This window comes from Hippopotamus amphibius, chromosome X, assembly GCF_030028045.1.
Source record: "Hippopotamus amphibius kiboko isolate mHipAmp2 chromosome X, mHipAmp2.hap2, whole genome shotgun sequence".
Classification (NCBI taxonomy): domain Eukaryota; kingdom Metazoa; phylum Chordata; class Mammalia; order Artiodactyla; family Hippopotamidae; genus Hippopotamus; species Hippopotamus amphibius.
Genome location: NC_080203.1, coordinates 113,610,720 through 113,754,898, shown reverse-complemented (window position 1 = coordinate 113,754,898; position 144,179 = coordinate 113,610,720). Strand labels below are relative to the sequence as shown.

Here is a 144,179-nt window from a genome sequence, read left to right as displayed (position 1 = left end):
ACACATAGACAGCTATTCTCTTTCATGTGGACACATGTAATCTTGAACCTGAAGAAGTAATTCAAAGATGTAGGTTAACATGTCTCAAGAGGAAATTGGGGGTGTACATAAATCCCTTCAGTGCAACTTTTCACCAGAAGCTATTTGTTCAAAAATTCAATTATTTAACAACTATGAATTGATACCTATTAAATGTTCAGCATGGCCCTAAAGAACTTCACAGTCTAATGGAGGAGGTAAGGGTAGACAGACACACAAAAACTTTTTTAAATATAATAATTACTGTACTAGGGAATGTACTCAGTATGTAATGATAGCTTAGAGGATACCTGCCTCAGGAAATCCAGAAAGGCTGTGGAGTGAAGATGATACTTGTGCTGAGAAGTACTCCAGGTAGAATAAGCTCATATGGATATTCCAGAAATAAAGGAGAGCATATGCAAAAGAGTGAAGATGGTATCTTACGTGTGTATGCATATGTATGTGTGTGTAGCATAAGGTGTATGGAGATAAGGCAGGAAAAATATGCAGGAGGTGAGTATTAAAACTTCATGAGGACTAAGAGTTTTGATTTTAATTTGGTAGGCAAACAGGGATCATTGAAGGGTTTTAACATGGAAGCAACATGACCGAATTTGTGTTTTCAAAAGATTATTCTGTTGGTTTAGTGGTCCCAAGAGAGATACTATATAACAAATCACCCCAAAAACAGTAACTTGACAAAACCAGTAGTGGTTTATTCTCTCTCACAGGTTCTGGGCTTCAGGAATTGAAGAGACGCTTGACTCGGTGGTTCTGACTCAGGGTCCTCATGTGGCTGTGGTCAGGATGTTGGTTGGTGCTGAATTCATCTGAAGGCTTGACTGGAGCTATGAGATACACTTTTAAGGTCACTCACATGACTGGCAAGTTTTTCTGGCTGTTGACTAGGGTGCCTCAGCTTCTCTCTAGGTAGGCCTCAATGGGGCTGTGTGAATGTCCTCCCAGCGTGATGGCTACAGACTAAGGGACCAAGGAGAAAACTGCAGTGCTTTTCAAAGGTCACACACTATCCACCATATTCTATTGGTCAGAAAAATCCACAAGAGCATGCGTAAAAGAGATGGTGATCATCAGAGGCTCTCTTGGACACTAGTCACTAGAGAAAAGGTCCAACTATCAAGGCAACTAAACCAGATCTAAGATAACTATGAGAATCAAAACAAATAATGACTTTCTCAGTTGTAATCACAACAGAGAAGATGAAGAGCAGGGACCTATTTGAGATATTTAGAAAGTAGAGTTCATAAACATGATTGGATGTGGAAGGTACGAGTACAGAAAAAGCCCCAGATGACTGCCAGATTTTACATTTGGGTGATTAAGAAATGGGTGGGGGGACTTCCCTGGTGGTGCAGTGGTTAAGAATCCACCTGCCAATGCAGGAGAGGTGGGTTTGATCCCTGCTCTGGGAAGATACCACATGCCGAGGAGCAACTAAGCCCGTGAGCCACAACTATTGAGCCCGTGTGCTGCAACTACTGAAGCCCATGCACCTAGAACCCATGCTCTGCAATAACAGAAGCCACTGCAATGAGGAGCCCACACACCACAATGAAGAGTAGCCTTCACTCACCACAACTAGAGAAAGCCAATGTGCAGCAATGAAGACCCACTGCAGCCAACAAATAAATAATATTTAAAAAAGAAAAAGAAAGAGGTGGGGTCAGAAACCACGGTAAAGGAGAAAGAGCAAGCTTTAGTAAGATAGAACGGGGGTACTTTATGTTCCAAATCGATTATATATTATATATATCTAAGTTGATTATATATGTAATAGATATTATATTTTTTCTAAGATGGTTATATCCATGTGGACATAATCATCATCATCACAGATGGCAGGTACTCTTCTAAGTTCTTTACATATTCACGTATTAACTCATTTAATCCTCACAGCAAATGTTTGTAGTAGGAAATGTCATTGTTCCCATATTACAAATGAAGCAAAGAGATATCAAGTAATTAGTCCAAAATTCCACACCAAGTATGTTAATTCACATTAGAGCTAGGGATCAAATCTGCCTTTAGTTCTGCCTCAGTCTTTTAATTTTATGACCCTTCATCCCTATCTAACCATCTCTTCTGTCTGAAAAATCTGATTAAGTAGTTTGAGCCTTACTATGCTGTATTTATTGGAGATTCAGCAATGTGAGTTAGAAAACTTAATTCCAATAAATAAGTTTCTATAGAATTTCAGTTACTGGAGAGGAAAGGCACTGGATTTGGTATGTTACAAGGTAGTATATCAACTTTTACTATAATATATCTGGTTCACCTATACTTAAGGTGATGTTATTAACATGGATTAAGAAAGAATAATTGGGAATTTGTGAATGGAAATTTTTTTAGTATTTCTATTGTCACATCTTATCACATAATTATATTGTATAAGGTATTTTGTCTTTTGGGAAGGCCATTCAATTTCGTAAGCAAATGAAGTGTTTGAATTCCTAAAGCACAGAAATGTCAGGCATGCCACATATCAGAGCACTAAAAACATTATCAATAATTCAAGCAAAAGATAAGATTCACTCATACTAATAAACACCCATTTCATAATGATTTGAAAATTCATGATAGATTTGTGCAACAATCATCCTTTCTTTTTGTGAGATTTTATTATGATATCTATAATTTAACCTTTATCTTGACTATATCTATGTTCAGTCCTCCCCCAAACAGCTATAAAGCAGGAATAATGATGACGACTTTAAAGAGGAAGGATTTACCGCTCAACAGAAATAAGCAACTTGTCCAAAGTTACATATTCAGATTGGCGGAACAGACATTTGCAAGCAAGTCTAATAGAATCTGAAATTTTGTGATGCTTCTCTGAATTAACACGAGACTCCTACTTTTGTTTTACAGTCATGGAACAACAAGGAAGCAAGAACTGCCAAAACAATTTTGGCTTCATTGAAGAAATAGACATTGATCAAGTTATGTAAAAGGTAACATAATTTAAGTTTCTTAGGCTCAAGTGTTTCAGACTGGATTATGACGAATGTATAAATTCGCTGAACACCCTGTGTGTAACAAAGTGCCAAGGAAAAACTCAAAAGGTATCCAATAATCAGTAATGATCCGTGGCTGAGGGTTTAAGCTCACAGAAACTCTAACCATCTACATTATATCTCTACTTGTTCCAACCTATAAAAGATGGTGCTCAGTTCTCCTCAATCAGATTCATTCTTTACTTCACTTTGTTTATTGTTTGCTGTATTTGATTTTTGGAGGTATGTGGATATTCTTAATTATAACTCCTCCTCTAGCACTCATTCTTTTAACTGCAACCTGACTTCAATTAACTCCATATCAGCGCAGCAAAAAGGACGTGAGCATGTGTTTTCTGTTGAGAAAACTATGCAAATAGTCTCCAAACTTGAAGTAAAAGATGGAAGATGTAGCATTCATCATTCATCTTTTGTCAGTCCAAGCCTTTCCTAATCATGGCTAATGGTTGTTGCTAGACAGAAAATAAAAATGTCATATACTTAATATTTAATATTCTGCTCATGGGAGAACTTGTTACATGAGAATTTATTTACACACAAAAAATAAAGAGGTGAAAAAAAGAAGATAAAAAGTGATGGGATAATGGGGAATCCAGGGCAGCCGTAAACAGTTGTACAAGATGTGCCTCCACCAAAAGTATTTGGCCATCGATGCAAGTGAGGCTGAAATCCAGTTAGACTTTAGCTTTAGAGCCTATGCTTCCACCTGAGAAGATGGGCATTTTTCTAAATTTCACAAAGATGCTGAAACCGTGGAGAAACATTAGTTAAATCCATTTCACCTGTAACCTGCTGTTACTAATCAGGTCATTTTAATTGTTGCTACAAAAAACTTCCGTGTCCTCCAAGCGGCCTGTAGCCTAATAAGATGTTTGCCTAAGTTGTTTTCTAAGAACTTGGAGTCAGCTGGTTTAGTTTCAGCCAAGCTGGTTAAGACCAGCTATGACCAACAACGCTTCAACTGGGCATGCGCCAGTGTCTGTTGCGTGACCTTTGACATGTACAAAGTCGTGTAGCTTAGCTACGCCTGCGCAGAACGAGGATTATCGCACCTTTTTCCAATCCCTACTCCCTACGCCGCAGCCCATCCTGCTGCTTTGTTCATTATCCCATAAGTACCCAAAGCCCTTCGGTCTCAGGAAGTGAAACTGTGGCTTGTCTTTTCTCCTGGCTGCCTTGCGAATAAACCGTCTCTGCTGCAAACCTCAAGTCAGCATTTTGGCTTCCTGTGCTTTGGGCAAGAAAAAGGTAAGTCCTGGGGGAAATTTCTCAGTGGGAATTTTTAGGACTTCATGCCTGGGAGGCAGCATCTCACCCTGAGAGAACTGCTCCAAGGAGGCAAAGTGGGGAGCCAGATTATATAGAAGTTTTGCAACAAGGGGCAGGTAGTCTGACCGTCAAAAGATTTTTGTTAAAGAAAACCAGATATGTCAAGTTACGGAATTTAGTGCTTTTCTACGTATGGGAAGATGCAAGAGATTGTTTTTGTTCAGAGCAGTGAATGCACTAAACCATTTTTAATGCTCCCATCAATTATTTAGTTTGGTGTTTTCATCCTTTCTTTTGCCTCTCTCTTTTCCTTTTAAAAAAATCTCCGTGACTTTTTACTTCCTGTGAGTTTCTGAGAGTAATGAAGTAATCAGCAAACAAAGACCCATGGGCCAAACTTCAGCTCATGTTCTTTGTATGGCCTGCAAGCTAAAAAAGGTTTCTGTATTTTTAAATGGTTGGGAAAATTAAATGTCTTATGATATCTGGCAATGAAATGAAGTTCATATTTCAGTGCCCAAAGACAAAGTTTTATTATAATAGAGCCATGCCCACTCATTTCTGTATTGTTTATGGATCCGTTGGTGCTGCTACCAGAGTTGAGTCCGTGTGCTGAAAACTGTATGGTCTGCTAAGCCGAAAATATTTTGGTTTCTGGACCTTTACGTGAAAAGTTTGCTGACCCATGAGCTAGCAGGTTCACATTAATTCACGTGTCATGTTGTTTTATTGTGTCTGTATTTTCACTGAGACCTTAACCAGAAGTACAAAAATCTGAACTCATCACGTGAGTAGTCAGAACTCTTCAAGATATGTTTCCAAACAGTCATTCAGTTCTCAATTCAGCCCTAAGCACGATCTCCACAGACCCTACACTCCCATCACTCTTAACATGCTAAGCTTCCTGATCATGTATTGTCACACCTCAGAGGATTTGCTGGTGCTCTGGGTTCAGACCATGGCTCAAGTCCCTTCTCTGGAACTTGAAAGTTTATGGCTTTAGACAATTGCTTACTCATTTAGACTCATGTTGTTGTTTTTTAATTTTTAAAAGAGAGTTGTGAATTTCCAAAGAGGGTTGTTGTGATAAATTACAGAATATGAGTAGCCTAGAAAATTATCTGATACATACTTTCTTTTACTTTCCTTCAACTTGTTTTTTCTTGAGAAATACAATTCAAATTTTGAGACAATTCAGGTGTTGCCTCCTCTGGGCAACCACCTTGGATGCTCTCAGGCAGAGCGAGGCACTTTTCCAACAATGCTTGTTGCTGCCCTGTGGTCCCATTGTCCTCCCAAAAGGGGACTTGGAACATAACAATAAAAATACTTAGAAGGTTTTTATAAAGGCTAATGATCTCAGTTATGAAAATGTCTTGTCAAAGTGTAAGCTCTCAATAAGTGGTCGCTGTTGATATATTAGACCTTATTTGTAGCCCAGCTGCTCCCCTGGTACTTAGCATGTGGTAAGAAGTTAGAAAAACATGTGACAGATGAATGAATGGACTAGAGCAGAGTTCTCAAATTTTGATTTACATCAGAATTATCCAGAGAACTTGTGAAAACCCAGGTTGCCAACCTTAGAGTTTTTGATTCAGTAGGTCTGAGATGTGGGTCAATAATTTGCATTCCTGACAGGCTCCAATGATGGTGACAGTGCTGGTCTGGAGACTGCAACTTGAGAACCACGAGATTAGATAATAAACTGAAGTAGTTCTCAGTACAAACTATTCTGTCACTTATCTGACTTTCCAGCATTTTCTGTTTTTTCACATTTTTCTTCTTAGCTCCAAAATACAGTTATTTAGCCATGTTTTTACTGAAATGATAGGTAGAAGATAGTCAAGCTTGTTTGGTTAAATTTGAAAATATTCTATGAAGTATGGGTTCAAATCTTATTTGTAAATAGTACTTTGCCGCTCAAAGAAAAATAAGAGGTAAAATGAAACCCATGAGACCATATCATTAGTTTATATTTCAATAAATGAAATATTTTAATAAAATAAAAGATTGAACACTTAACATATATAAAACTATAAAATTAAAAATCATTTCTAAAGGTGATTTTTAAAAGATTATAAACTGAGGTAGAATTTTATTGGCAGTAGTGCACTGTCTCAATTGAAACTTAGACCTACAATTCAATGTTTAAATTCATTGTGCTTATTTCTTTTCTTTCATTTTTTAATTGAAGTACAGTTGATTCACAATGTGTTAATTTCCTCTGTACAGCATAGTGATTCAGCCATACATATACATATATTCTTTTTTTAAACATTCTTTTCCATTATGGTTTATCACAGGATCTTGAATATAGTTCCCTGTGCTATACAGTAGGACCTTGTTTATCCATTCTATATATAATAGTTTGCATCTGCTAACGCCAGCTTCCCACTCCATCCCTCCCTATCCCCCTCGGCAACCACAAGTCTGTTCTCTATGTCTGTGAGTCTGTTTCTGTTTTGTAAATTGGTTCATTTGCGTCGTATTTTAGATTCCACATATAAGTGATATCATGTGGTATTTGTCTTTCTTTCTGACTTACTTCACTTAGTATGATAATCTCTAGTTGCATCCATGTTGCTGCAAATGGCATTATTTCACTCTTTTTATGGCTGAGTCGTATTCCATTGTACATATGTCCCTCATCTTCTTTATCCATCTATCGATGGACATTTAGGTTGTTTATTTTATGTATAGTAGTTTGTATCTACTAATCCCCTGCCCCTTTCCCCTTTGGTAACCATAAGTTTGTTTTCTATGTCTGTGAGTCTATTTCTGTTTTCTAATAAGTTCATCTGTATCATTTTTAGATTCCACGTATAAGTGATATCATATGTTATTTGTCTTTCTCTTACTTCACTTACTATGATAATCTCTGCTTCTACCTGTGTTGCTGCAAATGGCATTATTTTGTTCTTTTTTATGGCTGAGTGTGTTTGTTTATATTACTCTCTGAAAAGATTTTTTTTACTATGGAAAATGATTATCAACTGTATTCTAAAATGTTTTATTTCATATGTTTTTATTGGCGAATGACTTTTTTTTACAGTGATATATACCAATAAAATTTTTATAGATGGAGAAACATTTAGGGCCTTAAATTGACTATAAAGTATACATTACATACTGGAGATTGACACTTCATTATCATAGGCTAATTCACATCTCAAGTGGCTGTGACTTTACCAGATGATATAGGGGAGAAAACAATTTTCCCTCTACCCGTCTAGGTTCTTGGCCAGGATCTTCCTGAAATGAAAAGATGGATTAACTGAAAAACAAACAGAAGTTTAATAACATGTATACCTCCTATATATATATACACACATATATATGTGATTCATATATAGCTTATATATATGAGAGAGAGAGATATATATGATATATATAGCAAATACTCAGGAAAACTGAGTACCCTGTATTGGCCCAAGCCATCACCTTAAATACTACCTCCAACTAAAGACAAAAGATGTCAGGGTGAAGGAGGATTCAGTTATGGGAGGTAATCAAGGAGAAGCACATTAAACAAGGTTATAGTTGTTATGCAGATTTAAGTCTCTGCCTTTGAGTGTCTAGAGATTGAGTCATCCTCTCTTCCTTAAAAATAGAGATTTGCCTCGTAAATGTAAACGTCTCTTACAAAAAGGTAACTTCTACTTGGTTTTCAGAGCTTCTCCTATGTCTGGTGTTTGTTAAATAACTAGCTCAAAATAATCGTATTGCCAGAGACATATTTTGGGGTGAGAAATTAAATTCCCCTTCAATGAACATGTTAGTTATGGCAGAAAGTGAAATAACTTTTTTCCATTTTATTTTTCCTTCTAAACTCTGCATGTTAGAGATCAAAGTGGATGCAAGTTCATGTCATGGACTGATTCCACAGGAGTCCAAGAAGGTACCTAAAGCCACTTCTCTTTTACTGAAGGAGAAACTGAATAAATCCAGCACATCACAGATAATTCATGCACAGTGATGTGAACAATTCACTGCAAGTGATTAACACCTTCAACACTTCAGAGTGGTCAGATAAGAAAATTATTAAATTTTGTGAATGTTGAGTCCCTCATGCTATTCTGGACTAGGCTGTATTTATTTTTTGCAGAAGAATATTTAGAATCAAAGGACAAAAATGAAAATGATGATCTCCTTTTAAATTCTAAACTATGCATATTTGTGAATTTCTAACCTCATCTGACCTTTACAAGGCCGTTCCTGTTATCAGTGAGAACCAGCCATAGCAACAGTTAGTTACGCAATCTTCCTGAGCAGCCTTAGGGGAGATATTCTGAGGAAAAAAAGTTGTATGTCATTCCTCTTTCAGGAATTTTTGTTCTGCACCCAAATCACTAGCAGTGTGCAAATACTAGTAGGATGAATGGCAGAGAAACAGTTGGGTACTCACATGTCTCTAGTTTATCAGAAAGTAACGACCCAGTATTTCTCTCGGAGCGATACTTTCACAGATTGGCTGAGTGCATGGACTCTGCAATCAAAAAGATCTGCACTTTGATGTATACCTGAAACTAATACAACATTATAAATCAACTATTCTCCAATAAAAATTTTTTAAAAGATTTAGTGAGAAAAAAAAGACCTGCTCTTAATTCTCAACTCTACCACTTCCTAGTCATATGATTTTATGCAAGTTTCTTAAACTTTCTGGAACTTTGTACTCTAATCTGCTTAGTGGGCACTATAACATAGACTTAGGTATTTTTTTGTGGGGGGGGTTGTCTAGAGCTAGTGTGTAACTTGTACAAGATGGTATTAAATTTGGTAATATTCACTAATTTATACCCAGGTAATAATAATAATGTCATAATTAATTTTTGTCATTTGCTTAAATATTAATTATGAAATTATTAACATCATTTGGGTATAAATTAGTGACTAACATAGGGCTTATTTAAATGGGAAAAAAACTATTTAATGATATACATGTATTCTGAATTCCATACAGGTATAGTGTTAAGAAATAAGGGTGGGCATTATTTAGAAAATCTGGTCTGGAAACAGATGGAGTCAGCCATGTGACAAGGGAGAGGAATAATGTTCAAGGCAGAAGAAACAGTGTGAAGAAAAGCCCTGACAGGGTGAAATAACATGAGACAGTTCATTATTAGCAATATTATTAGAATAAATTGAATAGGTTTCACCATACATGCCTCTATTCCATTATTTAGACATGCGCTTTTGGGGGAAAATGTACACAAAATAATTTTGATTTGATTTTAGAAAACATTGTAAGTCTAAAGTTTTTATACATACTGGCCATTGGTTTAACACTGCTAAAGAAACAGTTATTCTGATATTTGTTAAAATGTTAAGTATAACTATTTAGGACTATTGTGACAGATGTGAAGACTGTGGCGGTAGGTGAGTGATGGGATTCAACTTTGAGTACAGTAAAAGCAGCTGTAGATACATAATGACGGAAGAAGAGAATTTTGCTCTACCCCTCTAGAGTCTTTCGGCTGGTCTAAGAAATTGACTTGAGACAGATGAATAGGTGAATCATATTTGTATATAAGGGAACCCCACATACGTGAGAAGGTCAAAGAATACACATACACGACATGTTCAGAGACAGAAAGGTAAAATAAGGTATATATGGCATCCTGAGCTAAGGAATGGGTTAGGGGCCTGGGGCTTCCAAGGACAGGAGGGTCATTCACAGGATGATAAGATTAGATGTTTGGTAATTAGATGTTTGCCCTGTTATACATGGGGCCACTTACATAAAATTTTCTGGGAAAAATTCCCAGTTTAAATTCTTCTAGTTTAAGGGAGTAGCAGAAGTTTCTCTTGAACTTACAGGATCTTGATAGCCTTTAACTCAAAATAATCCTCATGCAAAAGTGACACACTTTGGGGAGGCCTATTCTGAACTCCTGTAGTTCCCTGCTCTGAAACTTCCCTGGAAGTTTCACAGTCCAGAAGTTGGATTGATAGATGGCTCCATCTCACTGAACCAGTCTCCTAGTCCTGAGGGTGGTGATGCAGGTTGGCTCCCTTAGTTAGGCTTCTGTTGCAAACAATCAGGTATTTAATAAAAGGCATTTCTATGGAAACAAAAGAAAAACAATGGTTAATGATTAGAATAGACTATAATTTCAGTTGCTGAGTTCTGAGGGGTGCCAGTAGAGAAGATGTCAGGCTGGAAGCATCCTCAGGTGGAGTGAGGCAGGCAAGTGACAATCTGACAGATTTTCCTGGGATGCAGTTTGAATGTCTGTGATCTTTCTGAGTGATCCACACAGCAACAGGCACAAAGATCGTACGTGAGTCATTGTGCTGATTTCTCTGAAACTTACATCAAGCAGTCCAACTTAAGGCTTCTGAAGAAGGGCAGATTTAGTCTCAATGGCCGAGTCAAAAGGATGGGAGAAAAACTAGAAATGTTAGTTTGGAGAGTCATAGCCAGATGTTGGAGGAAAATGGAAGAATTCAGGATCTAGTCCAGTTTATAGGTAAATAATAAAACCTCAAAGACAATTAAGCACTAGAATCTAATATCCACAAAGATATTGCTGAAACATATTTTTTCTCTTTAAAAAGACCCCTATTTCTACCAAAGATAGTCAAGTTAATTGTTCACAAAAATAAGTCTGGTTTCAATAAACTTGGCCTGATTATTTACATAAGTGTAACAAGAATAGTTTTTTTTCCTTTTCACAAGGAATCTCAGACTGAATTTTTAAAGGCCTCTTGAGGCGAAGAAAGACAAGCCACATACTGGCCATCGGATTTTACCTGTATTACCTATAGATTTGAGTGAATTCCTCTCTTCTTGAGGTAACCAAAATATCTTGAGGTTCCTGCACCTGCCAGGGAGTAACCTTCCTTACCTATCTGGTAAGGCAGCTGGGAACTCTGTCAGCAAGGTCCCAGGCTGTTTTTCCAAGGGTTTAAGGGTTTTAGGGCTCCATAAAATCAACCTTAGTTCCTTCAAGCTGTCTGGTCATATCTGAGCCTACATGTGTCTCGGTCAAATATGCAATATAATCAATGTTTCCAATTGTGTCCTGTCATAAGGAGAACAGATTCTTATTGAACTTATGGAAATAACAATATTGCCAATAAAATAAGGATAGTCACTGAGAGTTTCTGAATTCTGGAGGGATCAAGTAGAGAGAAAAAGATAAATGTTTTAATTCTGCTTACAAAGGTATAATTTACCAAATTGCACTAAGTCTTTTTTGTTGTATCTGGAAAACAAAAGATTAAAAGTAATATTTTAGACAAAAAGTCATAAAAATTAGAATCACATTAATCAGTCCATGCAGTCCTATGAAATTCTTGTTTCACTTGTGTGCAGTTTTTCTATTCTGTTAACATTGCCTGATGATCGGGAGTGACAGGGACAGTGATAATTCCAAGAAGTTTGCAAGATTTTTGTTAAGGCTTGTATGATTTTCCAAGTGAAGTGTGTGCTTTGATCACTGGAAATTGCAAAAGGTATATGCCAAGTGGGAAACACATTTTCTTAAAATTTCTCGGCCACTATGAGGGCATCAGCCTTGCAGCAAGGGAAGCCTTCAACCCATCCAGAAAACATACATAAATAACAGGAACATTTTGCTAACCCATACTAAGTGGCAGCAGAAGTCCAGCTGCAGGTGTTCAAAAGGTCAAGTAGGGAGTAGGTCTGAGGCCTCCAGGAAGAAATAATTTTTCCAGGGTATGGACCTGACAGGCCAGACACTGCTGGTAGATTGTTTGTACAACTTTATAGAAATCTCTCCACCAGTGTCTGTTTACAATTTGAGTCATTGTAAGTGTACTTGGTGGGTGAAGAAATGCGAAAACCAAAAATGACATGCCAGGGAGCCAGGAAGAACCAGGCATCAGTCTTGGTTTTCCCCGTAGCCCTGACTATGGGTTTAATTGACAGCTATTGTTTATCCATTTTAATTTCTCTGATTTAGGAGCAGACTGCTGCTGTGTTACAAGGTCAGCAGAATGATAGAAGTCAGTTGCTGCTGTCTTTGCATTAAAGTCAGCTAGGGCATTTCCCCAATTCTCAAGTCCAATCTTTTTAGTATGAGCCCCAGTTTTGATGACATATAACATTTTATGCCAGCACATATCAGAATGCCAGGAATTTCACGCAATTTCTGGAGCGCTTATAACACATAAATATACAGACACAACATAAAGAAGGCTTAATGTTGCTACTTCTTTGATAATACTTCTCATAGAATTTTACATGTCAAATAAGCCTAATTAGATTAAAATCTCCAATTTTATAAAGAAAACAAATCTTTGAGATTTCAGGGGCCTTCTGAAATACCTCATATCTCATAGTTCTGAGTCAAAAATACTTCATTTAGAATCTGATTTTGTGAAGCTTGCCAAAAATATCCAAAATCTTTTAAAACACTGTTTCACAATGACCTGTAATCCTATTTGACAATGCTTAGTTATCCATTTAACCAAAATAACAACTAAAGACTTCATAGGCAAATACAGAAGGTTATAAAGAGCAAATGTAAAAGAGCAAAACTTAGCAGATAATTGGAAAATAAAACTTTGTTCTTTTAACAGAAAGGACCAAATTCTGATTCTGTACCAGTTTACTTTTGATACTAAAACTCATTTACTTACATTCATCCCAATCTTATTCAGCCCTGCCCACACCTAAAATTCTTTCCAAAGATTCCATTTTTATAAAACTTTTACTGAAAACACACTTCCTAATTTTCTTGCATATGGAGAAGTTGCCCTTTTTTTTTTTTCAGTACCTTCAATCACATATATTAGAATTAAAAAAAAAAAAAAACTAGAAACATTTAATTTCTCGTGAAAACTAAAAAATCAGCAAATATGAACTGTCCTTGACATTATCATTCTGTAAGTTGGGAAACAAATATTTTTGTAATTTCTAGAAACATGTGTTTTCACACAGAAAATTTCTCAGTGTGGCACCAAATATGTTTACTAATAGTCCCAAATGTCTTTAGTTTGTCTATAAAGCCTATGTTCAGTAATGTTTCAGTATCTTCTATTATTTGGAAATGATCTAGATACTCAACTGAATTTAACTTATTTAACTTAATTTAACAAAACTCTAAGGGTGTGAGTTGACAAACAAATTTAGGAAACTATTTTTTTGAAAAAAATATGTATTTGGCTGTGCTGGGTCTTAGTTGCAGTCTGTGGACTTCTTATTTATGGCATGCAGACTCTTAGTTGTGGCATTCATGCGGGATCTAGTTCCCCAACCAGGGATCGACCTGGGCCCCCTGCATTGGGACCCAGAGTATTACCCACTGGACCACAGGGGAAGTCCCTGGAAAACTATTTTAAGTAGATAGTCATAAAAAAATCACCGCTAAAAATTTACCTAAAAACGCATTAATATTTTCTAAATGGCGTAACAACCATGTTAGGATTGCCTTTAAAAAAAAAGTTATTACAAATCAGACCACATCAGTCATAACCCTAACATATTTTTCTGGGAGGCAGATCTTGTAAAAGAGGTAACATGAACTTATGAATTTTAGAAAACCTAGGCAGAAAAAGTATTGTACTTATTAAGTCTAAAGACATGTCAGTATTACACCAACAAAATTAGATGGCTTCTGTATATCAGGGAGCTTTTCTAACTAGGATGGAAATCAAAAGATTGTTGTGTTCGGCTCAAGTGATTTTGTTGGTTTCCTTTAACATGTCCCATTAATCTTGCTTCGAAGGGTGGCCTTACATGCCTTCTGTCTTACACTACCAGGGAGGGGAAATATTCCCCAGTGAGATACAGTGACCAGGCCCATAATGCAATCAGGTAAAAAACATGCAACTGTTCTATAAAAAGCCTCTTCGGATGTACCGCTTCTATACATGTCCTACCGTAATTCCATCAACACTTACTTTTGTTAATTGTAGCCTCCATGAGGACTTCAGGAACACGTTTTGGTTTTACAATATTGGGAAGGAGACCTGTTCCCAGGGAGATATATCTATTCCCATAAAACATTCAGGCAAAGCTGACAGCCACTCCAGTTTTCATAATCTTATTGACACTTGCATTGCTTTATTCTTTCATTCTAATTGTAGCCTGAGTCAGAACTTCACTACTGGGTTTTGGTACCACAGTTCATGAAATGCCCATATCAAGGGGTCCTGGAAACTCCTCGCCCCTGACCATTTTGCTCACTCTTGTGCAAAAGGCACTGGGTCCCCCGGAGAGGGGTCAGGCCAAGTGACCCAGCGCTTTTGTGAATTTTTAAACTGATGGGCTAGTTTTTTGCCCCCAAGTGATTGCTCATTAGACTTTCCATTGCAGTCTTAGCCTTTTGGATTGAAATATTTTCAGAAAGGTAGGTCCACATATATTTTATCTTTCTACTCTAAATTTGGAAAACAGAAAAAGACTCTTATCAAGCTTCCTTCAAGTAGCACCTGCAGTATGCAGTGACCAGGGAGACTGAGATAGGAAGGACTATCATCTTATGTTCGCTGTTCATTAGATGCTCAAGTTTTTCTCACCTCCAGCAGTGCTGTAGAGGAAGCAGTTTTATTCACCGATAAATGACCCATGTTCGGCACCAATACTATTGGCTAGAAGAAAACTTTCCTCTCTCTGTCTAGGTTTTTCTGCCTGGTCTAAAAATTAAGTTGACTTGAGAGAGATTAAGAGGAGAAAATCAAATTTAATTTTGAATGTATGGGAATCCCACATAGATGAGCATGTTAGACTACACATACGTGTGAGTTTCAGAATCAGAAAGGTAAAATGAGGTATATATGACATCTGAGCTAAGGATTGGGATCAGGGCCTGGGGCGACAGGAGGTCATTCACAGGACCATAAGAAGAACATAATTTTGGTATTTAGATGTTTGCCCTGCCATATAGATGGTGCCAATTAGATAAAATTACCTTTGGTGGGAAAAAATCCCCAATTTACATTTTTCTAGGTAGGTAAGGAAGGGGCAATCGTTTTGTTAATCCCACAGGGTTTCTTTTGCCTAAAGCGCACATAATTCTCATGCAAAAGTAGCACATTTGGGAGCGGCCTGTTCTGAAATACTATAATATCCAAGGAGTAGAGTGTGGGCGGGGGTCAGTGGATGAAAAATTAGGAGGAAGAGATACCAAGGGGAGAGGAATTTTTGCTAAACCAACTTAATAGGATTCTTAGTGAAGGCAGGCCAGGCCTGGGTGATCAGATAACACGGGTGAGGAGATTCTCACTGAACTGACTTAGCAGGATTCTTATTATAACTGACTAAGCTGGTTGAAGACAGGGCCCAAAGATAAGGCCCAGTCAAAACAGGGTACAGAGGAGCACGTCTAAAGTTTGCTCCAGGAGAACATCTTTGTCAATACAATGACCCTGTCAGTCATTCTTACCTTAGTCTTATCAGATGTGCCCTATGTGACTAGCCCTCCATTTAAAACTCTTTGATTTGTAAATCAAATAAAAAGAGCCCACAGTACTGCCAATCACAATCTTTTATTGCTATAAATGCACTGACATCTTACTTCCTTTTGATGCTAATATAGGGGGAAAAGATGATGAATCATGGAAATGATGCTATTTTCCTGCTTTACGAAGCAATCCCTAAATAAAGGCTTAGAGAAAGAAACCTTTTTCCAGCTGTCTCATTGCCTTTTAAAGCCTGTATCATAAGCATCTACAAAATGAGGCGAAGAGAGAGAAAACCATGGAATACTAAACCGTTGCGGCTCCTTGGAGCTAAATTTTGGGTTTTCATCAGATTGATAATATGTGGGACCCAGAGATATGAAAGACTGTAGATGGACTCAGCAAGAATAATGGGAGGAAATTAGGACCATAATTACCCAGAATGAAGCTTATTGCTAATACCAGGGAAATTTCGTTTATTATGGATATTTCTAACGAGATCTTGTTTTCTAAGGTCATGTGAACTCAATGGGGAGGAATATGCAGTTATTACATATACTGATCTTGTTCAAATAAACTTCCAAAAAGTACAAGGCCATCAGACTGCAAGTTCCTACAGGGCAGACATCATGCCTTATTCTGTGAGTTCTATGGACTTAGGGGCATTGTTGTATTTCATTAAATCATATTCACCCAATATTATCACAAACAAACACAAATTGCAGGGTTTGAGATGTTGATACAGACATGAAGTACAAAAATCTTTGTCTTCAAGGAGTTCACAGGCTAGTTGGAGAGCAGATAATAGTATATGCACAATACAGTACAATGAAGTGTTATGTTTAAGGGTAAAGTGAATTATTGGAAAATAAGCAGGGAATGTATGGAGATCAAGAAAGACTAAGTCACCTGAACTGACAGGAGTTAGTTAAAAAATAGGGAACATTTGCAGGAGTTGCTACTAAGGGGTGGAGATTCATTTTTAAAAGGAGATGATAATGTGCACAGTTATAGGGACTCAAAGTGGCTTAACGTGGATGAACCGTACACTTCATGTGGGATGGAGGGAAGAAAAGTGAACACTGATTCTGGCAAGATGAGCAAGTAGGCCATGGATAACATACAGTTTGAATTTTATTCTGAGAACCTTTAAAAGATTTTAAGCAGGGTGATACTGAAAGGAAGACCAGTTAAGAGATAGCTTCAGTAATCCATGTGAATAATTATGGTGAGAGCCTAAACTAGGGCATTAGCAGGAAAGGGAAAGGCATCAAAAAATATTTTGGAATAAGATTCATGAGGATGGAGATCATCTGATATGGGGATTGAAGGAGAGGACTATATGTATGATGGAGGCCAGGTTTTTGGCTTTGCCAACTTAGATCTTCCCAATATGTTGCCAGTGCTTAGTACATAGATTCCAAGAAAATGTTTGTTTAAAATAAACTATAAGACACAGTTGATTTGCTGAGATATTTCTCCTAGTACGTCTTCTCAGTTCAACTGCAGCCACTGTAGTCGGTTTTCTATACACATGTTAAGATGCTTACCTCTTTGCTTCCCTGAGGGCTTTCTCTGGGGTAGCTGACTCCTGTTCAGAGCACATTCAGGCCAGCTAAGAAATTCTAGGGATGAAGCACCCCCATGGAAATCCCTCGATTGTTGATGATCAGAAGTGGTAAATACATGTGCCGCTTCCTCATTCCTTAGCAGGATAACTTTGAGCTCTATTCTACACAGTATCTGAGACTTTCCACAATGAGATTGAGATCCAGTTGCCCATAGCAGTAATCCCTTCCTAACTCACCTTTGACTTTCTTCCTTTTCTGTGTCAGTTTCCTACTTCCTTATGCTTCCTGGGCTCATTTGTCAAATAATCCATCTGCATCATAATGTCTTGCGAGAGTGCTGCTGCTGGGGAATCGAATCTAATACAGGAGGGAGGTGATTAAGTAGATTTTTCTGAGAGAAAATTGGAATCCTCCTTTAGTAAGAAAAAAATATACAATAAAATAAATTCCAAATCCACTTGAGAGTTGCCAAATGAGATAAAATAATCTTTCTCAAATAATAAACAGAGAACATAAGTTACATTTTTTTTTTAACCACACACTGAAGAAAGACTGTTGAAAACAATTTCACTCTCCCAATCCATTACCCTGAACTATCTCAATCCTGTCTCTCCTTTGATCTACGTGATCTGGCAGCCTCACTTTGGGTGGAGTGCTTAAACCCAAAGCCGGGGCACAAAACAGAGATCCAGAGTCTGTGTCGTTTGCTTGGTTGCTCAGGAATTTTCTGCTGTACTCCAGTTTTCATCTTTCTGAAGAGCAAGTGAATTTCACTTTCAACCAGTTGGTATCGAGATATTATATTTGACTTAAATAAATTCTTAGGTATTTTTGACAGAAAACATTCTCACGGCTCTCTTCAAGGTCAAAGAAATCATGCCCACAAGAGATTAATCGCAATAATTACACACATATTTCTCTAATGTTGTGCTCAGTTTAATGTTGTGCTCGGTTCCTCATTAGAAGCCATAAGGAGTGATAGATGAAGAAGATGCAAATCTAATATACAGTATGGTGATCATAGTTAATGCTGTATTTTACACTTGAAATTTGCTAAGAGAGTAGATCTTAAGTGTTCTCACCACACACACACAAATGGTAACAATGTAAGTTGGTGGATGTATTAATTAGCTTGATTGTGGTAATTATTTCACATGGCGTATGTAGATTAGATTATCAATTGTACACCTTAAAAAATTCACATTGTACAACCTAAATATATACCATTTTAATTTGCCAATCACACCACAATAAAACTGGAAACATTTTTAATTTAAAAAAGTAAAATAAAAAATTAAAGGACCCAGCCCCAATGAAGACTTTATCACTGATAGAATCTGAGGCATAGTTTCCTAATTTTTCACACACAGCTCAAAATTGGTGAAAAGATAAATGATTAAAATGCATAGAAGCTCTTTATCAACTATGTATCACTATATAAATTAAAAAATAGTACTGTCTGGAGGTTCTTCACTTGCAGGCATTGGTTTTTGGATGAATCTTGCTTGAAGTTATAGGGGAGCAAAACTTGCCACCCTAAAATCTCTTTGGCATGTGGATTATTTCAAGCCGAAAATAATCAAGGCTGAAAAGTCTGAGGAAAAAACTTTGACCTTCCTCCTAACTGCCTAAAATAATTTAGGTAGAGGGCTCTGTTCCTCAAATAGAGCTATCACCAGAGATATCTGCAAAGAATATGGGCTAAGTTGGGACTTGAACCCAGGCACTGGGACTTGAACCTGGCCTAAACTCAGATTGGGACTTGAACCCGAGTTCTTTTAACTGAGGTCACACACCTGGTCTCAGGACTTAATGAAGCTCAGGTTCTTGATGTCTCATCGAAGAAAGAATTCAGTGAGAGACAAAGTGATAGGAACACACTCCACGGAGTGTGGGCCATCTCAGGAGGCGCGAGGCCCCGAAATATGGTGTGGTTAGTTTTTAGGGGCTGGGTAATTTCATAGGCTAATGAGTATGGCTCATTAACATTTGCTTTCCCATCTCCATGTGAACTGCCTTCCTCACTTTTGAAGTCCAAAACCACTACCCCCAACATCCTCTTTTGTCTTTAGCTGACAATGGTATTTAAAGTGAGGGTTTTGGCCATGTTGCTGGGTCAGCTTTCCTGGGTCTCTCCTGTGTGTAGATGTTATTAAACTTTTGTTTGATTTTCTCCTGGTAATCTGTTGCATGTCAGTTGAATTCTTACACTAGCCAGAAGAACCTAGAAGGGTAGAGGAAAATTTCTTCCTCTCTGACACAGTAAATTCTAGTAAGAGTTTTAAGTATGGTAGAAACATGATTTAATCATACTTTTTAGGAAGAGAAATCATATAGAAGGGGCCTATAAAATGAGATCTTCAAACAAAGATAAGAGATGGCATAAAATTATGTTTTGTAGTACTTCGTGTCTTAGGTCAAAATGACCTTTACTAAGATTCTAGCAATGGGCATGCAAGAGAAGAGAAATACACAAATGGTCTTTGAGAAAAAGGAATGAAATGGTTTCAGGATTATTTAGAGAAGATGAAGGAAAAGGAAACTTGAAAGCAGTTCTGTTATTGGACAGTGGCTGAATAATGCTGCCTTTGACAGAAATAGGGAGTTGGGATCGCAAAGATGTCGGAGAATAAATTACTAATTTACATTTACAAGTCTCTGGATTGTTTGAATTAAATGATGACATTCCAATATGATTTCCTAAATGAATTTGTACTTAAAGAAAAGGAAATTACGTGTAAGGTTTTAGATTTATAAATGGGACATTCATTAGAGGAGTGTAAGCATCAATGTCTTTTTCAGTAGAAATGTAAGAGAATAGTTTACAAAAATATAAGTCATTATATACCTGGACAACAACCACAGGCAAGAAGTAGAAGAAAGAAGAGGCCACAAAAAAGATCTTCTTATAGAAAAACACTCTTTATATATAGATATATATATTTTTTAATGGCTGCATTGGATTTTCATTGCTGCACGTGGGCTTTCTGTAGTTGCGGAGAGTAGGGGCACTATTGCAGTGCACAGGCTTCTTACTGAGGTGGTTTCTCTTGTGGAGCATGGGCTCTAGGCTCTCGGGCTTCAGTAGTTGCAGCATGTGGGCTCAGTAGTTGTGCACGGGCTTAGTTGCTTCGTGGTATGTGGGATCTTCCCGGACTGGGGCTCGAACCTGTGTCCCCTGCATTGGCAGGTGGATTCTTAACCACTGTGCCACCAGGGAAGCCCCAGACTCTGATATGGGAGAAGGAGGAAGTGAAAGTAAAAGGGGAGAGCTTCAAGAAGGACATAGAGCTCACAAGTGCTAAATTCTGCAAAAATACCAGAAAATAACATTGAGCTAATCTTTACAAAATGAGAAATTGATGGAAGATCAACGATTAACCTTGAAATTGAGTTATTCCTTTTGTTTTCACTAAATGTTCCCATAAATTGATTCTACTACACAGGAGCCAAATTATGATTCCGAACTCAACAGTAATGTTATTTGGAATGCAACCAAGAATTTAATAGTCTGACCCCATTTTAGGTTTTGTTTTCAATATACTTCCCTTTCTGTTACTAGATTATTTTCTGTATTTTGAAATATTTTATATATTTCTGCAATATTATTCAATAACAAAAAACACTGAAAAATTTATAATAAACATGAATAAGTATTGTTAATTCCAGAATAGGACCTACTACTATTTTTTGTTTAATTCTGCCTAGTAGGCCTCCAATGTACAGATATTTCAACTTAATGTTTCACTAAACCTTAGTCTTCCAACTGTATGATCAATTCAGTATGAAGCTCTTGCCAATACTTTCCATATAGAACACATGTCAAGTGTTTGGCATCAAATATTTAAGGCTATTTAGTCTTTATGATTATCACACATCACATTCCATTCTGCCATCAGAATATTAGAGAATTGAAACAGTTGGAAAATAAAGTAGTACTTGCAACTGAATTTTACTGACTCCTAGTGATCATAGTTTATCCATGTAGTACCCTTTATCTCAGTGGTTCTCAAACTTCAGTGTCCAGTGGAATCCCAGGAGGGTTTGCTGGATCCCACGGCAGAGAATCTGGTCCAGGAAATCTGGTGTAGGGCTGGAAAGTGCACTGTAACAAGTTTCCAGGTGATGCTAATGAATCACTTCAAGAACCATTGCTCCTAGTCTGGGACAAGCAAGATTCATCTGCTAAACAAATAATGTACCAAATGAAGGTTTTAGATGCTAGCATTCAAAGTAAAAAAAAATGCAAGGTCCCAAGTAGAGTGAGACAACTGTGTATTAAGTATTATAGTGGGATATTTCTTGATGTTAAAATAATACTTTTCAAACATTTTTTGAAGTATAGTTGCTTTACAATGTTGTGTTAATTTTCTGCTGTACAGCAGAGTGACTCAGTTATACACACACACACACATATTCCTTTTCATATTTTCCATTATGGTTTATCACAGGGTATTGAATATAGTTCCCTGTGCTCTACAGTAGGACCTTACTGTTTATCAATTCTGTATAGAATAATTTGTCTCTGCTAATCCCAAACTCCCAATCCATCCCTCCCCCACGACTCCTCCCCCTTGGCAACCAGTCTGTTCTCTCTGTCTGTGACTCTGTTTCGTAGATATGTTTATTTGTGTTGTATTTTAGATTCAACATATAAGTGATATCATATGGCATTTGTCTTTCTCTTTCTGACTGACTTTGTGTAGTATGATAACCTCTAGGTCCATCCATGTTGCTACAAATGGCATTATTTTTTTCTTTTTAATTTCTGAGTAATAGTCCAGTGTGTGTATATACCACATCTTCTTCATCCATTCATCTGTCAGTGGACATTTAGATTGCTTCCATGTCTAGGCTATTGTAAATAGTGCTGCTATGAACATTAGGGTGCACATATCTTTTTGAATCATATTTAGTTTCTTCTGGGTGTATGCCCAGGAGTGGGATTGCTGGATCATATGGCAACTCTAGTTTTAGTTTGTTGAGGAACCTCCATACTATTTTCCACAGTGGTTGCACCAATTTCCATTCCCACCCACAGTGTAAGAGGGTTCCCTTTCCTCCACACCCTCTCCAGTATTTATTATTTGTAGGCTTTTTAATGATGGCCATTCCAACCAGTGTGAGGTGGTACCTCATTGTAGTTTTGTATGTCTCTAGTAATTAGTGATGTTGAGCATCTTTTCACGTGCTTATTGGCCACCTGCATGTCTTTTTGGAGGATTGCCTGTTTAGGTCTTCTGCCCATTTTTCATTTGGGTTCTTTTGTTGTTGTTATTGAATTATATGAGCTGTTGGTATATTTTGGAAATTAAGCCCTTGTTTGTTGCATCATTTGCAAATATTTTCTCCCATTCTGTAGGTTGTCTTTTTGCTTTTTTGTGTGTAGTTTCCTTTGCTGTGCGGAAGCTTATACGTTTGATTAGGTCCCATTTGTTTATTTTGTTTTTATTTTTATTGCCTTGGGTAACTGACCTAAGAAAACATTGGTACGATTTATGTTAGACAATGTATTGCCTGTGTTCTCTTCTAGGAGTTTTAAATATGACAAGACACCATAAGTCTTTAAGCCATTTTGAGTTTATTTTTGTGTATGGTGTGAGGGTATGTTCTAACTTCATTGTTTTACATGCAGCTGTCCAACTTTTACAGTACCACTTGCTGAAAGGACTGTCTTTCCCCCATTGTATATTCTTGCCTCCTTTGTTGAAGATCAATCAACCACGTGTGGGGGTTTATTTTTGGGCTCTCTATTCTGTTCCATTGCTCCGTACGTCTGTTTTTGTGCCAATACCATGCTGTTTTTTGTTTGTTTTTTATAAATTTATTTTATTTATTGGCTGCATTGGGTCTTCATTGCTGCACACAGGCTTTCTCTAGTTGCGGTGTGTGAGGGCTACTCTTCGTTGTGGTGGGCGGGCTCCTCATTGCAGTGGTTTCTCTTGTTTGAGAGCCCGGGCTCTAGGTGCATGGGCTCAATAGTTGTGGCTCATGGGCTCTAGAGCACAGGCTCAATAGTTGTAGCACACGGGCTTAGTTGCTTCGTGGCATGTGTGATCTTCCCAGAACAGGGCTCGCACCTGGATGCCCTGCATTGGCGGGCAGGTTCTTAACCACTGCGCAACCAGTGAAGTCCCATGCTGTTTTGATTACTGTAGTTTCATAGACTTGTCTGAAATCTGGGAGGGTTATGTCTCCTGCTTTTTTCATTTTCTTCAGGATTGCTTTGGGAATTCTGGGTCTTTTAAGGTTCCACATAAATTTTAGGATTATTTGCTGTAGTTCTGTGAAAAATGTCATGGGTAATTTGATAGGGATCATATTAAATCTGCAAATTGTTTGGGTTGTATGGCTATTTTTAACAATATTAATTCTTCCAATCCAAGAGCATGGGATATTGTTCTATTTCTTTGAATCATCTTCAGTTTCATTTATTAATGTTTTATAGATCGCAGCATATAAGTCTTTCACTTCCTTGGTCAGGTTTATTCCTAAGTTTTTTTTTTTTTTTTTGGTCTAAATTTTGAATGGTATTGTTTTTTACATTCTGTTTTTGATATTTCATCATTAGTGTAAAGAAATGCAACCAATTTCTGCATATTAATTTTGTATCCTGCTACCTTTCTGAATTCGTTTATCAATTCTAGTAATTTTTCTTTGGAGTCTTTAGGGTTTTCTATATATTTATATATAATGACAATTTTACTTCTTCCCTATGAATTTGGATAGTTTTATTTCTTTTTCTTGTCTGATTGCTGTAGTTAGAATTTCCAATACTGTGTTGAATAGAAGAGGTGAGAGTGGGCATTCTTGTCTCGTTCCAGATTTTAGTAGGAAGGCTTTCAGCTTTTCATGATTGAGTATTATATTGGCTGTGGGTTTGTCATAAAGAGCTTTTATTATGTTGAGATAGGTTCCCTCTATACCCACATGGGTAAGAGTTTTTGTCATAAACAGATGTTAAATTTTATCAAATGATTTTTCTGCATCAGAGATGATCATCTGGTTTTTCTCTGCTTTTTTGTTTATGTGGTGTATCACATTGATTTGCCTATGTTGAACCATCCTTGGGAACTTGAGATAAATCCTACTTGGTCATGGTGTATGATCTTTCTTATCTATTGTTGGATTTAGTTTGATAATATTTTTTTGAGAAATTTTGTATCTATATTCATCAAAGATACTGGCCTGTAATTTTTTTTGGTGGTGTCTTCATCTGGTTTTGTTTTTTTTTTTAGGAACTTTTATTGAGATATAATTGACATACAATAAACTGCATATATTTAAAGTGTAAATTTGATTTTTTTTTTTCTTATGAGTAATGTATATGTGGTAATCCCAATCTCCCAATTCATCCCCCACCCCCCCATCTCCTGCTTTCCCGCCTTGGTGTACATATGTTTATTCTCTACATCTGTGTCTCTATTTTCTGCCTAGAAAACCAGTTGATCTGTATTATTTTTCTAGATTCTGCATATATGTGTTACTATACGATATTTGTTTTTCTGTTTCTGACTTACTTCACTCTGGATGACAGTCTCTAGGTCCATCCATGTCTCCACAAATGTGCCAATTTCGTTCCTTTTTATGGCTGAGTCATATTCCATTGTATATACGTACCACTTCTTATCTATTCATCTGTTGATGGACATTTAGGTTGCTTCCATGTCCTGGCTATTGTAAATAGTGCTGCGGTGAATATTGTGGTTCATGCATCTTTTTGAATTATGGTGTTCACTGGGTATATGTCCAGTAGTGGGATTGATGGGACACACGGTAATTCTATTTTTAGTTTTTTAAGGAACCTCTATACTGTTCTCCATAGTGGCTGTATTAGTTTACATTCCCACCAACGGTGCAAGAGGGTTCCCTTTTCTCCACACCCTCTCCAGCATTTATTGTTTGTAGATTTTCTGATGATGCCTATTCTAACCAGTGTGAGATGATACCTTATTGTAGTTTTGATTTGCATTTCTCTAATAAGTAGTGATGTTGAGCAGCTTCTCATGTGCCTCTTGGCCATCTGTATGTCTTCTTTGGAGAAATGCCTATTTAGGTCTTCTGCCCATTTTTTGATTGGGTTGTTTTTTTGATATTGAACTGCATGAACTGTTTGTAAATTCTGGAGATTAATCCTTTGTTGCTTCATTTGCAAATATTTTCTCCCATTCGGAGGGTTGTCATTTTGTCTTGTTTATAGTTTCCTTTGCTGTGCAAAAGCTTTTAAGTTTCATTAGGTCCCACTTGTTTATTTTTGTTTTTATTTACATTACTCTAGGAAGTGGGTCCAAAAAGATCTTGCTGTGATTTATGTCATAGAGTGTTCTTCCTATGTTTTCCTCTAGGAGTTTTATAGTGTCTGGCTTTACATTTAGGTCTTTAATCCATTTTGAGTTTCCTTTTGTGTATGGTGTTAGGAAATGTTCTAATTTCATTCTTTTACATGTAGCTGTCCAGTTTTCCCAGCACCACTTATTGAAGAGGCTGCTTTTTCTCCATTGTATATCCTTGGCTCCTTTGTCATAGATTAGTTGACCATAGTTTATCTCTGGGCTTTCTATCCTGTTCCATTGATCTGTAGTTCTGTTTTTGTGCCAGTACCATATTGTCTTGATTATTGTAGCTTTGCACTATAGTCTGAAGTCAGGGAGTGTGATTCCTCCAGCTCTTTTTTTTTCCCCTCAAGGTTGCTTTGGCTATTTGGGGTCTTTTCTGTCTCCATACAAATTTTAGGATTTTTTGTTCTAATTCTGTAAAAAATTCCATTGGTAATTTGACAGGGATTGCATTGAATCTGTAGATTGCTATGGGTAGTATAGTCATTTTCACAATGTTGATTCTTCCAATCCAAGAACATGGTCTATCTCTCCATCTGTTTGTGTCGTCTTTGATTTCTTTCATCAGTGTCTTGTAGTTTTCTGAGTACAGGTCTTCTACCTCCTTAGTTAGGTTTATTCCTAGCTATTCCATTTGTTGTAGTGTTGATCATTTCCTTAATTTCTTTCTGATCTTTCGTTGTTAGTATATAGGAATGCAAGAGATGTCTCTGTGTTAATTTTGTATCCCACAACTTTACCAAATTCATTGATTAGCTCAAATAGTTTTCTGGTGGCCCCTTTAGGATGTTCTATGTACAGTATCATGTCTTCTGCAAACAGTGACAGTTTTACTTCTTTTTTTTCCAGTTTGTATTGCTTTTATTTCTTTTTCTTTTCTGATTGCTGTGGCAAGGACTTCCAAAACTATCTTGAATAGTAGTGGTGAGAGTGGACATCCTTGTCTTGTTCCTGATCTTAGAGGGAATGCTTCCAGTTTTTCACCATTGAGAATGAGGTTTGCTGTGGGTTTGTCATATATGGCCTTTATTATGTTGAGGTAGGTTCCCTCTGTGCCCACCTTCTGGAGAGTTTTTATCATAAATGGGTGTTGAATTTTGTCAAAAGCTTTTTCTGCATCTACTGAGATGATCATATGGTTTTTATTCTTCAGTTTGTTAATATGGTGCATCACATTGATTGGCATATATTGAAGAATCTTGGCATCCCTGGGATCAATTCCACTTGATCATGGTGTATGATCTTTTTAATGTGTTGTTGGATTCTGTTTGCTAGTATTATGTTAAGGATTTTTGCATCTAAATTCATCAGTGATATTGGTCTGTAGTTTTCTTTTTTTGTAGTATCTTTGTCTGGTTTTGGTATCAGGGTGATGGTGATCTCATAGAATGAGTTTGGGAGTGTTTCTTCAGCTGTTGGCTTTTCTCTAAATGTTTGAAAGAATTCACCTGTGAAGCCATCTGGTCCTGGACTTTTGTTTGTTGAAAGTTTTTTTTTTAAAATAAATTATTTATTTATTTATTTATTTATTTATGTATTTATTTATTTATTGGCTGGGTTGGGTCTTTGTTGCTGAGTGCGGGCTTCCTCTAGTTGCAGCGAGCGGGGGCTACTCTTCATTGTGGTGTGTGGGCTTCTCATTGCCGTTGCTTCTCATGTTGCGGAGCATGGGCTCTAGGCATGTGGGCTTCAGTAGTTGCAGCACATGGGCTCAATAGTTGTGGCTCATGGGCTCTAAAGCACAGGCTCAATAGTTGTGATGCACAGGCTTAGTTGCTCTGCGGCATGTGGGGTCTTCCTGGAGCAGGGGTCGAACCCGTGTCCCCTGCATTGGCAGGCAGATTCTTAACCACTGTGCCACCTAGGAAGCCCTGTTTGAAGATTTTTAATCACAGTTTCAATTTCATTACTTGTGATTGGTCGTTCATATTTCCTATTTCTTCCTGATTCAGTCTTGGAAGCTTATACCATTCTAACAATTTGTCCATTTCTTCCAGGTTGTCCATTTTATTGGCATATAGTTGCTTGTAGTAGTCTCTTATGATGCTTTTTATTTATGCAGTGTCCATTGTAACCTCTCCTGTTTCATTTCTAATTTTATTGATTTGAGTCCTATCCCTCTTTTTCTTAATGAGTCTGGCTAAAGGTTTATCAATTTTGTTTATCTTCTCAGAGAACCAGCTTTTAGTTTTATTGACCTTTGCTATTGTTTTCTTTGTTTCTATTTCATTTATTTCTGCTCTGATCTTTATGATGTCTCTCCTTCTACTAACTTTGGATTTTGTTTGCTCTTCTTTCTTTAGGTGTAAGGTTAGATTGTTTATTTGGGATTTTTCCTATTTCTTGAGGTAGGATTGTATTGCTATAAACTTCCCTCTTAGAACTGCTTTTGCTGCATCCCACAGGTTTTGGATTGTTGTGTTTTCATTGTCATTCATCTCTAGGTATTTTTTGATTTCCTCTTTGATTTCTTCAGTGATCTGTTGGTTATTTAGTAGCGTATTGTTTAGCCTCCATGTGTTTGTGTTTTTTACAGTTTTTTTTCCTGTAATTGATTTCTAATCTCATAGCATTGTGGTCAGAAAAGTTGCTTGATACAATTTCAATTTTCTTAAATTAACCAAGGCTTGATTTGTGACCCAAGATGTGATCTATCCTGGAGAATGTTCTGTGTGCACTTGAGAAAAAAGTGTAAACCGCTGGTTTTGGCTGGAAAGTCCTATAAATATAAACTAAGTCTGTCTGGTCTATTGTGTCATTTAAAGCTTGTGTTTCCTTATTAATTTTCTGTCTGGATGATGTGTTCATTGGTATAAGTGGGGTGTTAAAAAACCCCCACTATTATTGTGTTAATGTTGATTTCCTCTTTTATAGTTGTTAGCATTTGCCTTATGTATTGAGGTACTCCTATATTGGGTGCATATATATTTATAATTGTTATCTCCTCTTCTTGGATTGATCCCTTGATCATTATGTAGTGTCCTGTCTTGTCTCCTGAAACATTCTTTATTTTAAAGTCTATTTTATCTGATACGAGTATTGCTACTCCAGCTTTCTTTTGATTTCCATTTACATGGAATATCATTTTCCATCCCCTCACTTTGTCTGTATGTGTCTCTAGGTCTGAAATGGGTCTCTTGTAGACAGCATATATATGGGTCTTATTTTTGTATCCATTCAGTCAGTCTGTGTCTTTTGGTTTTCATCTGGTTTTGGCATCCATATGATTGATGGTGGCTTCATAGAATGTCTTTGGGAGTGTTCCCTCCTCTTCAATTTTTAGGAAAAGTTTCAGAAGGATCAGTATAAGTTCTTCTTTGTATGTTTGGTAGAATTTGCCTGTGAAGTCTTCTGGTTCTGGACTTTTGTTTGTAGGGAGTTTGTTTGTTTTTTATTATAGATTCTATTTCACCTCTAGTGATCAGTCTGTTCAAATTATCTACTTCTTCTTGATGCAGTCTTGGTGGGCTGTATGTTTCTTAGAAACTTGTCCATTTCTTCTAGGTTGTTGAATTTCTTGGCATATAATTGTTCATAGTATTCCCTTATGACTTTTTTGTAATTCTGCAGTATCGGTTGTTATGTTTCCTTTTTCCTTTTTTATTTTGTTTATTTGTATTCTCTCTCTTTTCTTCTTGTTGAGCCTGGCCAGAGGTCTGTCAGTCTTGTTTACCCTTTCAAAGAACCAAATCTTGGTTTTGTTGATTTTTGTAATTGTTTTTTGTTAATCTCTATTTTATTCATTTCCTCTCATATTCTTCTCCATTATGCTTTATCACAGGATATTGAACATAGTTTCCTGTGCTACACAGTAGGACCTTGTTATTTATCCATCCTGTATATAGTAGTTTCCATGTGCTAATCCCAAACTCCCAATCCATCCTCACTTCCCGCCCCCCCCCCCCACCAGGGTTAACTGTGGTTTCGACATTGAGTTATATGAACTATTGATATATTTTGGATATTAACCCCTTGTTGGTCATCTTAATTGTGCATATTTTCTCCCAGGTAGTAGGCTGTCTTTTCATTTTGTCACTGGTTTACTTTGCTGTACAAAAGATTTTAAGTTTAATTAGGTCCTATTTTTTTTTCTTTCATTTCTTTTGCCTTTGGAGACAAATCCAAAAAAAATATTGCTATGATTTATGTCAAAGAGTGTTTTGCCTATGTTCTCTTCTAGAAGTTTATGGTTTCAGGTCTAACATATAGGTTAGTATTCCACTTTATTTTTGTGTATGGTGTGAGGAAATGTTCATACTCATTGTTTTACATGTAGCTGTCCAGTTTTCCTGGAACCACTTATTGAAAAGACTGTGTTTCTCCATTGTATATTCTTGACTCCTTTGTTGTAGATTAATTGACCATAGGTGCATGGGTTTCTTTATGAGCTCTCTATTCTGTTCCATTGATATATATGTCTATTTGTGCCAGTATCATACTTTTTCATTCCTGTAGCTTTGTAGTATAGTCTGAAGACTGAAAGGGTGATATCTCTAGTCTTGTTCTTTTTTTTCTCAAGCTTGCTTTGGCAATTTAGGGTCTTTTATGGTTCCATATGATTTTTAGGATTATTTGTTCTAGTTCTGTGAAAAAGGTCATGGGTAATTTCATAGGGATTATATTAAATCTGTATATTGCTTTGGAGAGTATGACCATGTTAATTATATTAATTATTTGAATGCAAGAGCACGAGGTACTTTCCATTTCTTTCTGTCATCTTCAGTTCTTTCATCAATGTTTTATAAGTTTATTTCTAGGTGTTTTACTCTGGTGAGATTGTAAATGGGGTTGTTTTATCTTTCTGAAAGTTCATTATTACTGTGTAGAATAGCAACAGATTTCTGTATATTAACTGTGTATACTGCAACTTTACTGAATTTGTTTATCAGTTCTAATAGTTTTTTTGGTGGAAACTTTAGGATTTCCTTTATAGAGTATCATCATCTGCAAGTAGTTATAGTTTGACTTCTTCCCTTCCAATTTGGATGCCTTTTATTTTTCTCATTTATTTGCTGTGGCTAGGACTTCCGATACTGTGTTGAATAGAAGTGGCGAGACTGGGTATCCTTGTCCTATTCCTGAATTCAGAGGAAAGGCTTTTAGCCCTTAACTGTTGAGTATGATGTTAACTATGGATCTGTCATAAATGACCTTTATTATATTGAAGTATGTTTATTCTGTACTCACTTTGATAAGAGTTTTTATCATGAATAGATGTTGGATTTTTGTCAAATGCTTTTTCCATGTCTGTTGTGATGGTCTTGTGAGTTTTATCTTTTCCTTTGTTAATGTGGTATATTACAGTGTTGCAAATATTGAACAATGCTTGCATCCCTGGGATAAATCCCAGTTGAACATGGTGTAGAATTGTTCTTATATATTTTTGGAGTTGGTTTGTAATATGTTGTTGAGGAATTTTGCATCTGTATTCATCAAAGATACTGGCCTGTGATTTTCTTTTTTTTTCTTTTTTCTTTTTCTTTTTTTTTTTGCAGTGTCTTTGGTATCAGGGTAATGGTGGCCACACAGAATGAATTTGGGAATGTTCTGTCCTCTTAAATGTTTTTGGAATAGTTGGAGAAGGATAGGTAGGTATTAGTTCTTTTATCTGTTTGGTAGAATCCCTCTGTGAAGCCATCCTGGACTTCTCTTTGCTGGGAGTTTTTTAGTTACACATTCAATTTCACACTTGTGATCAGTCTGTTCAAATTTTCTGTCTGTTTTTGATTCAGTCTGGCAGGTTGTATGTTTCTAGAAACTTGTCCATTTTTTCTAGGTTGTCCAATTTGTTGGCATATAACTGTTGATAGTATTCTCTTGAGATCTTTTGTATCTGGTTTTTATTTCTCCTCTTTTTTCTTCATTTCTTATTTTTTTCTAATTGGGTCATCTCTCTCTTCTTCTTGGTTAGTGGGACTAAAAGTTTATCAGTTGTCTTTTAAAAAATAGCTCTTGGTTTCACAATTTTTCTGTTGTAATTCTGGTGTCTATTTATTTCCTCTCTGATCTTTATTATTTCCTTCCTTCTGCTGACATTGGACTTTGTTCTTTTTTTAATTCTTTTGGATAGTAGGTTAGATTGTCTCAGATTTTTGCTTGTTTCTTGACAAAGGCCTGTATCTCTATAAACTTCCCTTATAGCACTGCTTTTGCTGCATCCCACAGATTTTGGAGTGTTCTTCCATCTTCCTTTGTCTTGAGGTATTTTCTAATTTCCTCATTGTCTCATTGGTTTTTTTAGTAGCATGTTGTTTATGCTCCATGTGTTTGTGATTTTTCCCATTTTTCTATTTGTAGTTGATTTCTAGTTTCATATTATTGTGGTCAGAAAAAATGCATGATATGATTGCTATATTACATTTGTTGAAATTTGTTTTGTGGCCTAGCAGGTGATCTATCCTGGAGAATGTTCCATGTGCACTTGAAAAGAATATGTATTCTATTATTTTTTTGGATGAAATGTGCTCTAGATATCTATTAAGTTCAACTGGGTCTGTCATATCATTTAAGACCACTGTTTCCTTATTGACTTTCTGTCTGGATGAGCTGTTCACTGACATAAGTGGGATGTTAAAGTCCCTCACTGTTATTGTATTGTTAATTTCTCCCTTTATGTCTATTAATATTTGCTTTATATATTTAGTTGCTCCTGTATTGGATGCATATGTTAACATGTAATATCTTCTTCTTGTATTGATCCCTTAATCATCATATAAGGCCCTTCTTTGTCTTTGTGATGGATTTCATTTGAAAGTCCATTTTGTCTGATAAGAGTATTGCTAACCCCACTTTCTTGTCATTTCCTTTGCATGAAATACCTTTTTCCATTCCTTCACTTTGAGTCTGTACCTTTAGTGCTGAAGTTAGTCTCTTGTAGGCAGCATATTGAAGTCTTTTTTTTTTTTAATCTAATTGACCACTTATGTCTTCTGATCACAACATTTATCCATTGACATTTAAAGTAATCATTGACAGGTGTGTACTTAGTGCCATCTTATTATGGGAAATAGGAACATATGCTTCCTGGATATCTGTTTCCTTCCTCAGATTTGTGAAGTTTCCAGCCATAATTTCCTCAGATATATTTGTGATCCCCTTCTCTCTCTAGTCTCCTTCTGGGACCCCTATAATGCAAATGTTGGTATGCCTAATGTTACCTCAGAGATCTCTTAAAAATTAATTTCAGTTTTTAAAACTTGCTTTTCATTCTGCTTTATTGATTGTGTGGTTTCCATTATTCTATCTTTCCAGTATTTTATATCATTATTCCACATAATCATGTATGCATTCTGCTATATCACTTAGCTATTCCTTCTAGTGTATTTTTTTTTCTAGTGTATTTTTTATTTTGGCTATTGAATACTTCATTTCTGATTGGGTCTTTTTTATATTTTTAATTCTTTGTTAAAATGTTCAGTGTTCATCTGTTCTTTTCCCTAATTCAATTAACGTTTATTACCAATGATTTGAATTCTTTATCTGGTAAACTGTTTATTTCTAATTCATTATTTTTTTCAGGCATTTTCTCTTGCTGTTTCAGTTGAGAGTAGTGCCTCTGCTTTTTCATTTTCCTTAACTTTCTCTGCCTCTATGAATTTAGGTAAAACAGTTAACTGTTGTGGTCTTGAAGGGGTATTATTAAGAGGGAGTATCCCCATATAGACTTCATGTGTTCACTGCCTTTGGTGGAAGAGCTGGATTTGACATGGATGCAAGCCTCATCTTTCCTCAGGGTGTGCTGACCACCATCACCTTGGTAGCGGGTGGAGCTGGAAATCGAGGGGCTAGAGCCACTGCTGGGTGTGAGCCAAGACTTCCTCTCTATTTTGTGGCCATCACCATTATTGGGGGGGATCTGATGCCAAGGTGCTGGAACAGAAGCCCTGAGGGTTGGGCTGAGCTGCCTCTGCTCCCTGTGAGTGGCTGTATTTCCTTCTCCCCTTGGATCCTTGCCCCAGAGAAAGGAAGTGCTGCAGCAAGGAGCTGGGGGGCTGGGGGGTGTGCACAGATAGAGATCCACTGCACTGACTGTGCAAGCATCCACATCTCTGCTCCAACAGAGCGTTGGGTGCAAATCCTCTTTGTCACTCATAGTTGATCACTGCCCTCAGCCTTTGCTGCTTCTCCCCTGTTGTAGGACCACTCTCCAGGGCTCGCAGGATCTCACGTGGACTGTGAGCATGTATTGAGGAGTGAGTGGTAGAGTGGCTACCATCAGGTATCATTGTGGTTTCTGAGGTTCTACCTAAGTGCAAATAGTGGCTGCCACTGCCCTGTCAAGGCTCTGCCCTAGGATCAAGTCACCTCTGTGTCCTATGGTTAAGTCTTTTCCCTGGTTTGGGAGGTCCACATCCAGTGCTGTGTTGTGTGGCAAGGCAGTTGCAGGAAACCTGACAGCCACCAAAGGGGACCTTTCTCTGACCTGCCTGTGGAGCAAGTCCTCTTTTTCATAGCAGATCACTGTTTCCAGCCTCCCCTGATCCCACCCTGTTGTGGAACCACTCTGCAGTGCAGGTGGGGCCCATATGATCTCTCTGCTTGTGTGGGGAAGGTCAGTGAGCTATGGTAGAGTAGTCAGAGATATGGGCAGCTTCTGAGGTGCTGCTTCAGTAAGTGCCAACAGTGGGCACTGCCACCAAACTCAGGATCTGCCCTGCGACCAGGTTGCCTCTGTGTCATACGGTTCTTTTCCCTGGTTATGGCTGCCACAAATCCAGTGCTGTGGCATGGAGTTGGGCAGAGCCAGAGCATTCACTCAGCTTGGGCTGGGGTGTGTGCTGAGGTGGTTGTGAGAAACTTGGCAGCCGATAGAGCAGACCTCTCTCCATCCTGCCTCAAGAGCTAGCCAGAGCATGGATGCTGCTCATAAGCAGAGTCCAGGCTTCCCACAGCACTTTTATTTGTCCCAGTGGCCCTGCAACCAGCCAAGCAGGCTTTTCTTCTCCACGTAGGACCCCAGGACTCGGGCACCCAATCTGTGGCTTGAACTGCTCTCCCCAGGGTAGGTGTCTGCCCATGTCATCCCTCATTTCCTCTCAGTTCCCTCGCAGGGGCACAGGTCCTGATATGATTGCCTTTCTTCCCTTCCTGATTATGTGTTTATCTTTCTTGCAGCCTTGGTTGTATAAGAATCCTGCCAGTTCCCAGTTAGTTTTCAGTGAGAATTGTTGCACATGCAGGTGAATTTTTGATGTGTTCATTGGTGGGCTGGGGGACGGTGAGCTCCACGTTTTCTTACTTCACCAACTTGATCACTCTTCCTGCTCTAAACTCTACAATTTCCTTATTTCTGTGTCTCTAGCTTAGTTTTTTCAAGTTCCTTAGGTGTAAAGTTAGATTGTTCATTTGAGATCTACTTTTTATAGGCAAGAAAAGAAGACCCAATGAGGTTAAATGAATTCCTCACAATAAGTTAAGAAAAGAACCAGGAATTAAGATTTCCGATTCCTCCATTTTTTATGATTGTCATAAGCTTTAACAGTATTTTCTTCAGTTCTCAAAAACATAGTCCAGATACAAATAGAAGAATATGTTTTTCTTACTAAGAACTAGCTTAGAATGTGGAGGCATCTGACCATGGCATTGATAGATTCATTGATTCTGTCTCAAGTCCCATTATTTGGGAACTAGAATCTGAGTATGATTAATTTTATGGGTTTTAAAGAAAAATAGATCTCATGTGTTTTGGAAAATTCATAGAATAAATGATCTTTACAAGAATTTTTAAGGGTCAGATTTAACCAGTAAAGCTACAATAAAATATTACCAACTTTGTATTTTTACTCTAATTCTGACAATTTAAGCTGACAACTATTATCAACAATTTTATTATTAACAAAGGAAAAAAATGTTAAATGTGTAATCAAGCGACAGTTTGGAAGAAAATGTTTAAGCTAATAAATGCCATGCACTGGCAAGTAGACTTCTTATAACTGCAAAAGTACCATTACACTTGTATTAGTTTCCTAGCGTTGCTGTAACAAAGTACCACAAAGTGTGTGGCTTAAAACAACAGAAATGTAGTCTCTTGCAGTTGTGGAGTCTAGAAGTCTGAAATCTATCATCAGAACTGCACTCACTTCAAAGGTTCTAGGGAAGAATCCTTTCTTGCCTCTTCCAATTTATGGTGGCTTCTGGCATTTATCCCTTGGATTATGGAACTGTAACTCCAGTCTTTGTTTTTGACTTCACATGGCTGCCTTCTGTGTGTCTCTGTCCTCTGGGTCTGTATGAATGTGTCTCCATGTCCAAGTTTCCCTATCCTTCCTCTTATGAAAACAGCAGTCATTGGATTTAGGGCCCACACTAAATCCAGGATGATATTTCATCTTGAGATCCTTGATTACATCAGCTAAGATCCTATTTTTTAATTTTTTCACCTTCTAAGTTTCTAGGTGGATATGAATTTCGGGGGAACACTTAAACTCACAATTGTTTTTATTATTATGAATGATGTTGAATATATTTACCTGTATCTACATTATTGCCCAGGGATTACGTCTTTGAATTCATACCTAAAGTAAAAAATGTTACAGAGGAAATATAAAATTATAGAATGGAAAATATTTGGAATTACCTTCACTCTTCAGCGCAAACTAGAGCAAATATTAAATTCCCCACTGAGTTTTCTGGGTTCAAATAAAAATGCCTTAATGATTAAATATAACAGTATAGTTTAGAGATCAAATTAGGAGGCATAAAGCAAACCAAGGCCAAAATAATTTCAGGTCTAAAACCCATTTTTGGTTAAAATACTCTTTTTACTTATTTTAGGATGAAATGATCAGATCATTAAAAACAGAAGATTAATTTTAAATAGATCCAATACCAAGGATCTGAATGACTGAGTAATCACAGTGCTACTTTTAGTAACATGTATTGTTTATCAGGTTGAGGATTTTTTTTTTTTTTGGTGTACTAGTTTTTTGCTTTTTTAAAAAATTGAAGTATAGTTGATTTACAATGTTGTGCCAGTCTCTGCTGTACAGCAAAGTGACTCAGTTATACACCTATGTATATTTTTTATATTCTTTTCCTTTATGGTTTATCACAGGATATTGAATATAGTTCCCTGTGCTCTACAGTAGGTCCTTGTTGTTTATCCACTCAAAATATTTACCCATTACTAAATGTAATAGTTTGCATCTACCAACCCCCAACTCCTAGTCCATCCCTCCCCGCTCCCCCTGGGCAACAACCAGTCTGTTCTCTGTGTCCCTGATTCTGTTTTGTAGATAGGTTCATTTGTGCCATATTTTAGATTCCACATTTAAGTGATATCACATGGTATTTGTCTTTCTCTTTCTGACTTACTTCACTAAGTATGATAATCTCTAGTTGTGTCCATGTTGCTGCAACTGGCATGAATTCAATTATTTCATGGCTGAGTAGTATTCCATTGTATATATGTATCACATCTTCTTTATCCATGCATCTGTCAGGGAACATTTAGGTTGTTTCCATGTTTTGGCTATTGTGAATAGGGCTGCTGTGAACAGAGAGATGCATGTACACTTTTGAATTATAGTTTTGTCTGGGTATGTTCCAAGGAGTGGGATTGCTGGATCATATGGTAATTCTATTTTTAGTTTTATCAGGTTGAGAATTGAAGGCAACTCTTAAACTGGGCTTATTTGACTTGAACTAAGTGTTGAAGTAGAACTGACAAATTGTTGGCTTGTTCACATCATCATTAAAGATTTTAATTAGTAAATAATTTTAATAAAACTATACTTCAGAAAAATAATCTAGAAAATGATCTAGAAAGTAGCTTCTAAAACTGGATTTTTCCTGTTGTGTTTATTGCTTGTGTTACTCATGTGATGCCATCAGTATAGAGACTCATTTGTTTTTACAGGATAATTCCATTATGAATCTCTTTTTTTACAGTCTATTCTTTCTCTCACTGCTCTAGTACATTGGAAAGTAACAGTCTATTTACAGTGTTAGAGGATCAAAGAGAAGAGTGTTTGTTAGTTTTTAAATAAGTATTTATTTAAAAAAAAAACCTTAAATTATTGGACCTAGCAACTGTGGCAGTATCTGAAACATTTAACTCAAGAATTTCTTACGAAAGGTTTTGTTGACTTAAAAAAATGCACAACATGAGAGCTGCAAGTTAAGTTTTATTTGGGGCAAAATGAGGACTGCAGCCTGGGAGACAGCATCCCAGATAGCTCTGAGAAACTGTTCCAAAGAGGCGTGGGGGGGGAAGATCAGTATATATGTGGTTTTGGTGAAAGGGAGATACATGCAATCAGGCACATATTGTTTACAGAAGGTTACTGCTAGTCAGGAGGAGCAGTCTTCACCATGAAGGATTTTAGTGTTTTTCTAGATATGAGGAGGTACAAGAATTGGGCTCATAAAGTTGCCTCCTGAAAATATCTATCTAAAGACCTTTTCTGCCGGTTTTTCCCAGAGCACAGAGTGCCTCATTTCAGCTCTCCACCCTGAACTCCTTTCAGGGGGGGATGTTGAAAGTCAGCAGCTGCAGCAGCACGTGATTTAATCCTTGTAGAGGGAGATGGCAAGTGCCAGTTGTAGTTGACAGGGCCCTCTCATGGTCATAAATTCAGCCATGCTTTGGGAGGCATTTCATGACCATTCCGTCCCACGGTGCTAGGAAGGCTCATTCCTAGGTCTGGCGAAGTTTTAGCTGATAGGCCACTCAGTGTGCTATTACTAGGCTAGATCTTTTTAACAAACGTCAAAGGTCTCTGGACCACCTATATTTCTAGTCTGTTATGGTCCAGGAAAAAGATTCCCTCTTGCTGTATTTTCCCATACTTAGAGTTACACTATTCCAATCACTGTTCACATACAGAACTATATATTTGATCAACTGTTTCCAGTCTCATTATTTCTGTCAGCGGCTCAGTCACACATTTGGTAATACAAGAACCATTAATCTTGTAAAACAGGCAGAATACAAATCATATAGCTAATAGAGTTATAAGTAAATATTTAAGCCAAGAACTTCCATTAGGTGTAGCCCAGTATATCCTCAGGTCGTCTGACTGAGTCTATTTTGTACCAATCTTTATCTTTCAGGGAAATTATATTTTGACACTGTCCATAAGGCCCCCGCCCAATTTTCTAGTATTACTAGGCTGGTTATCCTTAGTATAATTTAATTGTTTCCAAGATAAAGGGGGGGCATTAAAACTTAAATGACCACAGCCTGTTGTTAACAACATAAAACCATCCCATAACTGTGGGATGTTATATTCCTTGGCTGAAATATTGTTTGTTGCTGTGATTGAGCTTGAGTAACTTTAGAGCAAATTTTATTTTCTTTATGGCCAGGGTCAGAGCAGGTATTAGCAACTGGCTAGGTGAGGGGATCCCCCTGAACAGGACTATAATTTTTTTTCCTCTAGAAAAAATTTCCTAAGGGCCATCCGATTAGAGCCTTGGAGGGGAGAAAGCCACCAAGGTAACCCAAAAGTATTAGTCATAGGTAATTGGCTGCAAACCCAACAATTGGACTGATTTTTAAAATTAGCATAGGATTGTGTTTATGATAGGAAAACATTTGATTTATATACAAAGCTCCAAGAAGTCAAGAAAACATTATAAATGCTCATACGAGTCAGGTCCAGGATCTTGGGCTACCTGTCTGCTTCTGATGTCGGCTTCTTCTCGTCCTGGTGTGAGTGTAGTTTTTCCTCTGATAAGTGTCCTTCCACCTAGGTTGGAGATTGTCCTTTAAATGATGTCCTTTATCGTTTGGTTGCAGGTTGTGGGGCATCTGATTTTTATCCAAAGATAGATTACTGAGGTTGGCTTTAGAAACAAACTTAGAGAGTCCTTTTAAAATTTTAGTTAGACTTTACATAAATATAGTGTAACAGCAAAGAACTATCCAGGGAGGGAATCTTAGTAAATATAGACCTCCATCAGCAAAACTGGCACTTCATATTCTTTGAAACATATTCTCTCTAAAATTACCCTCATTTTTATCAACTATTACCAAATGAAGACTAATTTGTTTGCAAAATAAGTCTGGTTTCAAAAAAACCTTGGCCTGATAATTTATGTAACTATAACTGATCATATAGGCTTTTTGCTTTTTTGAAACTTTTATAAGGCGTCTCAGACTGAACTTTTAAAACACCTCTGAGGGCTAGAAAAGTCACGCCAATATCTTATCATAGATTTTGCCTAACAGATCTAGGTGAATTCCTCCCTTTTTGAGGTCCCCCAAATACCTTAGTTTTCTATACCTGTTAGTGAGGTACTCTTTCTAATTTATCTGAGAAAGCTGCTGGGAACCGAAGAGTTTCCAATGTCTGGAGGAAACAGAGAGAAAAGATAAATGTTTCAATCCTGCTTACAAGGTGTAATTTGCCAAGTTACTATAAGTCATCATTAGTTTGAGGGGAAGGTTTTCCTTACACCTGGAAAACACAGATTTAAACCAGTAATTGTTCAGATAGAAACCATAAAATTGATAAGCATATTCACCAGTTTACTTAGTCCTATGTAACTTATCCTTTTTGTTAACAGCTTATGAAGCCATCAGGTTTCTCATTAGGATTCTTAAATCTCTTACACAGTTCAGCATTACGGTCTGAAAGTCAGAAACTTGTATTATCTAAAAGTCCTTTTCAGAAATCTTTTTGAAGCAGAAGCATTTTTGTAAGGTATCAGAAAAAAGCCATCACTGTCCGTGATGACATAAGGCTTAAGAAGGCACATTTAAAATCTGATTGCAATATAATCAACAAGGAAACTGGTTACTGATATGACATACAACACTTTAAGATAATAACTAGAATTATGACTGATAACATTTTACCAGGATATATCAGAATTTTAGGAGCTCCATATAATTTCTAGAATATCTATATTAATAACATTTACCATACACTAAAACCTAAGATTTATTACTCATTTGACAGTACTTCCCAAGTAACTTAACGTACTGAATGAACCTAGTTTATATCTCTCTTTGGGATGTTTCAGGGGCACTTTGAAGCACCCCAAATTTAGCTAGAGGTCAAAGGACTTCATTAGAATTTGATATAGGAAGTTTTGTCAAAAATATCAAAAAGGGTTTAGAACAGTCAGTCAGATAGGATCACATGTCACTGTGAAACAATAGTTAAATACTTAGCCAAAATAACAATAAAAGATTTCAAAGGCAAATACAGATCACTTAAAATGTAAGGAAACTTGAAATCTGTTATCAAAAGGCAGTTCAACATTTTAAGAAAACGTGTCCTCTTAGAGAGAAAAGCCTACTTCAAGTTTTGTACCAGGTTACTTTTAAAATGTATTTACTCAACTAAATTTATACTAAACTTAGTCAGTCCTGACCATGCACAAAACTCTTTTCTCAGGGTTCACTTTCTATATCTATTACTTTATTTTCCCATCCAAAAACAGTCACCTGTAAGTCAGACCCACTTTCTCTTCCCTAAAATGTAATTCCATTCCTCAGGCCTTCTTGAAAACACACATCCTACTTTCCTTAAGCAACCATGAACTGTCCTTTATGATAGCATTCTGTAGATTGGTGAACATAAATACTAGTGATAATTTCTAAAACATTTGCTTACTTTAGAGAACATGGCACCAAACGTATTTATTAATAGTCCAAATCATCTTTAAGAGGAAGCCAGTATTCAGTAATTTTTTTTTGGGGGGGGGGTACACCACGTTCAATCATCTGTTTTTATACATATATCCCTGTATTCTCTCCCTTCCTTGACTCCCCCCCCCCCCGAGTCCCCCCCACCCTCCCCGCCCCAGTCCTCTAAGGCATCTTCCATCCTCGAGTTGGACTCAGTGTTCAGTAATTAATGTTTCAGTATTTTATTTGGGAATGACCTGGCTATTTAATAAGCTTTCATCACTTAATTTAGCACAGTTTTAGACTATCAAGTTACCAGAATCTGGAGAGACTTTTGTTTTTAATTAATTAATTACATTTATTTATTGGCTGCATTGGGTCTTCTTTGCTGCACACAGGCTTTCTCTAGTTGCAGCGAGCAGGGGCTACTCTTCATTGTGGTGCACAGACTCCTCATTGTAGTGGCTTCTCTTGTTGCGGAGCATGGGCTCTACGTGCTTGGGCTTCAATAGTTTCGGTGCAAGGGCTTAGTTGCTCCGCGGCATGTGGAATCTTCCTGGAGCAGGGATTGAACCCGTGTCCCCTGCATTGGCAGGCGGATTCTTAACCACTTCGCCACCTAGGAAGTCCTGGAGAGACTATTTTAGATAGACATTCCTAAAGCAGAATTATTTTTAATAGAGTTTATCTAAAAGCTCTTATTTACATTTTCTTTCCTTAAAAGTTTCTTCACATAAAGTTACTTTCCTTGGTGATAGATTTGTAACAGATATAACAAGATTTATTTAGCTTCTATTACACCTAGACATAATAAAAGTGTTATACTTAATGTGGATGACTCTAAAAACATGTCTATTAATTAGATCAACAAACAAACATTAATACCAGATATTAATTTAATACTGAATATTTCCCTGTTCACGTGAACTTGAAATTTATTTAGCTTAATTTCTCTTGTATTTAGAATTGTTTTAATTTGTAAGTGCTTACTTTGCTTTAAGCCAATTAAATAGAGCTTATTTACAGATTAACCACAGTGATATTATCCAAAGACAAAGGCACATACTGAGACACACATCTATCCAGACAGACACAAGAGATGTAGCTACACTTTCTACACTTAGTCACGCATCAGATATCTTAATATAAAACTCACTAGTTTGTAAATAACAGTTGAAATAACAAATTTAAAAAGGCTTCTTCCAGTTTGTTTTTTTTTTCAATCTCAGGAATTAGAGATAGTTTAGATAATTGTTCCTGAGCTCAAGGTGCAGGGAGAGAAAATCAGGTTCTCCTAGTAGGACTTATTCCTTTAGGGTCAGAATTCTGAAGAGAATTTTGTTTTCCCTTCAAGGTAGCTTTCTCTACTGGTTGGGAATTAAATGGGCGTCAGTTAACCTTCGACTGGCATTGTGTACTTAATTGATGCAATTGAAGGTTTATAATTTTCATAGATACCCCCTTTTTTATGGTTCTGAAAAGTTGGTTGGCCAATATAACAAGGGTGTTTTATGTAATGTGGACCAATCTAGACTGTCTTTTGACTAGAGTAGCCAAATCCTCATCTAAGCCTTCTAAAAAGGTGGAGTTAATAAGCAAAGGATCATTTTGGTGGTTAGAGAATGATTTAATTGTCAAGCCAACAATTGCTTAAATTGTTTGGTTTTTTCCCCTCAAACCTTTCCTAATAGTCCAGAATTTATTCATTTGATCTTTGCTTGTACTGTAGAATCTCTGTCCAGTCTACAATTTTCTTGGAAAAAAGCTCTGGGATAAGTTCGAGTAATTTCTGAGCTAATTTCTTGCATTCAGTGTAAGCCTGTGGTTCAAAATCCATTAAGGGATGTTTTCATCCTGCTTTATTTATCCATTCCCTTCCTATGCTTTCAGAACCTAACAGTTGTATTAATTGATATAGATATGAAAAACTCAGGCTCGTAGGTCCGGATGGTCAACTGAAATTCCTTAGCAAATCCCAATGGATCATGACTTGCACTGGGAAATGCCTTAGCCAAGGCTCTAAGTTCTGCTCGGGTCCACGGTGTGTGTGTAAGCACTGAGGAGGATTCACCTCCCCCATAATAGGTTGCTCCTTAAAGGGAGCTAATCACTTCTGATTTTTAAATTTTAATCCTCCTGGGGAGAGAAAGAGAGATGGACAATTCAGGTAGAAGAGAATACGAGGGAGAGTCAGAGACAGAGTGTTACCAGCCTTTTTAGTTTAGAAGCTTGTAGATACCAATTAAAGTAAGCATTCCACTCAGTCTGTTTGATATTAAGGCCGGGCTTTTTTAAAACTGTGCACAAAATAACAATTTTGGAATATCGAAATAACCCCAATTTGGTCATTTTAGGTTGCCTTTAGCATAAGTTTCCGAATTAAGTAGGTACTTGCACATATAAGTTTTATACGTACATAAAGCTGGCTGAGGTGTTAAAGGCTGGCTTTCTGACGTCCCTTGTTTCTGTGAGAGGCTCTATTTCCCATTTTAAGGTTGAATTTGCCTGCAATAAAAAACACTAGTGAAATGTGTGGTGGGCCAGTGTGCTGCTTGAGAGCTTAACTCCTCTAGGCGTCACCGCAGAGTCGTTTCAGCCCTCTTAACATGTCTCAGTTTCTTCCCTTGGTGGTCTAAGACCACTGAGGGTGCTAGGATTGCTGAATGGCAATTCTTATTGTGACCCCTGGATAAGCAAGTGTTTTAATGAATGAGTGGGTTTCCCTATGGGACCACTGCATGGTATGAGGACTTGGCCTCCACCACTGCTGTAAATTGCCCAGTCACCTGAGAAAGCCATAATTGGCCAGAGGAGTCTTGTCCTGTTTCTTTGGAACAAAACTCTCATGTAACATCTTCACTTTTATCCCAACAAATTCTATTAGGGCAGCCAAACTGAGGAAAAGTGTCAGATCAGCCTCTTAACTACAACTGAGCAAACCATGGTATCTTTCAACCAGCCTGCCCCGGCTCCCCCCCCCCCGCCCCACATCTTTCAGCTGGGAGGAGGCAGGTACCTGCTACACTGCCAAATAAAACTCAGGATCATCAACCAATATGGGAGATCCGAGAACCAGGAGAGACTTACCCAAATTTGTCTGGACTCTCCAAGGAGGTGGATGGGCACAAGGGGCCTCTGCTGGTACCAAGGCTCCAGTTCCTCGTAGAGTTCAGCTGAAGGAGAGAAATCTACTCTGGGTCCCTTTGTGGTTGCCAAAACTGTCGACAAAAAAAAAAAAAAAGCACAATGTGAGAGTTGTGAGTTAAGTTTTATTTGGGGGCAAAATGAGGACTGCAGCCCGGGAGACAGCATCCCAGATAGCTCTGAGAAACGGTTCCAAAGAGGCAGGGGGAAGATCAGTATATATGTGGTTTTGGTGAAAAGGAAATACATGCAATCAAGCACATATTGTTTACAGAAGGTTACTGCTAGTCAGGAGAAGCAGTCTTCACCATGAAGGATTTTAGTGTTTTTCTAGATATGAGGAGATACAAGAATTGGGCTCATAAAGTTGCCTCCTGAAAATATCTGACTATCTAAAGATGTGTTCTGCCAGTTTTTCCCAGAGCACAGAGTGCCTCATTTCAGCTCTCCACCCTGAACTCCTTTCAGGGGGGCGTTGGCAGTCAGCAGCAGCAGCACGTGATTTAATCCTTGTAGAGGGAGATGGCAAGTGCCAATTGCAGTTGACAGTTTCCTTGTACTATTGTACAGTGGTGTTTACTACTAGTCTATCATTTCGAATCAAGGTGCTGGTAAAAATATTATCTGAAGTAATCTGCTACTTTCATGAAATAATATCTAACTTATTCTTACACATCTTTTAATTGTTTAAATTAGGCTTTCCAATCTTCCTTGACCTGGTATGTAACAAAATAACTTTAATATTGATAGATATGAATTTCTCTTCAATTCTGAACACAATGATGAGCACTGGGAAATGTAGGCATTTACATTGTTGTCTCCAGTTAGATGTTACTAAAAAGGTAGCAGTAATCATAAATAAACATTTATTTCCTAAATTAATTCCATTAAGAAGATTCAGTCTAAAATTCTGACCACTCTTCAGTGTTTAATAGTGGGGTAGTGAAGATGATCCAATACCAACCACTATCTATATTCACCAAATACTCAATAAAATTATTAATTTGTTGTTTTTGGATTAACTATCCATGGGTAGTTTTTAATATTTAAAGAAGTCAAATATTAGAAAAGAACATTAAATGCTTTTTAAAAATGAAGTCTATCAATTACTAAGTGATTTCACTGTAGTAAAGCATACTCATATATCCCTAGGGATAGAATTGTGAAGGTTTTGTACTAGGGAAATGAGATGGAATAATTGGCAAGTTCCATGCTTCACTGAATTGATAAAGGAGAGGAAAAACTAATCTTTAAATTTTTTGTTCTAAATTTCAAAGTGTGAATACTACTGTAGTATTATCTCTATCAGAATTAGAAAACTGGAATGGGTATTCATGATATTGGAAAAAATATGTAATAGAAAAAAGCTTAGTTTCCATGACATTTTAAAATACAGAGGGCCACTGGGATTAACAAGAGGGCTGTGGGAAGCCTGGACTTGGCTCATGAGGAGCACATCTGTTGGCTTACCCCAGAGGCTAGGCAGAGAGGGCAAACTGAGGACTGCTCCAGGGGCTGCCAGGTTTCCTTCAGTGGCCTCAACAAGCACCCCAGCCGGAGGTGAGTGAATGTTCTAGCCCTGCTTAGCATCACAGCACTGGATCTAGGGCTGCCGGGACCAGGGAAAGAGTTCAACTGTGGGAGGTACGATTGCCTTGGTCCCAGGACAGAGTCTGAGTGGGGTGGCAAAGGAGAGAGAACTTATCTGACAAGCAAAAACTAAGAGAGTTTATCAGTGTTAAACTTACCCTAAAGGAAATGTTGAAGGGTCTTCTCTAAGTGGAAAAGTAATGCACATACATAGTAAGGACTGAGGATCAACCAATTAAATATGCCAGTATGTTATATTATGGGTGATCTTTTGTCTTTTAATCTACAAACAGTGAAGGGATGAGCATAAAAATTGTAAAAGATGACATCAAAAACACAAAATGGGGGGGAGTATAAAATGTAGATCTTTTAGAATGAGTGTGAACTTAAATGACTACCAGTTTAAAACAAGTAGATGTAGTTTATAAGTCAACATATATGAATCCCATGGTAACCACAGGTCAAAACGCTACAATGAACACATAATAACTAACAAGAAAGGAACACAAGCATGCTCATAAAGAAAATCATCAGACCACAATGGAAGAAACAAAAAAAATGAATGACAAAAACTTGGTATTAAGAGATAGAAACTACTATGTATAAAACAGATAAGCAACAAGGGTATATTGCAGAGCACAGGGAATTATAGCCATTATCTTGTAATGACTTTTAATAGAGTATAATCTGTAAAAATACTGAATCATTCTGTGGTATACCTGAAACCTAATATAGTATTGTAAATGTATACATCAGTAAGAGAATTTAGAGCAGAAATAGAAATAGACAAAAAATGGAAACATATCAACAGAAGTAAGAGTTGGTTTCTTGAAAGATAAACAAAATTGATAAGCCCTTAGCTAGATTAAGAAAAACAGAAGACTCAGATAAATCAGAAATAAAAGATGAGCTATTACAACTGATACCACAGAAATACACAGGATTATGAGACTATTAACCGTTACATATCAACATTTGGATATCCTAGAAGAAATGGGTAAATTCCTAGAAACAAAAAATTTACCAAGACTGTCCACTGACAGACGAATGGGTAAAGAAAATGTGGTATAAAGAAGATACGGTATGTGTGTGTTATACACACACTGGAATATTACTCAGCTATACAAAAGAATGAAATGATGCCATTTGAAGCAACATGGATAGACCTAGAGATTATCATACTAAGTGAAGTAATCAGAAAGAAAAGAAATACCATATGATATCACTTATATGTGGAATCTAAAATACAATACAAATGAGCATATCTATGAAGCAGAAACAGACTCAGAGAACACACTTGTGGTTGCCAAGGGGGAGGTAGAGGTGGGGGAGGGAAGGATTCCGAGTTTGAGATTAACAGATGCAAGCTATCATATACAGGATGGATAAACAAGGTCCTACTGTATAGCACAGGGAACTATATTCAACATCCTGTGACAAACCATAATGGAAAAGAATGTATATATTTGTATAACTGAGTCACTTTGCTATATAGCAAAAATTAATACAACATAAATCAGCTATAGTTCAATAAAATTTAAAAAACAAAAATTATTTTATGCGATATGCTAGCCTCACAAAAGAGATTCAAAATTGTGACCAGCTTTAGGTGTTAATGTTAGTATAATTTCTCCTGGCCATTGTACTGTATTCTTACTGGGGATGAATGATATACAAAGAACTCTTTCTTCCATGTCAGTATTGATCAAAATTTGTTATCATTTATAGTTATTTTTCCCCACTTAATTGATTTTTATTGGAAACTTTCTGAAATTGGCCAATAGCATGGTTATATTTTATCATGTAATATAAGTGTAGTCATAAAAATAAGGTAATAGTTGGAAAAAAGTTAAATATGATGATTGTTAAATAGTATGTGTATGTTTCCATGTACATACTTTAAAAACATCAGCAACAAGATCTATATGAGGAAAACTACAAAACTTTGATTAAAGAAACCAAAACAACTAAATAAATGTAGAGATATTAAATAAATGTAGAGATATTCCATGTTCATCAGTAGGAAGATTCGATATTGTCAAGATGTCAGTTCAGCCCAACTTGATCTATTCAACACAATCTCCATCAAAATCCCAGCAAGTTATTTTGTGGACAGCAACAAATTGGTTCTCAAGTTTATATGGAGAAGCAGAAGACTCAAAATGGCCAACACAATATTAAAGGAAAAGAACAAAGTCAGAGGACTGACACTATGAAAGAACAGATCAATGGACTAGAACAGAGAATGCAGAAAGAGACCCACGTACATATAGTCAGCTAATCTTTGACAAAAGAGCAAAGACAATACAATGGAGAAAAGATAGTCTTTTTCAATAAATGATGCCAAGCAGCTAGGCAGCCACATGCAAAAAAAGAAATGGGAGATAGTACTTAGACCCATCACAAAAAAATAAAATGGATCATAGAACTAAATGTGAAATGCAAAACTATAAAACTCCTATAAGGTAACATAGGAGAAAATCTCGGGGACCCTGGGCATGGTGATGACTTTTTAGAAACAACACCAAAGGCACAATCCATGAAAGAAACAATTGATAAACTGGACCTCATTAAAATTAAAAACTCCTTCTCTGTGGAAGAAACTGTCAAGAGAATGAGAAGACAAGCCACAGAGTGGGAGAACACAGAGTGAGAGAAAATACTTGCAAAAAGCATGTCTGATAAAGGACTTTTATACAAAATACACTGATGGCAAATAAACATATAAAAAGATGCTCCACATTGTATATTATTAGGGAAATGAAAATTAAAACAGCTCTGAGATAACGCTACACACCTAAAACCCAAAACACTGACACCACCAAATGCTGGCAAGGCTGTGGATCAACAGGAACTATCATTCATTGCTGGTGGGAATGCAAAAAACTGCAGCCACTTTGGAAGACAGTCTGGTGATTTCTTACCAAACTAAACATATTCTTACCGTATGATCCAGCCACTGTACTACTTGCTACTTACCCAAATGAATTGAAAACTTATGTCTACACAAAAACCTGCACACTGATCTTTATAGCAGCTTTATTCACAATTATCAAAACTTGGAAGCAACTAAGATGTCCTTCAGTAGGTAAGTGGGTAATAAACTATGGTACATCCAGACAATGGATAGTATTCAGCACTAAAAAGAAATGAGCTATCAAGCTATGAAAAGACATGGAGGAACCTTAATGCATATTACCAAGTGAAAGAAGCCAATTTGAAAAGGCTACATACTGTATGATTCCAACATTCTGGAAAAGATAAAACAATGGAGGTAGTAAAAAAGATCAGTGATTGCCAGAGGTTGGGGCAAGGGAGAGATGACAGAGCACATAGGAGTTTTAGGGCAGTGAAATGATATTGAACCACACAATAACAGTGGATACATGTCATTATACATTCCCATAGAATGTTCAACACCAAGAGTAAATCCAGGATAAACTATGGTGATTAAGAGGTGTTAATGTAGATTCACTGATGGTAACAAATGTACAACTCTGCTGGGGGGTATTGATAGTAGGGAATGCTGTGTGTATGGGGATGCCAGGGGTATGTGGGAAATCTCTGTACCTTATACTCAATTTTGCTGTGAATCTAAAACTGCTCTAAAAAAAATCGTCTATTTAAAAGTGGGAAAAACCTGAAAAAGAGTTAACAAGAATGAATCATGAAATATAAAATCTGAACAGGCCAATGGTGGAAAAGAGATTAAATCAGTAATCAAAGACCTCCCAAGAAAAGTCCAGGACCAAATGCCTTCACAGATGAATTCCAGCAAACATTTAAGGAAGAATTAATACCAATCCTTTCTAAAACACTGAAGAGAAGGGAACACTTCCAAACTCATTTTGTGTGGCCACCATACTACCCTCAGGCAAAAGCCAGACAGAAATAGTACAAGCCATTATACCTATTGAACATAGATGCAGAAAATCCTCCACAAAATACTAGCAAGCCAAATCTGATAGTACATTAAAAGAATAATACACCATGACCAACTGAGAGTTGTCCCTGGGATGCAAGGATGGTTCAATGTATGTCAATCAGTAAATGTCTACATCACATTAACACAATAAAGAGTAAAAATCACATTATCATCTCAATAGATGCAGACAAAGCATCTGATAAAATCTGACATCCCTTCATGACAAAAATTCTCAACAAACTAGGCATAGAAGGTATTTACCTCAACATAACAAAGGTCTTACATGACCAGCCCACAAGTAATATATTTAATGGCAAAACACTTGAAGTATGTCCACTATAGCCACGTGAATTCAACATAGTATTGGAAGTTCCAGCCAGTGCAATTAGGAAAGTAAAAGATTTAAAAGGCATCCAAATTGGAAAAGAAATAAATTACTTGTTTGCAGATGACATGATTTTCATATGTAGTGAAGCCTATAGACTCTACGCACACACCAAAATCTTGTTGAAACTAATAAATGAATTCAATAAGATGGAAGGATACAAAGTCAACATATAAAAATCAATTGCTGGGAAAAGTGGACAGTTACATGTAGAAGAATGAAATTAGAACATTCTTTTACACCATACACAAAAATAAACTCAAAATGGATTAAAGACCTAAATGTAAGGCCAGGCGCTACAAAACTCTTAGAGGAAAACATAGGCAGAACAGTCTTTGACATAAATCTTTGCGATATCTTTTTGATCTGTCTCCCAGAGTAATGGAAATAACAAAAATAAACAAATGGGACCTAATGAAACTCAAAAGTTTTTGTATAGCAAAGGAAACCATAAACAAAATGAAAAGATAACCCTCAGAATGGGAGAAAATATTTGCAAACAGAGCAACAGACCAGGGATTAATCTCCATAATATACAAACAGCTCATGCAGCTCAATATCAAAAAAACAAACAACCTAATGAAAAAATGGGTGGAAGACCTAAATAGATATTTCTCCAAAGAAGACATACAGATGGCCAACAGGCACATGAAAAGATGTTCCACACTGCTAATTATCAGAGAAATGCAAATCAAAACTACAATGAGGTATCACCTCACATCAGTCAGATGGCCATCATCAAAAATCTACAAACAATAAATGCTGGAGAGGATATGGAGAAAAGGGAATCCTCCTACACTGTTGGTGGGAATGAAAATTGGTAGAGCCACTATGGAGAACAGTATGGAGGTTCGTTAAAAAGCTAAAAATAGAGCTACCATATAATCTTGCGATCCCACTTCTGGGCATATATATGGAGGAAAACATGGTCCGAAAGGATACGTGCCCCCCAGTATTCATTGTAGCATTGTTTACAATAGCCAAGACATGGAAGAAACCTAAATGTCCATCAACAGAAGAATGGATAAAGTAGACGTGGTACATATATGCAATGGTATATTACTCAGCCATTAAAAAGAATGAAATAATGCCATTTGCAGCAATATGGATGGACCTAGAGACTGTTATTCTGAGTGAAGTAAGTCAGACAGAGAAAGAAATATTGTATGATATCGCTTATATGCAGAATCTAAAAAGAAATGATACAAGTGAACTTATTTACGAAATAGAAACAGACTTAGAGAATGAACTTATGGTTACCAGGGGAAAGATGGTTGGGGAGTTTGGGATTGACATGTACACATTGCTGTATTTTAAGTGGATGGCCAACAGGGGCCTACTGTATATAGCACAGGGAACTCTGCTCAATGTTATGTAATGACCTAAATGGGAAAAGAATTTGAAAAAGAACAGATACATGTATGTGTATAGCTGAATCACTTTGCTGTGCAGCTGAAACTATCAGAACCTGCTAATCAACTATACTCCAATATAAAAGTTTAAAAAAATCAACTGTATTTCCGAACACTAACAAACTACCCCCAAAAGAAATGATTAAAAACTCTCATTTACAATAACATGAAAAAGAATAAAATACTTAGAAATAAACCGAACCAAGGAGGTAAAAAACTTTTATACTGGAAACTTAAAACATTGCTGAAAGAAATGAAAAACACAAATAAATGAAAGGCTATTCATGTTCATGAATTAAAGACTTACAGTTGTTAAACTGTCCATACTACCCAAAGTGATCTATAGATTGAATGTAAACCCTATCAAAATCCCATGACAATTTTTTTTCCTACTGAAAAAGAAAAAGTGATCCTAAAATTCATATGGAACCACAGACGATCCCAATAGCCAAAGAAATCTTGAGGAAGAACAAAGCTGGAGGCATCATACTTCTGATTTCAAAATAAACTACAAAAATACAGCAATTAAAACAATATGTTATTGGTATAAAAACAGATCAATGGAAAAGAACAGAACTCAGAAATACACCTGTAAATAAATTGATCTTCCAAAAGGGCACCAAGAATACATCATGAGGAAAGGGTAATATCTTTAACAAATTGTGTTGGGAAAACTGGGCATCTAAATGCAAAAGAATGAAGTTGGACACTTACCTTGCACTTTACACAAAAATCAACTCAAAATGGACTAATGATTTAAACATAAAACTTCAAACTATGAACTCCAAAATAATACATAAGGGAAAAGCTTTATGACCTTGTGCTTGTCAATGATTTTTTGGATTTGAAAACAAAAACACAAACAAAAGCAAAACCAGACAAGTGACTACATCAAACTAAAAGAGCTTTTGCACAGCAAAGGAAATAAGAGTAAAAAGACAACCTATTGAATGGGAGAAAATATTTGGAAGCCATATCTTCAATAAGGGCTTAACATTCAAAATATTCAATTAATTCCTACAACTCAATAGCCAAAAAACAACCTGATTAAAAAATGATTAAAGAACTTGAATAGACATTTTCCAAAGAAGACATACAAAATGGCCATCAGGTACGTGAGAAAATGCTCAGCATCACTATCAGGGAAATGCAAATCAAACCAGAGTGACATATCTCACATCTGTTGGGACGGTTATTATTAAAAAAAAAAAGATAACAAATACTGGTGCTGATGTGGAGAAACTGGAATCCTTTCACACTGTGGGAACGTAAAATATTGCAGCCACTATGAAAAACAATATGGAAGTTTCTAAAAAATTTAAAAATAGAACTACCACATAATCCAGCAATTCCACTTCTGGATATAGATCCAAAAGTCTTGAAATCCAGATCTCAAAAAAAAAATCTGCACTCCCAAGTTCCTTGCAGCGTTATTCATAATAGCCTAGAGGTAGAAACAACTTAAATGTCCATTGATGGATGAAGGCATAAAGAAAAGGTAGTTATATACATACAGTGAAATATTATTCACTCTTAAAAAATGAAATCCTGCCATATGTGACAACATGGATGAAGCTGAAAGACATTATGGTAAGAGAAATAAGACAGTCACAGAGGGACAAATACTGAATGATTCCACTTATATGAGGTATCTAAAATGCTTGAACTCATAGAAACGGTAGAATGGTGGTTGCCAGGGGCTGGCGGGAGTGGGAAATTGGGAGTTGCTATTCAATGGATATCAACTACTTTGTTCGAGATAAGTTCTATGTGCTGTACAAGATTGTGCCTATAGTTAACACTACTTTATTGTGCACAGAAAAGTTTATTATGAGCTTAGCTCTATTTTAAGTGTTCTTACCACAGTAAAATTTTTAAATTTTTGAAAAAAGAATGCATTGATATTGGTTCCTTAATCGTGACAAATATAACAATAATATATTAAGAAGTAAAACTCTGGGCTGTTGGGAACTCTAACATCTTTGCAACTATTTTGTAAATATAAAAGTATTCTAAAATAAGATTATTTAAACAAAACAAAATTCCCCAAGTGTAAATAATTTTAAACACTTCATTATATAAAAATTTTTAAAAATTTAAACCCCAACACAATATTTCACCTAACAAAATGAATAGTTTATTTTTACATTATAGAATAGGTATGTCTCCTCAATCCAAACAAAATGGTTAATGGAAGTTTAATTGTAATTTCCCACAGCTCATAATAGGATATGCTTTTCTTACATAAGGTGTATGTTTGTACATTTTAGTCAAATAAGTAAAGAGCTACATTTCTATGTAACTGAAAACTAAGTATAAGTTTAAAATAAAAATAATGGAAATTCAAGCACATTGACCCAAACTAACAGTGCCATCTAATATCCCCTTTGAAACCTAAAAAATGTTCAGTTCTTATAAGAGAAGCTAATCCACTGATTAATGGTTAAGTGACTCTGGATCTACATTATTCATCATATTTAAACAAGGAAGCCAAAGGACTTCATTTGGTCCTATAGCATCAATATGCTTAAAACTTAACATTTTAATGTAGGATTTAGAAATCTTGAACAACCTCAGTATAGGAGAGTGACATATGACTGAAGAATAGGAGAGAACTGAACTTCTAAATAACTTAAATCTAAACCTTAACATATATAAACTTTTGAATGTCTTTCACTTCAGCATTTACATCAAAACAGTCCTGTGAAGTTGAAAGAGCTGGTCCTACCATCTGCTAATGATAGCTTTACAACTTACTACCTGTGAGCTGGGAGACTACCTGTCCAAAATTCCCCAGCTAGCAGCGGCTAAATCAAAGCTCATACCTTCTAGTTCTTAATCCAGAGGTATTTTCAAGGTAATATTTACTTTATGGGGGGAGGGTGGTGGGGGGGAGTAGGTGGGTGGATTTGAAAAGTCAAAGGAAGAAACTTGTTCTAGCTGATATAAAAGGGCTTAACCATATTTTTGAACATAAATCAAGATTTTGATTGTATTTGAGTTTGAAAACACCAGTTTCAACTGAAAATATGTTTTGTTGTTTTAGCCTAGAAGACTTAAAGAAACCAACAAAACAATAAAAGCTTTCAAAAATCAAGATAAAACACGTTTTCTTAAAACTGAAGTATAATTGATGTACAATTTATATGTTACAGGCGTATAATATAATTCACAATTTTTAAAGATTATACTCCATGTATAGCTATTTTAAAATATCGCCTCTATTCCCTGTGTTGTACAATATATCCTTAGAGCTTATTTTATATATAATAGTTCGTGCCTTGTAATCCCCTACTATATCGCCCCTCCCCACTTCCACCTTCCCTCTTGTCACTGGTAACCACTAGTTTGTTCCTTCTGTGAGTCTGTTTCTTTTTTGTTATAGTCACTAGTTTGTTGTATTTTTTAGAGTCCACATATAAATGATAACATACAGTATTTTTCTTTGTCTGACTTATTTCACTTACTATAATGCCATCCAAGTCCACCCACGTTGTTGCAAATGGCAAAATTTCGTTCTTTTTAAGATAAAACATGTTTTAAGGCACCTCTTATGAACTAAAATTTGTTTCCATTTGCTTCCAAGACCCCCAGCTACTGATATACAAAGTAGATATTAGTAATATCAATAACCACTCATACTTAGCATACATATTTTCAAGAATTTTCATCTCAACATAACTCTTTGTAGTAGGCGCAGATATTTTCCGATTATACAAATGAGAAACACAAAGAAAGCACGGATTGTTCAAATAACTTTCCTAGGCTCACAGCTGATAAATGTCACCTCCTGTATTCAAATAAGCATGTGACTATAGAAGTCTCCTGGGCTTTGGTGCTACATAAAACCCTAAAACTCTGACATAGGATATATACTTTATAGTGAAAGAACTATATAATTCTTTCATTCATTAATACTTATCATTCCATTTTTACATACTATAGAAAGATAAGTAACGAAGTTTATCATTGCAAACTAGTGTGTAAGCTTAAAATTACCACTTTCAATATTTATTGAATAGAACAATTTTCCAGTCATTTTTAAGGAAGAAAACATTTTAGATATTTTTCTTTGCTGTAGCAAGTTACTGTCATTACTACAATTAATTTTGACACTACCATGAATTTGAGTATTACCCCATTAAAATAGGAATAAATGATGAACTACCATATGGTAAAATGAAATAAAAATCCAATTTGGAAAAATATATCTGACTTTTGACTTTGAAGAGACACTTCACTCATATTTATGAAACACTTCTAAGGGTTTGAGAACTGAAAAGTTTTTGTCAAAGAGCTGTAAACTTCTGAAAAATAATACATAAACATTTATAGGCAGGATTACAACTGTGGAATTTGTACATAGTTAGCATAAATAATTTTCACATGAACCTTAAAGTCTTAAGCTCATATTCTGGAAGCCTTTCTAATTTTAAAAAAGCTCTATTTAAATATTCTTGGCTTCCCCTGCTTGATTTAGGACTGCAGGGCAGCTCTGCTCCAAGTCAATAAAGTAACGTAAAGGAGGGCAGCTGTGTATTGTGCAAACCAGGTGCATAATTAAGTGAGTGCCTTGGTTGAGCTGTTTTCATCTTTCCCCACTGTCTTGTATGGACCCCCTGTGCCAACATCTGCGCATTAGTCTCTGAAATCTGTCCTGCCATTTAATGGAGCTTCTCATCTTTTTAGAGTTGTTCTGTATTTGACTAAAACATTCTTGATGCCTAAGTAAACATTGTCTTATTCTGAACCACTGCTACCACTTCCATTCCCAAAGACACTGAGACATACATATAATGGAACAACAACAACAAAAGACTGAGTGTTTCTTCAGGACCGAGTTCTAATAATCTCTTCCTAATTTGGGGTTAGAGGAAATTTTGCAGAAAGAAAAGCTTCTTTGAAAGTACTTCATTTTAGGCCTTCTCCAAACCAACTGGTATTCACTCTCAGAAGCTCACTCTCAGTTATTAGGAATAATACTTGTAGCTGATTATGTTAATTATGCTTAAAGGATAATTTAAAGAGATTTGATAGGAGTGGTCATTGACTTAAAGAAGAGCTCTTTGTCCTTGTATTCAGAAGGAGAAAGCAGTTGCAGTTTAATTAAAATGAACAAGTCATCAGTTGGAGATAAGTAACAGATGCTCACACTGAAATGAATTGAAGGTATCAGACATATATTAAGCAAAAAGGTATTAAAAATTTCATCCCAGCTGCTAGGGACACAGTCATATTTATTGTATCCCCGCAGCCAGAGCTTCTCCCAGAGCTTCCCTGAGGGCCAGGGCAGATAAGCAGGTCCCAACCCCACCCCTGGCTCTTTTGGTTACCAGGAGGCAGCCTCCCTTCAGGGATGGGGCTGGAGTTGGGGTGTGGAAGGACGGGCCTGCCTGCAGCCAGGCCTGCACCTTGCCCTGTGCTCTCCACCCCATGTGTACAGTTGGCCCTTGGCCATGCGACCCATATCTCTGTTTCTCCTCCGGGTTAAGCATTTAAAAAAAAAAACAAAACCCAACAGGAGGGATGTAGTTATATTTACTATATCTAACATATGGAAGATTTGTATAAACATATGGTACACCGATTCACACTTATGGAAATGTCCTCCTCTCCCCGCCTTTACTATGGGAGAGAGATTTTCTGGGGTTAACAAAGCAATGGGAATCTGACATAGAATATAAGAGACTTGTGTGTTCAAACCAAACTAGCAAGCATAGGTTCAGACATGGTTCTAGGCCCCACACAAAAGATCAAGTGGCTATACTGTTCGGAGGCTAGAACATTATAGATTCAAGAAAATCCTAATATTTTACCTTTAGTAAATGGCATTCATTCCGCTTCTATTAGATTTTCAGCATTCTAGGAATAGTTTCTCTTTAAGCCAGGGGTTAATCTGGCATCCACAGAAGCACAGGGGCTCTATGGATAGAATTCAAGGTACCCCTGAACTTGGATGGAAAAATTATTTTCACTAGGTTTAAGTGAAATTGATCTTTTTCTTTTATCGTGACTAAGTAATAAACCACAGTACTAGTAGTAACTATGATTTTGTAACCAGTAGAAGTCACAGATATTATATCATATTGTATTTGTCACAGATCTCCTAAAATGTCTTACGATTATAATGACTTAAAGATTGCTAGCTATAAAACCTGCCAATAGATATTATTACTAAAAGCATTCACAAAGAAATGTACATGCCCTTATATCACAAATTTAATATTTTGATGATTGCATTCCAAATGGTCCTGTTATAATCCTATGCATTTAATTTTATGCACTTGATAATGTTATTCTGAGATAGCATATATACACATCAGCAGAAGTCCAAGGAGTTTGTGACTTTTAAAAGGTTAAGGACTCCTACTTTAAATACCTCAAAAAATTCTAAGTTTCCAAAAAAGAGTTGTAGGCAGCCACATCTGACCACAGGCTAGATATGGCCCTTACTGCAAGAATTTGCTTAGTTTGAAATGCAAAACTGACAATGATTTGAAATAAAAATACAGTTAATGATGTATGAGAGATCCAAGCTTTAGCTACTTTGTCACCATCTGTGGAATTTACCTTTCCAAGCGTGTCAGAGAATTAGAAAGCGCTTATAAGCAGCATTCTAAGTGTATAAAGGACTAAAGTAAGGGGTAAAGTTACAGGTGGTGCTGTGAAAATTGTAACTGGGAACTTAAAGTGTCAGCGCATATCCGATGGACGTACACATACTTCCAAAAGTGTATATACACACGTCTACGAATTTTAATCTCCCACTGATCTAAATGTGAATATCTGGCCATGTGCACAGGAACCATTCCTGAGTCAATCCCAAAAGCAGTGCTTCATCTGCATCTAGTTTTCACATACCCTTGACGGTTTAAAGTGTAAAATTGACATTTTCATCTTAAATTTCTCTATATAAAATTGACACTAGAATCTTAAAACTGTACACTTAAAATTGACATTCTATTCTGCTGAACTGGCAGTTTAAGCTGTCATGAAAATGCTAATTGGCTTTAGGTTGTTTTGTTTGTTTCTTTAAATCAGTGCATAGGTCATTTGAGGAAGTTTTTGTTACCACAGGGTTTTGGCAAATGGTTTTCCAGTAAATTTGTTTGTTTCAGTCCCAGGGACCAGTGGCAATGACAGCACTCAGAGGGAATGACAGCAGTGCTCTGGACGGGCAATAGCGCCCAGAAGAATTTTCCAAAGTTTCAGGATAAAGCCATAGAGAAACTGGCTAAACACGATCATATCTGTCTTAGCCTAGGTTCACTGGAGAACAGAGCTGGTGATAAAAGTCCTTTGAGGGGTATGGAAAGCAGGAGTACAAGAAAAGTGAGATAGGAAAGAAGGAGAGCAAATACTGAGGGTATCCAATGCCAGTGCTAAAGAAGGCGAAGACTAGGAGACCAAGCAGAAAGCTGTGGCTCAGAGATTTCAGCAGGCAACAAGGCTTCACAATTGAAAATTACAGTCAGGACTACCAAGAACATGAGCCAGAACAAGAGGGGCCAAGGTCCAGAGATGAGAGAACCTAGAAAAGTAAGTACAACACAGCCTCAACAATTTCCAAAACCTAAGCACAGTAATTATAAATAAAATCTTAAGTATATTATAGTTCAACTGATGAAAATCAAATATAAAGAGGAAATCTTGAAGGAGCCAGATGAAAATATATGTTACCTTCATATAATAAGATGGAAAGTTGATTTTTTTAACAGAAAACATGAAAGCCATGGAACAATGGAATGCCATTTTAAAAATAGAAATGACAGCTAATCTAGAATTCTCTACCCATTTAAAATCCTTCCAAAATGAAGATGAAACTTAGATTTAGATATATTAAGCAAATGAGAGAGCTCATGACCAGCAGAACTGCCTTATACTATGTGCAAAGGGCCTTCTTCAGGCAGAAGAAAAATCATCCAAGTCTTTGTTCCTGGAAATGGAGGAACAAAGGAAGAAAATGGCAAAGGATTAAGAGAGATTTTTTTACATAAATTACTATAGAATATTATAAACATTGCTCATTATATCTTATGGCATTAAATGTGTAAAATTAAAATATATACTACAAAAGGTGAGAAGGCAGTAAATATAGATAAAATGTTCAAATTTTTTAATATTGTCTAGAACTTTAAAAAACACTAAATTATAGTCAACTGCAATAAGCCACCAAAAAAATAGTAATAAGGGGACAACTAATGAGCTGAAAGGAAGGGGCAATTGAATTAAAAAAGAAAAACTTGATCCTTCCAAATGTGGGCAAAAAAGAGAGAAAAATGGACTAAATAATATCACTAATGAAAAACATTGTAAGAATGATTTCTTAAGTCAAAATCCAGCCATATCAGGAGGATGAGAAGACAAGCCACAGACTGGGGGAAATATTTGCTAAAGAGATATCTGATGAAAGACTGTTATCCAAAGTATGCAAAGAACTCCTAAAGTTCAACAATGAGAAAAGACACGCGATTAAAAACTGGTCCAAATACCTTAACAGATACCCTCACAAAGAAGATACACAGATGGCATATGAAAAGATGTCACACATCACATATCATGGGGAAGTGCAAATTACAACAATAATGAGCTACCACTACACATCTATTAGAGTGCCCCAAATCTGGAACACTGACAACATCAAATGCTGGGGAGGATGTGCAACAATAGGGAACACTCAATCATTGATGGTTGGAATATAAAATGGCACAGCCACTTTGGAAGTCCGTTTGGCAGTTTCTTACAAAACCTAAACATAGTCTTAACGTAAAATCCACCAATTGCACACCTTGGTATTTACCCAAAGGAATTAAGTGTATGTCCATACAAGAACTTGCACATGAATGTTTATAGCAGCTCTATTCATAACTGTCAAAACTTAGAAGCAATCAAGATGGAATATTATTCAGTGCTAAAAAGAAGTGACCTATTAATCTGTGAAAATACATGGAGGAACAATAAATATATGTTACTAAGTGAAAGAAGCCAATCTGAGAAGTCTACATAGTTTATGACTGCGAGTATGTGACATTCTGGAAAAAGCAAAACTGTAAAGACGATAAAAAGATCAGTAGTTGCCAGGAGTTGGGGGAGGGAGGAATGAATAGGAGGGAGGGATGACTAGGTAGAGCAGAGAGGATTTTCAGGGCAGTGAAAATATGTTGTATGGTATCATAATGATGAATACATGTCATTATACATTTGCTCAAACTCATAATGTACAAGAGTGAACTATAATGTGAACTATGGACTTGTGTGATTATGATGTGTCATCATAGTTACATCCTTGGTAAAAACTGTGTCATTCTGGTGAATGATGTTGATAAAGGAGGTTACACATGCTTGGGGGCAGGGGTTATAAAGAAAATCTCTCTACCTTCCCCTCAATTTTGCTGTGTACCTAAAATTGCTATGAAAAATAAAGTCTTAATTTACATAATTATACAAACATTCAAGGTTGAAAGATTCAAGAAGATTGACTACTTAAACACAATCTAAAAGAAAACTGACATAATATTTCAGTCAAAATAGACTTCAAGGCAAGACTCAAGACTAGAGACAAAGAAGGACTTCTCATAATGATAAGAGAGCCAATCTATCCGGAGATATGATTCTAAATTTAGATGAATCTAATAACAGTTTCAAAATAGGTAAAGCAAAAACAAAGAGAAATAAACTGATCAACAAACATAGTGAGAGATTTCAATACACCTTTTGCAGTAACTGATTACATAGCCAAAAAATTAGTAAGGATGCAGAACAAGATTAATAGTTGTGACTTAGCAGACACATATAAAATGCTGCAGACAACTTCCAGAATATACATTGTTTGAAGTGCTCTTGGAACATATACTCAAATTGACCATGGATCATAAAGCAAACCTCAAAAATTTTGAAAGGGTTGACAGAGTTTGACTATTCTCTCTGACCACGATGGAATAAAATCAGTAACAAAAGCAATGATAAAGCAAAGGTATCCCTAAATGTTTATAAATTAGGTAATATACTCCCAAATAACCCATGGGTGACAGAAGAATCATAATCATACTTAGAAAATATTTTAACTGAATAACAGAAACATGACAGAAAATCACAAGGAGTATAGCAAAAGCTGTGCTCCAAGAGTAGCTATAGCTTCAAATTCATATATTTGAAATGAAAATAAGTATGGAAATTCATTGATTTAATCTTCTGTCCACCAGTGAACCTAAACAAACCGCAAACTAAACCCATAGAGTAATAAAACAGGTAATACACATGAGAAGTTAATAGAGATCAATATACAATAGAATCAACAAAGTCAAACTTTGGTTCTTTAGAAATACTTAGAAATTTGTAAACTCTCAAAAGTATGCTGATTCAAAGAAGAGAAAATGTACAAATTACCATTACCAGAAATCACTGGCATATCACACATACCCAAGAGAGGTATTTAAAAATAAGAGAATGCTGTGAGCAACTGCATATGATTAAACTGAAAATTTTAGATGTAATGAAATGTATAAATTCACTGAAAAACACAACTTACCCAACTTGGCACAGGGAAAAAACCCCAACATTCTGAAAAAAAAAAAGTTGTATATACATATATAACCATCTATTTCTGTTAAAATGAAACCGTAATTTAAAATACTCTAAGAAAATTTCAGGATGAGATAGCCTCTTCACTGCATTCTTCTAAACATTTAAGTAAGCAGCCACAAAAATCATACACAAATTTTTCCAAGGTCGGGGGGAGAACATGAATGAATCTCATGTTTCATAAGGCCAGAATAACCAGGATACCAAAATCTGACCAGAACATTACAAGAAAGAAATTTACAGACCAATCTGAACATAGAAACAAAAATCCTAAACAAGACTTTAGCAAATTAAATCCATTGATATTTTAAAAGAATTATACAGGGCTTCCCTGGTGGCGCAGTGGTTAAGAGTCCGTCTGCCAATGCAGGGGACACGGGTTTGAGCCCTGCTCCAGAAAGATCCCTCGTGCCGAGGAGCAACTAAGCCCGTGTGCCACCACTGTTGAGCCTGTGCTTTAGAGCCCGTGAGTCACAACTATTGAGCCCATGTGCCGCAACCACTGAAGCCCACGCCCCTAGAGCCCGTGCTCTGCAACAAGAGAAGCCACAGCAATGAGGAGCCCGCGTATCACAACAAAGAGTAGACCCCGCTTGCTGCAACTAGAGAAAGCCCGTGTGCAGCAACGAAGACCCAACACAGCCAATAAATAAATAAATAAATAAATTTATAAATAAATAAATTATACAAGTTGGTTTTATTTCAAAGAAGCAAGATTGTCTTAACATAGTATCTGTCAATATAATTCACCACATCAATAGAATACAGGACAAAAATATCTTTTCAGATATAGGAATTTTATAAAATTCAACACCTGATAAAATCTCTGAGCAAACCAGGAAAAGAAGGAAATTCTTTGTTTTTTTTCATTTTCCTTTTTTTTTTTGCATTTTTTAAAATTAATTTTTATTGCAGTGTAGTTGCTTTACAATGTTGTGTTAGTTTCTGCTGTACAGCAAAGTGAATATACATATATATATGTACACACACACACATACACGTATATCCCCTCTTTTTTAGATTTCCTTCCCATTTAGGTCACCACAGAGCATTGAGTAGAGTTCCCTGTGCTATACAGTAGGTTCTCATTAGTTATCTTATACATAATAGAGTATATATGTCAATCCCAATCTCCCAATACATCCCACCCCAACCTCCCCCCCCACTCCCCGCTTTCCCCCCTTGGTGTCCGTATGTTTGTTCTTTACATCTGTGTCTCTGTTTTTGCTTTGCAAATAAGTTCATCTGTACCATTTTTCTAGATTTCACACATAAGTGATACTACATGTGGAATTTTCTCTTTCTGACTTACTTCACTCTGTATGACAAGTCTCCAGGTCTATCCACGTCTCTGCAAATGGCACTACTTCATTCCTTTTTATGGCTGAGTAATATTCCATTGCATATAGGTACCACATCTTCTTTATTCATTCCTCTGTTGATGGACGCTGAGGTTGCTTCCATGTCCTGGCTATTGTAAATAGTGCTGCAATGAACAATGGGGTGCATGGATCTTTTTGAATTATGGTTTTCTTTGGGTATATGCCCAGTAGTGGGATTGCTGGGTCATATAGTAGTTCTATTTTTAGTTTCTTAAGGAACCTCCATACTGTTGTCCATAGTCGCTCTACCAGTTTACATTCCCACTAATGGTACAGGAGGGTTCCCTTTTCTCCACACCCTCTCCAGCATTTATTGTTTGGAGATTTTTGGATGATGGCCATTCTGACTGGTGTGAGGTGATACTTCATTGTAGTTTTGATTTGCATTTCTCTAATAATTAGGGATGCTGAGTATCTTTTCATCACTGTATGTCTTCTTTGGAGAAATAGCTATTTAGGTCTTCTGCCCATTTTTTCATTGTATTTGTTTTTTTGATATTGAGTTGCAATGAGCTATGTATATGTTTTGGAGATTAGTCCCTTGTTGGTTGCTTCATTTGCAAATATTTTCTCCCATTCTGAGGGTTGTCTTTTCATTTTGTTTATGGTTTCCTTTGCTGTGCAAAAGCTTTGAAGTTTAATTAGTTCCCATTTGTTTATTTTTGTTTTTATTTTCATTACTCTAGGAGGTGGGTCAAAGAAAGATGTTGCTGTGATTTATGTCAGAGTCTTCTGCCTATGTTTTCTGACAAAAATTTTCTATCAAAATAGCAACATCTGTAGTCTCATGCTTGCTTAAAAATAAATGATGACCTAGATGGGTGGGATGTGGGGGGGTCCAAGAGGGAGGGAATGTATGTATACATATAGCTGATTCACTTCATGGTACAGCAGAAACTAACACAACATTGTAAAGCAATTATACTCCAATATAAATACATACATGCATACTTTTTTAAAATGCAGAGCCTGGAAAAGCTGTCCCGTTATTTAAACTGGTAACTCACACCCTGGGTGGAGATTAAGGAGGGTAATTGGGCTGATCACCTTGGGTAGAAAAAAAAAAAGTCACCCTAGAGAAACTAGAAACCTAAGCTTTTGTTATGCATTGGAGTGGGTTTGCACTTGCACTGGTCAAGGTCACTCACAGTCAAGGAATTAGGGTGATAATCGGTCCAGCACTGTGGACTTATACAGATATAACCAACAAATGCGGCATTAGAATGCCTCCACAGTCAAGATCAAGGAGAAATTATAGAGAAAAATAAAAATCTAAGTCAAGTACACAGTTAAAAATTACAAGTCATTCAAGGAAACTAAGCCATCATAAACACTGAAAGACTGAGTACTCTGAAGAAATAGAGAAAATAGATCTGAATGGCATTTAAGATAAGTATTTATTGTTAATGCATCACTAATAAATTATAATAAATTTAATAAAATGAAAAAAGTGTGTTTAAACTCAAAGAACCTAACTGCATATTAATAAATGACTTGAGATATAAACTGTGGTACATGTGTCCAATGGGATTCTATGCTGTGTTTAAATGAGGCAGCTCCATATATTATGATATGAAACATTCTTTGAGAAAGAGTTTGGGGATTTAAAAAAAGGTGCAGAGGAGTGTTTACAGTGTGCCATCTTTTCTGAGAAAAAAATATGACTATACACACACACCCCCCCCCCCAACATATGAAAATTCAATCACATCTTTGGAAGAAAACATACAACACTGTGAACACTGTTTGCCACTATAGAAAAGAACTGAGTGGACAGGCAAGAGGAGTGGGAGGAAAACCATTTGGACGGCTATTATATCCTTTGAATTTTACTTCTTATTTGTGTATCACCAAATACCAAAAAAGCTTTAAAAGCCTTAAAAATTAAAATAAAAGGTAAAATACTGAGAGAAAGGATGGTTACAAAACCAAGCAATAGCAGAGAAACATGATAAGAGTCAGATTTTAATTTGCGTGTGCATGTGTGCTCAAGTGGATTTCCTAGAATCATCCTTTGATAGTTGGTCTGAAAGGCTCTGAGGGGTGGTGTTTTGAGCTAGCTACTGCTCTTCTCTTCTGGGAACTGTGAGAGCAAGGATAAGTACTGTCTCATACAAAACCGTAGCTTACCCTAAAGACACTGTGTGTGGAATGCAGCAATTTTTAAGCCTAACTCTCCTATTCCTCCCTTCATTAAAAAGGTAGCTGATAAACTCTCTCTTTTGCCGTCAATTCTTCTATGTTTCCAGGGGCCCCGAGGCATCCTAAAAATTAATGTTGACAATTTGAGTTATTGCAGACATAATTTCCAAACTCCTGCAAGTTTATACTCCGATGGCGGACTGAAATATGTCAGGATATCACGTAGCATTACATGTTCCGTGCACATTCCCCCACCTTTTTCTTTCTTTCTTTTTTTTTTTTTCTGTTAGCTGAAGCTGGTCTGGTATCTTTCTTGTTGCCAGTTCCTTTCCCTATTCCCTCATAACTGCTGTCCAAAAGTCTAAGGATAATTACAAAACAGCTATAAAGAGAAAAATTATAAATGGGCCATTCTCAGGAATGAGTTTGAATGATGGTGAATTGCGGTAGATGGAAAAAGTTCCGAGGTTGGAACTGCTGCCCATGAATTCTGACACTTTAGTTTTCATTTTTGAAACTGCTTAATGAGGCAACAGATACAAAGTTTCAAGATATCAAATAGAGGATGCTCCTATGTTGTTGGTGCGAATGTAAACTGGGACAGCCACAATGGAGAACAGTATGGCGTTTTTGCCAAAAGTTAAAAGTAGAACTATCACATGCTCCAGGAATCCCACTTCTGGGTATATATTCAAAAGAATTTAGATCAGATTCATTGCACCATTATTCACAATAGCCAAGAGGTGGAAACAACCTAAATGTCCATCACTAGATGAATGGATGAAGAAAATGTGGTGTATACATACAATGGAATATTATTCAACATTTCAAAAAGAAGAAAATGCTACCATTTGTGGTAACATGGATGGACCTGGAAGACATTACGCTAAGTGAAATACTGAATAGGACAGACACAGAAGGACAAATACTGCATGATTCCACTTATATGAGGAATCTAAAATACATACTCAAACTTCCAGAAACAGAGAGTAGAATGATGCTTGTGTAACTGAGCAGGGCCTTATGAGCCCTTCCCAGAATAGACCCCCCACCCATGTCCTCCACCTGCCTTTTCTCTGTAGAAAAACTTTAGTCATCGAATAAAATTTAATCAGAGAAGTGAGAAAATGCAGAAAGAAAGGAAAACAGTCAAGCAAGACAAAATAATAATTCTTTAGCCATTAAACAAAGTCAAGGATCTTTAGTTTTTCCCCAAGGACTATAGATAATATTCTGAGCCATGTCGTTTCAGCTGTTTTGAAGATACTGAGACCCCTATCAGGTGAAAGAAGTTACCTGTATGCTGCCCACAAGCACGCAGACCCTAGACCAGTTGGAACCAGAAGCTTCATGATGCCGAGTCCCCATCACCTCACCGCCAACCAATCAGGAGAATGTCCATGAGCTGACCATGCCCTTCTCCTTGAACCCTATCAAACTCCTCACTACCCCTTCGAGGGTGGGACACACACAGTCTTGAGCGCATTAGCCTGCTGTGGCTCCCTTTGCCTGGCAAAGCAATAAAGCTGTTTCTTTCTACTTCACCCCAAACTGTCTGAGATTTAATCTGGCACCGGTGTATACAGGCCAAATTTTGGTAACAGTTGCCAGGGGCTGGGAGAAGGGGGAGGAAGGGGAGGTACTGTTTAACAAGTGTAACCTTTCAGTTATATAAGAGAAGTAAGTTCTAGCGATCTGCTAACACAGTGCATATAGTTAACAGTAGCGTGTTGTGGATTTAAAATTTTGTTAAAAGGGTAGATCTCATGTTTAGTGTTTGTAAGAACACTTTCTCTGCTAACAGAGCCAACAGCTGTCGGATTAAATAAGCAACTGAAAAGACGCTATGGATATCAAAAGCTGCATTTCAAATTGCTAAAATCAGGGAAAATAGCTCCGCCCTCCAAATTGGTGTATTTTCAAAAGTCCGTTATGTTTTGTCATCAGGAATTTCAAAGTCAAAAGTAAAGGTTGATGTGTGGCTGCATTATAAACCAGACTTTCCTCGAACAGATTTTTTGGTAGGATTATTCCTCTAGACTGCAATTCAGATGTTAGCAGGGGGGCTGACTCCTGTCAGGAAAAAAAGAGCTTGAGCAGAAAGTCCGCCATTGTCACTGCAGTGCGTGCCAGTCGATGTCACTTTCACTGAAGCACTGCAGTCACTCATGAAAAGAATTTTGACCTCAAGTTATTCTATTCCTAAATATAATTATTACCATAGTAGAAAAAAAGTTTTGGTAGTTATTTAATATCTACCTTTTCTTGTGAAGGTTTTTTGAGGTAAGGATGTTTTACCTGTAAATTTAAACTACAATAAAAAATACCTAAATTTTACTGTGCTTGCTCTGTGACAGACACTTTTCTGATTAGTCTATATGTGCATTACTTCATTAACTGTTATTTTTTATTTTTAATCTCTTTTTCTTCCAGTTTTACTGAGATGTAATTGGCATACAGTACTGTGTATGTTCAGTGTGTACAGCATAATAATTTGAGTTACATTTGTAACCACAGAACCAGCCCCAAATTGGCCCTATCGTGTTTCTAACAAGATACTAAGTTGTTTTTCAGAGACAGCAGAAAACAACTGCAAGTTACGCAGCTGAAGCAGGAACAGAGAACATTTTGACCTCAAACAACACTCAGAACCCCTTCAGAAGGGAAGGGTCCATTGTCCAAGAAGATCCCATGCTGAAGCCCTTCCCCATACCCTACCATACATGGCCAGGTTCCAAAGCCTTCCAATTGAAACTTGACCCCAGCGCTTCCAAATACCTACCCTCCCCTAACTCACAGAAGTTTGAGGGACTTCCCCCCCCCACCCCCCCCAATCACAGAAAGTCATTAGAGCCAGAGCCCTGTCCTCCTGTCTCCCTGCCTATCCACCTTGCCAGTAAAGCTTTTTCTTTTCCCAAAAGCAGACACCATAGTATTGGCTTCTTTGCATGTCGGGCAGCAAGCCCTTTGCTTGGTAACACGCCCATCATGAAATCTTTATCACAAGTTTACTGAATGTCCATTATCTCATATAGATACCGAAATATTTTTCCTTCTGATGAGAATTCTTACCATTTACTCTATTAACAACTTTCATATATAACATGCAACAGTGCTAATTATATGTATTATGTTGTTCTTCATTAACTTTTAATAACGCACAGGAGGTACTATTATTAGCATCATTTTAGAGGGGGCAAAACTGATCATAGGAGAAGTGAAGTAGCTTGCCCAAAGTTGCACAATTAGTAGTAAACCAGCGCCTGAATACCAATTATACAATCCCCAAATTGTAATTTTTCTAGAACAGCACACCACTTTGCCATATACATCTTCCGCCACTGTATATTGCTGATTTCATGTAATTAGGTGAATTTCTTTTGACAGTGGGATGAAAATAACATTAGAAGGATCAAGAAACACTATCCAAAATATTGAGACTACTTTATGAAACATATCCTAATCTTTAATTGTGTATTTTGTCTTGAGCTTTATTTGTAATTTGTTGATTTTCCATCTTCCGCGCAGATATATAAGCCTTATAAAGAGAAAAAAAACCTCTGTTCTCCAAAGTATCTCCATCACTTAGTTCACAAACTAACACGTGGTAAATGTAAACTATTTGATGAATGAATGACAATGACGAGACAACATATTTACTATTATTTAATTTTTTCTTAAGTGTCTCCTCTTTATAGTTTAAAAATAATTTTTATTGAAATATAGTTGATGTACTTTAATTTGTATTTTACTTCACATTTTATGTAACACTTAATGCTTTTTCCCCTATCTCTACCACAGATATTAGTATGATATGAAAGTGCTTTAAATTTGATAAGCATTTCCTGAATCATAATGAAATGTTCAAAAACGGCACATGTTTCTCAAAATTGTGAACTCTTCCCTCACCTGTTTGTTCCTGCCCTTACGTGCCCTTCCAGGAGCTCCACTTAGCGATTTTCAGAGTGAAGATCTGGAATGCAGAAATTCATGTAAGGGAGAACAAAGGACACTTGACATGATACTGGTGCTTCAGAAATTGTGAAAAACATGTAGCAAAAGCACAGAATAGAAGCCTGTAGCAGGAAGCAGAGAGGTTTTTAGTGAGGGTCAAGTTTAGGCTATCGAGGAAACTATAAACAGATTGTGAGGCGACCACTAGGAGAGCTCCTTGAAAATGGACTTCCCATCTTTGGCTCCATATACTGGTCAGCTCAATCAGAAAGGCAGTGCTACTGTAGCAGAAGCAGCCCATGTCCATGTGAGACTCAGCAGCTATTGTGAGAGAATGGTGACTCTTACCTTGTGACCTCTGAGGTTTTCCAGTCGGTGTATTTGTCATTTTTCTGTTACCAAACAGCTAGGAGCTTGGGAAGGTAAATGAACAGCTCTCCTAGGCTTTCCGCTGTTAAGGCATGAGGGAGTATCTCCCTGGCTGCCAGCCCTGGTTACACAGGTGTTAAGAATTAATTTCTGGTGCCTGTAAAGCCTACATTCTGGGAAGGGGCGGGGAAACACTTGTCAAGTGTCAGTAATTAGGGAAAGCCACTGCTGCAGAGTTCCTGATGGCCATCTGGAGTTTCTCTGACCTTTAAGAGTCAGCAGAGGCACAGCCATTAGGGACTTAAAAAACATATTTTCACCACACCTTGTTGACCAGACACCTGCACTATTATTAGGCTGTTAAAAAAAAGGATAAGGAGTGCAAAATGTTCTCCTACCTTGCCTAGCAGGAACAGAATTGTAAACAGAAATGCCTGGTGGGTTTCAAGGTGACATGCCGTTTTCCAATCATCTCTTTCATGGCGCACTACTTGCACTTCGGTGGTCACCAAAGCAATGTAATTAAAGCACTGAAGTGTCATTTCATTGCGTCACCTTTTAGGATCCAATTTATCTAGCAGGTTGTTTCTTTGTTTTGTTTTGTTTTGTTTAGACCAGTAGTTTGAAGCTCAGATCTTTGCAACTCTCAGAACAGATGGCATAGCCATATTAGCAGTGACACTATATATACACACCAAGTGAACTAGTGCTATTGTCTGGTTAAGTGGCTGTCAGCATTTCCATTACAAACCCCAGCTTTCAAGGGTCTATAATTCAGATACTTTAAATAACATCTGGCTGAAACTTGGTGTATAGAAATGATGAGTGTTGAGTAAAAATTAGTATAATTTTGTGAATGCCTGAATACTTCTGAAAGACTCAGCTTGATCAATCGGGTCTTTTTTTAGCGATGACTTCCACTTATCAGTATATTTGGGGATTTTTAGCACATGACATTCATTTATTCAGTCATTCATTCAGCAAATATTTATTTCCCATTTCCCATGTGCCAGGCCCTTTTCTAAGTGGTGGAGATCCTCTGGAGAATAAGCGGCCAGAGTTCCCTCTCCCCATAGAGCTTTTTACATTTGTGAAGAAGTTGGAAATCAGCAAGTAAAATATACAAACAAATAAATCTCAAGGCAATATGTACAGCTAGGGATTGAGAGTATGTTTCATAAAGTGTTCTCGATATTTTAAATAGTATACCTTGATCCTTCTAATCTTATTTTCATTCCACTGTCAAAAAGAGGAGCAATATTTCCTTTGATATTTATGTTGTCTCAGTCAATCATAGTTCACAAAAATAAATGCAAAGGACACCCCAAAGGAATTTTAGCTGCCATGGTAGAACAGAATTTTTCTCATCTGATGTCACAGAATTTAATTTATTTTTTAAGAACTTTTATTGAGATACAATTGACATATAATAAACTGCATGTATTCGAAGTGTACAATTTGATTTTTTTTCTTATTAGTAATGTGTATATGGTAATTCCAGTCTCCCAATTCATCCCACCCCAACCCCGCCCCCACCCCTGCTTTTCCCACTTGGTGTCCCTATGTTTGTTCTCTACCACTGTGTCTCTATTTCTGCCTTGCAAACGGGTTGATTTGTACCATTTTTCTATATTCCGCATATATGTGTTAATATACAATATTTGTTTTTCTCTTTCTGACTCATTTCACTCTGTATGACAGTCTCTAGGTCCATCCATGCCTCTACAAATGACATCACAGATTTTAAATGGACCAAAAGATACAAAAAACACAGAAACTGGGCTTTTCAAATAAATCATGTTAGTTTTAAGATAACTAGTGTATAACAGCTGGATGAGGAAGGGGCACCCAAGTTTTGTAGGGCCAGAGGCTTATACAATGTGGGGAGTCCCCTTTTATGAAAATAGATCTGCAGTAACAAATACAAACTTAAGTATAAAAGTTAATATTTAGAATGAGAAAGGGAATAAAAAGTTACAAATTGCAGAAAGCTCCCACATATCCCAGCATCAAAAAACCCAGGGCCCAAAGAGGATCCCCTGTAAATGACAGCCTCCAAAGCTTTAGCTTTATGACCTTCGACCTTCGCGGTAAGTTAGTCTCAGAGCAGGGGAATTGCCCTAAGCTAATATGGTGATTTGACACCAATCTTATGAGCAAAGAATCTCAAAACAGCTGCCGAGTTTGAAAGAAAATAGAAGACATGCTGAATACTGACTGAATTATAATAAATGAGAAGCAAACATTTAAGTAACATAAAAGAAACCAGAAGAAATTACACTTTTAAACTTCTGCCTGGTGCCTAAGTTTTTGTTTTTTTTTCTTTAAAACCACACAGCACTGGGACTTTCCTGGTGGCGCAGTGGTTAAGAATCCACCTGCCAATGCAGGGGACACGGGTTCGAGCCCTGGTCCAGGAATATCCCACCTGCCGCAGAGCAACTAAGCCCGCACGTGCCATAACTACAGAGCCCACGCTCCACAACTACTGAAGCCTGTGCACCTAGACCCCATGCTCCGCAACAAGAGAAGCCACCTCAATGAGAAGCCCACGCACCACAACACAGAGTAGCACCTGTTCTCTGCAATTACAGAAAGTGTGTGCAGCAATGAAGACCCAACACAGCCAAAAATAAAAAAATAAATTTAAATTAAAAAACAAACAAACACATAGCATTGTCTGAAAACTATTTTCAAGGCTAGAGTATTGCTTTCTCTCTACTTAATAAATTAATTTCATGTAGCAAAAACTGTCGATTCCAGCAATTCTGAGTGTTGGGCACACCTAAGGGAGGGATCCTATGGCCGTGTTCCATCTTGGTGAAAAAGAGCATTATGATAAGATAAAGGTCACCTGCATGTGACTGGTGGGTGATCATGGGTGGCCCCCAAAATTTACTTGTTAAAACTTGGAAAAAGGAAAGGATGTACAGGAAAGAGGGCAGGCTTGGGAGACAAATAGTTTTGAGTCAAACCCAAGTTTTCACACACATCTGGTGAGAGTCCTGGGGTAAACTAATTTCTCTCTCAATCTCAGCTGTAATAATATCTCCAGACTTAAGGATATTTTCAGGCTTAAATGAGATGCCTATCCCTAGAGAATCAAGCACAGAGAAGATAGTCAACAAATACTAGCTTCGCTTCCATCCACACTTGTAAGTAGCACGGAATGATGAACATGTGTAGTAAAGCAACATACGTTGTCTATAACCTAGTCTCCTTTCTGGAAACTCACAAGCTTCTTTCTCTTTACAATCTTCTTTCTGGTAGTGTCCAGTCACCATCAGGTGACGTCTGCTATGACACTAACAGCACTAATGATAATGTCTATTATAAGAGCTTCCAGGGACTTACGCTGTTCTCCTGTTCTAGAAAAAAGGAACAGCCATCTCGGTGCATTACAAAATTATTTGTTTATCATACATAATATCCTATAGGTATAATGATCACAGTTCCTTTGTTCAAAGATATCCCATTAGCCAGCCAATTATGGCGGTGATCTGTTAGTCTCCTTTACAGCCCAAATGCTCCCTGCTCTCCAATTCATATGAACCTTTAAGAACACCATATGTTCAAATTGCTTCACTCCGTACTTAGTCCCTTTCCTCCCATTATCCCCATCTGTGTGACTGCATGCTTTGGGGAATGGATACTTGACTTTTCTTTGGTTTTAAATCCAAGTTACTGCCTGGTTTATTTACATGTGCTTTCTTTAATTGCTTTCTTCGGGTATTTAATTTGTTTCGTGTTTATCTGACTAAAAATCTTGGTGAAAACAGTCTGTTCTGAGAAAATGTGGAAAGTTTCCAAGTTGCCCGTCTTACTCCTAGTTTGCACTTCTAAAGACAAGACCACTTAATTCTCAATATGGTTGATGAAACACATCCTGTCTTTGTTCCTGCATCACTGCAAAATAGTTCTGAGTCTACATTTCCTACAATTACCTCATCATCCTTTTATTCATGCCATTTAGCTTAGGTGAGGAAAAGACCTAAAGTCTTTTAATTAATAAAAATTTAATTAATTACCTTTGATTGTCATTAATAATGACCATTCAAAGTCAAATAACAGGTGGTAATCCTTATTGTTATCATTTGCAAGATTATAATAAACCTTGAGAATATCTGATTGACTTGACACTTTCATTAATATCAGCACTGTTTCAGTATTTGCTTTAAGATTGATTTTGACTATCTCTTTAAACGGAAATATCCACAACATATTTCTATACCCCTGAAGAACTGGCTGGTGTACATGGTAAAGACAGAATCATTTAAATGGTTACATCTCTTTGGATCCAAACTGTATTATTTTTGGTAAAGGGTTTTCTGAAGTCCAGCAGAACTTTCTGCCATTGTTCTGCAATGGACGCAATTTAATATAAGACTTTTACCCCCATCCCTGCTTTATGAAAGGAGGAAATGATTTCATGAATGATATTGGATTCTGCTTCTGCAGTATTTGACATGTAATAAGAAAACAAGGAAACAGATTGTAAAGCTCTCTTGGCCACGCTTCTTCCTATTTAGAGGCAAAGGTTTTGTTATGTATTTCAGAATACAATCTCTCTAAGAGCAGAATATGCTGGACCTCAGAAAGGCATTCTAAAAGTCCAACACAAACCTAATTTATGAGTCCCCTTTAACCTAATTTATGAGCCCCTTTAATAGTGGATAGATGTAAGGTTCATCGAAGAAGCATTGTTTTGCCCATGCTTCTGAAACTGGAGCTCCATAGACATCTCAGGAACTGCCAAGTGAACACAAAGCCCAAGATTAAGTATAATGCACCTTCTGTGAATGTTGATTCTATGTGAAATCTTGGGGGGAGGGAAGAAAATCAAGTAATTTAACTGTAAAAAATTTCTTTTTAAAGTAATACCTACGGATATATTATTGAATAGAATGTAAAGTCTTTCTGACTGGACATGAGACTTCAAAAATATTCCAGTCTGGTGGTGGTGAGCGCCTGTGTGTGATGACCGCTGGCTGCAGGGGGAACACGGCCATTCTCTACTGCCCCAAGTGTTACCTCAACAGAAATGCTTTATGAAGTTAAGCCTTACATAATTTGAAGTATCATTCCATTGTCTCTCTTAGCAAAGCCTATCCAGAAGGGTTTTCCAAAAGTTAATATATTTGTCCATAAATAAATAATTGTTAATTCCTATCTATACACAATATGTAATTAAGAGGACAAGTTGGGAAACCATAGATACCACGCACTGCCTTTCCATATCTTGCTTCCACCATAGATGTTTGCCAATAAAGAGCAGTGATCATAACACAGACATATAAAGGAAAAATAACATCAATTCAGGCATATATAATTTTTATACCAGTTTTATTGGAGCCACATACTCAAACTGAGCTGGGACCAGTTCGTCCTCACTGTACCTATTATGATAATGAAAGAGTAATTGGTACCTAAACTGAGGTAATTCTGGAAGAATATCCTGCATAGGTTCTCAAGGCACTTGGAATACGTTAAGAGGCTGACCGCAAAATTCAGGTTATTACTACTTTTCTATACAATATTTTGTTTTCCTGGTAAAGTAAAATTACTTTGAGGAGCACCACATAATATGATGTAACCAAGCAGGGCCCTATAAGACCTTCCCAGGGCAGGCCCTTCCCCCCATCCTCCACTCTGAGGTAGTCAGATAATAGTACCTCATGCATACATTTCCTGAGTTTTTCAGATGCTAAAAACCACCACCAAACGCAGGAAATTAACTACTTGATGACCATGAGCACGTGGCCTCAGACCTACCAGCCTAAGGAGTGATAGTTAACTGCCCTGTCACCTCACCATCACCCAGAGAATTGTGCGTGAGCTGATCACATGCCTTTAAAAAGGCTTTTCTGAAACCCCTTGGGGAGTTGGGGTGGGGATGCGGGGGCGGTGCAGAAGCCTTCTGTCTCCTGGCTTGGCCCTGGGATAAACCTTTCTCTGCTCCAAACTCCAATGTTTTGGTACTGTTTGGCTTCACTGTGCATCAGGCACGCCAACTTGTGTTCACTAGTAATTACACAATAATCTTCATTCATTACAACCTCAGTCAATGGAAAGTAATGATAATTTGACTATGCTGTACTGAACTGAGCTTTTACACTACTTACCCAGATAGTAAAATTACCATGCAAGATTGCAGAATGACTGACTCATATGAGGGAAGAAATGTCATTGATATTTCACTGCCATAATGTCAGATGAGAAGTACATGCTAATTACATGATTAATTTGGTCCAATAAAATTATTATTTAGCAGTAACCTCAAATTTTTCATCTTATGTGTGTAAGCTAGAGATGTAAGATTGCATTCCTAAAGGTGGTTATTTGTGTTAATTTAAACTTTTCTCTAATTGATAATTCCATTTTCTAATTGGTCTAAAATATAGAAATCACCTATATCAAAATACTCTGATATCTAAATCCAGCCATAAGAGATTTCTTCTAATCTGCATCTAGTATTACTATATTTATAGCCTCTTAGACCGACCACGAAATTGTAGCTTCCCATTCTCTGGGTAACACTCACATATAATTTTGACTAATAAAAGAAAACTAGACAGAAACAGGCAAAGAAGAATATATTTCATAGATATTACTTTTCGATTTCTATTATGGACTACGTATATAAAAGTCTTTCGGAAAAGCTTCTGGCATCAGTCCACTCACTATTCCCATTCTCTCTCCTCCTCCTCCTCTTCCTCCTCTCTCCCTCCCTCCTTCCATCCACTTTAAAAGGGAAATAACTTTAAACTTTACACATTGCTAAAAATAAATCAATGAATAACTGAATAAAATGATCAAACACTTAAGGTGCTTAGGGAAAAAACAAAACTAAACTGCTTTGCCTTTTCTGGATTAGCAGGTCAAACACATAATTCCAAGCCTCCTATAGGGGGAGCTGCCGCACTATTGATCTAGACCTGGCCTTCAGTTAGAGATCTATAATTTTAAGCCTACTTTACATAAACAGAAAAGAAATACTAAGGACTTATTAACTTGTAATTGCAGAACATTGTTTTTTTCTTTCTTCGCAATGTCACAGATGTCAACTGAATGTTTCTAAGGAAGTTGATACTACAATCTGTTGGCAAAACACAGTATTTTGTTTTGTTTTGTATTTGGAAGAACATAGACCAGGTGACAAGGCAACATATTAAATGTGGGCTGCGTAATACACAAAAAGATAACCTTACAAAAGAATAAAATGATACAGTTTCAGAAAAGAGAGACAAAGAAGTGACCCCTTCCACCCACCAATTCTTCTGCACTAATAGCAAGGGGAAATATCAACATTTAATACAAATTTTAATAAATTTATGTCAGAACTTAATGACTGATACTTGGAAATGTGGTTTTGTAACAAAGGGCTGAATCAACATGGAAGGGAGAGAGGAAATAATTAAGATGAGATTTGTCAACTCTTTTTTTATATGCCAAGAAGCTCCAAGCTATAACTCACTAAGTTTAATTAAATTCTGATGGAAACCTCAGTGTCTTTATTTATTTACTCTTAGCTAAATGTAACCAATACTAATTATTTTCAGTTATTGTTTTCAAGAGAATAACAGTCTAAGTTAAAGTATAAATCAGCTACCAGTAAAGAAATACTTCAAAATATTAGATGACTATAATGTTATTGATGAACTGAAACAATGTGAAGATTTGAGGCAAAGTTCCTAAGGTTATAAAAAAAATTAGTCAATAAAGATTTAAAATCCAGCAAAGTTGTACTTAAGCAATAAAATTATATCTTTTGTAAAATTAAGCATATAAATGAAAAATATGGTATCTTTTAATGGTGAAATTTATGGAAATTGCTCTGTTTTTTGCTTTCCCAGTTTACCCAAAGAATTGTAAATTTCTTGGTAGATTTCTTATTTGAATTCCAGAAAAGTATTCAATTTTATGACTGTGTTCTTAGATAATAGAGCTGGTTATATTACAAAAGTTTAAATATTTATAATGCTTTATACCTGGTTGATTTATACACACGATGAACAGATCATTTACAATATTTCTCTGAAGCTTTATTTTCCCTTCTATAGTCACTAAATTCAATGCCTGAATCAAGCTCATAAATTACATAAATTATTGGTTAGTACAGTTACTGTAGCTCTTTCCACATGCTCGAATCTTAATCATAACCTTTATAATGTATAAATTGACAAAGTGAAAGGGCTATGAGGCTTTTTTTAACCTTACCTAGCTTTCAGTAATTAATTATTCTGAAATTTACTAATATGAAGATAGAGAACAATAAGTTTGCAAGTTTTTAGCAACAGCACAGCATGATTCTTATTCAGAATCTGAAACAATATATACACAAAGAAAACTGAGTCTGTGACAAAAATAGTCACAGAAATGAAAAAATACATTTTCATATTTTTCACAGGCTCAGAGTTTTACTGATATCAAAAAATCTCACTGATATTATTTTTCTGAAACTGGGATGTATCAAAAGAACTAGTGAAAGTATGTAGGATAAAATGATTATTTTCATCTACAAGGCTGTTTTATACTTCCTTTCATCTTAGGAATTTCAAAGTCTTTAGCATGTGAACTGACTTATTGAATAAATCATGTATGCACTCAACCTGATTGGAAACAAAAGAAGAAAGTGAAATCTGAGGATAATCAATTGGTTACTTTGAAAAGTAATATCATTAATTACTTTAACACTCACTGAGCACTATGCCTGGCACTGTAATATCCGTGGAAATAAACAGTCCAGTGAGATACATGCTTGTCCTCCAGTGAATAAGTCCAAATACATATAAAACCTAAATATCTGCATAGGAAGGGAAGGATCTGGACAGGGAGAGAAGAGAGATATAAACTTCGTGGATTTGTATTTCAACAGATACATAAAACTCAGAGAGCCTGGCAGAGAGACAAGGAAGACAGAAAAAGAAAGGAGTTCAGAGAGAACTTCTCAGAGGTAGTGAGTATTGAAGTATACCATAAAAGTGCAAATATAAATTAATCCCCCATTATTCCAGTGAGACACACACACACGCACATGCATATATTGATATATAAATATTTTGGCCAATTGAAATATTAAACCTCACATGTGGCTGATTCACTTTGTTGTACAGCAGAAAATGACACAATACTGTAAAGCAATTATACTCCAATAAAGATTAAAAAAATATAATAAGAAATAAAAACACATTAAAAAAAAGAAAAAACCTCAGGGTGATATAGAGGAAAACGTCAAATATCTCTTTATAATCTCTGATTTTATTAATTCAGCTACATGTTTTTAAATCTCATATATAAATATTATTTTAAAATTTCTTTATTCTACTCACATTTAATGAAATAATTTTCTTAAGATGCTTCAAAGCCAACTCCAACACCAATATCCTCCCATTACCCTGATCCCTTTTCTGCGTCCCCTAACACAGTGTTCTAGAACACATGCCACTTCAGTCTACGTTATTTGAGACACAGCCTGTTTCTGATTGTGTATTTGGTATTCTTATTGGAAATGTTAACTGATGCCATGAGTGCCTGTTTGCATATCACAGGGACTTAAAAAAATAAATTATCCTTTTGGTGTAATTTGTGATCTCCACAAAACTCCTTCTGATAATTCTTTTTAAAGTCATCTTGAAATGACTTGTTTTCAGTGACACTTGACAATTTAAATATTGATATAGGAGATAACTGTTTTCTATTTTTTGGGGGGGGGGCAGGGGAAGCACTGCTAAATTAGTATTTCCTAGACTTAAGTGGTCCTTAAAAGTGCTCAGAGTGTGAAAGTTTGGGGGTAATATTAATTTCAGCTTTTTGGAAACTTTTATTTGCTAATATGCAGTGTGAATTTACAGGAAAAAAATGTAATAGGTGACATTTCTCTTTTTTAAAAGTACATAACCGTTTTTACTTATTTTATTTTTATTTTTGTGGAGCATTTTATGAGAGTGAGACTCTGTGGCACATGTTACAAAAAAGAAAGCTGTACTTTACCACTAGTGGTACAAATTAGGGATTTCAAGCATTGTAAGGTGTAAAGTGTGTAGTGACAGGACATAAAATTGGAAAGGTCCTTGGGACTCTTGCTAAGAATTTGGAACTGTGTGGAGCTGGTATTTAGGTACAGGGAGCAGTGGGGGTAGGGCTAGGAAGAGTTAGATGATATATTCTAGAAATCACTGCATGTGGTCATATTCAAGCAATATTTAGGAGTTATATTAAATAGGATTAGATTGAATAATCCACTAGAAGCATATGTCTACACCTATCAAGTTTGAATCCACTTTCAACATTCTATCCTGAAACGATTTATATATTTTGGCACAAGCTAGCAGAATGCCTTACTTTTAAATATTCACACAACGCAATTGCCATTCTGGAATCACAGATGAAGCCATTGGCTACATAGTGGCATTCTGTGATTTTTTTTAAAAAAGTATATATACATTCTAATATAGATTGCTGGCTTTTAAAAAACTCCATTTCCTTGAATTTTGGAAGGACTAACATGAACTTCAAAGGAGTTCTCCCAGCTAAATTTGCTTAAGAAGATGAAGTGAATGCTCTGCCCATGAACGCAGAGTTGCAGTATGGAATATTTAAGTGCTTGAATGGGGAGAAAGAGGAATTAGAGGAGTGGCTTTTCATCTGCTCAAGTTCTGACAATGTGTAAGCTATTAGCAGTACCTCATCCTTTCCCTTTTCCTCCCCTTTTTTTCTCACATATATTTAATTTTTTCTCTTATTCATTTTTCAAATCCAAAGTAGCGGTGAGGAGGAAAGAAGGCATCACCTCTAACTACCCCAGAATTCAAAGGGATTTCTTCATTAGATTGTCTACATTACAGTCTCCAATCTTGTGCCATTACAGGTATACATTGGAGATATGTGGGTCTGATTCTAGACTATTGCAGTAAAGCCAATACCACAATAAAAGCAGTTACACAATGTTTTTGGTTTCCCAGTGCATATAAAGTAAGTTTACACTATATTGTAGTCTGAAGGTGTGCAATAGTATTATGTCTAAAAAACACATGTACATACTTTAATCAAAAACCTTTTATTGCCAAAAAATGCTAACTATCATCACCGGAGCCTTCATCAAGTCATAATCTTTATGGTGGTGGAGAGTTTGAAATATTGTGAGAATTATCAACATATGACACAGAGACATGAAGTAAGCAAACAATGTTGCAAAAATGGTGCTGATACACTTGCTCAATGCAGGGGTGCCACAAACTTTCAATTTGTAAAAAACAAGATATCTGCAAAGAGCAATAAAGTGAAGCGCAATAACGTGAGTATGCCTGTAATTCCGTTCTTGTTTATAGTCCCATCACTCTTGAAATTGCTCTTGTGAAGCTCAAGTTGACAAAATCCAACGGACACTTCTATGACCTCAATATTAAAGCAGTATTAAGTTGATCACATCTAATGGATTCTATGACACTGCCCCATAGTGCTTTTCCTTGAACCTATCTGGCCACTCCATCTCAATTTCTTTGGCTGGTTCCACCTTCCATCTCCTAGTAGCTTTAAATCTTTCTATGTCCTAGTAGCTTTACCTTGTAAGATTTACAATGGCAGAGAAGAAGAAAATTTCCTCTACCCTTCTAGGTTCTTCTCACTGGCTTAAGAATTAAATTGACATGAGACATTAACAGGAGACAAAACACACAAAAGTTTAGTAACACGTATACATAGGAGAGGCGCAGGAAAACTGAGTAACTCGCCAGAATGGCGGAAGCCCTCACCTTAAATACCACCTTTAGCTAAAGACAAAAGAGGATGTGGGAGGGGGGAGTAGTTTGGGACTTGGGAGGAAGGCAATTTGCATGGGGACAAAAAGGCAAATGTTTGCTAGGCCCTGCAGAAGCAAAGGGACACAGAGAGGAATTTTAACAGACAGACTCTGGGGCTCTTCCCTGTCTATGCACTTACTGGGTTGGCCAAAAAGTTTATTCTCGTTTTTCCCGTAAAACCCGAACGAACTTTTTGGCCAACTCAATACTTATACTATATTATATCATAATACTTATACCTATTATACTAAAGTTATCTATGGCAATAGCTCTGTTCCTGGAACAGGTCCCCTCTCTCTACATTCTTTCTGCAGTTAGGGAGAAGGTCAAATATTCTTCCTGAGTATTTTGGGCCTGGATTGTTTTCAACTCGAAATAAATCACACGCTAAAAAGGCATTTTGGGGTGGCAAATTTTGCTCCCCTACAACAGTTATGAATCTCCTTTGACTAATCTCTCTCCTTAATGGGTCCTTAACACTCCTGAGCTGCAACTGAGTCTTGAGTTCCTTACCTGAGTGACCTCCTGCCCACTGACATATTCCTATTTTCATGTTTAGTAAAGTTATCTACCTGGTTCTTACACTTTTCAGGGGGAAAAAAACCCTCTCATTATGCGTTTTTATCCACTTGGCCATGGTTTACATGTACAGACTGAAACAAACTTTTCCACATAGTATGAAACATGTGTGGGATACATTTTGGGTGGGAAGTAGTGAAAAATGATTTGTAAGAAGACATATTTCAGTTCCTTTCTCTTCACTTCCCTGTAAGTTTCCCACAAAATGAGTGGAGAGGACTTCATTCTGAATCTGTATATATTATGGGGGTCATTGGCTTCATAAAGAGGTCTTATGGCTTCTTCTTTGAGAGACAAGCAATAAGTGAATATATCTGAAGTTCAACAGTTTTGTCCAGTTTTACTCACCAAACTGGGTAAAACTCTCACCGTAAACACCATCTTCAGCTAAAGACTAAAGAGGATGTTGGGGATAGATGTTTGGCACTTGAAAGAGTAGGAAGGCAATTCACATGGAAAGGCGAATATTTGGTAAACAAGTGTTTGCTGGGCCAGGCAGAGACAATAGGACACAGAGTGGACTCTGATCTCTAAGAGTTTTCCCTACCACACCTCGCCCATATTCTTTGCAGATATCTCTGATGACAGCTCTATTCCTGTAACAGGCCCTCTATCTAAATTCTCCAGGTGCTTAGCAGGAAAGGTCAAAGTTTCTTCCTGAGTCTTTTGGGCCTTGATTGTTTTCAGCTTGAAATAATCCCCATGCCAAAGAGACATTTTGGGGGTGGCAAATTTTTTCCCCTACAACCCCAAAATAAATACCTTGGAAGCACAGTCATCTAAAGCAATCCAAGAGGTATAAAACGGATGTTAACTGAGTTTCAGAAAAATATATTCGAAAAGGCTGCCTGCCCTATTAAGCCCTAAATGGACATATCCTTTTCAGCAATTACAAAAGTAGCCAGAACACTAAAAGTTCTCTTCAAATATAAAGTATAGGATCTAGAAAATGCATCATTTTTATGTCATTTATATTTCATTCTTAATTTAAACCTCAGTCAGTCTTCCTTCCCTAATTTGATCCATCCATTTCCCCCTCTCTACATTACAGTTCTCATTTAAAATATAATCCCTTTTTTATAATAGATAGGTTTTCTACGAGTAAAATAACTTCAATTATAAGACTGAAGGAGGGAAGGCTGAAGTTAAATGCTTCGAATAATTCCATATTAAGTATCTAAGAACAGGAAATCGAGGGTGCTGACATGGCAGAGCAGAGGAAAAAAATATCAAAGGAAGAGATTTTCTTTAAAAATTACTGACTCCCTGATGATTTCTGCAATAAGTTGTAACTTATTGGCTGAGACTCTACACTATCAAAACAACCAACTGAAAAATGAATCATTTTATCATTTGCAACATCTTAGCAGAATCATTCCTAAAAAGTTAACCCCCAAACTGCCTCGAATTATCTTCTTCAAAAAACTGACTCAAATAAAAGTGGCAGAAGTCCTTTCCCTTTCTCTTCACTGATCAGACACTCATCTGCACATATATTTCTCTCTTCTCATTGGCTTGCTTCCTCTACTGCTTACATTGCTAAAAGCATTTGGGCTTCTTTCTGTATAATGTTTGATTTCATGCTGAGAGAGCCTCTGTTGGTATCTAATAAAACATAGAAAGGAATGTATATGGTATCATGATCCCTTAAAATCATATTCTCTTAGAGGCTTATTTCTACTGGAAAGCACAAAGGCGAGAAATGTTTTTTTAAAAAAAAAATATATACATGAGAAGACATAAAATTAGTCCGTCTTATAACTTGACCAAAAAAATGAGACTATAGTCTCTAACGTATTAGAATGAGCATTTTCTCATTCTTTAAAGCTGCCTGCACTAACTAACCCAAGTTGGAGGCAAACCTTGCTTCTCCAGGAAACAGGTTAGTTAAGTGTCTGCTCAGAAGACTCACCTTATTTCCTTGTGTGGGTTCAAAGGGGAATGGTAGACTTTTAGGAAGAAAGGGTATGAGGAAGTCTACTTTGACCTCAGAATTTTTGAGAATTTAGTTCTAGTGAATATCAAAACCTATCATGCAGTATTTCAATTTCCCTGGTGCAATTGAGCACAATACACCTGTTTTCACCTCTGTTAAACGTAGCTTTTAATCACTATTATAGATTTACAGATTTACTTATGATATATTCTGATAAGAAGTTCTTAATGTCAACATATTGATATTATCTCTTCTTGTATAATTAATTTTTTAACGTATGGTTTAAAGAACTCTTCCTTATCCTTGAATCATAAAGATAATTCTCCTATATTTTCTTCTAAATGTTTTAAATTTTCCTTTAACATTTAAGAAATTAATCCATCTAAATAGATTTGTGTGTGTGTATGTGTGTTTATAGTGTAGAGAATGTTTTTATTTCTTAGATGGGGCATGAATTGTCCTATTAATTTAAAAGACCATCTGTTCTCCACAGATCTTCCTTGGTACCTGTGCTATTCATTTACACACACACACGCACGCACACACAGACACTTGCTAGTATCTTTGGCTTCTACATTCTGTTTCAAACAACAGTTTGTCCATAACTTTGCAAATGCCACACAGTCTTTATCGCTAAAAGCATAGTAATGAGTCTTGTTTGTTTTCAAGAATAAGTTGCCAACTCTTTGGTCTTTATTTCTGCTTATAAATTTGTCAAACTCCTTCATGAAACATACTATGAATTTTATAAGCTTCACTTTGAATATATAGAACAATATCGAGGAGAACAGGCATCTGTATGACACATGGATTGTATCCATTTACTTGTCTTTTTTGTTTTTGAAACCAAAATATATCCTCACAAAATTCAGCCATCTTTTGATAGAGTTATCACTAGGTAACTTACATTTGGGAATGTGATAGTATGTTTTAAAATCATATTTTTTAGCTGTTGATCACACATGACTTTTTGATTGTTAATCATGTATCTAGTCAGCTTGTTATATTCTCTTATTTAATTCAAAAATACATGTCCTCTGATTTTTGAGGTGCTTTACATGGATCTCTTGCTACAATCGACAGTATTTGTTCATTTCTAAATCACAAACTCTTACTTCATTTTACTTCTGTTACTGTACTACCTAGGCCCAACTTAAAGTTTTAGGTTAAAGCAGTTATTGTGAGCATCTGTATCTCTTTTTTTTTTCCCTAAAGAAAGTAAGCACTTCCATTGTTTTATCATTAAGAACAATGTTGCCTAGTTATATTTGCCCAGATATTCTTTGTGGTACAAAATGGTTTCATCCTTCCTAATTCTATTTCTTATTCTTTGGCACAAAGGAAAAGAACATTTCTCAACCTTCATTTTGGTGGTGATGCAGTCCTATTATGGAGTTTTGACCACTGGGATATGGAAAAAAGTCAAGTACACAACTTCTAGGAACAAGTCATCATGACTTCCAGTCCTAAGCCACCATGAGATATCACCCACAGTGCTTCTCTCTGTCTATAAGGCTGAAAGCAGAGGACATCAGGGTGTTAGAGCCACAAAATAGAAGGGGCACAGCACCTTGTGTCACTGTGTTTCAGGCTAGGTTCATCATCAAGCAGTCTCTGAGACTGAGATTAATGTGTAGAAGGTTTATTAGACTGTTCTTCTTTAAAAAAATTATTGTAGCATAGTGGATTTACAATGTTGTGTTAGTCTCTGTGCTATATAGTAGGACCTTATTGTTTACCTATTTTATATACAGTAGTTTCTATCTGCTAATCCCAAACTCCTAATGTATCCCTCCCCCCACCTCTTTCCCCCTTTGGTAACCATAAGTTAGTTTTCTATGTATTAGACGATTCTTGGGGAAACATCTGTGGCCGGCAAAAAGAAGGACAGGGCAGGAGAAGCTGAGAACAGTACAGTCTCCGCTGGGACTTCAGCTGTCTCGGAACTGTACTGGCCTGAGGAGTCAGAGTCTAAGCACCTTGATAAGGGTGTCCGCGGGAGGGGAAGCGGCCTGGCAGGGGTGGTGGCAAGTCCTGAGCAGGGGGAGAGTGGCTGCTTGCCCGTGAGCCATCTGGAGCAGGGGATCAGAGCCTGTGTGGGGTGGGAAGTGCTTCCAGGTGGAGGAAGGTGTCCAGTGTGGGATTTCAGACCTGATTAGGGCAAAGAGGGCCTCCATGGTTGGAAGCGGTCCAGCGTCGGTGGCAGAGCCCACGCAGAGAGAGGAGGCAACTCGCACAGGGGGAGAGCCCTGGGAGGGCTCTGGAACAAGAGGAGGAGGTCCACATGGAAGGAAAGTTTGGCATGGGGTTCAGACTCCAAGTGGGGTGAAGAGGACATTCGTGTCACTCGTGTGTATGTGCTCCGCATGGGAAGTCAGAGACTGAGTGGGGCGAGGAAGGTGCCAGTATACTGAGAAGCCTGGTGTGTCAGAGTCTGACTACAGTGAAGAGGGCATCCATGGGGGTAAGGCTTGGCAAGGCGCATCAGATTGGTTATATCCAGGGGATTTTATTTCATAATAAATATATTAAGAATAATGGGAGCCAGGATTATTCTCACTGGTAAAGAAAGAATTTATAAATACGGAAAGGGATAAATATAGAAAGGGCCCTACGATTTTATACACACACAGCCCTTGGAATGCATGCGTATGTATAGGATACGTGCCTTGGAGCAGCCCACACAATCGCATCAAGGTATTGGTGCCTACAGCTTGGCTTCTACAATCCAGACCAATCTCCAGGAGAAGAAAGCAAAGCTTCTGAAGATGGATGATTCTAGGGCTGGGGTAGAAAAGTACAATGTGTACCCGAATATCCTCTTATGTCAGGAAAAAGGAAGTACTCAAAAAATGATGGGGACATGTCAAAAAGGGACTAGTTGAAAAGGCTCCTATTGACCGAGTCTGAGATTGGGACAAATAATGACAATAGCGGATTGTAGTCCATTGAATAAAACAGGAAACCTGACTGCATACTGATATAAATGAATAAATAAACAGAGTTTGAGGCCAAGCAAGGTATTGACATAGTTTCAAAGTACTTTCTCCATGAGCTACTTACTAATTAAAAGGAGAAGAGTGTAACTTTACAGAGCCTGGAAGATGACATTTTCCTCAAGAGAACAAAGTGAGCAGCATCATAAAGAGTCAAAGCAATGCTGATCAACAGGCAGCGCTGAGAATAACAGGGCAGCACTTGGTAACAAATATAACTGTTAGGAAACGCCAGACAAACCCAAATTGAAGAAAATTCTATAATGCAACTGACCTGTAATCCTCAAAATTGTCAAGGTCATGAAAGTCAAAGATTAAAGAACTCTTTCAGACTGCCGGAAACTAAGGAAATATAGTCAATTAACATAATACCAGATTCTGAATTGGACCCTTTTGTTATAAAGAACATCACTGGGACAATTATAACACGAATGGGATTTAAAATTGGATAGTGGCATTTTAATAATATTATTTTTCTGACTTAAACGCTTCAAACAAGGACTTGTTCCAGCATCACTTACGTAGAAATAGAAAATAAACCTTTGAAAGAGTTAGTGCATCAGGTTACCCCTACTCTCTCAGAGGTTCAGGAATAAAAACATTATTTGTTCTTTTAGCTTTTCTGCAAGGTCGCGATTATTTAGAATATTTATACAAAAAGATCAATATGTCATTGGTGGACATGGTATGTGCCTGAAATGTAGTATGTAAGCAAGAAACATTGACGAAGTGATTTGATAAACAAATTGAAAAAGAATGAAAAATAAAGGATTGTTTTTATTAAAATGAATTTATATGCCTGGAAAACAAATAAGTTGAAAGATATGCACTGCATTTTTGAAAACAATGAAAATAACATATTCAATATATAACAGGTTATAACAAACTTTTCAAAAATGCAGGTATTGGGTATATTTCAAACTATTTATACATGTAAGCCGTATTTTTGAGATTATAAAGCCCTGAAAAGAAAAATATGATCAAAATAACAAGCATGAATCAGTGTTTATCAGCCTCTATCCCCATTCGTTTCTGGAAAATCCTACCATCGATGTGTTTCAAAATGGTTCCGGAAGTACCTAGAGGGTGACTCTCTTTGGCCAAAAGGTGGCAGCAGCGATTATCTTACTATGATGCTTTAATTCTCTATCCCGAGGTTTCCTCTTTCTGTGGATGCTAATAGGCAGCAACACTTTCTGTTTTCCCCAGAAGTCACTGCTGTTGTTCACGCCTGCCAAAGCCGCTGTTTCAGCGGCTGCTGCCTGCTGATGCTTCCATCATGTTGGCTAATGCCTGGTATTGAGAGCGATTATGTCTGAGATGAGAGTATTATCTCCTGTCATTGGCAAAGCCACTCACATGCCAATACCACCCTTCGGAAGACATCACTCACTTCATTTCTTCAGGAGAATCAAAAACTGCTCTAACAACACATCTGCTGCTTGTGTTAATTCAATTTTAGTTTTTCATTTGTTCTCTGATTACTAGGACTTATGCAAGGTCTCAATCAAGAGTTCAAGAGGCTGGAAAGGAGCATGATCCCCAAGTGGCATGCTGATTTCTCTTTGTAATATCTCTCCTTGCCTCGAGTTCATTATGTATGCCTTTTTCCTCTCTTATTGTATTGTCATCCCAAAAGCTGATTGATAAGCCTACCTATCCTTTAGATATACGCAGATATGAGACCTAAGAGTGATTAAATCTTGGACTCAGGCATCACCTTAAGTACACATGAAGGCCCTTCTAGTTCATACACAAATGCTAGCCCTTGTGCAGTATACTATAGTTTCTCAGAAAGGTAGACCAAAACCCATTAGTCTGCATTGCACTGCAAGTTCATTACCCTCATTTAGACTGTTAAAGGCATTAGTAGTGTTTAATCAAACCTGTACTAAATTCCAAGGGAATCTTGGAAAGTCCATGAAATAGGTGGCCTGTTATTTCAAATTTTCTAAAATCTCATTTCCATTTTTTAAAATTACCGTGAATACATATACAGAAAGCATCATACCATGTAATATTATATCATATAATTATGATGTGTAGTTATATATATATATACAGTCTATAAAGTTGTAGTAAAACCTAATTATCTATATTAAAAATTATGAATTAAAAACTTTTAATCTTTTTAAATTAAATCAATTTAAAAGCACTTTAAAATTATTTTGTTTGTTGAGAAAAATAAATTTAGCTCCTTTATGTTAAAGAAAATAAGCATCACATATATGTATAAAATAACTTAAAATTAGGATATTGAAATCACAAATTTTAGTATCCTTCAACATATTGAACTAATGTGGATTTGACAAATAAAAATGGTTTATACTGCTTCAGTAAACAGCACGATCATGGAAGAAGTTTTATCTTTTAAGGAAGCAAGTTAGTAGTAATTAAAAATGTACATCAGATGAATAATACAGTTCCTTTGAAGAGAGGGTCTTCATTTGTAACACTTGCTTAAACACTAATGTATAATTTAAATTCCTTTGGGATTTTCAAATAAGGCAGGATAAATAGTATACACATACACACTCTTGTCCTAAAATAAAAAGCAAAACTCATACAGCGTCAGGAAGGGAAACCATTCCAGAGCAAAAGATTAACATTAAATATGGGGAAAGACAAATAATAACTTCAAGGTATCCAATAGAGTATATACAATAGCAGCTACTCAAGAAGATGACAAGGGCATTAAAGCAGTAATTATTTTTGTGACATCATCTTTTTAAAATGGGAATTTCATTTTCTTAGGTTTTTTTTCAATGTCATTTCCCGCTTTGGTTTACATTTTTATTAAATGATTTTTTTTCTTAATGGAGCAGATGGATTATAAATAATAATCTACATGCATATATATGTTATCCTTAAAATTAATAATGTTAATTTAAGGAGGGAAAATCCAAAAATAATAAAAATACATTAAAATGAGGAGAGTGAATTTTTTTAAAATGAGCTATTAAATTTCTGCTGTATTATATGACACCAGACTATGGGCTGCCCCTGGGAATAGAAGGTAGATGGACATTCAGTAAGCTCTTATCTATTTCTTAAGCATTTCCACTTTGTCCATTAAGGCGTTTATATCCTCACCCATTTTGTTCCCAAATTGGTTTTATGCTCCATTGAATTCTATATTAATAATCATGCAGTTAGGACCTTCTCATGTGTAGAGTATTTTCTCTCTCCCTTTAAAGGTTAATATTTCAGTCAAGTAGGTTTTCAATGTTCGGGCATCTACATAAAAGTTTTTTTCCTCTCATTCCCAGAGAATTAACATCCTTGTTTTGAGACCTAAGAATATTAGCTAAGAATTCTCTATACCTCTCCTTATAAACACTAAAATATTGGAGGGTCTGTGGAATGCATTTTGGGTTATTAAAACTCTGCCTGGGGACCTCCCTGGTGGCCCAGTCGGTAAGACTCCACGCTCCCAATGCAGGGGGCTCGGGTTCGATCCCTGGTTGGGGAACTAGATCCCGCATGCATGCTGCAACTAAGAAGCAAGCCCATGTGCCACAACTAAGACCCGGCATGGCATGCATACAAATGTACATAAATAAATATTTAAAAACAAAACAAAAAAACTCTGCCCGGCATACCAGTTAGTTTGATTATAGCCTATAAAGAACTACAAAGAATGAGACAAATACACTGGACTAGTTAATATCACAAACTTCTCTGGGCGAAAGGTAGGTGGTTACAATGAGATCATTTTTTTTTTTCTTGTTTTTTCAGACAAAATGCTTTATAAACCCAACCATACCTCTTGCAACTGGGAATGCTCTGGTGGAAGGGAAAATAAATTGGTGGAAAAGGTCAGGTCCAGAATAAGAGATCATTTTGAAAGCTTTTTTCTCTGAGACTTACTTGATCTGGGAACTAGCTTCTTCTATGTACAATGGAGGCTGCCTGTCAATAAGATATCCTAATATCTTGTTTACCAAACTTTCTCCACCTTTTACATACCTGCTTTCCGGAGTCTAGGACTTATGACTAGGGGTGGGGCCCAATGGAGGTGCAACAGGAGGGGTCCCAGATTCTAATCACAAAGTTCCTCCCTGGCCATTTTTACACATGATTTTTACAGGGGTTAATCGGTAGAGAGAGGAAGCGGCTCTTAATATGTTATTATAACTCTGTGGTAAGAGGGCTTGTCTCTGTGCCTAACATGTATTCTCAGAAGTGCTAGGAATGGGAGAATATGCCAATCTGCAAAATATTCTCTGAAAATGATCCCCTGGCTTTATTGAAGTGTCATGTGAGGAGGTACATTTGTTTCTGTGCAAATAATTTTTTCTCCTGCCTTATTTCTTTTACCATAGTAAAATACACATAACATAAAATTTACCATTTCAACCATTTTTAAGTGGCATTACATTCATTTGCAATGTTGTGCAAAAATCACCAATGTTGGTTCCCAGAACTCTTTTATCCTCCTGAACAGAAACTCCATACCCATTAAACAATTTCCATTCCCTCTTTCTAGAAGCCCCTGGCAACCATCTTCTGTCTCTATGAATTTGCCTATCCTGGATACCTCATATAAGTAGAATCATACAATAATTGTTCTTTTGTGTCTAGCTTATTTCACTTAGCATAATGTTTTTAACTTTTATCCATGTCGCAGCATATATCAGAATTGTATTCCTTTTTTAGGCTGAATATTACACTGCATATGTATATTGAATGTGTGTGTGTGTGCGCGCGCACACACACATCTTGTTTATCCATTCACATATCGATGGACTTTTGGGTTGTTTTCACCTTTTGGCTATTGCATGTAATGCTACTATGCACATGGGTGTACAATATCTGTTGGAGTTCCTGCGTTCAATTCTGTTGGGTATATACCTAAAAGTGCAGTTGCTGGATCATATGGTAATTCTGTGTTTCACTTTTTGAGCAACTACTATACTGTTTTCCTAGTGGCTGCACCATTTTATATTTCCATGAGCAATGGCCAAGGGTTCCAATTTCTCCACATCCTCAACACCTGTTAAATTTTCATTTTTTGATAAACAGCCACCTTAATGTATATGAAATGATGTGTATACAGTTTTTGACCTTTCTCACAGTTTATAGGTTTATAGAGTTCTAACGGCGGAGGTATGCATTCCTTTCTGTTTTCTTCCGCATAAATGGCCTCATGAAACATCTATTGGGTTGGCTAAAAAGTTCGTTTGGGTTTTTCTGAACTTTTGGGGCAACCCAATACTATTTCTTGAATACCCACTTTACTAATATCTGATAATTGACTGTTACCTAGTTTTAGGTCACTTTCCCTTCATATTACCTTGATGATAGTGACGTAACTCAAGATAATTTTCAAACATGTATTTAAATAGGAAAGTTTGTTCTATTCAAAAGTCAGTTAAGAAAGAATTTAAGAACTATGAGGGAAATCGTGGAAAGGCAGACGGATAAGAAGCCTAGAAAGAATATCCAACCAGCACTATCCCTTTACACCTAATAGTTTAATGTCAGAATTACTAAAACAATAAATGTGATATTAAATTTATGGTTGGTACTATAATAATAAAAATAGTTTAGATTTTTCCTTTTCCACTAGATTAACACAAAAATCTCTATTTTACTTGTATTTGGATTTCTATTCATTGTGTTGAGGATGCAGCTGAAGCCAAAATAGAAGTTAAAGAGGAAGCTCAAAGATTAGGAGGAAGAGCTACATTGCCTCATGGTGGCAGGAAACGCAAGGGGGTAACATCAATGGAGATGGGGAGATCTGGAAGTTCTACTTCTCAACAAATGATCTCAAGGGTAATTATTTCTACTTAACGCTTCCCAGTGGCCCTCCTGAGGGTAGATAAAGGGAAAAGGGAACCAGGCAGGATGTGGGACATTTATTCACACACAAAAATCAGGTAATAGATTATAATCATGGAATGCAACCATTAGAACATCTTCTTCCCAACTCTCCCCCAAACCTGGGTTCTTCCTAAGAGCCACAATATTAGCAACTGTGATTAAAAGCCTTCTTCTTATGTATAAAAATAAAAGTGATATATTTAAAAGCACATTGTAAATATTGAAAGTTCTGTGCAAATATAAGGTATTACTAGCGTATTTTTAAAGATAATATTATATATGTAAGTATTCTTAGGAAAAATATAGAACTTTTTAAGTGTGACAGAAGTTATAAGAAGGAGGAATGATCATATTTGTGAGGAAAGTGAGCTATCCACTTCAGGATTAGTCCTCAGCTTTCAAAACAAGGGAGTATATAACTGAAAAAATGGATATATAGCACTAATGGATTTAATGAGCTTTTCTATCTTTAGAAATTAATTTATATGAACATACATTAACTATGATCATACATTTTAATGAGATTAATTTCTAATCTTAAAATGATGCTTTACCTTAATATTTAAATCACTTATTTATGTATACGATAATATCTAGTTTGTTAAAAATGAAACAAAGCTCACTAGATTGACTAGGCATCCTCTCCCAAATTTACTTTAATTTTCCAAGTAATTTAAACTAAAGTCAGTTTGGAAATAGTATGTTGCCATAAAATGCTGACTGCAATTGGTCTCAAACTGTCTCTCCCTGTGGGATAGGAAAAGGAAGCAATTGATTTTCTGTTGGCTTTGCTACTTGGTAACAATTGGAAAATAGGCAGGGAGCTAATGAAGTTACAGATGCTTTAAACTTGTCATTCTGAGCATTCACTGAGGAGACTGAACAGCTCAGAGAAGCAAATCTTGCTTTCATAATGGCTGGTTTCTTGAAAAGCATAGACACAAACACTTGATTAGTTAAGAGCCTCCAGCTGACCTCTCTTTGTACTACTTGACTACAGAAACATTAATTATAAAACTTCTGGAAAGAACCCATTTTGTATATTTCATCTTCTCATCATATCTCAAGGAACTATGATAACTGAGTCTGATAAAATAGCTAGAAAAATAAATGCATAATATTAGCAGAAGAACGTAGAAAATAGATCAGTGGAACAGAAGTAAGAGTTAAGACCAGACACACATTTCTGTGAAAGTTAAGTGTGTGATAGAGATGCTATTTGAAACCAGGAGGGGAAAAAATGGAAGTTTGCTTCAAAGGTGAGTCATTTTGATGTCCATTTGCAGAAAAGGAAAGTAAAGTAAACAAAGATGGATCTTTGTTTTAACACTACTCATACAAATTTGAGGTGCACTAAGACTTAATAGAAAGAAAAAATAAAACAAAGTGTTAGAAGAAAAAGACAATTTTTAGGCTCCTGGGCTGGGAATGGCTTCCTCAGCAGGAAAGAAAAATAATTTTAAAAAGGGCATCATACAAATTTGACTGTACTAAATTTTTTTATTGGTATGGCAAACGACAGCACAAAGTTCAGTACCCAGTGCAGAATTATAGGATAATGTTTGCAAAATACACGACAGACATAGGAATATACAATAATATGCCAGTTTGTTACTAGAAACCATAAAAAATAAAACCACCAAATTGAAAAGGGGGCAGGGACTTCCCTAGTGGTCCAATAGTTAACACTCCGAGCTTCCACTGTAGGGGGCATGGGTTCGATCCCTTATGGGGGAACTAAGATCCTACATTTCGCATGGTGCGGGCAAAGGGGGAGGAAAAAAAGAAAAAGAGAAAAGTGGACAAAATTCACAAGAAGCAATTCACAGAATTGTGGTTGTAGCTGATGCCAGATGCGAGGGAAATTTATGCAGATGGAAATGATCCAGTAGATGGAAAGATTATTGATTCAGGAGAGAAAGAGGAGTCTTGCCGAGGCAAAGTGCTCGACTCAGTGGAAAAGGGATAGTGTTCATTAGTGGAGAAGTTGGCCTTATCTAGGTATATCCACAGTCCCTCCAGAGATTCTAGAGCATAAAGACACAGATAAAGGTTAGCGGGTAGATATGGTGGTAGAAACTTGTATTTTCTTCTGATTGCTTTATTTTTTTTTCAGTGAAATGGAATACATTATCAGGTGAGGGTGATCATGGAAAAGGAGGTGCTGGCAATGTGAAGAGAAAGGGAAGAATTATAAACTAGACCCCGAGGAGAGAATGGACAGGGAAATGTAGTGGGATTGCGGAACAGCATTAGGAACCCATACAGTGAGTGACAGTGAATTTAAGTGGGTCTAAGAACCATGGTATGCGCTTTGCTCCAACTATATTTAACTATGTGTGTGCCATCAAGGACCAGGCAGAAAAGGGGGCTTAATCAGCTGTAGGATGTTCAAGAAGGTATGACTTAGAAAAGGGCAAGAGGTTTGAGGATCTACACAGGAAGGAATAATAATGATTGAGCATGGACTTTAAGTTGAATTAAAAAAGGAAGTGAGAACAAGAGGGACATGGGAGACATAAAAAAGATTAAAGAATCAACCAATTGAAGGTACAATGGTGGTTGGCTTGAGGGAGTAAGTTGAAAGAGATGGCAGGTGGTAATTGAAGGGTGGAAGGCTTGAACTGGGATTCTGAAGAGGTTATATTTACCGGCAGTAACAAATTCTATGCCCATTACTTTATGGTTATGGTATGATGGAAGACAAAACTATTGGATAAAAGAAAAGTCAAGGGCCGATAGTTAAACAAAATGGGTACTGGAATCAGCTATAAGCTGTATAACAGGAGTAGTATACCAGAAAATGTCAATGAACCGGGAGCAAGATAACATATTAGTACCATAACAGGTATGAGTTTAAGGAACTGTGGATGGCTGCAATAAGGAGTAATGGGTATTCTACCCTAATGACATGAGATTCAAACACTGGGATACTTTATGGAAGAGAGAAGGAGAATGGCATGGAAGCAGCAGTGAAGAGCAACCCTACCTGTAGATAACAGGGGTATAAGAGGATAGGAAGAAAAGAGCCACCACTTATGAGGCTTCCAGGGGAAGCATTATCTTGAGAATGAATTCCTAGTTACAGTTTGAGAAAGAAGAAGGAAACTTTGATTAAATTTTGAGAATATAGGGGATGTTGACAATTGATCTTAGGGTACACTGGGTAAGAGGAAATAATTTCAGTAGGTCGGGGGGGAGCATGTTTTGCCACCACCCCTCTGACATTCACTCTTCACTCTTGTTTTCTCTATTGTGTACTCCAGGAATCCTATGGACTCCATCACCTTTACTGGTCAACATTTGTTTGGGTTTGGACAAGAGGCGGTGTTGTTAGGCCTTGCGGGACATTTTGTCCTTTCCAAAACCTGCAATAGACATTTGGTCCGTGCCAAAAGGTCTCTGAAATTTGGTCCTTTCCAACATGTCCATGGGCATATGTGGTCCATGTCAAATGGTTTTGGACAGAACCAAATATCAAGGACCTCTTGGTGTGGACCACATGTTTTATGGATGTTTTGGACAGGACCGAATGGTCCTATAACTTTCAAGGACATTTTGGCATGGATCAAGTGTCTTATGAATGTCTTGTACCAAATGTCTTATGGATGTTTTGGACAGAACCAAACGTGTGCCAACCCTGTTAGGAGATTGGATGGTGGGAGGAAAGAGGACAGGGACATCCATTTTTTTCTTCCCCACTCTCTCCCTGTTTCAGGCCGTTACTCTGACCATGTCTGCTCCTCTTCATCGCTATTGCCTGTATTATCCTCCTTCACTGCTTCACCTTTCACTAAGCTCCTTAAACACTCTTTTCTCCCACTATCCTTATGATAATGAATTTTTTTTGTTGTTTGTCTCTGGGGATATCAACTTCTTGTTGGTTGCTTTAACTCTACTCAGACCTCTGTGAGTTGCTCTTTCATCACAGCTCTTCAGGTGAACCGTCTGAGTGGCATTCTCTTTCATGGTAGGACACTGACTACTTCAGGGTGTGATGTAGGGTCACAACAGAGCTATGTGTAAATTCCAGTTACCAGGATGACCAGAGATTGCTATGGGGACTTCCAAGAAAGAGATAAAGTGTATGGAGAGATCATTGCTGACTTTCCCAAGGCAGAAAAATCTGTGATTTGTTAAGGCGAATAAGAAGTGGGGGATTAGTGCCAAGAGCATGCATAATTTCAGGTCTCTAATTGACTCCTGCTGACGGAAACATACAATCCTGCAGGGGATGGTCTTGATGCAGGTGTGTGCGTTCTTTATTGACTTGCTGATTAACATTCAGAAGATGAAAAATTAAAATAATACACAGCCTAAGACCACAAAAATAAAATGCATGAAAACAGAAGGCAAATATTAAGCCATTAGATGAATAGACCTTAAGGAACTTAATGTGTATTATACACGTATGAGTGGAGACAAATGTTTTTGGGTCTGGAGGTAAGTATAGAGCTTCACTGGAGAAAAAGTATAGTTATGTAACATATTTTAGTGCAACAGCACTTTCTAAATAGCTTTTCTAATATTATGAAATGGACAGTCCTAATCTGGACCTATATTTTCAAGCAATATTTGAAAAAGTAAAATTCTGAATGAAAAGCTATTCAAAGATTAATTAAAACCCTGCCAGAGTGGTATCTGAATTAGAGATCAGGGAGCATAGACACAGAAGTTGCAAATCCAAACAAGAGAAGATGAGGGTAGGGCCCTGACTCTAGTCTGTCTATCTGTTTCAACCCATAGGCTAGGGGTAATTTATTCTTTGGGACCAGTTCTGAGTCTGGGAAGAAATTCTAATGTTAATGAGACTAATTTCCACTTGAAATGTATGAAGGTTTATATTTTTTCTTAAATAGCTATAAAGTCAAGTGTATTTCTTGCAGCTTGTGTGTAAGGATTGTTACTCAGATCTAGTTTCTAGATTCTGCCCAGAGTTTCTATTTTTATCTTTGCTACATGACAATGTATCTGAGTTCCAGCTCATTGGTCATTATTCCCCTAGCTTAATGTCTCTAGATTCTGCTACTCCATCCCTCAGATCCTAGATTTAGTGACCCTAGACTGTTTCCTCATGGCTCTGCTAACATTTTGTATCTGTCCTCTGATCCTCCTAGTGTGCAGTACTTCTGAGAAACATTCTGTCTCTTCTTTTTTCTTTCCACATATTTAAACCCACTCAGCCTCTAGCTCTTCTGGTGAGTAGTGACCTTTGTTGTCTTACTAGTCAAGCTTCCAAATAATATGAAGCAATAAGTTTTCTACGGTTTTCAAAGATACACTGCTATCTCCCAAATAGGCACATATAGAATTGAGTTTTCCAAAATGAGGTTATTTAATCTAATAAATGTACTTTGTTTACGGATATATTGACCACCATGAAGAACAAACAAAAGTTTCATGTGGATAATTGTTGGTGTGGAATCAGCTACAGGAAAAATGTACCTGATATTGACAATGATTATTTGGATAACTGAAAACAATCTTATTCCATCCTCCCTATATGCTTCTAGGAATATAATACGTGTGTCTGAGAGCAGAAGTATAGCCAGAGGTTTATTTCTAAAGGTATCATATATTGTGCTTCATGTTCTGCCTAGTAGAGGCTCATATAATTTTGATTAGAAGTCATATTGAATTCCCTTGAAGTGGGTAAACAATGAGTACAAGGAGAGAATGTAATACTACTTAACAAAGAGGTACAGCGGATACAAGAAAAATCAGAACTTTTGGAGGAGAAAATCACTCTCCCTAAATTGAATGTGGAAAAAAACAACTCTGGGATTTTATTTCTGCCATACATAACCATCTGAATTGAACTGAATCTAATTCTACCCTGTGACCTTGCTTTACTCTCCTTTTCACTCATCTTTTCCTACCTCTTCTCAAATGTCCCCTACCAATATGAGGATTTTTGCAGAACTAATCAAAAACAATAATTCTGAAAAACAAATTCAATTCCTCTCTACACAGAAGGTGTATATGTATAATGCCAACGTGCATATCTACCTATAAATTTTCTTCAACAGCCTTTCTACTCACTCTCAGAAAGCTAACATTTGTCAGTTAAGCATATCCTGTTACTGACTAGCCTAGATCTACTATTGACTCTAATGAGATGCCCACGAGTCGTGTTCATTGTACTTCTGTATTCAGAACGGAAATCCGACTCCCTTAATCTTCATCGCTTTACTGGTTTCTTTCCCTGGACATTCAAAGGTTCTAATTATTATGGGATCCATAAGCTTGCCCCCCAACTCCACTGTATTTCAATACGTATCCATTCTTGTTTGAAATAAGATGATATCGCATGTTCCACCCGTGGTAGGGTGGCTACCCTACTCAAAGCCCATAGAGAGTGAAAGAGCATGCTACTTCACACAGTATAGGTGAAGAACAAGTTCAGTGGTAGAAATGTCAGATGAATGCTCTGTCTTCTTTCTGATCTTGCATCAGGTAAATTGCACATGAGTTAAACAATGAAATGTTCTGGAAAATGTCAGCCAGGATTTATCTGCAGAGAACAGAAGCCCCTCAAGATAAAGTGAGAAAGGAATTTTTAATAGGAAATTCAATGCCTCACAGCATCCTTGATTTTAGAAACAGAATGTAATCTGAGTGTGATAGACTGGATTACTGTCACCAACTTTACACCCCCAAGCTCTCTGTCATGTGACATTGAAGTCTCTACCAGTAGAACAAGCAGAGTATATGTCCCCATCCCATCCACTCTGCAACTATGCCAGTTCTGAGTAGATGTTTTAAGAATACTCTTTTATTTCCACTCACTCTCTTGTACTCCTGCTGTCCATTATGAGAAAAGCATGACCTAGGAAACTCCTGCTATTTCAGCCTGGATCTCAGAATGACAGACCTGTGAAGCATAATAGAGCCTGATCTGCAGCCTGAAATAGAGCTGCCACAGCCAATTCACAAACCCATGAGAAAGAAAGGTGGTAGACAATTGAAATTTTGAGCAAAGGTTGACTACTAAATTGTAGTCTACAGAATGGATTTGAAAGTCACACCACAGAACTGAGTCACCAAGAGGAAGCTCCCAGAATCTAGCACATAACATTTTCACTAAACCCTGCTAACCAGAATTTATTAATACGTCAATGATAAGCTTCAAGGGATCATTCTGGGAGGTCATTTGCCCTGTTAATTTCATAAGAATGTAAGAGAAGAGAATGATCCGAAACATCAATTAGTTATAATTCAATAACAGACTTTATTTTTAAAATCAGTTAAGGAAAGATAGATGTATTATTTTTTTAAAAGGCAAAGCATAGGAATGAGATATTGAAAAGAAGAACTATAGTCAACAAATTTTAATAGTGATGAAAGAAATATAATTTAAATAACAGGATATCATTTGTTTGCAAATCCTGGGGAAATATATATCTAGATCTAGATCTAAATACATCACCCCAGATTGGGGATAATAAAAATTATGAATGATCACCTGTATAAATATAGATGACTTTAAAAAAGATGAAATGGATATTTGCCAAGAAATCTTTAAAATGAAACAGTGCCAGTAGAATAGTATTTAATTAAAAAAAAACCAAACTTCCTTTAGTGCAGTTCAGCAGTATATATCACAGGTTTTAAAACTATTCAGAGCCTTGACCTAGTAGTTACATTTCTAGGAATCTGTCTTAAAGGAATAATGAGAATTATGAATATGAGCTCTTATAAAAGAATGCTCAATACAAGACAAATTGTAACTGGCTATTTTCTAACACCACTAAATATCCAACAAGAGAAGACTGGCAGAACAAATTATTCTCTGTTCATTCAATTGAATATTATCAGGAGTTTGCAAAATAAAGTTATTTAAAAAATGCTTGTTTTATAAACCATAATACCAGTATTTGAATCAGTGCTCTAGTACTTATTATCAGTATGGTGAGGAGCAAATTACTTATTCTTTTAAAGGTTCAGTTTTCTTATATTTAAAATAAAGATAACATTACCCATCTCAAATTTTTACTGTGAAGATTATTGAGATGCACCTGAAAATTACTTAGACTAGAACCTGGCCTTTGGTATATTGTGGCTATTATTAACACTATGAAACTATTATCATAATACAGGAAAATATTTTGTGATGTATAAAGTGTGCAAAACCCATGTTATGAATCACTCCATGTAGTATGATTCCAATTTTGTGGGAAATATACAGGGAAAAAATGTGAGTAAAAAAAAAATAAGATGGAAATGAAATGATTTCTATTTTATTACTTTATTCTCTCTCTGTCTCTCTCTCTCTCTCTCTCTATATATATATAGTTTTGTTAGTTTTTCAAGATGACTATTGGTTTATTTCATTGTCAGAAAAAAATTATAATTTATTAGTGCCAGTGAACAGGTTATGCAGGTAGTGACCTAGGCAATAATTTTGCTATTGTGTGTGTGTGTGTGTGTGTGTGTGTGTGTGTGTGTGTGTGTATATATACACACACACACACATTATTATCAAACAGATCAAAATAATATATAAGAATCTTTCAAACAATAGGGTAAACATCATATTCATAAGGAGGAGATTCAAGGAGCAAGGATTTTAATGTCTGTTTATAAAGATTCGACATTTACAACTCCACATATCCTGTTAACATATTGAAAAAAGAATGGACAAAGCAAAAACTAATATTCCAAGGGGACTCAAGAAAGACAGGCAAAATTTGCAGAAGGGAAATTAAAATCAGAAAGGGGGAAAATGTACCTCGGTACACCATGATGCCAAACTTATTTGGAGAGAGTTAGCTGATCATTGTGGTTAATCTGCTGAAACTAAGCAAGGTGACAAATGCCACAATCACATTGAGGTTGTCCTGAGATGTAAGGCAAACTCTGCTCAATATTCATGGCAACACATCAGCTTACGTTGCCACCCAGCTCATGAAGGCGTAGCAATCTCCCTGCCCTTGACAAACACACACTCACATACGTGCATACATACTCACATTCTTATTCTTTGACTCGTGGTTCTAAACCAGGTTTATATAAACCCACCAGATATGAACCTTACACCTTTTGCATTTTCATCCCCCTCACAAGTTTAATGGGCATACTCTCCTCAAGGTGGAAGACACTCAGCACATCCTGAGTGTTTCTGCTATTTCCTGGAATCCCTGGTTCCAGGAAAACTAGGTAAAGATCAGAACAATTAACCACTTTATTCTTTTCGGGAACTCCAAATCCATGGAATGGGAAATAGACTCAGTGGGTTATTATACAATTCTATCATGTTTCTTCCTCTAACAAGAGCCATTATGAATTTGCTTGCCAGTATTTAATGTTATATTCACTTTTACTGTTCTCTAATTTTTCTTCTTCTTTTCTCTTTCCTCGCCAGAATCCACTTAACTGGCAGAATGAGTCCCTTTTTATTTTCTGGCTTTCAGGTCATATTCTATGAGCAAGTTGAACACATATAATCACTAGGCTAGCATTGTGAATGTACTGAAGGCAGATTTTAATTATGATTCTATTTAAAGGCTATCAGTAACATGGTAAAATTTACATTCACTATTCTTCTCTAAAATAATAGGGACTTCTTGATTTTTTTTTTTTTGCTTAAATCTGTTTTATTATTTCCTTTGAAAGATGTGTTAAAAATATTCAAATGCTACTGATAACCCCTACCCAAAATAATTATATTACTTTGTTGAAAATTACTATTAATATTTAACCCACAGTAGATGAGCTACGATTATGCCTAAGTCTCATATTTTAAAATTCATAACTTCCACTCACTAGACACGCAAGAACAAGCAGTGCCACATGCACTCTCCAAGACAGACTTATCAAACATGGACTCAAAGCCTCCCCTCCTCTTCCTAAATTGACTGAATTTAATACTATCAGAGATTAGAAATAATAGATTTCGACTAAAGCTAAAAAGTCAGTTTTTGTTAATAGTCATTTGCATGCTGTATTATTGAAAACAGTACCCATCGTATTGAAAGCAATACCATCTTCACATGTGCCCACTCTTTATCAATACAGAGACCATGAATTAATAGCAATTTTGACAATAGTTAACTGATGTAAAACCCAGAACTCTTCTGAGCAACCCCCAACTCATTTAATTCCCTCCACCACCGTGTGAGTAGGTAATACTGTTATCTTCATTACACAGACAAGGAAATTGATACTCTGAGTTTAACTAAATTGCCCAAGATCATCTAGGTGATGATTGAGGGGGTATATCAAATGCTTTCTCCTGTATAATATCTATACACAAGCTTCTATGTACTTTACATGCAACAGACAAGCTTGAAGTCATAAGGAAACAGAGAGAGGGCTAAATATAGTGACCAACTGTCCCAGTTTGCCCAGGACTTCAGTGCTAAAACCAGGCAGGTCCTGAGCATGCTGGCAAAAAGTGGTCACCCTAAAATAAGCTAATAAATGTGAGGTCAGCAAAATGATGCTTGACTCATAGTAAGTACTATACTTAATTAACAATCAATGTGGAAAACAAATTCCAAAACTTTAAAGCAACATTTTTTAGTTCACAGTTGTGTGGATCAGTAATTTACATTGGGCTCAGCAGGGCAGTCCTGCTGGTCTCATCAGGCCTCACTCACGTGACTGAAGTTACCTGGCCTTGCACACGTGTCTGGTGGTGGGTTCTGGCGGTTTGTCTGTGCCGGCTATTGCCTGCAAGCTAGCTTAAGCCAGTTCATGTGATTAGTCACAAGATCCCCCAAAGCAGTAAGATAATACTCTCAATACTGTCTCACAATTCTCTCATAAAGCCAGTTCATTCTCTCACTCCCTAAAGATCTTTTCGCAATGTCTTACGCCTCGTGAAATACCACTCATTCTTCTCTCTCTCAGCTTACTAATCTACGTGAGAAAAATGGAAGCGATCAGAATAAAACCTCTCCTTCTTCTTCTGTCAAACTTCTCACTGTAATACTGGTAGAATATTGGCCTTAATATTGCTAGAATGGATGGACTGTCTATTCATCTAATGCCAACCCCTTCTCTTGTATTGAACGTACTCAACCCTTTCCTGCCAAAAATGTTTACTCTAGCCATGGATTGGAAAACTCAATACCATTACTGATAGGGAGGAAGAAATGTTCCTCTGCCCTTCTAGATTCTTCTGACTGGTCTAAGAATTCAATTGACATGAGGCAGATAAACAGGAGAAAAGTGAACAAAAATTTAATGACATGTCTACATGGAAGAGACCCAGAAGAACTGAGTAACTTGCCAAAATGGGTGAAACTCTCACCTTAAATACCAACTTCAGCTAAAGACAAAAGAAGATGTTGGGGGGTAATGGTTTGGGGCTTCAAAGGGGAGGAAGGCAATTCACATGGAGATGGAAAAACAAATGTTTGATAAACAAATGTTTACTGGGCCAGGCAGAGACAATGGGACACTCAGTACACTCTGTCCTCTAGGCCCTGCAGTTTTCCTTCACCCACACTTTGTGCAGATTCCTTACAGATATCTCTGGTGATAACTCTACTCTAGGAGTAGGCCCTTTATCTAAAATCTTTTAGGCAGTTAGGGGAGACTAGAAGTGTGCACTGTGCTTTGCCAAATTAACATCAGAACAACTCAGGGTGATTCTCCCAAAAGAGATTAATTTCTTGTCTCATAAAACGGAGCAGACACAATGATGTAGTACCAAAGACTTAAGGTTCACATAGACCTGTTTCTAAATCTCAGCTCTATTATTGGTTTACTGTACATCTTTAGAAAAGTACCTTTAATCTTGTTGAAGCTCATCTTACCTGTGTGCAAAAATGGGGATAATTACATTGAATTCATAAGGAGCTATGAGGCACAAATAAAAAGATACATATCACAGCACATTGCATATCGTGGACAAATGGATTTATAGAGATAATTTTATTATTTGTAATCATTCCATTCACCAATTTTCCCTATTGGCGTAGTCAACATATGTGATTTAAAATTAGTTTCCCTCCATAGGGATTTTCAACAGCCCTTTATTCCAGTGAGAAATGTTTATCTATCTATCTATCCCCTGTCTATTAATTGACTCTCTAGCTAAAAATAATTTAAAAACATCTTTAATATATTTAAAATATGAGTATTTCTACTGACTATTGCAATGCACATTGAGATGCCTCATATGAGGTGTTACTACCAAGTAACAAGATAAATTTCAAATAAGAAAACAGATTTCTGCATGTAGTTGGGGAATTAACCTTATCATTTTAGGAACATGGTTTGTATAACATGGAGAGAAAATTCTGCTACTCTAAAATCCTACTGGGGAACTATAAAGTAATTCTAATGTATTTTTTATAGTCTAAATATATGAAATTCTACACTCATAGATGCCTCAATTTGTAATTCTCTTATGCAAGGGATTTGTGTGATAAAATTATATCAGGCTATATTTCATAAGCCAAAGCATTATATGTTTAGAATTTATTTTAACAATTATCTATTCGATATTGAGGAATCTTTGGAGAGTGAGTCTGTTTACAAGTTATACATGTTGCAGAAATAAGCTGGAAAATTTGTTTGCTGCCTTAAGACTCACTGACAGGCTCCATTTTACAAACAGTGAACTATTCACATGCCTTCTCTCCAGGCTTCTCTATCCCAAAGTCCTCTGTTCTGGGATTTCCAAAAAAGTTCGGTAACTGTCCAATAGCCGACGCTCCTGCATTAGGCTGGGTATTCCAGAAGCAGACCCTGAGGCAATGACTCATATAAAAATGATTTGTGAAAAGAATTTCTGTGAAATTAGATAGGGCAGTGGGAAAGAAGCACTGGGCCTGGGAGAGGCCTAAGCAGGGACACAGTATCAAGCAAAGCCCTGTGGAAGGTAACTTTGCCTAAATCCTGCAGAGAAGCCTGAGTGACAGTGTTGATCACACTTGAGAGTAAGGGAGCTGCAGCATCTCTACTCCCCATACCAGCTGGTAGTTGGTTAAACATCTCCTGGCAGGGAAGGGGGATGGTAAATTTCCAGGCAGTTTCAGCCCTCCATGCGCCCAAGCAAAGCAGGTTTGGCAGCTTGAGGACAGTCCTCAAAGCAAAGAGATACAGGTGCTGATCGTTGGGAGTGAAAGCACGTGGTAGACATAGAAAAGGTAAAGGGCACAAAAATGATAAAAATCATCCTAGGGGACATTTGCAAGAGCACTGACACCATCTGCTACTGTACTTCAATTATTTGCTTAAAAAAATTTTTGGATTTTGGAGACTGCCAATGTATACAGCCCCAGTTAATCAGGGGCTGGATCACATTTGGTCCGTTATGTTTATGGCCCTTCTGTTTCTTTTGCTTTTGAATGATCAACGTGTGAGCATGAGTTCCTTTTCTGGTAAATGGAAAATCTCTTGGCCTCTGGGAAGGTGGTTTCTTCCTGAAAATGTATAATGTTTCCTTCCTTGTTTTCTGCTTTTGATGCTGCCACTTGAGACTGTGATGCTTGGAGCTACTGCAGTCATCAAATTTCTATCAGTGAAGGACGGAAGGAGAGTGGGTAACAGAAGACACTGTGGAATCACAGAATCAACCGAGAGACTGCCAACTGCTGGACTTCTGGTCAAATAAATAATAAATGCCTTTTTGACTTAAGTCTGAGATGTTCAGTCTAGAGTATGTGTACTTCTGGCTCAGGGAAAGACTTCCCCACAATAGAAAGCATGAATTATACAAAGATACTGATTTCCAGGTCTTCAACTTCCAAAGTCTTTCCAAAAATGGATTGAAAAGGGGCACATGTGATGGAGACGGTGGTTCTTCTTTTCCTCCTCCCCTTTCACAACCTCCTTTGGCCCTTGTAAAAGAAAGAAACCTCCCCTCTATCTCCATTGTCCCAGGTGGTAAAAATATCCAGAATATTAAACAAAGGGACAATTTGCTATAATATAATCCTATTGGTTTGGGGAAGTGGAGGACTCTAATTACTAGACAGCAAATCATTTTGTGAGGCAACTGGTTTTCCCTTGGTTGGTATCCAAGGAACTGAAGGGGAATCTAATCAAGTTGTCAGCTAATAGATCATTAAAATACCCTCTGATGGTGGATCATTCGGTTACTTTTGCATATAACTTATGAGTCCAAAGAATTGAATCGCTAAAACAAAACTTCTGTTTCTCTCCGCCTCCCCTTTTTTTTAGGAAGGTAAAATGTTTATAATTTTTTTTAATTGAAGTATAGTCAATTTACAGTGTTGTGTTAGTTGCAAGTGTACAGCAAAGTGATTCAGTTATATATATATATATATATATATATGTAATAAATACACATATATTTTTTCAGATTCTTTTCCATTATAGGTTATTACAAGATGTTGAGTATAGTTCCCTGTGCTATACAATAGATCCCTGTTGTTGAAAGATTCTATTTCTTTACTTCTTCTTGTGAACAAGTTCTGTCAACACTCTCTATTACAAAATTTTTAAAGTGAGGATAAAGTCTATGTTCAACCCTGACTCATTGCAGCAATAAGTAAGAGCCATTCAGGATTACATAAATTATGAAAAAGAAAAGAAAACCCCCATCCACCTCATTAATAGATAAAAAGTTCAATAAATTACTTTTCACATTTAATAATTATTTCTCAAAATTCTGTCCTGTTAATATTCTTTTGATCAATTGTGTATTAATATTATGACAACTCCATCCAACCAAAAAATTAATATTAGAGCTTTTTAGCATAGCAAATTAAAATATAATACTTCAAAATATATATATATTAGTCACTGGAATGATAGTGTAATAAATAAACTATAAGCATAAAGAATATTTCATTAAGATAAATTTTGTGGAAGAAATGGAACGGAAATGCTAAGACAGTAAAAAAGGAATGAGGTAACATTTTCAGCTATTAAGAAAGAATTATTTGTTTATGTTTAAGCAGATCATAATGGACATCAAGATAATACATTATTTACATTTCATTGGAAATAACTAAAATGTGAAATAGCAATTTCCTTTTAAAATGTCACTATTTACAATTCACATAAATTAGTTCCTTTGAAATTCTTTTAATATTGCAACTTGGGCATGATAACTTAGAAAGAAACATGAGTAGAAGTACCTAATTTTACAAGATACTTTTCTAAGGTATGAGGTCAAAGGTATTTAGAAACCAATGGTTAAGACAAAGACAAATATTGTATGTTCTAACTTATTTGCAGAATCTAAAAAAGCCAAACTCATAGAAATAGAGTAGAATGGAGAGTAGAAACACAGAGTAGAATTGTTCTCCATGGACTTCCCTGGTGGCGCAGTGGTTAAGAATCCGCCTGCCCATGCAGGGGACACGGGTTCTATCCCTGGGCAGGGAAGATCCCCACATGCCACGGAGCAACTAAGCCTGTGCTCCACAACTACTGAGCCTGTACTCTAGAGCCCGTGAGCCACAACTACTGAGCCTGCGTGCCACAATTACTGAAGCCCATGCGCCTAGAGCCTGTGCTCTGCAACAAGAGAAGCCACTGCAATGAGAAGCCCACACACCGCAATGAAGAGCAGCCCCCACTCACCGCAACTAGAGAAAGCCAGTGTGCAGCAACGAAGACCCTACGGCAGCCAATAAATAAATTAAAAAAGAAAAAAAAAAAAGAATTGTTCCCCATGCACAGATGTTAAATACAAATGGGAACAAACTCTTCAGGAATTGGCTTGAAGACATCTTTCTCTGTCTACATAATTTTTCTGCATTTACCTAATTCTTTATAATAGTTGCATATCAACTATGTAGTCTTATTGAATCAAAATGAACCTAGAAAATTCTGGAGCGATGCACATGTATTTCAAATTTGAAACCAATGCAAATTATAATGTAATAAATATTCTTGTATTTTTCCATAAATATATTTACAGGATAGCTTATTAAATATATGATTGTAGGGTCGATCCATCAGTATTTCAAAATCTTGGTAGATCTTGCCAGTTGTCTCAGCAGTATTCACTTCAATCAATGTGATATGAGAGAGCTAGAGTCTCTATTAATTTACATCATTTTAAACGATCAAACAAATCTATGGTAATCAAAATAATCTTGCTTTTGCATTAACTTGTATTTTACTGATTTCTAGTGAGGGGAGCGCTAGTGATTATGTTTATTGGCTATCTGCATCAGTCGTTTTACAATTTGCATTGTATTAACCTTTTTCCACAAAGGTATTGCCTTTTCCTTACTGATTTAAACACATTTTGAGACTTTTGTCAATTGTGACCACTTCTCTCTTATATATATTACAAGTATTTTCTTCCAATCATTTTCCTGTCCTTTAATTAATTTTCTTTTTTTTGTGCAAACATTTATTTATATTATTTTCACAAACTTAAATCTGTTTAGCTCCATGAAATCTTCCTTCCTTCCTTCCTTCCTTTCCTTCTTTCTTTACTTCTGGTTTGTGATTTTCTTAAGGAGGCCAATGATTTGTACAATGTTATAAAAATACATATTTTATTGTGCAGAAGAACTGAATCAACGTTTTTCCAAAGAAGAAATGCAGATGGCCAACAGACTTGTGAAAAGATGCTTGACATCACTAGTCATCAGGGAAATGCAAATGAAAACCACAATGAGATAGTACCTCACACCTGTCAGAATGGTATTATTAAAAAGTCTACAATTAACGAATGTTGGTGAGGATGTGGAGAAAAGGGAACCCTATGGGTGGGAATGTAAATTGGTACAGCAACTGTGGAAAATAGTATGGATGTTTCTCAGAAAACTAAAAATAGAACTATCACATGACCCAGCAATTCCACTCTTGAGTATATACACGAAAACAAAAACAAAAACACTAATTCAAAAAGATACATGCGTCCCAATGTTCACAGCAGTGTTATTTACAATTGCCAAGACATGGAAACAATCTAAGTGTCCATCGACAGATGAATGGATAAAGAAGCTATGGTATATATATGCAACAGAATACTACTTAGCCATAAAAAAGAATGCAATTTTGCCATCTGCAGCAACCTGGATGGACTTGGAGAGCATTATGCTAAGTGAAATAAGTCAGAGAAAGATGAATACTGTGTATCACTTACATGTGGAATCTAAAAAATACAACAAACTAGTGAATACAACAAAAAAGAAGCAGACTCACAGATACAGAGAACAAACTAGTGGTTAGCAGTAGGGAGAGGGGGAGGGGTGGTGTAGGGGTGAGGGAGTGAGAGGTACAAACAACTGGGTGTAAGATAGGCTCAAGGATGTATTGTACAACATGGGTAATAGAGCTGGTATTTTGTAATAACTGAAAATGTAAAGTAACCTTTAAAAATTGTATAAAAAATTTTAAAAATTCAAAAAATGAAATAAAAATTTAAAAAATACGTATTTTTTAAACTTTTATATTACTTATTGATATTTTTAAAGTTCAGTTATACAATGTTTTTTCTTCAAACATCACTTAATTTTAATATAACATTTTTTGATTTGCTTGAAATGCATCTTCATTATAAATGTAATTCTTATCTATACAAGACTTTTCTAGAATTCTCTCTTCTTTATCAACTTTTGTTTCTTCCTCCACTAATTCTACCTTGTTTCAATTACTTCAGTTTTATTTCACATTATGGTTTAAAATAAGACTAGTTCCCTTTATTGTTCTTTTAAATGCACTTCTCGACACATCTCGTGTTCTTTCGCTACTGCCATATGAGCTTTGAAGTCACTTGTTGGATTATTTCTATAATAGAATCACCTTGATATTTTGTATTGAGATTATACTAAAATCATAGGCAAATTTAGAGAAAATGGATATCTTTATAAAATTGATAACTTTTATTGAAATAATTATGAATTTCAAAGATATGAACAAGATGAAAAATATAGGACCAATGGGTTAATCTTTCACACTTTCCCCAATTATGTACATTGCTAATTTCTCCCTCCTGTAATGGCCACTGGATAGTTTGGAATAAGGTTATAACAGGACTGACCTTATTTCAGTGTAACCAAGAAGAAACAAAAACAAAAACAAAAACTAAAGCAAATGCAAGAAACCCATAGGAACACAGGTGAAAGTATAAGGATCTAAGCTGTTGACTCCAGCCAGGTTAACTTCAAGCCAGAGTAAAATAAAATGTTGCAGAATTTTCTAAACTGTCTACTTTGAGTATCTACAGCCCTCTTGGCTCTTGAGTGCAGCCCCTTATGTCAGTGATTTAGAGTCCTCCTATCTAAATTCTCCTCAACTCCCACTTTCCAGAGCTCTCTTCTTTGTCAAATACAAAGTAAATATTTTCTTGTATATATTAAGTAACCTTTTCATTTTGAGATAATTGTAGTCACATGCAGTTGTAGGAAACCATACAGAAAGAGCCTGTGCATCCTTCACCCAGTTTCCCCCAATGCTAATACCTCGCAAAATGATAGCACAGTATCACAGTGAGGAAACTGACAGTGAAACAATACACTGATCTTAACCAAATTTCCCCAGTTTTACTTGAACTCGTGTGTGCACGTATGTATGTGTGTGTGTTTGTGTGTGTGTGCATCCCTTTTTTCTACTTCAGATGTAATTAACTACTATACAGCAAGCATATAAGTATTTTATCTTAATTACAGAATCACAGTTTAACAGTTTTGCTGTGGATGTAATGTACTGCATGGCCCAGGATGATCTGTAACAGAATTTAAATGTATTTAATGTATTAATAATATTAATGTATTGTGGAAATTAAACCATAGACCATGAATTCGTGACATGTGAACTCTAATGGATCAAGAAAGATATTTCTATTTGTGCAAAAGGGGTTGGTTTCTCATCTGTTGATTTTAATTTATTAGTAGGCAGTCTAGGCGATCGGCTTTCCAAATGAGTTTTTGCCTTCACATTATTCCAGTGAGACATTTATAATTAATGCTACAGAAAAATTACACCGGGGTAATATTTGGTCAATCTTTGTCAACAGGAAACAAAAGCATAAATCTAACACTAGATGGAAAAAACAGAATACAAGATTGCTTTAGAATAAATAGGGTAAAAATTAATTTACTTACAACTACATTTTTCTTTGATGAAATTCTATTTGGGTGGCATGCCTATCTTTGTTTAAATTCATTGTTTCATCTTGTCATACTACTACTTATTTATACTGCCATTTGTGCTTAAAAATAAAGTGCTTAAAAGGATAAGCTCTAATGTGTATTCTTTCTTTTAAAATCATTCTGTGGGCTTTCCTTTTCCTAATTATGCTTGGCTCATCACAATAGGGAAGAATGTTCAGTCACAAAAATATTCAAAGGGAATTCGAAGAGGGTTCTCTTCAAGACCAAATAGAAATGGAATCCATGGGAGCTTCATAACCAGGGAAAACACGTACTTCCTTTGCTTCTTTGTCTTTTATTGTTCATCGTTGCTGCTGTTGTTCTTATTGTCGTTATCGGGAATGGCTGTCAATTTCCTTTTGTTTGGGATATTTTTTCCCTGGGCTATACAAAAGGCTTGGGTTCTCTTAAATTGTGGCACATACCTGGGCACACTTTATTCTAATTTTTAGCAGCTGTTTGACTGACAAAATCGAGCAAAAAATCAAAGAATCGTACAGGTCGATGGGTTAGCTTGGTTGGTAAGCTGAAAGTGAAACAGAGGAGCCCGTGCCATCCGGGGTTCAGAGTATTTTTTCTGGATCAACTTCTGCCTAGTCTGACATGGCTGATTATTTTCTACTGTGTTTAAATTTGGAAGAAAACCGGCAGAGAAAGAACCACCAGCATCCTCATTATTCTTATCATCATGTTCCCCACAAAGTCTGATGTGGAGCAAAGCGAAGTGAAAGAGGAAGCCATAAAGAAATTATGATTAACGTAGCTTCTCTATCCAGAAATATGTTTATGCCACTGAGGATTTAGTGTTAATTACCATTATATTGGTATGAGAACACTTCAGCTTTATAAACTTTAGTTTTCATATCTATAAATAAGGGATAATAATAACATATACTTCATATAAGCTGCAAATATGAAGATGATTTTATTAGGCTGAGAAAGCCGACTGAGAAAAGAATTCCAGGTAGAGGGAACAATATTAGCAAAGGCACACAAGCATAAATATGCATATTAAGCATGGCCCAAAGTCTACGTGAGCAGAGTACATCATGAAAGATAATTTGATGTTAGATAATGAAGGGCTTTGGATGCTCTGAAACATGATTTAGGTATTAACATCTTCAAAGACATTTTCAAGACATCCTTTACCTACTTAGTGCTCTTTTTTTGCGCCTTTGACTTTTTCCTCTTCTAGCTTTTGTGACTCAATCTTGTGTTCGCTTTGCCATTAATGCTCCCTTCTATCAAGGCCCCTAATGCTCCTTATGCAGTGAGAATTTCAGATCTGCTTCTTTAGAAATCTTAAATTAGGAAATTGAATTCACAAAGGCAAATGTGGTTAGTCATGAGACTCAAGGTGAGCAAATGCCTGGCGAGGTGTTAGTCTAAGTGAGGCAGAGTTGGATACCAGAAGAGTTCTTTTTTGCTGATTCTGGAGGGTAAAATTAAGAGTTCTAATATATATATTACCAAATGTAAGATAGCTAGTAGTGGGAAGTTGCTGCATAACACAGGGCGATCAACTTGATGATGGGTGATGACTTAGAGGGCTGGGATAGGGAGGGTGGGAAGGAGTCGCGGGAAGGAGGGGGTATGGGGATATATGTATAAATACAGCTCATTCACTTTGGTGTACAGCAGAAACTGGCACAACAGTGTAAAGCAATTATACTCCAATAAAGAGCTTAAAAAAAAAAAAAAGAGTTCTGAGTCCAGAAGTTTTTCCATAGCTTACCACTGAGTACTGAACTTCCGGAGGGGGGTTTCCCTCTTGTTACAATGACAAACCTCTCTCTGTAGCTCACTTCCAGGGGCTATACCTATTACTGCTGACTAATATGACCAAGTTGCTGGACTGAACTGACTGCTAATGAGGAAGAGCAGGACTATAGCAGACACCCAATAATGAACAGATTGAGGACTACAATAAAGGAAATACATTCCATTCTATACACACCTCTCAGTAGGATAGACAGCAGAAAAAAATGAAAATGCCTTCTTCAATTGGCCTATAGAAATGATTGGCATTTCTCAAGGAGTAAATCATCTGTTGCTCCGAGTCAATTCTGAGTGCTGTAGAGAGAACAATCCACTGCCCTCTTGTCCCACATACATACAGAAGAGCAAAAATAATAATGGAGAATAATGGAGAAGTCACGACTGGTATATTCCAGTTCACATACAATATTAAAAAGTTTGAGGTTGAGAGGACAGAGCAAAGGCTCAGAATAAAGGTTGAGACTCCCATGACCAGAGCAAAGATCTCACTTTATGCTCAGTGCCTCCTCCATCCTTACAAGGGTGTCTCAAATAAAGCTTCATTTATTTTTGGCATGAGGAGAGCATTGTTCTCTGCTTCAGATGAATGCGTGGAATAAAGAATGGGCCAGAATCTATATGCTCCTAAGCCCACATAATCATGTAAGTACCAGAGTTCACTCAACAATAAATGTTTATTAAGCATCTACTCTGAGCCACGTTACTTTTTCCGGTGTTGGTGACAGAGCTGTAAACACAACACAGTCCTTGCCCTCATGGAACTTATATTTTAATAGAGGATGAGATCAATAATTAAATGACCAGATGAACATGCAGTGTTTCAATGTAATTAATAATGTCGGGTAGTGACCAGTACCATGAAATAATTTAGGAAGTAAGATGCAATCACTATAAATAGATATCGCTTCGAAACTAAAGCGAACCCTTATTTAGAAAACCACTTGCAGGATTTAGGTCAGGAAGAAACACACTTGATGTGAGTTGCCAATTTCTTTAACAGAAGCAAGGCAGCTCCTAGACAGGAGAACAGCAAGTATTTCTGTGGAGCATAGCTTTCCCCTCTCCTTCTCTACAAGGGCATCGGGGATAATTCTGGAACAAGTAAGGTCTTATTAGAGTTGAGAAAGGAGACTAATTCTCTTAAGGTGTGTTTAAAGTATTTTTACATAAAGGATTTACTCATTATTTTGGAAGAACTCACATTAATAATTCAAATGCTTCTGTTCAGGAGAATGATTATAAATTTTAGGCTTTCTGGATTCCTAGACTGAACTCAGAGTCAGCAGAGATGCATCTTCAGCCAAGGACAGAAGACTCGGTCAGTGCAGCACTGTTCCTGAATCATATCTTTTTTGGCTTCAGAGCGTCAGTATTTCATAAGGGCTATTTCCCCACAGTCAACCTTGCCCCCCCCCCCCCCCAATTCTGAATTGATATACTTAATCGGATTATGACACTCTCAGGCACTCATAATCATGAGTCATTTCTCACTTAGCCTGTATTCTGATGTTTTTACTTTTTCCTTTGGCTGAGGTTCTTGTCTGATCTCTCCACATCTCCTACCCTGTCTGCTGGGTTGTCTATTTTAGTATAGCCAGGGCCAGGCTTTGCAAGAAAGAGATGAGGGATTGAGGTCTGGCTACAGGACAGGAAGTTCAGCCAAGAACATAAGGTGCGTCTTTATTGGACACCATCACACTCTGCTGTGCATTTCTCTCTCTCTCTCTCTTTCTTAAATTCTTCATCTAATTCCTTATCAAAATATTTAATGAATATGTATGAGTGCCACATAGGGTGCTAGAACTGTGAAGGTCATTTATTTCCTTGTGAAAGTCATTCTCAGATGGCAAAATTATTTCATGTAGTTAAGCCCAAAGGGTAAACATTCATTGCTAATAATTATGCAAAATACCAGGAAACAAACACTCAAAATGATGAACATTTACTCTCTATCCAGAAATGATAAAATACCAAACTTCAAGTCACAGAAAACCAAAGATGAAGCATACACTACAGGTATGCAGGAGTAATTTTAAAACAAGCTTCCAGCCTGATAGATGCTGTAGCCTGTTTCTCAGCTATAGATGATACGGCCAATTAAAAAATAATGTACTTGATATCAGTGGTAACAAACTGTCAAGACTTTACTGAGAATTGCTTTATCAGCAACGATGTACAGTGATAAATCATCATTACCCATTACTAATATTACTCAAGAACACTAGTAAGCTTCCTGAGAACTCTGTGAAATTTTTCCTCCATAATTAACCCTCATTAAAAGGTTGTGGGGTTTTTTTTCCCTGAGAATGATCAGCGATGACACAAATGCAGCTGAGAACAGCTGTGATACAGGTGTTTTATGTTCAGTTTCTTGGGAGTAGTTCATCACTCATGAAGCGATTCAATAACTTTTTTTCACTCTACTCGTTCTGTTGCAAAAAAAAGGGAGAAATAGGCTTAGAATGATCATTTCTAAGTTATTAAAGGAAACATCAAAGGAATAGAGTTTTTTGTCACGAGTATAATAAAATATATACTTTAGTGTTTTAACAAATAAAGTTTTACATTAAAATTTGAAACATTCCATTATATCACACCAAAGGGGACAAGAGTTGCCTTAACAGGGCTCCTACTGGTCAACTTGGGATCTGAACATCCAAAAAAAAATACATATTAATGATAATGGTTTATATTATACTGAATACAAAAAAAATCACTGAGTCCACAGTAATACTCACAAACAAAAAGGACGTAAGGGAGAGCTCTTTGTTGTAGAAAAACGCTGGCTAATGCATTTGTAAGTAACAATACAATTAGAAATCCACCAATGACCTTTGCAACCACTGACACAACTATTGATTTAGGTGAGAATCATCCACAGATGCTTAAAACCATTAGGTGAAATGTTTTAGGAGGACAGGACATTAATACGGTCTCATAGTTATGAAGCCACTGTTGCTTATTACTTACAATGGATAAAAATACCTCTGCAACAAAGAGAGCTAGAAAACACCATCTTAATTCAGTCTTCAAACCAGGATACCCATCATGGGACAAACTGACATTACATGTTTTCTAAAACACTCTAATAAGAAGTGCACATTTCTGGAATTCTCATAAAACAATATTTAACATGCATTTAACCATGAGTAAACATTTGGATAAATCAAAATGTGGGGCATTCTATAAGACAATTGACCTGGTCTCTTCAAAGTATCACTGTCATAAAAGACAAAAAGGGTTGGTGGGATTTTTCTAGATTAAAAGAAGTTAAAGAGTCATGACAGTCAAAGGTGATAAATGATCCTTGATTGGATCCTGGGCCAGAAACAAAAATCTGTAAAAGAGTATTTGGGGAAGTTCTGGGAAATTTGAATACGAACTCTATGTTGACTAAAATTACTCTATCATTGTTAAACTCCTTGGGAGGGTACTAGTTTGGGCATGATGCAGGAGAGTGTTCGTGTTCTTAAGAGATATGGGATGAAGTATTTCTGATGTAATATCTACAATTTCATTTCAAATGGTTCACCAAAGATGATGATATAGATATAGGACTAGTTATAGCAAATGTGGGAAAATGTTTTTAATTAGTCACCTTTTGATGAAAGATTTTATTATTATGTTGTGCTTAGATTTTCTTAGCTGCATGGTTACAAAATGCAGTCTTAAGATACATCTGCGATTTTCCATATCATAAGTAGATTATACAGTGAAAAAGACAAATAGTTTCATTTTATCTTTACATGTCAATGAAAAAAATGGCCATGTACAGCACTCCATACTATTAAAAAAAGAAGGGGTTTGGAAAGGGTTTTAGAAAGAAAAGGAGAGATAGTATAACAGATTTTCAGAAGTGACAGGAACACTGTCTGGAGAAAAGGAAAAGAAAGAAATCCGCACTGATTGTCCTCATGTTTTTATGTTCCATGTAGACAGGCATTTTTGTATGTTTTATTCACTACTTTATCCCAACTGTCTAGAATGGTACTACCACAAATGAGGTGTTAAATAATAGATGTGTGAAAGGATGTGGGGTTGTACTAGCTACCTTTATACATTTAAAGTTATACAATGGAGGGGGAAGGGAGAGGGATGGGCTGGGAGTCTGCGGTTATTAGATGCAAACTATTATATATAGGATGGATAAAGAAGGTCCTACTGCATAGTACAGGGAACTATATCCAATCTCCTAGGATAAACCATAATGGAAAATAATATAAAAAAAGAATGTATATATGTGTAAAACTGAGTCACCTTGCTGGACAGCAAAAATTAGCACAACATTGTAAATCAACTACATTTCAATTAAAAAAAAACAGAGAAAAAAAAGTTATACAACAAATCTGAGAGACGGAGACAGTGAGAGTGAGAGAGAGAGGGAGAGAGAGGGAAAGAGAGAGCACTAGAGAGCAAGAACGCCTATTTTGCATAGGACAGAACGGGGAGTCAGCTACTTGCTGGGAAAAGCCAGGAGCAATGGCATGAGTCTAGCTCTATTCAACCCCACAGCCCATACATCAAGTCCACAGCCCCTCTCAACATCATCTAGTCCTCTCCTTTCAATCTATAAAGAAAGGAAGCACAGAAGTAGGGCTCTCTGTGCGTTAAGGTAGTAGAGCTCATTCATTGCTGAACCAAGACAATGCCCTATATTTTTTACCCTCGTCGAGACGAGAGATACAATTCCACTTGTCTTTGCTAAAAAGGGAAATGCCGTATCATCGAGAAAACTATTCTGGCTTTAGAGTTAGATGTTCCTGGGTTCAAATCTCAATTCTGCTCCTACTGCCACATCATTGTCAACAAGTATTTGTTAAGTGATTACTTTATACATTTCATGCTTTTCCTCAAGAAACCAAGCTAAAAGGAGGGACCTTCTGAGGTATTTTCACGATCACCAAGGCAGAGGCCTCACATTGATACACAACACCTTGGGCCACTCTCACTAAGCGTAACTTAAACAGTGATACGGTTATCCGTCTTCAAGGAGATGTGGAAGGATCATTTCCACGGGGGCCTCAGAAGACAGGGAGCCAGACACCAGCAATCATTTGCCACATGTGACACAATGGTCACCTGATATGAATTTACAGAAGATTTACGCAGAAAATCTAACAAGGAAAATCCAAAGGAATATTACTTTACAGTAAGAAAATTTTGACCTTTCTAACTTTCTAAAGTGCCTTTATTCAGATAATTTGAAGAATATGAGTAGACAAACATTGATTGGTTCTTCCTTTACCTCAAAGGATTTACCCCGACACTAATAGGCTTGATTTTGAAATAAATGATCATTTAGGATATAACAAGTGGTATAATAGTCATAAGTCTTTCAATCCTCACAACAAAGCTATAACGTTGGCATGCCCATCTAAACAAAATAAGAGCTGGATTAATGCAATAACCTTCCCTCTTAGCCACCTCCACTCTGCCACACCTGCTGTCTACCATCCACACATTAGAGAGAAATCCTCTAAAAACGTCAGTCCAATCAAGTCACTGCTCTGCTCAATATACTGCATAGACTGCCCGACACAGAATAAAAACCAAGGTCACAGCATCTAAAAGTCACAAGACATTCTACTTCCCTAATCCCCACACTAATCTCTACTTTCATCTCCTAATTTTTACTGCTCTCTCCTCTCCACTCACTCCGCGGCAGCCACCTTTGATCTCCTTGCTGTTCCTCAGACAAAATAACTCCTTTCTCCATTCCTTTGCACTTACTATTATTTCCACATGAAATGATCGTCCCCTACACCAGGGGTTCTCAAACTTTAGCTGCATTAGCAGCACATGGAGGGCTTGTTAAAATACATACTGCTGGATCCCACTCCCAGAGTCTCCGATTCATTAGGTCTAACTTGGGATGTAATGATTTGCATTCCCAGCAGTTGCCAAGTCATGCTGATGTTGGTGGTTCAGGGATTTTGATAACTACCTCTCTGTACAGCCACCTATCTCACACTTTATTGATATTCCCTAGTTCATCCTTTTCAGGAGACATTCTCCGACACCCCATATTAAAGAAAGAACACACAGTCCTCATCAGTTTTAATTATCTTGTTGTCTTTTGTTTTTCTTCATAGAATTTATCATCTGACATCATATAATTTATTAACTTTCCTATACTTTTGCTCTTTCTCATTCATGCCCATCAGAATTCAAGCTCCATGAAAGGAGGGACTTTGTACATTTTGTACACCACTGAATCCCAAAGCCTAAGTCAACATCTGACATAGAGAAGGTTCTCAATAAATATTGGTTGAGTCAATGACTTAGCAGAAAATTTGGGAGATAATTCCCAAAGAGATCTAGCAGAAGCTTTTGCTCCAAAAAGAAAATATAAAGACAAGGTAAAGCTCATGATGATAAGCTTGAAATGAAAATGAAATTTAAAATGAAAGATGACTATCATCTATGAAATTTTTAAAAAGCCTTTGAGTACAATCATTTTGAGGGAACAAGGAAGATAAATTGTGATCTCCATTGTCTATAGATTTTGAAGAGAGTTATACAGGGAGCCCATTTAATTATGGGGATCAAGAAAATGGTTGTAGTAATTGTTAAAGAGACAATAGAAGCTCCTATATTTCTAAATAATCTAAAAGTGTCAACTGCATTCACTGAGTTGAGGGAGGGATTACAGCAGGGGAGAGGGAAAAGGGTTTTCCACTGTCCTCATCAGCCACTGAGTTGTTTAAATTTATTTTAATCATAAAGTGTGTTAATACAATGCATGCCTGTCATACCTGCAAAACATGTACCAGAATTATGATCACCACTTTGATACATAACAAAACTTCCCAAATGTAACGCACCCCACACAAGACAAGAATAATCACACAATTCTTAACATGTTCCATCTAGTCCAACTACATGAAAGTCACATTTTATTTTTTAATGAAATTGTTTTGTTTAGAATAATTTTAGGTTTTCAGAAAAGTTGCAAAGACAGTACAGAGAATTCTCATACACTCCACACCTAGTTTCCCCTATTTTTAACTTCATTGTTATTAACTGAAGTCCATACTTTATTCAAATTTCCTTCGTTTTTACCAGATGTCCTTTTGATGTTCCAGGATCCCATTCAAATTACAATATTATATTTAGTCCTTATATCTTCTTAGGTTCTTTCAGCCTGTGCCAGTTTATTAGACTTTGTTTTTGATGACCTTAGCAGTTTTGAGGAGTTCTGATCAGGTATTTTGCAGAATATCACTGAGATAGTGTTTATCAGCTATCCCCAACATAAAGTCACTATTTTTCCCCCATGCATACTGTACTTTTTGGAAGGAAGTCACTATGTACAGCCCATACTTTAGGGGTTGGAAGTTATGTGCCACCTCCTTAAGAGGGAAAAAAATCTATAAAAATTATTTGGAATTTTTCTACATGGGATATTTGTCTATTCTCTCCCATTAACTTATTTATTTCAATATGATCTCATGGTTTTGTTTTTTTTTTAATACTTCGAGTTACAATGCAATACTACATTGTTTATTTTGTTGTTCAAACTATTTCTGCTTTAGCCATTGGGAGCTCTTTCAGTACTTCGATGTCACCACAGTGTTGTGGATTTTTTTTTTTTTTTTAAGCATTTCCTTAATGCTAGATGCTCTTAATACAAGATGCTTTCCTTAATAGAAGATGCTCTAGGCTCATCTATTATTTTTCCTGCTCCAGTCCTAGAATCAGCCATTTCTCCAAGAAGCCCTTGTTCCTTTTCTTGGGGTATGATATGAGAAATCAAGATTTGGGCATTGAGTGTGCTCATTGCTCCAGAAGAGTCATTATTTCTAGGCCCTCTCAGCTGACAAAGCAAGAAAATATGTGTATGTACTAAAACGTATAATATATATCCATACCTATGAATATTTCCACATGTATCCATTTGTATCTCTAATAAATTAAACGTGAGTTCATACTATCTCCAACTCTAATGTAGTATCAAATGGATTCTAGCCTTTCCATCTTGCTTATCTGTCACCTCTCTCCAACAGTGAAAAATCAGGGTGCTCTAGTCCACCATCTATTTACTTAATTGTTTAATTCTAGAAGACATGTATAGCAGTGTCAGAATTATTAACCCTTACCCCAGGGGAAACAACTTTATCAACTAGTATAAAGTGCCAACGTACAGTTCCTTTTGCCTTTAGTCTTAACAGTCTCCACTCATTTCCACAGCTACTTGGGTCAGCACCTTATAGTCCCCTGCTTCGTCAAAGGGATTATCTCATTTATTAGTAATACAGATTCTTTTGTCATAGTCTGCATTTTTTTTCTGGGTTTTCCTTAGCCTCTTAAATAATTTCTTTAAATTTCCATACATTAAGGTTCACTCTTTGTGCTATAACATTCTATGGGATTTGTCAAATGCACAGTTTGATGTGTGCACCACTACGGTATCACGTAGAAGAGTGTCACTATTCTAAAACATCCCCTGTGCTTCACCAATTCAACTCTGTTCCCTTCACAAACTCCTGGGGGCAAGTACTATACTGTTTGGTATCTCTACAGTTTTGCATTTTCCAGAGTGTAATATAAATGAAGTCATACAGTATGCAGCTTGTCCAGCTGCTTTTTTTCTACTTAATAATATGCTTTTATGATTCGTCTGCATCTGCCTGCATTGCTAGCTCATGCCATTTTATCACTAAATAGTATTCTACTATATGGATGTACCACATCTCATTTATCCCTTCTCTTTTTGAAGGACATCTTGGTTGCTTCAAGTTTTTGGTGATTATGAATAAAGCTACTATAAACATGCAAATGCATGTGTTCGCATGGGCCTAAGTTTTCAAATTAGGTAAATACCTAGGGACCTGCTTGCTGGATTATATGGTAAGACTATTTTGAGTTTTGTAAGAAATCGCTGAATTGTCTTCCAAAGTGGCTGTATGCACATTACATTTTATTAAAAAGAAAAAGAAAAAAAGAAAAAACCTGCTCTTGTGCTAATGTTTAGCATTTGCAGGTGGATAGCATATTCATGGAAGGGGATTCATTAGTAACAATAGATTGAATAAGGCATAGTTCAGGCTCACCTCCTGGGGCATTCATCACAGGGCAGTGCCAGCACACTCAATTCTAACGTGTCCACCCCAGAATCAGCTTCTGATGTTGAGGCAATTTGGCCTGCAGACAGATGGTGTGAAATGGTTTTGTGTATTAGTACAATAAAAAGTTCTACAGCCCAGTGCTCATTAATGGACAGCTTCTATAGAAGCTGTATGTTTTAAAGGAGGGCCTTGAAACTCCCTATTCTGCATTGTGGCAGTGATCACAGAAGATATCAGTCTTTTTCACACAGAATTTGCTCTGCCAGCACTCAGCTCAATCAGGGGAGAAATGAAAGTTGGCATTTCTCAAATTTGAGTAAAATCCAAGGGATGCTAAGCCTATATTTGAATTATAAAACCTCAGATAGTTCAGAAAAACAAGCTAGATCCATGTCATCACTTGTTCCTTTTCCTGTCCTTGCCCATTATTTGGATATTTATGGATTAAAGCCACACTGTTGAAACTGTAGCGTGCAACAGAATCATCTGGAAGGACAATTAAAACACAAATTGCTGGGACCCAACCCCAGAGTTTCTGAATTCAATAGGTCTCAGGTACACCCTGAGAATTTTTTTTCTACAGTGTTCCCAGATGATGCTAATGTGCTGATCCAGGGTCACCACACTGACCAGTACTGTACTAAGGTACTACATTGCTAAGTTTTCGAAGTATTTTGATATTTTAATAAAAACTGCTTGTCTTTACAAAGTTTGAAATGTCACTAAACAACCAAATAGCTATTTTTTGCTATGCAATAAAAAAGGAAAGTATCTGAATTCAGTGGATGGTGATCACATAAAGGCAAGCAAAGAGAGAAATTACAGCAGTCATTCATTTTTCATACAACCAATATTATCAAATAATCCCATTATCTGCTATGGATGGTGCTTATTAGAGTGAACTAGCTACTTGTTACAATGTTGATTGTAATCTCAGACAGTTTCTGAATTCAGGAGAACACAGCCACAGCCCAGGTGTAAGGTTAAATTTAGAGAAGAAAGTTGATTATATATTTTGACCCCTCTTTTTCTAAGTTCCTCTTTCCTGACATTAACAGGCATCTTCACCCAGCACATTTCCTCTATAGCTTAGACGCAGGGGTCTTTTCTTTGCGTCCACCTCAACATAGGCACTGAAATATTTTTCATATTGTCTTACATAAATTTATTAATGCTATCTTTTCGTCTGTAATGCATAATTTGTGTCCTTTCTTTACCCGCTAAGATTTCCACTTTACCCCTGCTGTCTGAAGCCAAATATTTCTCCTTTTCTTGATTTCATGACTGCTGCTTGGGGGACACCTCCAGATCGCCTGGCTCTGGTGGGGAGCAGGGCTTAAGCTTGTGGTACCACAGGACTGTATATATTTGTATAGTTTTAAAAACTGATACCTGTGGGTCTGGCTTCTAGTCAACCTCAGTCTAGGTGCTGAGATCCTCCCCTATGGGACACTGACAGGTTTTGACACATCTGCAACTACTGGGAACTATTAAATCTATCATAATCTTTTTTTTTTTTTTTTTTTTGCCTTTTTTTTTTTATTTTTTATTTTTTATTTTTGGGGGTACACCAGGTTCAATCATCTGTTTTTATACACATATCCCCATATTCCCTCCCTTCCTTGACGCCCCCCCCCTCGAGTCCCCCCCACCCTCCCTGCCCCAGTCCTCTAAGGCATCTTCCATCCTTGAGTTGGGCTCCCTTTGTTATACAGCAACTTCCCACTGACTGTTTTACAGTTGGTAGTATATATATGTCTGTGCTACTCTCTTGCTTCTTCTCAGTTTCCCCTTCACCCCCCGCCCCCTCCCATACCTCAAGTTCTCCAGTCCATTCTCTGTATCTGCGTCCTTGTTCTTGTCACTGAGTTCATCAGTACCATTTTTAGATTCCGTATATGTGAGTTAGCATACAATATTTGTCTTTCTCTTTCTGACTTACTTCACTCTGTATGACAGACTCTAGGTCTATCCACCTCATTACATATAGCTCCATCTCATCCCTTTTTATAGCTGAGTAATATTCCATTGTATATATATGCCACATCTTCTTTGTCCATTCATTTGTTTATGGGCATTTAGGTTGCTTCCATGTCCTGGCTATTGTAAAGAGTGCTGCAATAAACATTATGGTACAAGTTTCTTTTGGGATTATGGTTTTCTTTGGGTATATGCCCAGGAGTGGGATTACTGGATCATATGGTAGTTCTATTTGTAGTTTTTTAAGGAACCTCCAAATTGTTTTCCATAGTGGCTGTACCAACTTACAGTCCCACCAACAGTGCAGGAGAGTTCCCTTTTCTCCACACCCTCTCCAACATTTGTTGTTTCCAGACTTTGTGATGATGGCCATTCTGATTGGTGTGAGGTGATACCTCATTGTGGCTTTGACTTGCATTTCTCTGATGATGAGTGATGTTGAGCATCTTTTCATGTGTTTGTTGGCCATCTGTATGTCTTCTTTGGAGAAATGTCTATTTAGGTCTTCTGCCCATTTGTGGATTGGGTTATTTGCTTTTTTGGTATGAAGCTGCATGAGCTGCTTGTATATTTTGGAGGTTAATCCTTTGTCCGTTGTTTCATAGGCAATTATTTTTTCCCATTCTGAGGGTTGCCTTTTAGTCTTGTTTATGGTTTCTTTTGCTGTGCAAAAGCTTTTAAGTTTCATGAGGTCCCATTCGTTTATTCTTATCATAATCTTTTAAAAAATGAAGATAGCTTAAGGGACTTATGGAACATATTAATCAAACTAAGATTTGTATCATAGGGCTTACAGAAGGAGGTAAAAGAGACAAAGGAGCAGAAATCTTATTTGAAGATGTAATGGCTGAAAACTTCTTAAACCTGGGGAAGGAAACAGACATCTAGATCCAGGAAGCCCAGACACTTCCTAATAAGAGAAACCCAAAGAGACCCACACCAAAACACATTATAATTAAAATCTCAAAAGATAAAGACAAGGAGAGACTATTAAAAGAAGCAAGAGAAAAATAACTTGTCATATACAAGAGAACCTTTTTAAGACTAGCAGCAGATTCTTCAGCAGAAACTTTGCAGGCCAGAAGGAGTGGCCTAATATATTAAAAGTGATGAAAGGAAAAAAAACTTCCAATCGAGAATACTCTACCTGGCAAGGATATCACTCAGAAGAGAAGAGTAATACAAAGTTTTCCAGACAAGCAAAAGCTAAAGGAATTCATCACACTTAACTGGTCTTACAAGAAACGTTAAACAGACTTCTTTTACTTGACAAGAAAGGATGATAACTAGTAACAAGAACACATATGAAAGAATAAATCTCACTGGAAAGGCAAATATATAGTAAAGGTAGTGAATTAATCACTTATAAAGCTAGTATAAGTTAAAAGACAAAAGTAGTAAAACTATGATTACAATAATTAGTTAAGGAATACAAAAGATAAAAAGATATAAAATGCAATATCACTTATTTGCATATAAGTATGTATGCTTACTTTAACCTTAAATTGCTTAAATTTAGACATCTGAAATTGTGGTTTAAATGGGCTAAAGGATACAGAAATGTTATTTAACCACAAAGTTTAGATTATAATCCAGACCTGTAAGTGTGGTGGTACTGGACTGCATTGAATACTTTTCATTACATGCCACTCTCTGACATGCTACTTTTTCTTCTAATCCAATCAGTTTCTGAAGTCAGGGTTTTGAATAAGAAACTTATTTCTTAACATAATTCACTTAAGTTGGGGGCTTCAAAATAAGTGAGTTATGATCAAGTAGTGATTCTCCCCACTCTCATACAGAAGGCCTTAATAATTTAAATCAAATACATTTTATATTTTTTAGAAAATATAAGCATTGTTAATCCTACTTAAAATTAGCCCATATCTTATTCTAAAAGTAAGATTGAGCTCCAAAGCACTAACACAAATATGTTACAAATAGCATTCTAATCTAATGAACAGATGGCCATTTTGTGGTTCTGTTACTCTCAAACACAAAGATTTAAATTTTTCGTACCATTAAATGTAGACCCTTAGAGTGTTCTTTGGATAATTCCCTATATTCTAATTCATGATCAAACTATCATAACTAACTGTGTTGTGGAAATTATGAAGTTTAAAACTGTACTTTTAATCTCTATTGTATTTAATAAGCATTTATTGAGCAATTATGTTCAGAGTGTTACAGATCATCTTTGCCATTAAGGGCTCACAATATATGTGGATAACACCACACTTATAAGTACAGAGAAAAATAAAGGACTATACAGGGGAGAAGGTGCCAAAAGCCAAATGAGTATATCAGGTCACATGTTCTAAAGCAACTCAGAGGAAGGAGTTGCTTCATGCTTCACAGGAGAAGAAAGGAGCTTCCTATTTTGCTCTTAAGTACAGTTAACTCTACCACTGCTTTTTATGTAATGAGCATTGTGCAAAGCTATCTACCACTTTTTATTATCTTGAGAGAAATGCAGAAAAACAGAGATTGGACATGACTCATAGTCATATGTGAAGTAAGTAGCAAACTAGAAAAGCAGCCTATCAAGAGCATGATTTTCAAGTAACAGATCAGTAAAAATAAAGATCAAAGAAAACTGTATATAAGAAAGCTCAGTATGACAGACAAACACTGATCTAGTTGTCAGGGACCTTGGGGTTCGATCCAAACATCCATTTGTTGTTTGGATATGCCACATAGGAAAACTATTTCACCTTGTGTTTCTCATTGCCCTCGTGTGTTATGTTTTCAGCTCTGAAATACCATGGTTCGATAGTAAATCACGGGCTTCCCTGGTGCCGCAGTGGTAAAGAATCCGCCTGCCAATGCAGGGGACACAGGTTCGAGCCCTGCTCTGGGAAGATCCCACATGCCATGGAGCAACTAAGCCTGTGTGCCGCAACTACGGACCTGTGCTCTAGAGCCTGTGAGTGACAACTACTGAGCCCATGTGCCACAACTACTGAGGCCTGAATGCCTAGAGCCTGTGCTCCACAACAAGAGAAGCCACTGCAATGAGAAGCCCACACACCACAACGAAGAGTAGCCCCAACTCGCTCCAACTAGAGAAAGCCGGAGTGTAGCAATGAAGACCCAACGCAGCCAATAAATAAATAAATAAATAAAATTGTAAAAAACAAAACAAAACAGTAAATCACTAGAGGTTTTGATTGGGGAGAGGGATGTGAAAAAGAAATGGCAAACATATAGTCTGTATGGTGGAGGAGAGACTGGAGGGAAAGAGAACAATTAGTAGAACATTGTAATACGTCATGCTTAAAGAACTGTTTAGCTTATGATGGTGTGCTTTATTTAATATCATGTTAATGTATGTTTTCTTCAATGGATATTTTCTGATGCTGACTGAGAAATATAAAGTTCATATTTTAGTTTGTCTCTTCAGTTTCACAACTTTTTATTTTTAAACAAGTTGACCTTAGTTTTAATTGTGAAATATCTTTGTTCTCCTTTATAATGGCCTAGTTTACTTTCCATCCAACGGATACTTCCATCTGAATTTTAGATCACTGTAATTTATTATTTTGCCTACTGAATTTCTTTGAAGCTACCCACACTTTTAAATACAATCCCATTTTTTTCTGTTTCTGAATTTCCCTAATGAATTCTATTTCTTTGAACTGATTTAACTATTCATTCCAGATAAAATATCATCTGTTTCTTATCATTTTATTAAAGATGCTTTGTATTTAAAATCACAAAACAATCCTTCCCTGTTTATCATGATTCTGTGCAGAAAAAAAAAAAATTTCGTTCATTCCCTAGAAGGTAGAGCATTTTGTGAATTCAGAAACCCAGAAAACATATAGAAATTTAAGCTTCACTTCAATCACTTATGTTTTCTATCTAGTGTTTCTGCTGGGAAGTTGGTAAATAATGTCCTCTATTTCTATAAGGGGGTAAGTAACTTTTTTTTCTGTAAAGGACTAAAAAGGAAGCATTTTAGGTTTTGCGAGCAATATGGTCTCTGTTGCAATTACTTGATCCTGCCACTGCAGGATGAAAGCAGCCACAGACAATACATAGAATGGGTGTGGGTGTAGGTCCAATAAAACTTTATTTTAAAAAAGTGGCAGGCTAGATTTGGTCCACAGTTTGCCGATCCCTGTTCTACAATATCAAATATTTGATAAATTTTTCTGTAAATGTTATTTCCTCTTTTGAAATAAAAATAAGAAAATGTTTACCCACGAAATTATTTTTATATTATAAACATGAAAATTGTGTTAGTATAATTTAGCACTCTCATATATCAGACATCCTTGCAAAACAAAGTCATTGCATGACTTGAAAAAGATTTATTTAATCTTTTACATGAGGACAGTTTTACTGTCTAAATGATCAAAATGATAAATATTACTCTTTAGTTTTAGGAGGCAACAAGAAAAAGTAAATTTTTTCCGGAGTTGTAAGGCTGCAATTCCACGACTGATTTTGACTGCTTTTCCCTCTAGCATTAATGGGAATGGGGAAGGCCCTGGATCACTTACATGTATATTTCACAAGCCTGGGTGTAGAGTAGAAACAAACAGAGGTAGTATCTGTATTGGTTACAGATCATTTTGAGGAAAATGCAGAAGTACAGTCAAGCGAGTTCAAGTAAACAAAGAGTTCATTATAAAAATACAGGAGAATCGCACTGAACAGAAAATTGCAGAAACTATAACTGAGCCTCACGGGGAATAGAAAATCATCAAAGATGTATTCTCTCAATTTCTGACTCTTTCTGACCATAGTTTTCCATCCGTGTTTCTTTATTACATCTGTTCCACTGCCCTCTCTGAAGACTGCTCAAGTCTGAAAAGCTTTTAATGTTTGTTTCTTCATAACTTGGACATGTGCACATTTTCCGGCTTGTCATATACTGAGTCCAGATCTTACTTTACCAGAGCTTTCATTTTGGGTGTTCAATGTCTTCCAGCTACAATGACTGTCCCTTAATCAGAGATTCTGATTGCCTGCTGGCTGGCAGTGGACTGCCTGGCTTTGAGTGAGTTTCTCCCCATTAAAAAGAGCTATAATCAGAAAGGGTACGGTCATATGACTTGATGCCAAAATCGAAGCCATTCTAGTTTAAATAAATTTCCTGAGTAGAAGCTGAGGGCAACGAAGGCAAATACACTGACATCTCTACTATACCCTGAGAAATAAGATTCCCACAGTTGGGGGAGTTACTATTCTTGAAATTAAAAGAACTCTTTTAATAGTAAGGTTCATAAGAAAGAAAGATTGACATTAGTCAAGAGCTGAGAAGCCCAGGTGCTGAGGGGTTAAGCACATGATGGTTAAACATTCCCAGAATGATCACAGACCTAGGGGACAAGAGGGAAGTTGTGATCCAGGGTCAAAATCTTGATTTGAGAGGATGGTGAGGCGGGATTCAGTCTGAGAAGATGGCATCATACTGGTGGGGAAGTGACATCGAGGAGAGTGTTGGGGACTGTGAAAAGATAAGTAGCCTACACTTCAGTTTTAAGAGGAAGAGAGCCTTGGAGGAGACCTAATTACATCCAAACAATCTTCTAGTCATAATAAAGTGGTTTCAGTCCTCTGTAGCTCTTTCTTTGTCTTGCCTTTGTGCATTTGCAAAAACTATCTCATTTCCTGCAAATGCTTTTCCCAACTTACTCATCCTCACTACTACACACACACCATATATATAAAATAAACAGCAAAGACTTACTGTATAGCACAGGGAACTATATTCAATATCCTGTAATAACCTTTAATGGAAAAGAATCTGAAAATATATATTGATAGAAATAAAACTAACACAACGTTGTAAATCAACTATACTTCAATTTTAAAAAACCCTCAAATTTGGACAGAAAGAGACATCAGAAATTATAGACAAGTTGTGTTAAGTCAAAGCAATATTGAAATTGTTTAGTGAGTAACAGGAGTATAATAATGTTGAAATCTTGAATGCTGTACCCCCCAAATCAACTTATTAAAATAGATGATCAGAATCAGTGTTTTCAAATTCTAGCTACAGTTACAGCACTTGAGAGGAAGACATATTGACTGAAGTTGACAAGACTGTTGAAGCTACTACTAATACTGAATTAACAGAATATTTTGGATGCTGACAAAAATCCTCAGAACCAGAATAAGGTGAAGAATGGAATGCTAATTTTTGAATCCAAAGACCAGGTCTTACTTTTACATGACTTCTCCTTTGTCAAAAAACAATGCTCAGTTTCCCTTATTCTTGATGTGTTCTCCCACAACTTTCATAGACCACAGTCCTTGAGATTTCCCCCATCTCTCTGACTTAGTTTTTTTAATGACTTCCTCTGTCTCATCCTGTTTTTAAAATACAGTCATCTCTTGGTATCCATGGGGGATTTATTCCAGGACTTCCATAGATACCAAAATCTGCAGATGGTCAAGTCCCTCCCATAAAATTGTGTAATATTGCATATACCCTACACACATCCTTCCATATACTTTAAATCATCTCCAGATTACTTATAATACTTAATACAATGTAAATGCTATGTAAATAGTTGCTGGTACATGGAAAATTCAAGTTTTGCTTTTGGGAAATTTCTGGATTTTTTTCCCAAATATTTTCAATCCATCGTTGGTTGAATCTGCAGATACAGGGGGCTGACTGTCCTTCCTTTCGCCACATCCTATGATTTATATTTCTTTCTCTCCATCCTTGTTTTCTGAAACAATATCACTGATGATTATGATTTCCTTTCCTTTCTATGGGCTAATAGGTCATAAGTCATTCTGAATGCCAGAAATATTTGTTATTTATTTGCCTTTACCCATTAGAAACTAGAATACTACACTTAATACATTGAATATTAAACTCATTTTTTTGCTCCTATTCTTCTTGGGTTCTGTATCTTGCTTATGAACTCAGCATTGTCACTCTTAATCAGGTCAGAACTCTCAGAGCAATCCTAGACCCCTCCAGCTCTTCCAATGCCACATGGATCCTTGCCAGTTTCCCCTCCTTTAATAGCTATCAAATCTTCTCCCTGTCTTTATGCTATAGTCACAACCTAGATCATCAATCATGCATCACCTAGATCAGGGATGTCCAATAGAAACATAATGCAAGCCAGATTCATAATTTTTAAAAATTCTGGTAGCCACAATAAACAAATTAAAAGGAAACAGATGACGGACTTCCCTAGTGGTGCAGTGGTTAAGAATCCAACTGCCAATGCAGGGACACGGGTTCGATCCCTGGTCCAGGAAGATCCCACATGCCGCGGAGCAACTAAGCCTGTGTGCCACAACTACTGAGCCTGCGCTCTAGAGCCCGTGAGCTGCAAGTACTGAAGCCTGCGTGCTGAGAGCCCATGCTCCACAGCAAGAGAAGCCACTGCAACGAAAAGTCCAAGCACCACAACGAAGAGTAGCCCTCACTTGCCACAACTAGAGAAAAGCCCGTGCACAGCAACGAAGACCCAACGCAGCCAATAAATAAATAAGTAAATAAATAAAAATTTTAGAAAAAAACTTTAAAAAAAGTAATTTCATCTGTTTCCCCCTTTTTTTTTTAAGTTATATCAAAGCTATTTATTTATTTATTTAGGCTGTGTTGGGTCTTCGTTGCTGTGTGGGTTTTTTTCTCCAGCTGTGGTGAGCAGGGGCTACTCTTCTTTGTGGTGCGTGGGCTTCTCATTGTGGTGGCTTCTCTTGTTGTGGAGCATGGGCTCTAGGCACGCAGGCTTCAGTAGTTGTGGCATGTGGGCTCAATAGTTGTGGCTTGCAGGCTCTAAAGAGCAGGCTCAGTAGTTATAGCACACAGGCTCAGGTGCTCCGCAGCATGTGGGATCTTCCCCAACCAGGGCTCGAACCTGTGTCCCCTGCATTGGCAGTTGAATTCTTAACCACTGTGCCACCAGGAAAGTACGAAACAGATGAAATTACTTTTAATAGTACATTTTGTTTAACTTGATATATTCAAAATGTCATTTTCAAAATATAGGCAGAATTAAAGATTATTAATAGGATGTTTTACATTCTCTAAATTGTTTCATTGATATCCAGTGTATATTTTACACTGGTCGGCACGTATATCTCAATTCTGACTGAGGCATTTCAAGTACTCAGTATCCAAATGTGGCTGGTGGCTAACATACGAACAGCATGTACCTAAACTATTGGCATTGCTTCTCCACCTCCAGGCCCATCTCCACAATACTACTACTGGAGGGACATTTCTAACACGCAAATCTCATCTTTATACTTCTGTGTTTCGCGTACTTATCCATGGCTTACAGGATAAAGTCGAACCTTCTTTTCCTGTCTCCCATAATCCTCTATGTTCCCATAGCTTTCTGTTCCTCATTTGTTAAGCCCTGACTCATGTTGCCATCGAGCTGACTGATCTTCAATCTAGTGATGTCTGTAGTTATTCAAATATTCTTGCTGGTCCCTTTCTCTAGAAGGTTTTATCTCCTTCCTCTTGTCTTCTAAGAACTTCTACTTAATCTACTCATTTATAAAATTATATTCTGTGAAGCCTTCCATGAACTCTGCCTATACTCCTGTGCCAAACAACTCTCAATGTGTTTCTCCATAGTACCTTAATCATTGCTGAAAAAGACCACTTATAATACTATAAAAAAATATACTTTTTTGTCAGCTCCCGCCGTAGCGATGGTCGGGTAGGGGAGCTGACCCACGGTTTGCTCTGCTCAGTGGAGGAGAGATGGGGAGGCATCGCGCCGGGGCTGAGCTGGATGGCAGCGTAATTCCGGACACACTGAGAAAGGCTTCATTTATGGCAAGCCGGGACACCCAGTGAAAATATATGTAAAATTACACCACAATAGCCCAATCCTTGTCTGTATGGATTTTAAACGCGCTGAGAAAGAAACAGGGGACCCAACCTACTTATGGGTTGGGCCTAATGAAAAGCCATTAACAGGAAATAATAGAATAAATATAACTGAAACAGGAAAGCTGATGGTGAAAGACTTTCTGGAGCCTTTGTCTGGACTTTACACATGCACTCTTTCTTCTAAGACTGTCAAAGCAGAAACCCAAGAAGAAAAGCTTATCGGGAACCTGACTATTCATATCAGATGGCTGTACATTTTACCACAAAATCTTGTGTAGGAAAGTATAATGATCTGCTTTTTAGAGTGCTGAAGAAACTCTTGGATAATTTAATTTCTGATTTGTCATGCCATATCATAGAGCCATCATATAAATGCCATTTTGTTAAAGTCCCAAAACATGGCCTCATTCCTGAGCTATTTATAGCCTTTCAAGTTAATCCTTTTGTGCCAGGGTGGAAAGGTACTTGCAATGAGTCTGTTGACTGTGAAGATACCACTAATCATAATATCCTCCAGGCAAGAAATCGAATAGAAGAATTTTTCCGGAGCCAAGCATATATTTTCAACCACGACTTTAATAAAACTCTACCAGCGATGCATTTTGTGGACCACAGTTTTCAAATATGGCTTGTGGTCCTGGGACTTTTAGTCCTGATGTTGATGTTACATGTCAAACCTGCATTTCCATCCAAATCTACGGAGCTAAATCTTGCCCATAAAACTTCAAACAAAAATCACAACGTGAAGACTAGAGGTGAAAGCATTGTTACTTGCTTATGGAGGTGGGGAACATAAGATGATTTGTTCACATCTCTGGGAGTGTCATGGATAGTTCCATTAACTAAGATCAGTAAGACCAAAACACTGGAAAATATACATTTTAGAAACCCTGAAAAGATAGTCAACATGGCCTTTCTAAGAAGGCCTTTAATATCTCCAGTGTGCAAAGGAAAGTGTAAGTATCAGTGGATGATTTTTAATGAAATATATTTTGTTGTTTACAAACAATCTGTTTCTCTGTACCTGAGACTATATTAAGTTCAAGAAGAGTAGCAAAGTATGATATAATAAAAACTGTACTTTCCATATATTATTTTGTTTGATATCACTCTTATGTTATACAAAGACATATATATTACCTTTATAATTAGAACCAAAAAAATTAAAAATATATATATACTTTTTGCATTTGCCTTTTGACTAGGCTTTGAAACCCTTGAGGGCTGAGAGAGTGTCTTAGTTATCTTTGTACCCCCAGGGTACACAACAGAAGATCAATAATTCTAGGCAGAATAAAGAGAAACTTTAAGGACATTCTGAGAAATACTTCACCAATTATGAAATCACAGAATTCACAAGCAGCCTGCAATCTAGTAGTCTCTCAATTTGTATATTGCATACGGCTTCCACATTTCCAGGACACAATTCACAATCACAGACTTGCTCTAAATTATGAGAATGAAGACGTGGAGGTTCACGGTCTCCCACCAGTATTCTGGAGCCTACTCTCATCTGTACAGGGTACTACATACCCTCCAGAAAGCACACACATAGTTACCGACTAAAATATACACACAGTACACACAGCTACATTCTATCCAGATCCTGCTCTGGACATTCCCTCCAGACTTTCTCTTGTCTGCCAGCAGCTGTTGGATACATAAGCCCTCCCACACCTGTCTCAGAATTGACACAGTCATGTTAACTGGGGTTAGAGAGGGCAGTGTGGGTGAGTTTAGAATGTAAATGTCATTTGTGCAATATGAGGATCATCTTTCCAGGGATGGGTGATCAGCTAAGAGTAAAGCCTCCAGTGCGATATTCATCCAGGTATGTCTACACATTTTAAAAACTCATACAGAGCCCCCACAGAGACTAGTTGTCACATGGAGAATTCAGCATGCAGGAAGTCTTCTGGGCCCAATCCATACTGTCTCCACTGCTACAGTAATATAACAAACAACCACAAAACTTGTGTCAAACAAATAAAAACATGAGCTCAGCTCAGGTGTCTGCAGGGATAATCTGATCTGGACTCAACATATGAACTTGTCCCTCTGTCTGTGATAAGCTGCGAGTTGGCTAGAAAGCTCTGATGACCTCAGTTCAGGTCATCTGCACATCTGGAGGTTGGCTGGCTGTTGAATCGTCTTTAGGAGAGCCTTGGCTGGGATGATGGGACAACTCAGTTTAGCTTTGTGTGTCTCATCCAGCAACAAGCTAGCTCAGGCAAGACCTTCCCATGGTGATGACAGGGAACAGAAAACAGCAAGCAGAAAAACACGAACGCCTTTCCAAAATCTTCTTGCATGCTATTTGTGAATATACTTTTGACTAAAGCAAGACACGTGGCCAAGGCCAGTGCCAGAGTTGGAGAATATTACAGAGCTTGGGTAGGAGGAGGAATGAATGAATGCAGCCACTAATGCACTAATTTCAACACACAGGAAAGTATATATATGTGTGTGTGTGTGTGTGTGTGTGTGTATATATATATATATATATATATATATGACCAGACCAACTTGATAGAAGGCAATTTACTGAAAGCGTACCTGAATTTTTTTTGTGTGGAATATGTATTTTAATTTTGATGTTTAAAATTAAAAAGTGTTGGTCCTTCAAGAGGTAACATGGTTCCACTTGGAGTTGTATCAGCAATGCCCAGATGAGTGAATGGTCTTGTAAATCTTGGAATAGAGAGTAAGTTTGGGCCCAGGCACTACAGTGGAGAAGCCAGGGAAGGAGGTAAGTGGATGAAGTCCTCCTCATTGTGAAGTAAGGCTAAATTGTGACAACAGTGATGGTGAGATGTCGCACTCAACCCGACTACCTACTCTTATGCCTTTCAGCTCTACTTTAGTAAGCTATGGAAGCTTTCTTTTGACAGCTCTGAAAAACACTAGCTATTTCGGAGATGAGGAAACATTCATATTTTCTGGATTTTGTTACGTCAAGGGAGTGTGCATCTGATGAATGAAAACATAACCCAAATAGCATTTCTGTAATTTTCAGAGTAGTATATCAGGAGAAAACACATCCAGACGCAATAGTAATTCATCCTGAACTTAACTTTGCATGTTTTCCTTTGTAATAGTGTAGATTCTGTGACTAAACATTAAGCAAACTTTCACCAATAGGATTCCAACCGAAAATTGGGAAAACAAATGACTTGGTGGGTTTCTTCTCCTCGTGGTTATCAGCAGGCAAACACTCTTGCGGTCTCCTTGACTGCTATGCTGGTGGAAACGCTAATGATCTAAATCCAACAGATGCTCAGAAGCACAGCGCAAGTGAAAATGTGCAACCAGCAGAAATGAACAAAATCGTGGGCTGTTTGACACATGCACAGAGAACTCTTCCTATAATTAGAGATAATTACCAATGTTAGGAGATCAAAAGCAGCTCATTTTGGTCCTTGAAAAGCTAAATATAAACTACAAACAGACACCAGCAGGTACACTAAATTTACAAGATGCATAATGTCTTGAGAAAGGGCTAAGTCACTTCATAGCTATTGACCTCATTAGCATTTCACATATACTTTTCAAAGTATACCTTAAATAAATCATTTGCTACATATAGCTTCTAGCAGCATAATTTATTTTTCCTGGATATAGACATTGATTCCCTGCAGTTAAAGAAAAAAAACAAGAACAGAACCACGGTGAACGCCTACATAATGAAAACAACTTTTCTCTATAAATGTGTCCCCATTGGATTGCTTCACATCAGAGTCTAAGTTTTAAAATACAATTTACATGTTAGCATTATAGTAGAAACATTGAACTACCAAATAGGGATACAGCATATCCATTTTGCACTCCTGTTTAAGCCTTGTTTTAGTTTAACTGGGTTATTTAATTCCCATAGATATTTTAACTGTTTTAAATCTACTTCCTAATTTTATACCTAGTACAAAGAACTCATACAGTTCTTATACTAACAAAATATTTAATAACAGGCTTTAGGTGTCATAGAAACTATCTGCAAAGGGAAATTTTTGCAAACTATATATATATAGTTTTTTTTAAAGGGGGCGCATTTATTGTCACTGTTCCAAATGTACAAAAAAATTGGAAAATAACCCCCCAACTCAATTCCCCCTACCCCCACAACATTCTCCCCAACACAAATAATTTTTCACAAAGCCACAATCATAAACTGGTTCTGGTATTTTCATAAACAGTGCAGCTAAGAAACAGTTTAGAGAGAATTTAACAAGATTCAGATTATATATAGTTATATATATATATATCTTCATTTTCCTTTTTCATAGAATAAAGCATCTTTATTTGTTCTGTACCCATAGTACGGCAGATGAGATTATTCTTAGAACATTCAGGATTACTCCTGGAACTGTTCTTCTCAAAGTGCATGGTCTGCATGAGAAGAGATTCGTATTTAAAAGAGAATTGGAGTACTCAAGGAAAGGGAGAAATCAGTACCAGGCAGTAATCAACAATATCTTGCAGGTAACTTGGTTTTTGCTTGTTTGTAATGAGACTCTAAGGAGCTTTGTAAGTAAACATATATCCTCCTCAATTATAATTTGTGGTCTCCCCATTTCCTATAGGATAATTCTCAACTTCCTAGTATAAAATCCAGTCTTTTTCCAACAATGCCCTGGCCTGCATTTGAAAATTCCTCCTCTTTCCACACATCCTCTGGTGACTGGATTATTCATTGCCCATTTAAGCATATTTAGCTTTCTTTCCAAAAATTTTCCTGTGAGTCTGTCCTTTTCTCCTCTCCCTCTCTTTGCTCCTTACCCCCTCTATTTAGAGACCACCTTAGGGGCCAAATCAGAGGTCAACTATTTGGGGAAACCCTACCGAAACCCCACAGGTATATTTAAAGACAGTCTTATCTGTCTTCCCAGAACACTGTAAATAGAACTTTATCAATTTTAACCTTGACCTTGTATCTCATTATCTGTATATCCATTCTTCCAACTAAATGTTAAGATGTTTATGCTACTTTCAACTTGTATAGGCTCCAACACAGCGTTTTGTTCACAGGTATTCCATAATCCATGATGATATTAAGGATTTAAATGCTAGTTTAGAGCAGGGGGTTTAAGTAAACTGTAGCCCAAGGGAAGATCACGTATTTCTGTAAGTAAATTTTTATTGGAACACACTCATTCATTTATGTACTTTTGTTACGAAGGAAACCATATGGTCTGCAAACCTAAAATATCTACTCTCTGTCTCTTTACAGGAAAATTTGGCTGACACCTGGGGTTTGGAACAATCTAGACTAGTACAGTCATGGGAATAAATAGTATATACTTGGGTGTACAGTGTGTTAACTTAGTCTAGGCACTATTTAATACACCAAGTGCCAAATTAATAAGTGACACATTGTAATGGACAGTTTTATGCATCAGCTTGACTAGGATACAGCTGCTTGGTATTCAATCAAAGACATAAATATTTCTGCGAAGTTATTTTGTAGCGATAAAGTCCATAATAAGGTGATGTTAAGTAAATGAGATTATGCTTCACATCTAGGTAGCCCTAATTCAATTTGTTGAAAGGCCTTAAGAGCCAAGATTTAAGAAAAACTTTCCAGGTCACCTTTTTCAGGTGGCCTCTTGGACAGATTTCAGACTGAATTAGCCAGCACCGCCACTGCATAAGCCAATTGTTTGCAATAAATTCCTTAACATGTACCTCCTACTGGTTGTTTCTTTGGTTGAATCTTGACAGATAATGTGTATCTTTGTGACTTAAAGAAGTTAAAGCTCACTCCAATAAAGGACTTTATTTTTCATGACAGGAAAGATGTGCTGAAACGTTTAAAAATTATCAATATTGCCTTGAGCTGATAGAATTAGAAAGACATTCAGATCTTTTTTCACTTGGTCACCTATTTCAATCCATTATGCAAATCTCATTTCTTTTACTTGAATGTGGGCAATGTTAACTTATTACTAATGAAAAATTAAGTCTTAAAATTCTACATATTTCCCCTAACTCTGTGACATCCAAAAGATATACTAGTTTTCATCGGTGACAAAGGTTACTCCCTGTTTTATTAGTACTGCCTGAATGTTCAGTGGGGGGGCAGTCAAGCCAAATCAAAAGAGTGAAAAAATACAAAACTAAAAACATTTTTATTTCTGTAATCTTTCGTTTGGATATATCAGTATTCTACTTCCTTTCATGTGTAAAGAAAGACAGCCCCTTTGACTTTGCTTATCAAATAACCTTCCTTTATCATTGAGGGCAAAGACCTGAAATATTGTACTTTCAGGACTTCTGCTGTGCACATAAGTTCGCCTCACCCTCTGACTCTCCACAGAATTCAACAGAGTATTCATAGAGCACTATGAATACTCACAGTACTCATAGAGCACTATTCTCTCCTGCCAGAATCCAAAATATAACATTGCAGGGATATGGGCTATGGTATTAGACCAAAGATCTATTTGGCAAACGAAGTGACAGTTTCTAAACAGAAAAAATTTGTATTTATTTTTCAGACAAAATAAATTTGAATCTATGGTTTTATTTTTCAAGAGGTGTATCCAATGTGTTTACAATTAACTGCATCATTCTTCATCTTATATGAAAGATCACTGAACTAGCCATCAAATTTTCTGGGACCTCAGCTTGATTTCTAAAATTATTGCCTGTAAGATTGGGCCAGTTACTTAACAATCACGCATCTCATTCTCCTATGTGTAAATAAGAACAATACTTTTTTTTTTTCTGTTTCTCTCTACAGTGTTATTTTGAGAATCAAAAGAAATAATTAAGATAAAGTTGCTTCGAGAACTGTAATGCAAGGGCGATGTTACTTTGAGGGGAACTATCACAGAACCTTTAGAGAACGTGATAAAAAGTATGGGCATTTTTCTAAGAAAATACACATGAAATTTTGCTCATGAGCACAGTATGTTCATAAACCACTGGAACCCTATCCTGCAGCCAGTCTATGGAACCCTATTTAGAACTCCTCCTTAAAAGTGCTATGTTGATTTAATAGAGTATTATTTTATACAGATATACAATCTTATAAGAAATCTGAAACAAATGAAATTAATGTTACATATTTGTTTTTTTCCATTATTATTAATTTTATTTTTGACATATTTCTAAACCATATTATTCAACCGTTGTCAATTTCTTTTCCACCACTTAGCCTCTGGGTAGGATCTTGATAAATGTACTGCCCGCTACAGTGTAATAGCAACTAGAGAGTAAAACACTCATCCAAGACAAAGGTGCCATATGAGAATGCTCCTTTAAGCTTTACAAACTAAAGGGGAAGAGAAGAAACACACATCACATTGGACATAGATCCATAGTAGTTTTGAACAGGTTTTTGCTTTGGAGATAAAAATCATTTTTATTTGGAAGTAGCCAACCTACCATGGGTCGTTTCAAGTCAAGGTCCTCTTTTGATCTAAATACTTACCATTAAGCCTACAACACATTCAACCTAAACTATGTTGGCTTATTTGAACTTTTATTGAGAGACAACTGGGAAATCTTTCAAAATACGGGCAAGGCAGATGAAAAAACTCAAGTAAGAAAGAATAATGAAAAGCAATACTTCCTATTATAGCCACATGGGCTGCTGTTGTATTTCTTTGTTCTTTAACAGAGCTTCCCAAAATGGTTAACATGAGCAAGCTACTCCTCCATGATATTCAGCTTGTCTATCTGTGTTGAGTACTACTGCAACTGAGAGGTTTTCGATTTAGATACTCAGTCCTGCAATCAACACACACACAGATACACACACACACTCAGGGGAGGAGATTGAAAAGATAGGTAAGAGCAGAAAATGAAGGTTCTTGGACATACAAAGGAACTTGGACCTTGCCCTGAAGGAATGGCTCTCCATTGAAGAGCTTTCAGCATGGGTTGTCAATTTCTTTCTTTCTTTCTTTTTTTTTTGAGATATAGATGACATATAGTTTATGTTAATTTCAAGTGTACAACATAGTGACTTGATATTTACATACGTCTATCTCCAAAGTTATTTACATATTATTGACCATATTCTTTATACTGTATGTTACATACATGGCTTATTTATCTTTACAACTGAAGGTTTATACCTCTTAATACCCTTGATCTATTTTGTCTCCCATCCCCTTACTCTCTGCAAACTGCCTATTTATTCTCTATGAATCTGTTTTTGTTTTATTTGTTATGATATTTTAATGCCACATAAGTAAGATGATAGAATATTTGTCTTTGTCTGACTTTTTCAGTTAGCATAAGACCCTGCAGGTCCATCTACGTTGTTGTAAATGGCAAGATTTTTTTTTTTTTTTTGAATTTTTTTTTAAACAGCTGAGTGACATTCCGTTGCATATATATATACCACAGCTACTTTACTCATTCATCTGCTGATGCATGCTTAGGTTACTTCCTATCTTGGATAACCTAAATAATGCTGCAATACACTTTAGGGTATATGTATTTCCAAATTAGCATTTTTATTTTCTTCAGATACATACCCAAAGTGGAATTGCTGATTCACATGGTACTGTTATCTTGAATATTTTGAGGAAACTCCACACTGTTTTCCATAGTGGTTGCACCAATTTACAATCCCACCAACAATGCACAGGATGGCGCCTTTTTTTTTTTTTTTTAAAGATTTATTTTATTATTTATTTCTTTGTTGCTGTGCACGGGCTTTCTCTAGTTGCAGAGAGAAGGAGCTACTCATCGTTGTGGTGCGCAGGCTTCTCATTGTGGTGGCTTCTCTTGTTGCGAAGCATGGGCTCTAGGTGCTCGGGCTTCAGTAGTTGCCGTGTGTGGGCTCAGTAGTTGTGTTGCACGGGCTTAGTTGCTCCTCGGCATGTGGGATCCTCCCAGCCCAGGGATGGAACCCATGTCCCCTGCATTGGCAGGCGGATTCTTAACCACTGCACCACCAGGGAAGTGCCAACGGTAGCATCTTCAGGATTTTCTTTCTATAGTATTATGTCATCTGCAAACAGTGACAGTTTTACTTCTTCCATTCTAATTTGGGTTTCTTTTATTTCTTTTTCTTTTCTGATTGCTGAGGTCTTGCTCTTTTTAATTCTTTTCTCCCCCTGCTCACTTTGGCTAATTTCCACTACTTTGTCTTCTAGATCACTGATCTGTTCCTATCTTCTCATTTACTGTGCATTCCTTCCAGTATGTTTATTTCTGCTATTGTAGTCTTCATCTCTGATTGTATCTTCTCTATATTTTCTAACTCTTAGTTAAAAACTTCTAACTTTCCATCCTGTTCAACCAATCTTCTCCCAAGTTCTTTCAACATCTTTATGATCATTATGTTAAATTCTATATCAGACAGATTGCTTATCTCTACTTCCTTTAGCTCTTTTTCCGAGGTTATATCTTGTTTCCTCATTTGGAACATATTCCTCTGTCTCACTGTGCACAATTCTCTGTGTTTATTTCTATGTGATTTTCAAAGTCAGATGTTCTGGGGCCTTCTCTTCCTAGTGCAGGCTCCTCAGGCTGGGAGCCCAATGCGGGGCTCAGACCCCTTGAGGAGAACTTTTATGATTGTGATATTGCTCGCATTTATGTGTCACCATCCCTGGGGTGTGGGTACCGACTATACTGTGCCTCCACCTGTCGTACCCATTTTGAGCTTCCTTCTTTCTTTATTTTTTAAAATTTATTTATTTTATTTGTTTATTGGCTGCATTGGGTCTTCGTTGCTGCACATGGGCTTTCTCTAGTTGCAATGAGCAGGGGCTGCTCTTCATTGTGGTGCGCAGGCTCCTCACTGCAGTGGCTTCTCTTGTTGGGGAGCATGGGATCTAGGTGCTCGGGCTTCAGTAGTTGTGGCACGTGGGCTCAATAGTTGTGGCTCATGGTCTCTAGAGTGCAGGCTCAATAGTTGTGGCATACGGGCTTAGTTGCTCCACAGCATGTGAGGTCTTCCCGGCCCAGGGATAGAATCCGTGTCCCCTGCATTGGCAGGTGGATTCTTAATCCTAGGAAGTCCCTTGAGGTTCCTTCTTTATGTGTTTAGTTGTAGAAAAGCTTTACTGCCAGTCTTTAGGTCATTTTCATAGACAGTTGCTCTGTAAATAATTGTGATTTTGTCAGTGGGAGGAGGTGAGTTCAGGGTCTTCCTTCTAATCTGCCATCTTGGTCACATCTCCTCATCTAGAATTTTGATGCAAAACATTAAAATATAGAAAAATGTGGGACTTCCCTGGTGGTGCAGTGGTTAAGAATCCACCTGCCAATGCAGGGGACATGGGTTCAATCCCTGGTCCGGGAAGATCCCACATGCCG

General features: G+C 36.8%; 1 pseudogene; it reads left to right on the top strand.

Moving 5' to 3' along the window:
* The first annotated feature begins 45,774 nt into the window (after positions 1-45,774).
* On the top strand, positions 45,775-134,624 carry LOC130841570 (zona pellucida-binding protein 2-like; annotated as a pseudogene).
* The last annotated feature ends 9,555 nt before the right edge of the window (positions 134,625-144,179 follow it).